Source organism: Dasypus novemcinctus, chromosome 18 (assembly GCF_030445035.2).
Source record: "Dasypus novemcinctus isolate mDasNov1 chromosome 18, mDasNov1.1.hap2, whole genome shotgun sequence".
In the NCBI taxonomy this organism is placed as follows: Eukaryota; Metazoa; Chordata; class Mammalia; order Cingulata; family Dasypodidae; genus Dasypus; species Dasypus novemcinctus.
This window is the reverse complement of record NC_080690.1, coordinates 76,419,837-76,564,015: the sequence shown is the minus strand read 5'-3', so window position 1 is coordinate 76,564,015 and position 144,179 is coordinate 76,419,837. Positions and strand designations below refer to the sequence as shown.

The 144,179-nt window shown below is 39.9% G+C and overlaps 1 protein-coding gene and 2 pseudogenes across 5 annotated transcripts; 1 reads left to right on the top strand and 2 right to left on the bottom strand.

The window, feature by feature from the left end:
* Positions 1 to 32,693: 32,693 nt before the first annotated feature.
* On the bottom strand, positions 32,694 to 37,558 carry LOC105744352 (ubiquitin-conjugating enzyme E2 E3 pseudogene; annotated as a pseudogene).
* A 2,432-nt stretch (positions 37,559 to 39,990) lies between these two features.
* Positions 39,991 to 118,537, top strand: LOC101423139 (zinc finger protein 677-like). 5 transcript variants are annotated; one of them, XM_071209427.1, is made up of 5 exons: positions 40,038 to 41,043; positions 44,957 to 45,020; positions 49,935 to 50,061; positions 54,068 to 55,540; positions 114,571 to 118,537. In XM_071209427.1, the coding sequence occupies exons 2-5, from the start codon at positions 45,006 to 45,008 to the stop codon at positions 116,004 to 116,006; spliced, it is 3,051 nt and encodes a 1,016-aa protein (XP_071065528.1). In that variant the 5' UTR covers positions 40,038 to 41,043; positions 44,957 to 45,005; the 3' UTR covers positions 116,007 to 118,537. The 5 variants fall into 5 exon arrangements, with proteins under 5 accessions (XP_071065527.1, XP_071065526.1, XP_071065528.1 ...); XM_071209424.1 differs by lacking the exons at positions 40,038 to 41,043; positions 44,957 to 45,020; positions 54,068 to 55,540 and adding exons at positions 100,470 to 100,556; positions 101,305 to 101,431; positions 102,253 to 102,318 and having other exon boundaries at positions 50,030 to 50,061; positions 113,950 to 118,537; XM_071209423.1 differs by lacking the exons at positions 40,038 to 41,043; positions 44,957 to 45,020; positions 49,935 to 50,061; positions 54,068 to 55,540 and adding exons at positions 85,719 to 85,828; positions 100,470 to 100,556; positions 101,305 to 101,431; positions 102,253 to 102,318 and having other exon boundaries at positions 113,950 to 118,537.
* LOC101422260 (superoxide dismutase [Mn], mitochondrial-like) lies at positions 99,630 to 100,291 on the bottom strand (annotated as a pseudogene).
* Positions 118,538 to 144,179: the final 25,642 nt, after the last annotated feature.

Here is a 144,179-nt window from a genome sequence, read left to right as displayed (position 1 = left end):
TTTAAAAGTGTAGAAATGTATAGAGTGGATAGTAACACATAGTGAGTAACAGCTAGTTTATAAATGGGGTTGTGGCTGAAAATGGTAGTCTAGGTACGTAAATGCCAATTAAGAGAATGCCAGGAATAATCTAGGAACTCAATAGCATAGTAAACCAAGAGGTGGATGAAAATTGTGGTTGATGGTACAGATGCAAGAGTGTCCTTTGTGAGCTAGAGCAAATGTACATCACTACTGCAGGGTGTTGGGAATGTGGAGAAGCATGGGAAAAATAGAGCTGGAGTGACCTATGGACTGTGGTTAGCAGTAATAATATAATATTCTTGCATCTATTTGAAAGATGTATTGTGTTGATAATGAGGCAGTATAGAAAATGTGAGCCAAATGTACACTATGGACATGGTAACAATCAGATGATATTATCTGTAGCAGATGCTCCAGCACAGTGTGATATTGTTGATGGAGGGGTGTTGTTTGGGAATTCTGCACATGGGTATGATTGTTTTATATGTTTACAACTTCTGTCATAAAAATATATATTTAAAAAATAATAATAGGGTGGGTTGGGGGGAAAACACACCAATTGTAAGATAAGGACTATGATTAGAAGTAAGAGTTTGACAATATTCTTTAATAATTTGTAACAAACATCTCATGACAATGCAAGGTGTTGGTGGAGGGTTGATGTATGGAACCCCTACATGATGTTATGCATCTTTGCTTTGTAAGCTCACAACTTTGACTATACACTTGTTTATGTATGTTCACATATATGTGATATAAAGATAATAATAATAGGGTTGGTTGGAGGAAAAATACTTTGTTTAGTAGTAATATTTTGACAATGCTCTTTAGTCATTAATTTAAAAGGTTTAACAACAATGCAAGTTATTGCTGGTAGGGTGAGTTATGAGAGTCCTGTATGATTTTTTTTTTTAAGATTTATTATTAAATAATTCCCCCCTCCCCCGGTTGTCTGTTCTCTGTGTCTATTTGCTGCGTCTTGTTTCTTTGTCCGCTTCTGTTGTCGTCAGAGGCACGGGAAGTGTGGGTGGTGCCATTCCTGGGCAGGCTGCACTTTCTTTCGCGCTGGGCGGCTCTCCGTACAGGGCGCACTCCTTGTGCATGGGGCTCCCCTACGCGGGGGACACCCCTGCGTGGCAGGGCACTCCTTGCGCGCATCAGCACTGCGCATGGGCCAGCTCCACACTGGTCAAGGAGGCCCGGGGTTTGAACCACAGACTTCCCATGTTGTAGACGAATGCCCTAACCACTGGACCAAGTCCGTTTCCCTGTATGATGTTATATATGTCTGTTTGTAAGTTCACAATTATTATTATAGACTTATCATCTATTTTTTAAGAATTTTACTGCTCACAAAACTGAAGAAATTAATCAGTAAAATTACTTTCCCTAAAAAAAAAGTGGGAGTTCAGGGAATATAGGAGAAGTATATGTCCATGCTATTGAAGTTAGTTTGGAATCATATCAAATATAATTGTTATGTATTTAGGGTGTTGAATTTTAAACCTTTGGTAAGCACAAGGAAAACAGATGAAAAATATATAAATATATAAATGAGAAGACACTCATTATAGCACAACACAATAAAGCAAATAAATATCAAAATATGCTTTAATAGAAGTGATGGACCAAGAAAGGTATAAGATTTACAGAGGCTAAATAGCAAAATGACAGAAGAAAACCTACACTATCAGTAGAGACTTTAGCTGTAAATGGATTAAACATCCCAGTCAAACGGCAGAGATTGGCAGAATGAATATAAAAGCATGGTCCAACTATATGCTGTCTTCAAGAGACTCACCTTAAAGTCAGAGATTCCAGTAGATTGACTATGAAAAGATGGAAAAAAACACATACTATGCAAGTAGTAACGAAAAGAGCCACAGTGGCTATACTAATATTGGACAAAATAGACTTCAAAAAAAACAGTTATGAGTGACAAAGATGATCATTACATACTGGTAAAGGAGACAATTCATCAGGACAAGGTAACAATTATACATCAGGGAATCTGGGAACTGGGGGGAGGGCTGGAGGAAGGAACAGGTGAATTCTGAGGATTTGTATATCTGGTTAAATCCACAATGGTGGGAATGTTCTTTAGGCAAATATGGCAGAGGAATGTTACTGGTGTAGGACATCAGGGGTGGGGGGATATGTGGGATAGAGTGCATCTGGGGCATGCCTCTATGGAACATGAAAGTGTTCATCCTGTCATAGAGTGTTATCTCAGTGGGTGGAGACCCACACAATAAACAAAACATTAAACTCCCATCCTGGAGAGTCCTATGTTCTCAATTACAGGGGCAAGAATCCCTCAAAAACATAGGCAGGGCCTAATAAAAGGAAACAGACCAATATGTCAAGCCCTCAATATTACTATGAACCTAATTCCTCAAAAATTGAAACTTAGTGGTTACCATTGTTTCTGAAGGGAGAGGAAGGGAAGAAAAGAATAGATGGAACAGTGGGCATTTTTAGAGTATTTAGAATTGTTCTGCATTATCTTGATATGATGGATACGGGTCATTACACATTTAATCAAAACCTATAAAAGTGTACAGTGCAAAATGTAAACCGTAATGTAAACCATGACCATAATTAGCAATGCTTCAATATTGGTACATAAATTGTAACAAATGTACTATACTCATGTAAAATATTAATAGGGGAGAGTGGGAGAGGAGGAGGTGTTGGTCATATGGGAATTTCCAATATATTCTATGTGACTTTTTTATAACCTAAAGCTTCTTTGAAAATAAAGCAAAAAAAAAAAAAAATAAGACACTGGGGAACATATGGAAGAAATTGTCACTGTATAAAAAAGACAAGATCTTAGGGTGAAGAAAATACAACAAAAATTTTTTTATTTTAATTTTTGTATTTTACTTTTTTAATTTTTTTTTAAGTTTCTTATTTTCTATTGATTCTTTTGGCTTTTTGGGGGGAGGTTTTGGATTACAGAAGGGTCACAACTGTGGCAGGGGAGGATCACTAGTGTAGGGTGTCAGTGAAGTGGGATGTGTGGGGAGGTGTGCACCTAGGGCATGGCTCTTTGGCATATGAATATGTTCCAGTGGTCATAGGGCATTGTCTCAGTGGGTGGAGACCCACAATATAACTGAAAGAATATTGTATGCCCATCCTGGGAAGTCCTACCACATCCTCTAATAGAGCAGCAAGAATCCCCCAAGCACCTGGGCAGTGCCTAGTGAAAGAGGACAGACAATATGTGAGGCCCTTGGTACTGATGGTTGAACTTATGAACATTTTTCTTGTGAAATTGAAAGTTAGCTAGTATTATATATATTATATATTGCCTAAGCTTCCTTTTTGCTCAAATGTGGCCTCTGTCTAAACAAATTCATAATTCTCAGAGATGAGGTTCCCTGCCACTGAGGGATTATTACCAAGCACCAACTAGCAATGCATTTGGAAAAAGACTTTGATCAAAAGATCAAATGAGTTTTTATGGCCAGGAGATTTCAAAATCAGTCAGAAAATAAAAGACAAAAACAAAAACAAAAAAGAATAAGAAAAGAAAAGAGAAGAAAAAAATGAGTCAGGAGGTTATTCTAGAGGTTACGCTTAGGCACATCTCAGGAGGATCTCATTGACTGAGTAAACAATGCCTCAATCCCCCTTGGACTCCTGAGGGCTCTAGAGACATCTATCTAGACACTACTGGAAGGGCAGACAATCTCAGGAATTCAGCACGCTATCAGTGAACTTTACCTTGGAATATATGCTCCCCAATGTAACAGAGTTGGACCCATTTATAATTTCCCTACATATGGCTCTTCTGCCCCCGTTATTTGAACCCATATTTAACACTATCCTCATTAAATATATGTCCCAGAGACTTAAATCTTTGGTCTGTTCATATGTCAATTGAGCCCTGAATCTCAGCAGAGTTGTAGCACCTATTCTCCAGTTCACTGGACTCACCAAGGACAACCAATAAAAAGGATGATGATGGACAATGCCCTTCCTCCCCCCACCCCAAAAAAAAACAAGAGTATCTACAACAGCAAGCAAGATGGTTCCACCCATCTGCCCCATGGGATCTAAGCCACCTCTCAATCAGAAACAGAGTGGGCATCACCATCCCAAAATCCTCAAGATTGTGGAATGAACAAACATAAGGGGGGAATGCAACTATGGCCTAAAGTAGTCTTAATATTATTCTAGCAACGGAAGAACTTGTAACATTGATATAAAGGCAGTGGCCACTAGAGGTTGTGTGGGGAGGGAGAGGGAAGAATTGGTGAAACATGGGACATTTTGGGGGCTTTGGAATTGTCCTGTATTACATGGCAATGATGGATACAAGCCATTATACATTCTGTCAAAACCTATAAAATTGTGCAGTGCAAAGTGTAAACTATAATGTAAACTATACACCATGGTTAATAGCAATGCTGCAATAGGCATTCATCAATTGTAACAAATGTACCATACTAATGAAAGATATTGTTAATGGAGAAAGAAGGGGATGGGAAGGGAAGGGTATATGGGAATCCCCCTATATTTGTGATGTAACATTTATGTAATCTAAAGCTTCTTTCCAAATAAAATTTAAAAATAAAATAAATATATATGCACCTAACATCAGAGTCCCAAAATACATGAAGCAAATACTGACAGATTTGAAGGGAGAAATTGATGGTTCCACATTGATTTGAGAATTTAACACATCACTTTTCAAAATGGATAGGACATCTAGCCAGAAGATCAATAAGGAAGTACAGGATTTGAATGATACACTTAACTAATTAGACTTAACAGATATGTATATATAAAACATTGCACCCAGTGAAACAAAATACACATTCTTCGCAAGTTCACATCAATCATTCTCCAAAGTAGACCATATACTGGGTCACAAAAACAATATCTTAAAAAATATTGAAATCATACAATGTATATTCTCCAGCCACAATTCGAAATCAATTACAGAGGGAGAAATAGAAAATTCACAAATATGTGAAAATTAAACAACATACTTTTCAACAACAAATGGCTTAAAGAGGAAATCAGAAGCAAAACTAAGAAATATTTTGAGGCAAATAAAAGTGAATCTACAACATACCAAATTTATGTGATGCAGAAAAGGCACTGCTGAAGAGAAATTTATAGTCTAAATGTTTACATTAAAAAAGAAGACTTAAACTCAGAGACCTAACCTCAAAACTGGAAGAACTGGAAAAAGAAGACCAAACTAAACCCAGAGCAAGCAGAAGGAAGCAAAGATCAGAGTGGAGATAAATGAAGTAGAAAACAGACAAACAAATAAATAAAAGAATGGAATCAACAAAACCAAAAGTTAGTTCTTTAAAAGATCAATAAAGACAACAAACCTTTAGCTAAACTGACAAAATTGAGAGGGTCCTCTGCCAGAGATGGGGCTGGAGCATAGGCTAGAGCTGCAATTAGCTTTTGTGAGCTAGACCAGATGAGCATCACTATTGCAGGGTTGTGGGAATGTGGAGAAGCATGGGAAAAATACAACTGGTGTGACCCATGGATCATGGTTAACAGCAATACTGTAATATTCTTACACCAATGCCAAAAATGTACTATGTTGATAATGGGGGGGGGGGGGAAGTATGGAGAAAGTGTGCCAAATATACACTGTGGACCATGGTTAGTGGTAATAGCCTGATGATATTACCTCATAATCTTTAACAAATGTTCCACCATGGTGTGGTGTGTTGGTGAAGGGATGTTGTATGGAAATTCTACACATGTGCATGATCGTTTTGTAAGGTCACAACTTCTGTAATAAAAATATATTTAAAATAATACTAGGGTGGGTTGGGGAAAAATAAATGTAAGATATGGGTTATAGGTAGGAGCAATATTTTGATAATATTCTTTCATAATTTGTAATAATTGTTTCACAGCTATGCAAGATGTTGGTAGTGGGGTGATATATGGGACTCCTATATGATGTTATGCATGTTTGCTTTGTATGTTCACAACTTTTACTATAAAATTATTGTTTATGTCTGTTCATGTATGAATGATATACTTTATTTAAATATGCAAAAGAAATTAAGAAAAGGATACAAATAATGAAAATTAGAAATGAAAAAGGAGACATTACTATTGCCATCACTGAAATCAAAAGGACTATAAGAGGATACTATAACAACTGTATGCAAATTAACTGGATAACCTAGATGAAATGGACAAATTCTTAGAAACAAACTACCTACATTGGCTCAAGAAGAAATAGAAGATCTCAACAAAGCAATTACTAGTAAAGAGACTGAATCAGTAATCAAAAACTTCCCAACAAAGGAAAACACAGGATCAGATGTCTTCAGAGGGAAATTCTACCAAACATTTAAGAATGCTTAACTCCAATCCTGCTCAAACTCTTCCAAAAAATTGGAAAGGATGGAACACTCCCTAACTCATGTTACAAGGCCAACAATAGCCCTATACCAAAGTCAGATAAAGATACCACAAGGTAAGAAAAGTACAGATCAATATCTCATGAATATGCATGCAAAAATCCTCTACAACCAAATCCAACAACAAACCAAATCCAATAACATAGTATAATAAATATGCACCAAGATCGATTGCGGTTTATCCCTGGTATGTAAGGTTCTTTCAACATAAGAAAATCAAATAATGTAATACATACCCATTAACAGAATAAAGCATAAAACACCACATGAGCATCTCCATTGACACAGAGAAGGCATTTGACAAAAGACAGCACCCTTTCTTGATTAAAAAAAAAAACAAACAAACAAGAGAAAAAGAAGGAAATTCCCTCAATATGATAAATGACATATATAAAAAACCCACGGTTAAAATTCTATTTTAATGGTGAAAAACTGAAAGCTTTCCCTGTAAGATCAGGAACAAGACATGGATGAAGTGTCACCATTGTTTTTCAAAATTGTACTGCAATTCTTGCAAGAGCAATTAGGCATCCAAGTTGGAAAGAAAGAAATAAAACTTTCCTTTTTTGCAGAGCATATGATCCCATATACAGAAAATCCTGAGAAGAATCCACAACAAATGTCCTAGAGCTAAGAAACAAATTCAGCAAGGTGGTAGAGTACAAATTCAACAGTCAAAAATTAGTAGTGTTTCTATACACAAGCAATGAATGGTCTGAAGATAAATCAAGGTAAACATTCCATTCACAATAGCAACTAAAAGTATCAAATATCTAGGAATAAATCTAACCAAGAATGTAAATGACTTGTACACAGGAAACAGCAAAATATTGCTGAAAAAAATTAAATAAGGTCTAAATAAATAGAAGGATATTCTGTGTTCATGGATTGGAAGACTATATATCATTAAGATACCAAAACTACCCAAAGTAATTTATAGATTGTTTTAGTGAAGCTGCTTAAGGCATAAAATCGGTTGGCATTTACCAATGGGAATTTATTAGCTTACAAGCTTACAGTTTTGAGGCCATGAAAATGTCTAAATGAAGGCATCATCTGGTAATGCTTTCTTCATGAAGACTGACTGTTAGTGATGCTGGACTCCTGTTACATGGCAAGGCATATGGCAATGTCTACTGGTCTCTCCCTTCTACGCAAAGTTTTCCTTGCTTTAAGCTTCTTGCTTCTGTGGTGTTCTCTCTATTTGTCTGAATTTCAATCTCTTATAATAAAGGACTCTCTTAAAAGGATTAAGATGCACCCTGGGTCATGCATTAACTGAAATAACCTTACCAAAATGCCTTAGTTACAATATGTTTATATCCACAGGAATGGATTAGCTTTAGGAACATGCTTTTCTGTTGTACATATAGTTCTAAATTACTACTATCAATTTGATTGAAATCCCAATAAAAATTCCAACAACTTTCACTGCAGAAATGGAAAAATCAATCATCATACTTACAAAGAAATTTAAGAAACTCCCAAATAGCTAAAGCCATCTTGAAAAAGAAGAACAAGGTTGCAGAACTCACACTATCTGATTTTAAAACTTATTACAGGGAAGTGGATTTGGCTCAACAGATAGAGCATCCGCCTACCACATGGGAGGTCCAGGGGTCAAATCCAGCGCCTCCTAACCCATGTGATGAGCTGGCCCACACACAGTGCTGATGCATGCAAGGAGTGCCATGCCAGACAGGGATGTCTCCCGCATAGGGGAGCCCCATGCGCAAGGAGTGCACCCCATAAGGAGAGCCGCCCAGCACGAAAAAAGTGCAGCCTGCCTATGAGTGGTGCTGCACACATGGAGATGGTGAGACAAAAAAGAGACACAGATTCCCAGTGCCACTGACAAGAATACAAGCAGACACAGAAGAAAACACAGCGAATGGACAGAGAGAGCAGACAACTAGAGAGGGGACAAGAAAGGGGAGAGAAATAAAAAATAAATCTTTTTTAAAAACTTATTACAAAGCCACATTAATCAAAACAGTATGAGAATGGATTTGGATCAAGTGGTTGAGCCACTGCCCTCCACATTAGAGGTCCTGGGTTCAGTTCCTGATGCCTCCTGCAAAAATCAAAAACAAAAAAAATCAAACAACAAGCAAAAAAAATGAAAAAACCACTCATGGAAGTTGATATGGTTCCATGTTGAGTGCCAGCTGCCCACATACAAGGTCCTAGGTTCAATTCCCAGCCCCTGGTACCTCAACAAAATAAAACAAAAAAACAGCACTGTACCTGCACATTAACAGAAATATTGTCTAATGAAATCAAATTGAGAGCCCAGAAATCGACCCTCTCATTTATGGCCAATTGATTTTTGACAAGGTGGCAGATGACTCTCATAGAAAGAACAGTCTCTTGAACAACTGGTGCTAAGAAAACTGGATCTCCATTTGCCAAAAAAAAAAAAAAGAAAAGAAAAGGAGGTCCCCTACTTCACACCATATACAAAAATAAACTAAAAAATGTTGGGGACAATTGGTGCGGGCATATGCTGAGATCAGCAATGCCAATGGCATGGCCGCCAGAGCGGAGCCCATTTCCTGGTTCTTCTCCCTCCCTGCTCCTTTGTTCCCTAAACCCTGCCACTCCACCCCAGCAACAGCAGTCACCAATCCCTAAACCCTGCCACTTCCCCCAGCAACAGCAATAGCCAATCCCTAACTGCCATCCCTCCCACTACCTCTCCCCTTCCCAAGAGTATAAATGCTTTGTTCTCACAATAAAACTTTGCAGCTTGATCCTCACTCTGTCTCGCTGTCATTCCTCGCGTCTCCTGTCTCACCATTCTCCTCCACGCGACCACGAGCCCCCGTTCCCTGCCCTGCTGGCTGGGGCCTAACAGCTGGCGCCCAACGTGGGGCTTTTTGGTTTGCGTGTGAGAGAGAACCACCGCCCTCACCAAGATAGAGAGCTCTTTTCACTCCGGCCGATGCAGAGGCAACATTAGTGGCACAGAAGTCCGGGAATCCGGGAAGGATCCTGTCCAGGAGGGAGTCCTGGGAAGACCTACTTAAGGTAAAAATTTCTCTCATTCTCTTCACTCATTTAAAAGGAACATTTTTTCTTTCTTTCTTTACTTATCATGGGACAGGAACAATCTAAACATAATCTATATCTTAACCAGATAAAGAAAGCACTCAAGGCACGAGGAATTGTGGTAAAAAAGAAGGGTCCCCCGTCACCGCCTTTAGCTACTGGCAGCTAGTACAAGATGTACTAGGAATCACCCCCACCCCCAACCTCCTGATATAAAGAATTTAGTTACAGAAGGGGAGACTGCTTTAAAATTAGGTTCTCAACCCCCTTCAGGTTGCAGTAAAAAGTCTGAGCATCACTCGCAACCCCATCACTTACATTCAAACTCACCCCTCAGTTTAATTTCCTTTGATAATAAACCCTCCACTCCTTCTACCCCCTCCCCTGAGGATGAGATCTGTGAAAATAACCCAGAAACTCCCAATGAAGATGTAAGTTGTAATCTTAAGCTGTTCTCACTTCCACCCTGCCTCCTTCCTCACTAATATTAAGCAGGGGCCAGAATAACCCTTTTCAAATTTTGTAGGCAAATCGTGCACAGCTGCAGAAAGACTATTTAGCGATACCAACACAGAAACAGACTTTGTAAAGCAAATTGCCTTTGTAAATGCAAATGCAGCTTATCAGGCCACAGTTAAACCTTACAAAAAGTAGGAGAACTTGTCTAGTTACTTCAGGCTTTGTTCTGAAATTAGCACTGTCTCAGCGCTGGCTGGGGGGAGCATGGCAGGTGGCACATGGCCCAAGCCTTCCCGGCCGTGGCAACCTCCCTGTGCTCGGTGGGCGCAGGCATAGGCGCCTGCTGATTGAAGTCCGCCAGAATCCGTGCCACCACGAAGAGCGAGGCGCTGTCCCTGCTTCCCATCAGGGAAGTGGGAAACAAAGCCAGCCACAAGCCCCAAAATCCAAATAAGCTTATGAGGCAATCAACTTTGTCCCGGTGAAAGCTAGCCCCCTTTCACAACTTTTCAAACTCCCTGCTGTCTACATGACAATGTAGCTCTAGGCTAGTGAAGGCTAATATAGTTAATCCACTACAAAGAGAGAGAAATGTGGCAGCATTTATGTTTTGTTTCCATTCTAGTTCTGATTGGGCTTGCTTAACCAAGATAATAAAATTGGTACCAAGTTTTTATCAAGGTCTAAAGGAAGTTTCCAGTTTTAAATCAATAGTTTTCTCCAGAACTTCAAGTCTCAGTTTAATCTTACAGTAATAATCCAAAAATGTGTGTTAATAGTCTGCCTAAACTACAAAATGAAAACTTAACTACATTTATGCTGTTCAAGTTATTTTAACTGATTGCTGATAACTAATAAAAATGTTTCCAAGCACAAGCTTTCATATTACAGGCAACATGAAGTCCAGAAGAAATCTTGAAGGGTATAATCTATGATATGCTATATAACAAAAGATTTAAAAGCAGCTATACCAAGAAGGTAAGAATTATGAGTCAATTGTAAATAAATTATATATTTCTGTTAATGTGTTGTAATTGTTCTGTGTTTGTCTGTCTGTTCGTTCAATGTCAATGTATATTGTGATACCTCCGGATGGTAAAGATAAATTATTAGAAATCTTTAAAAGAGTTCTATTCAAATGGCCAAAAATTAAATAAGCGCTTATATTAATACTTAAGTTTATTATGTTAATACATAAGTTTAAATGTTAATAAGATATCTACAATAATAAAAATTGTAAGTCTTAATTAACAAAATTAACTGTACATCTTCATAAAAAGTTGTTCTTGCCTAGATTAAAATGAATAACTTATTTTTCTTCACAGGATAATATAAAGAATGTAAAACTTATATGAATATTAAAAGGGTTAAAAGTTTGTAAAAATGCTAACTAATGTAATAAGTTTTGCAAAAAGGCGTATTTTGTCCTAAAGTAGGATGGCTAATTTTTCATAAACTCTTGAAACTTAATTTGCATGTGGCAAGTGTAAAAGGTATTGTGATAACTTTACATAAGGGAATGTGTTCTGTAAAGATAAAATTTATCTTCAATAGTCTATATGGTTATAAATAATAATAAAAGGTTTAATAAAGCATTGTTTACATTAAGGTATTAAATGGCTAATTCCAAAAGGTCATTCTTAAATATATATATATATATAAAACTGAATTGATGATAATAATAATAAAAGGTAATTTTATAACAGGAAAGATTGGCAGCAACCAGCCTCCCCTGCCAACTTGCTTCTAGAAAACTGTTTCTGATATTGCATGCTACTAAGTATTTAAAGAAAAGTTCATTATTTTAACAAGCTTGTTTAGTGTTCACGGTATTATGTTATAAAAGGATTGCTTGATAACTTTGTATGTAGGCTATATGGAATGTGTTTTTATTCTTAAGGAAACAGAAGATGATTTTGTCCTGAGATAAAATGATTGATTATTGGAAAGAGTAGAGTGTGGGACAAAACCTGACTGAATACTGAAACTGCAGGAGGTTTGTAGAAAAGGAATTTTTACAGTTAAAGTTAAATAAAATTTAATGGGTCTATCTATAAAAATTTTACAGGCTTTGGTGTCGGGTAGTACGCTGATGCAAGGTTAAAAATTTTTGTTCTTTCTCAAGGCCTCTCACCATTAATCTGTTTTGGTAAAAGTTCTTATCCTCAATAGTCAGTATACAAAGAAAGTCTGTCTTATCAAAATAGCTTCTTGTGCTTATCGTTTCCTCGGTGTTCCAAGAAGACATCATATCTCAACTAAAAGTGACTCAGCCTTTCCAACTCCGCCTAGTGAAGACACTTCATCTCAACCGAGCAGCTCCAAACAACGCCTCTGCCTCTCCTGGCCTCCCGGTGATGCATCTACCTTAAGTATCTGCCCTCCCAATAATTCCCTATCTTTTCTTTGCAGCCATTGCCTATTTAGCAACACCCCTCGCTATCAGCCTAGCCACTGTTGCTCTGGATGATTGGAACCTTAAACAAAGACTCCTCCTTACTGTCATCTTCCTATCTATCACTACTATATTTACTGCCCTCATTCTCCTTCGTTTATAAAGCAGTCTCCTACAAACCACAATGCTTCTGTCTTACACATACCATTCTCAACCCTATCCTCTAAATGATCTTCTCACTTCCCCCACAGCCTTTAATTCTTTATTTCTTCCTCATAACCTTTGCCTTCTTGACAATATTTTCCACTATCTGTCTAGCCACTACCGCCCCAGAAGATTGAAACCTCGGCCAACGAATTCTACTCTCCATTGCCTTTCTGTTTATTATCCTCTTTTATGCTTTACTCTTTATCTTCCTCCCATAATGACTTCACCAAGCCTCCTTTTGTTCAAAACCGTCACCCTTCTTTTCCTCACACTCCCCATTGCATTCACCAACCCCAGCCATCAGCCTTTTAATTGGACAGTAAGCCTCTGGCAGGAAGAAGTAATCCTCTCCTACAATGTCACCCCAGGTCCCCCATCCTTTACTATACACGCCTGTGCTCTTGCTAATCATTGGACCTGCACGGAATCTAGCAAAAAATATAACTGCCGGGGGCATAATAACAAGCATGGCTGCTGGGGAAGGGGTCAGGGCAGAGATCAAGTTTATGGCCGCTACAACAAGTTTATATCAGGCTACTACATCTGCCCTTCTTCGTCAGGTTCTTCTTTGCATTCCTGCCACGATCCCATGCACTATTACTGTCCCCATTGGGGGTGCGAAACCATAGCATTTGGATGGCCTGGAGCCCCTAACCGGGACCCTCACCTTTCCTTGGTCAATCCCCAGTGGCCTAACATCACTCTACAGGTAAAAGATCCCAGTGACATCCAATGGCTTCATGGCTGTACCTGGGGAATACGACTCTACATGACCGATTATGACTATGGTTCCTTTTTCATTATTAAGAAAAATCAAGTCTTCTCATCACCACCCCCTGTCCCGGTTGGTCCCAATCAAGTTCTTAATCCCCTTCCTACTCCCGCTAACTCCCTTCATACTACAACATCTACCTCTTCTTCTCCCTCTTCTCTTCTATCATCCTGGTCACCTACTCCCGTAAACCCACTTATATCCCTTCTTAATGCTACGTTTGACACCCTAAACTCCTCCAATCCCAACCTCATCCAAAACTGCTGGTTGTGTTTCTCCTCCGCGTCACCCTACTATGAGGCCATAGCCACTAATGCCCCTATCAAACCTCCACTAACAGCAATCCTGCCTCTTGTAATTGGAATCGAACGAAGATTGGCCTGACAGTCCAGTCGGTTTCTCAAAGCGGACTTTGTGTCACTAAAATTAAAGGTTCTACTGCCCCATACATGCGTACCCTTTGCAATATTACTATCACTCCTCAGCCAAATGCAACATTTCTTATACCTCCCAATAATACCAAATGGCTGTGTTCTTCCACTGGCCTCACTCCATGCCTTAGCATCCAAACCTTTAACAATACCAAAGAAACCTGCGTGCTTGCCATCATACTCCCCCGCATCTATTTTCACAATGATAACCAATTCTTTGACTCCTGGCAGTGTCACCTTCTACCAACCTACATACAGAAGAGAGAAGTTATCACTGCCATTACAATTGCTTCACTTCTAGGTCTTGCAGGAGCCGGCACTGGAATTGCAGCTCTCACTACACAACAAACATCTTTTTCCTCTATCAGGCGAGCCGTTGATGAAGACATAACCCGCCTCAAAAGCTCCATTTCCCATTTAGAAAACTCCCTAAATTCCTTATCCGAAGTCATCCTCCAGAATCGTAGAGGCTTAGACCTCCTCTTTCTTAAAGAGGGGGGACTTTGCGCAGCCCTAGGAGAAGAGTGTTGCTTTTATGTTAATCACTCTGGCATTATTAGAGACAATATGGCCTGGGTCAGAGAGGGGTTAGCAAAACGTAAAAAAGAAAGAGAAACCCAGGGAAACTACTCTTGGGGATTTAATGGGATTCTCCCTTACATTCTCCCCATACTAGGCCCATTCATTACCATACTCCTCATACTATCTTTTGGACCCTAGGCCATAAAAAGAATCATTCAGTTGGTTAAGGACCAGATTGACTCCACTCTCGGCAAGCCTATTCAGGTGCATTACCACCAGCTCCACCGTGCTGATCAAGGTATGCCAACAGACCATCTATATATGGCCCCCTCCGCCTCAAGCAGCTGAGTGCAAGGCACAGCACTGCAGGAGACAGTTAGAGGTAAGCACAACCTAGCTGTTCTCTGAGAAGCACGCCTCATTGATATAGGGGTTCGCTCTGTTCGCAAAGGTCACTAGGCAGGGTGCTTCGACCACATTCGGCCTGCATAGCCAGGCGGGATGTGTCGATAGCATTCTGCCTGCCTGGGGAGCTGGGCGGGCTGAGCCAATGACGGGCAACTGAACTGACCTAAAAGTCAACCTAAGATAGGGACATGGCCTTTTGCTGCCATGCCTCCCAATGACGGGTAAGCCTGGTCACGTGTGTGAGTGAGCTGAAGCAGCTCACCGGGTGCGGTTCCGACCTAAGACAGGCACAGCCCCACCTCATTTGCCTTTGTTGCGCACTCAATAAAACCCCTTCCCAAAAAATCAGAGCCGTCTACATCAGGGAAATGAGGCCTCTGCTTCCCTCAGCTAGCTTCCTTTAATAAAACAAAAAGGGAGGAGATGTTGGGGATAATTGGTGCGGGCATACGCTGAGATCAGCAATGCCAATGGCATGGCCACCAGAGCGGAGCCCATTTCCTGGTTCTTCTCCCTCCCTGCTCCTTTGTTCCCTAAACCCTGCCACTCCACCCCAGCAACAGCAGTCACCAATCCCTAAACCCTGCCACTTCCCCCAGCAACAGCAATAGCCAATCCCTAACCACCATCCCTCCCACTACCCCTCTCCTTCCCAAGAGTATAAATGCTTTGTTCTCACAATAAAACTTTGCAGCTTGATCCTCACCCTGTCTTGCTGTCATTCCTCACGTCTCCTGTCTCACCATTCTCCTCTGGGCGACCATGAGCCCCCGTTCCCTGCCCCGCTGGCCGGGGCTTAACACAAAAAGGGACAAAAGACCTAAATATAAGAGCCAGAACTATCAAACACCTAGGAAACTTAGGGAGGCATTTTCAGGATCTTATTTTAGATAATGGGTTTTTAGATGTTACGTTTAACCCACAAGCAAAAATGGAAAAAATAGATAAATGGGGCTCATCAAAATTAAAAAAGGGCCTTTTATTATTCAAAGCACTTTATCATGAATGTAAAAAGACAACCTACGTAATGAAAGAAAATATTTGGAAACCACATATGGACTAAGGTTTAATATCCTATTTATATAAAGATATCTTTCAAACTAACGACAAAAAGACAAACAACCCAATTTAAAAATGGGCAGAAGACTTGAACAGACATCTCTCCAAAAAGATACACAAATGACTAAAAAGCACATGAGAAGATGCTCAACATCATTAGTCATTTGGGAAATATTAATCAAATCCACAATGAGATACCATTTCACATCCATTAGAATGGCTATTTTTTTTAATGAAAAATAACAAGTATTGGAGAGGATGTGGAGAAATAAGAACACTCATTTGTTTTTTATGGCAATTTAAAATGGGGCAGCTGCTGTGGAAGACAGTTTGGTCATTCCTCAGAAAGCTAAGTATAGAACTACCATAGGACCTGGCAATCCTGCTACTCAGAATATACACAAAAGAACTGAATGCAGGAGGTTGAACAGATACTTTCAATGTTCACAGTTATTATTCACAATTCCCAGAAGATGGAAGCAATCCAAGTGTCCACCATATGATGAATGGATAAATAAAATGCTGCATATAAATAAATAAAATATTATTCATCCCTAAAAAGGAATGAAGACCTGATATACGCAGCAACATAGATGAACCTTTAAGGGATCATATGGAGTGAAATAAGTTAGACACAAAAGGACAAAAATTGTATGATTTCACTGATTTGAAACAATTAGAATAAGCAAACTTATAGAGTCAAAATCTAGAATATATATTACCAGAAGAAGGGTTTGGGATAGGGCATGGAAAGTTAAGGCTTAACATGTACAGGGTTCCTATTTGGAATGTTGGAAATGTTTTGGTAATGGATGGTGGTGATGGTAGCACCAAATTGTGAATATAATGAGTAGTACTAAATATATATCCAAATGTGATTAAAAGGGGGAAAGTTTGATTGTATATATGTTATCAGAATAAAAAGATTTTAAAACCATGTAACTACATTACCAAAGAGGGAACCCAGGTTGAACCATGGAGTTTAATTTATAATACAATGATTTAAAATGTGCTATCATGAATTGTAATAAATATTCCACATGAATCCAAGAAGTTGTTGATGGGTTGGTGTTTGGTAGTCATGTATGTCTTATTGTTCTGTTAAACCATAACTTCTATAATTTAAAAAAAGTAAAAAAATATACTGCTGATAAACTTAAGAAATATGAAAAGAATAAGCTCAGATACCAGAGTGTTATAGCTAATTCATTAAAATAAATATGTGACTATAAAATACCACTGAGTTGTACAGTTGGAAAAGGTTAAAATGAGGTATATATACATTACTGCAATAAAAACTAAAATAAAAAAAGAATACCATGGTGTATTAAACTGCCTGCCTCCTATTCCAACTCCCCACATCTACTGCAGCCATGAGGACAGCTGTCCACACTACTGATGCAGGTTGCCAATGCCAGAGAGGGTAATATGGACCTTACTATCAGAGAATTGCATGCTTCTTACTATGTCACAGCTACCTGAATAAAGAGGGAAAGAGCTTGCCTTTGTTTGACCCAATTGTGAGCATTCAAAGAGCTGGGATACTGTCCTGGGCTGATTTTGCCAAAATCATTTAAAAGCACAAGCATTGACTACAGCAGTCTAGGGCAAGGGATGACAGTAGGCATAAAAAAATAAGCAGACCAAAAAGTCTGGAAAGGAACAAGTTTGGAAAGGAAGTACATGGGAGAATAAGGGCTTTTAAAAGGTCATAAACATTCCACATTAGAAAGAGTCCAAATGCATGCCCAGGGCTGGACATGTGCTCAGAACACATCTGGGAAGACAATTACCTTTAATCTCAGGTGAGCCTTCAGAATCCATGCAGGCAGGAGGTAAACTTTGCTAAGGTAAAGTTGCTAATGGACTAGGTAAGTGCTGGAGGAGTGCCCCAACATTGAGCCAATCTGCAAAGATTGGGACAGTGTCATTTTATTCTTTCTTTCTTTTTCATCTTCTTATTTTGTTTTCCTTTTTGGCTCTAGGCATTCAAGAAAATTCTATCGAAACTCTTGATGACCTCTAAGCTAAGGGAATGCAGGCTTCATGGCCCCATATAACTAAAATACAGACTTTGTAAAAAATAGTTCAGAAAAATCAGTAAGTCAAACAATAAATTGTCAGAAATTATCCATGAGGAAGGTCATAATTTAAATCAACTGTCTAAATATACTCAAAGAGCTAAGGGAAACCATGATCATCTACCTTACCATTTATCAACAGAATCCAAGCCCAGATCAGATGGAGTGAACTCCAGGAAGACAGAATTCAGTTCCAGGGACATCTGCTGTGATAGAACAGGTAGGATCACACTGGTTATCACCAGTGGCAACAGGTTGGCAAGCAGGTAACACATCCGGTGAGTTGGTAGGGAGCAAGGTGCTAAGTGGCTGAGAAAGGTTTGGAAATTCCAAGATCAAGGGAGAATTTGGGGACTGAGAGTGGAGCATATATTCTCTTCCTTCTAGAGACTAGTGGGCTGGAGGAATCATAGATTGTTGCCTAGGGAAGACTCAGTGAGAGATGCTGATATTTGGGGTCTGTGGGTGCTTGGTCAGGATGGTCTCTCAATAGAATGTTTTCCTCTCAGTGGCCTATTCTGGTGCTAAACCCAGAGAGAAGTTGGGAAAGAATAAAGGAAAGGCACTGGATCGCGTCAACAGCAGTGAGCCAAAATGTACCAGGAATATCATCAAGAGGGGACACACAAGGTTGTGCATTCAGAGGTGTCAATTACTGTCTCCAGGAAACCAGCCATAACCATTCCAGAAAAGTCCATCTCCACTCTAGCACTATACATGAAGCCACTTCATGAAAAAAAATATTCACTTAACATTTAATAATATTTATTAAAACGTGAACAATGAAAGTTGTACATATATATATTATCAATTTGTTCTAATTTCCTATTTGCATTTTCACCTATTTGTAGAGTCGCTATTCCAACATACACAGGCACAATACATATGTATAAATATACACTATTTAAATAGATATTTTACAAAATAAAAATAAAACGAAAGTACCTGCCTCTTGACTCCTGTCATTTGCCCTTTCTTTAATTTAGCAAGAATAATCATATTGAAATAAATTTTAAAGTTTTGTAGTAATTACACTTAATTAACTATTCAATCGCTACAAAACTGATTGTACTGCATTATGAAATAGAGGGCAGCTCTCCTCACTCCTTTATGTCCACCCTGCCCACCCTGGACCCCATAGCTCTTGTTATAGGTATAGGCTAGAGCTTTAACACTCCAGTGAGTATTTTTAGGATGGTGAATTACACAGATTTTCAAATGTTAAACTAACCTTGTATTTCTAAACGCTCTCATTTTCCTTTTAAATAAAATATTAATATGGGTTGGTAAAAATTTTTTGAGGACGTTTGCATTTATGATTCCTAGACATAATACTCTATTTCCTCTCTGATGCCTCCGTCTAGTTTTATCAGGGTAATTGTGGCCTCAGTTGACAAGCCGAAAAGTTCCCTCTCTACCTTCTGAAAGAGCTTGGTAAGATTTGGTATTATTGCTAAAAGTCTCCAGTGAAGGTAACTGAGTCTTGAATTTTCTGTGTGGGAACGTTTAATTATGGATAGCATAACACAGGTGCTCATTTCAGCAGGTGTGGGGCAGATAGGATTCTAAACGAGTGACCCAGAGGCCCAGGTCGGTCAGGAAACCAGGCTGTAGCAGCACTTTCTGTGCCTTATTGGAACTGGGAGATGAAAGGAGACCCCCGGGGGGCATATGCGTGATTTGGGAGGGAGACTTGCAGCGCTTACGCTGTGGGGAGACAGTTCTCAGAAGACATCTGGTTCCGGAAATGCGTAGGCACGCCATTGTCTTGCACGCATGCGTGCATGGGCTAGCAGCCGCTGTTCCGGGCCCAGGATACCGAGCTCGTCACTGGTCTCCATTCCCGAGCCGCCAGGCTTCTCGTATTCCATTCACTCCGTTATGACACCGGACGTCTTGGAGTTGACAGACCAGGAGGCCGGACCCGACATCGGTACGCTGATTAGCGCTGATTAGCGCTGATTAGGTCTGAGAGACCCGTGGCTTCTCTTCCGCCCGGGGCACGCGGCCCAGCAACCCGGAGTGCGATTCATGGGTCCCCTCCATGTTTTTTCTTCCAACTGGGTCACTCTTCGCCGGAGACACTCAGCCTCTATGTAAGAGGCCTTGAAACAACGCAGACTGTTCACCCAGTGATTGTTTGAGGAGTTGAGGGGGATTTCTGAGTGGGTATTCTGTATTTCGTTAAGGAAATCATAAACCAACGGTTTGTTTTAAAATACTAAAAGAAACAGGTAATTTACACTAGCTCTTATGCTGTTTGCATTGATTTGTTGAAGCATGTTTAAATCTGAAATTCAGTTATTCAGGTAGGATGGAGACAGTAATACCATTTAAAGCTCAACAGATGATTCTGATGTGCAACCAAAGAAGAAAAACCTATTTTTCTGGGCTATCACACTTTAATCCCTTGGAATTATACTATAGTTTCCGATTCAGTAGGACTGATGTGTTCCTAAGAGTCTGTATTTCTTATAAATGCCAAGTTCGTGGGTCACATTGTAAAAACCAAAGTCCTATTCTCAGGTAAATAAATTAATTTTTGTAATTGGCCTGAAGTGATAAGGAAATACCAAAACTCTTGTAAAACATATAAAATTTCAAAGCATTGTATTAATAAGAGATTAACACAATGTAATTGCCTCAGAGAAGAATAGCAGAAGGTCCTCAAAGGATATTCACTGGGACATGGGGTGAGTGTCCCTGGACAACCCAGAAACATTAAGGCTCTGGTCAAAAGCAGTAAGACTTCTCAGGAGAGCGGGAGGTAGTAGCTCTTTCCTATACAGAACTCCCCAGTCCTTTTTTTTTTTTTTTTTTTGAACTCATGAAGACCATCATGTGTTGGCAACCTGGAACCTGGGTGAATGGTGGCTGTTTGGGTATGATGGAGGCAGGACAGGAGTCCGATGATGAAAATCAATGCCTGACACTTAGCAGGTGTCTTCCTGGTCATGTGAGGTCCTTCTTTGGGTCCATGTCCAGTTGGACTGGGTGGAGGCTAGAGAGTCTGGATGAACCCATGTGAGATATCTGTATGATCCACTGTGTTGGTGGTGATCAGGAAGAGGATGAGTATTGATTTAAATGGGCAGGGGATGGGGATTCTGCCATGTCTAGATGGGACTTCGATGGACCAGTGACCTGATGCTTGTATGCTGAACTGGAAGAAGAGGTGACATTTTTGAGTAACAGGGTACAACCTTGTCTGAGGCCATATCCGGACACTTGGCTTGTGCTAAGTGATTGAAGACATGACCCTGTGCATGTGTTTTCTTCTGAGACTAGGGAATATCATCAGATAAAACGTCAAGCCTGGCGGCGGGCTTGGCCCAATGGTTAGGGCGTCCATCTACCACATGGGGGGTCCTCGGTTCAAACCCCGGGCCTCCTTGACCCGTGTGGAGCTGGCCCATGCGCAGTGCTGATGCATGCAAGGAGTGCCCTCCCCCGCGTAGGGGAGCCCCACGCGCAAGGAATGTGCCCCGTAAGGAGAGCCACCCAGCGTGAAAGAAAGTGCAGCCTACCCAGGAATGGTGCCGCACGCACGGAGAGCTGACACACAAGATGATGCAACAAAGAGAAATACAGATTCCCATGCCGGTGACAACAACAGAAGCAGACAAAGAAGACTCAGCAAACAGACACAGAGAACAGACAACTGGTGTTGGGGGGAGGGGGGGAGGGGAGAGAAATAAATAAAATAAATCTTAAAAAAAAAAAGTCAAGCCTATTGGCTGTCTGTTTGGCATTGAGGGTAGGGTAGGCAAAAATTCTTGAGAAGAGGAAAGAGAGTCAGACAATTCTACTTTCATCATTTGACTGGTCTATGAAGCAAGGGGAAGGTATCCAGGTCAGGTCTCTTGATGAAAGCTTGCAGAGGGATGAATGATCTCATGCTAGATATGTTAACAGGTGGCCAGCCAGTGAGCACTGCATCCAGTTCAGATCTCTTCTTGGATGTTTGGAATGGTATTTGCCTGGTAGGATTCTGTGAGGGAAGAAACTCACATTAGAGAACTCAGGATTCAGGATTATCAAATTGTATAAAGTAAAAAATTGAAATATCAAAATAGAAAAAATATGTAAAAAAGTTGGAAAATTGAAAAAAATAGCACACTACTGTAATATTAATAGGGGGAAATAAATTCATCAGGATTTCCTCTAACACAGGAAGGAAAAGGATAACCCACCACAGAAATAAAATACTTATGAATTTAAACTTCACAGAAAAAGACATGCAAATGTTCCCTGTACAGAGTGCCAACCTCACGGGTGGTTTGAGTGGAAAAAGTTTAAGATGAGTCTGATTTTTTATCATTCAGATCATTAAATTTTCATATTGATATCTCTTAGTGGAGCAGGGTAAACAGGCCTTCCTTATACACTGTGAAAAGTGTAAGTGGCAAATGTCCTTTTGAAGAGCAATCTGGCATTCTATCTAAAATTATGAAAGAACTTCCCATTGACAAAGAATGGTTGAAAACTTCTGATAAACACATTCACATATGCACATTGCCTTCACTAGCATTTGCTTACAGGTTTGCAAATAAATGACACAAAAACAAATGTTCTAATAAACTGTAAAATGAACTCCATGCTGATGAAACAGAAATCCTATAGGTCATTCTGAAATTTTTTTTTAAAGATTTATTTATTTATTTATTTCTCTCCCCTTCTGCCCCCCACCCTGGTTGTCTGTTCTCTGTGTCTATTTGCTACGTCTTCTTTGTCCGTTTCTGTTGTTGTCAGCGGCACGGAAATCTGTTTGTTTTTGTTGCGTCATCTTGTTGTGTCAGCTCTCCATGTGTGCGGCACCATTCCTGGGCAGGCTGCACTTTTTTTCACACTGGGCGGCTCTCCTTACGGGGCACAGTCCTTGCATGTGGGGCTCCCCTACGCGGGGGAGGGCACTCCTTGTGTGCATCAGCACTGCTAATGGGCCAGCTCCACACGGGTCAAGGAGGCCCGGGGTTTGAACTGCGGACCTCCCATGTGGTAAACGGACACCGTAACCACTGGGCCAAGTCCACTGCCTCCTTCTTACTTGAGGCAAAGGCCTGAGGTGTGACTACATGACCCCAGCACTTCATGGGACACCTCCTGCTGCTTGCATTGTGCCCAAAGACTCCACAATTCTTTCACTTCACCTGTGGGTGGAGAAAGTGGACAGTCTGTGAGCCAGAATCAACTACAGGCAGATTCCAAAGGCATAGATTTTAGAGTTGGATATGGATTTTTGAGAGGGGACATAGACATGTGTCCCATTTGTTGCCAAGAAATTCAAGATATTATGGTCTGCCAACCAGATTCTTTTACAAAAGAATCTGAGGGTGATTAGGATTGTGAGGAACTAAAATGTTGAGAACTGGACCAAAAAAGCCTGAACATGATTTGAAATTGGGAAGGAAGTTGCTCCTCAGAGGGTCGGAATGAGCCAGTCACCTAGGTAATTAGGGTTTAAGTCAGGCCCCCCTTGGATAGCAAGGAAAACTGAGTTAAGGAGAAAGCATTTTCCATATTCACTGATCCCACTCTCTGGGGTTTATGCAGTCCCACTGATTGCTGAGAGGTCCAACCCTCTACTTACCCTGGTGTTCTCTTCTTCTGGTAGTGACATGTTCTTATGCACTGATTTCCTCTGTTGCTTCTGCAGGTTCTGGACTTTAGTGGGTCTTTGGGGCTGATGGATTATGTAATGATCAGCCTTCTGCCTCATGTCCTTGGGCCTCTGGTCAGTCTCCATCAGGATTTCATTTTTTTATTTCCTGAGTCACAGAAATAAAAGTTTCATTTAGTCCCAGAAACTAAATTCCCTTGTACCCTTACTTCCCCAAATGGAAAAGGAGGCCAGTGCTCCTTGACCACTAAGTCACACCCATGACATTTGGGTCTTCTCGTGATTGACATCCTATTCCATACCATTTACCATCCTCTGCCATCATGATTTCCTCCAAGAATAGGACATTGCCTTTGAAGAGACCACTGGATTTATAAATTCTGAATTTGGATTTTGCCATTGAATGCTTGATTTAGCAGATTTTGTGATGATCAGGGCCTTCTGTGCTGTTCCTCCCAGAGAATTTCAGTTGCACCTGAGGCCTTTGCTCTGGTTTTGTATCCAGCCATGCCTTCCAACTATAAAGCATCTTCGAGTATTTGTCAAAGTCAGTACATAGGCAACCAATAATTTGATTTTTTTTCACATAGTTCCAGAAACTCCCTAGTTTCACAGGATAATGTCTTTCTCAGACAAGACTGCAAATCTGATAGTTAAGCTAAAGAGTACCTCTGAAATTTCACACATAATCCCCACAATCACATGCAAAATTTCACACAAAGGCATGCAGAGAGGCCCTCGGTGAATAACGATATGAGTATGCCTGTACAAGAAAACAAGTATGTGCTAATTCACACCAAAATACTCTCAAACAAAATCTTGTATTGTGGTGAGGGACACACAAGACAGAAGACTCCAGGCATTTATTAGGAGAAATCTACAGTCCCACAACTATGCCCCACAGGGAGTACATCCAGGGGTTACTTCATTCCTCCTTGATATTTGCCTTACCCTTCCTTTTGGTCTCCATGTTTTTGTGACATTGTCTGAGGGCAGTCCACTGAAGGCTGGCATTTTAAGTCTGAAACACAACGCATGGTTGGATCCTCCCTGGCAACAAGGAAATCATAACAGAACTTCCACAGAGGCAAGAACAACCCATTTCTCTATCATCAAGTCAATCTGATGGAGAGAAAAGGCAATCAAGGTATAATCAGAGTTCTAAATGCAGGTGGAGGCTTAGCAATAATGAAAAGAAACTCAATTTCTTGGGTTCTTTACTGTAATACTAATCAGAGTGTAAAGTATTTCATTCCTCCACACCCCACCATGTGTTTGTTGATGTCCTCAAAATGGTACCAAGGGGTGAAAGCCAATATAGTATTAGTCCCCAGAGTGTAATTCAGGGGTCACAGCTGTTGCATATGTCTGCTCCATCCTGTCTGGTTACCTGTCTATTTTAAATGTTCAGATCCCATTTTTCCAGGTTCTTATTACATCCGGTCCTGGGAAGAGTACTGCCTCAGCTCTGACCCTAGAGTTTGACTCCACCTCATTCTGTCTATCATTCTGTCTCTCTTAATCCAATATCTCTCATTCTTACATCTCTTTGTGGGATCCCAACCTCCTTTAAGAACTGTTTCCCCTCTTCCATTGTAAGCCTGTTGGGATCCATCAGGTTGACACTGTCCCAAGGGTTCTATGGCCCTGTGGAGAGAGAAAAGATGAGACCACTAAATTCACTGTATCCTCAGAATATCTCAGTTGTAGGATTCAGCCAGCCCTCATCTCACTTTTGTGCCCACCATCTCACTTATGACCCTTTAACTCATACTACATGTACATATCCTTCTCCTACTAGTAACGTGGTACTTATCTGAATGAGGTTTAAGGTGACAAAACAAAAATTTTTTTCAGTAGACTTAACATAATTTAGGTATCTGGTATGCAGGCTCCTTATCTAGAAATGCTATATAAAATATGACAAAATTCTTGGAAAAACTGATTATGTTATTGATCTCAAAGAAAACTCAATATATTGGGAAGTGGACTTGGCCCAATGGATAGGGTGTCCGCCTACCACACGGGAGGTCTGCGGTTCAAACCCTGGACCTCCTTGACCCATGTGGAGCTGGCCCATACGCCATGCTGATGTGGGCAAGGAGTGTCGTGCCACTCAGGGGTGTCCCTCGCATAATGGAACCCCACATGCAAGGAGTGCACCCCATAAGGAGAGCTGCCCAGCACAAAAGAAAGTGCAGCCTGCCCAAGAATGGCACCACACTCACGGAGAGCTGATGCAGCAAGATGATACAACAAAAAGAAACACAGGTTTCCAGTGCTGCTGCTAAGGATAGAAGTGGTCACAGAAGAACACACAGCTAATGGACATAGAGGGCAGACAACTGGGGGGGAAGGGGAGAGAAAGAAAGGAAAGAAAGGAAGGAAGGAAGGAAAGAAAGAAAGAGAAAGAAAGGAAAGAAAGAAAGAAAGGAAGGAAGAAAGAAAGAAAGAGAAAGAAAGAAAGAAAGAAAGAAAGAAAGAAAGAAAGAAAGAAAGAAAGAAAGAAAGAAAGAAAGAAAGAAAGAAAGAAAGAAAGAAAAGAAAGAAAGAACTCAATATATTAGAAAACAGGATATTTTACAGCCTATTCCCCCATTGCCATAACTTAACAAAATCTGATATAACTAACATATTTAATCCTTTTGTAAAATTAATGATTTTTAAAACTATGAAATACTTTCATTGACATGCCTGGTTCAAAAATGAGATTCAAATGGAAATCATAATTTGTCTGAAAACACAAGATGGCCCGCATTATATCAAAACTTTGAGCAGAACAAAAATTGGTTTATGGTTAACACTTTAGTCTAAGTAGCCACAATATTGAAGGAAATGTAATAATAGGATGTGCTCATCTTATTATATTAGAGAAAGAAAAATAACAGTCCAACCAATGGAGGGAATTGATTGAAATAGAAGCAAATGGGTACATAGTAGGGAAAATTAAATATAATGTAATAGAAAAATGTATTAGAAAAAATGTAGTTGAAAGATCACTAGAATATATAAGCCAAAGGTTGTAAAAGATAATAAAATTTTAGGTAACAGATAACATTAGGAAGAAGAAAAGACCTTATTGCCACACAAACAAGAAAAATGAATCAGAATGCTTTATCTCATCTGTGGCCAACCTATTTAGAAAACCTACAACTAAATATGCTTTCCCCTTCAAAACTTGAGTTACCAAAATTGAGAAGTGAGGGAGCATTAAATTTCAAGGAGCTAATCTGCAGAGAGTGATTTCTTTATCCACCATTTGACTGGGATCTCATAGCTAAAGTCCTGGTCTGTTTTATTTACTGTTTTATTATTAGTACCTCACATTTTAACCATCCCCTACCAAATGCTCAATTAATACACTGGAATACAGGACAGAGAATAAATCCCATACAGTCTTAAAAAGCCCTCAGTCAAAGGCAGCAGGTCTCCATAACTGCTCAGCTACCACACTATGCAAATAAGGATACTCAGTAATAATTTCTTGGGAATTGTGGCCTTCACTTAATAATGCCCATTTCTGAAATATTTATTAAATTAAAATCCCTCAAGATAGGCCACTGAAAAATTTACTCTTACCTTTCACTCAGAATCACCCTATTATAGATTTCCCCCCATCTCCTATTCCTCTAAAAGATATATCAAGACCCAAAATTGTAATGCAAACTAATCTGTTGTCCTACGTGTCCAAAGCCTCCTGGTACATGGACAATGATCAAAATCTACTGGAGATGGTGGAACTTCCAGGATGACTAATGAGACAGACTGGTAGAAGTTGCCTTCTCCTGCAGGTTTTATACTGCCTGAGGACCCACCCAGGTCATGAATTCATGCTAATTTCATCAATCCTAATGAGTCATATTTGATCTAATCATCTCTCCCATTCCTCTGATTTGATGGAATATTTTATTTGGAGTTTAATTTTCCTTTGTATTTTCATTTTATATTGTAGTATACATCTAAAGCAATACACTGTAATATGCTGTTTGCCTTCCCAAGGATAAAGTTTTTAATACATAACTCTATATAGTTTTTTGTTTAACTTTTTAAGGCAGTACCAATGATTGTACCGGGGATGTTGTACATAAGAAGCAGGAGCTCAACCACTGAGCCACACCTGCTCCTCTATTAGCATTTGTTTTATTATCAGTGATGCAGTTTATGACTTCCCACGTTATTCACCACTTGAAGTTACTAGCCTCTGAATTGTCTTTTTATCCTATTTTTTCCATTTGGGGAGGGGTTGATTTCCTTTTGCTTTTAAATTGGTAGAAATTTTTAAAAATCTATTCTGGGTCCCATTTCTTTCTGAGTGATCAGCACTGCAAATAAATTCTATTGTGTAACTGGTTTTAACTTCTATTTTCAGACAACATTTGCTGGTTTTAATGTGAGACTTTTCATCTCTTCCTTTGTAGTTTATATTTTCTTAAAGACACACTCCCTTGTGCTGAAATCTTAATGTTCTTATTTTTAATTTTCTAACTAATGTTTTCCAGTTTCATACTTGGCCCTTGATGCATGTGGCATTTTTTCATATGAATCATGTTAGTTAGGGTTATAATTAAATTTGTGTCCATCCATGAATATTGAGTAATCCATTATTTCCTCACTGATGTTCAAAACCATTTCAGACATTTTAGTATTTATTATATTCAATATTTATTGTATGTGAATGGCAGCTTAGTGACTATATGTTCTAAGTTTCTTATAATGCCACTACCACCTTCTCATTATAAGAGACTATTGTGTCTATTTCATTTCTATTTCATTATAACAGATCATTGTGTCTGATAATGTAAGTCCCTCACAGTATTGTAGTTTTCAAATTTGTCTTCATTATTTTTGTTCCTTATTTTTTATTTATTAAATTTCTTTTTCATGACCTAAAAATCTGTTCATGTTTCAATTAGAATGATTGAATTTCATATTAACATGGTGAGAAGTGATATTTTTATGTTGTTTTTCAACTATTGATGTATGTCACTCCCCATTTATTTAAATAACTGCTCATATCCACCAAGAATATTTTATAATTTTCTCCATAAGTCTGCTATGTAGATAATTATACCAACTTGACAAAAACAAAAATATTGGATCTTTATTTCCAATGTTGCATGCTGGGTTTTTTGGTTTTTGGTTTTTGGTTTTTTGTTTTCATTTCTTCAAATGAAGAAGCATTAAAAAAAAGCTTTTTAATGACCAGTTTACTGATAAGTGGGTAGAGTTTAGGAAACAATTAGGGATGTTGATGTACCTTAAGATTACTAAAATAGGAAACCATTACCATCGTTAGGGCTTGAAGGGCCAAAGGTAGAAAATAGTCTTATTGGAGCTGGAAGGTGACTTCAATGGAGCTGCAATTCTATCCTGCTATCTGGTGGCATTTTCTTCAAGCCACACATGCTGTTTTTATTATTTTCTAATTTTTCAGTGCTAGCACAATGTAAATGAGAAGCAATGACTGAGGTCCTATTTACCTATTTACCTCTCCATGCAGTGAAGCACTGCTCCACAATGTATTCACCAAATGCAATGAATGTGCCACAATGATGAAAGAAGTTGTTGATGTGGGAGGAGTGGGTGGGGTGTGGGGTATATGGGAACCTCTTATATTTTTTAATGTAACATTTTTTGTGATCTATGTATCTTCAAAAAAAATACAACTAAATAAAGGCACTAAAGTTTGCTCTAAGTATTTGTTACAATAGTTATACTGTGTTCCACTATCTTGTTTTTCTATTCTTTGTATAACAATTATGGTTGCTTAACTTTATCAAATTTTTAGCCTTTTCATCAATTAATTTAGTTACATTTTTCCTTTAAATTGATTATATTGTTAAATACAGTAATATGTAATTGGAAGTTTCAAGGATGGCCAAATGTTGATGAATTTTAAGCTGTCTTAAGAATACAGATACACTTTATTTCCTTTAACTTTGTGAATGTTTAACTTCCTTATAGAAAAGTTAAGGAAAAAATCAAATATTCTTGCACTACTGATAAATATGTTTGTGACAAACTGTTTTAAGTTCATTGGTGGTTTCATTTTGATTTACAAATTGTCACATATATTCATAGATATGACTGGCTTATATGTTTCCTCTGGTGCCATCCAGTTGTTTCAGGGCTGGTGAGAATTTTCTCCCTCTTTGGAAGTGGAGTAGCACCTGAAGAAGGGGCAAACCTAGGTTTCATCTCAGGGAAGACTGAAATCTACACTTGTTTGTTTTAATTATGATGAGACTCCCTTGAAATCAGGGAAGGGGCATTCAAGGAAAAGCCAGCTTCCATGACCTTAGGTTTCAAAGAAGAAAGTCCAGGACTTTAGCAGCTTTAAAAACAAGCTGTTTTGAGATATTTTATTGTTTTAAAAAAGGTTCTAATATCATTCTCAAGCCCAGTAGTAACTTCATACTTTTAAATTTATTCAGTGCATAGTTTTTTATTTAGGTCTCTGAATTTTTATTCATAGGTGATATTTACCTATAAAATAAGCAATTAGACATAAATGGAAAACTCCTACAACCAAAACTTTTAAAATGGAATAAGATATACATGTGAATTAAAACCATATGTGGAGTTTTAGGAAAACATAACTAAATCCTACAGTCGTCAAGCTCATTGCCAATTCCTGATTCCATCTCTTGTTAAGAGGTGACATAAGAAATATCATTTGGTGTCCATATGCCAAAGGTCTCCTCGCCTGGAGAATAGAGATAGGTGCCTTATAGAGTTGTAAGGAATAAATAAAACATTAGTAACCATGTGTATATCTACATATCTGTCTATATGACTGATAAATATTGGCATAGATAGATTGATATATAGATGGATTGATTTACTGATGGATTGATCCAATTATAGCTTACCTAGCAAGAAAACATTCTTAGCAAATTCATACGAATACAAAAATACGTTTTATAATATTCTATGAGTGGGACTTAATGTTAAGTGTATAATACAGGATTTCCCTTGCAAAGATAAAACAACCTTCTAGTTTCCATAAAGGACCCTCTGACTCGGTGTGAATGTATCAATTACTGGGAATCAATCCCCTCCAGGGATATTATAATAGGAACTGTGTACTTATCAAAGATTACAGTAGGGATCTTGGGGGCATTCCTACCCTATTTATCTTTCTTCTTCATTTACTTCAGTGGACCACTGCAGAACATTGAAGACCAGGTTTTGTAACATTGACAGATGTGATTCTCAAGTACCTGATTGTAGCCACCTTCTGAACATTATCTCCCCAACAATGGCAACTTTGGGGTTGAAAATTTTCCTCAGTGTTTTTTAAGTTCCCAGAGCAGCCAGAAATCCATTGACCCCTCCTTCCTCTTGAGTATCTTTCAAGCCATCACCATCAGTCATAGGAATTCCAGGGCAATAAAACTTAAAATCAAACCTCCCAGATACATAGGCCCCCCCCCCCTCCAACATATGTACTAGTAAATGTCTTTTCCTCTTTATGTGGCTGGCAAATGGAAGAGTAAATATATCACAAAGACAAACACTTTGGGTTTCTGTTCTGGGATCATTAATAAAATCACACAGTCACCACTTGTAGCACCATTAACCCTACCTGATGTTCTCTGTTGGGACTCAGGATCTTGACCAGTGTCTCCATGGTTTTCATCCTCTTCAGACACAAGCAGTGGGTCCAGTACATTCATAGGAACAATGTCTATCCCAAATCCTCCCCTGTGACTGGGGCCCCCAAAGCATCGCTGTCGTGTTGAACCCCTTTCTACCTCTTTACTAATAATACCATTTGGTGGTCGTTGACACCTTTGTGTTTTCCTAAAACTAGTGTTAGTGAACACTTTTTATAGAGATTTTAAAGCCTCTAGAGATTAATATAATCAACGTTTTATTAATAAAATAGAAAATTAAGAAGGAAAAGGTAATTTTTCTCAAATACAGACTGCCAAAACTAATAAGAATTAGAAACTGGAAAGCTATTAATAACACTTTTTAAAAGATTTATTTTATTTATTTCTCTCCCCTCCCCCCCCCATTGTCTGCTCTCTGTTTCCACTTCCTGTGTGTTCTTCTGTGTCTGCTTGTACCTCAGTGGCACCAGGGAAAATGCGCCTCTTTTGTTGCATCATCTTGCTGTGTCATCTCTCCATTTGTGTGGCACCCCTCCTGGGTGGGCTGCGCTTTTTTCATGTGGGGCGACTCTCATTGGAGGGGGCGCTCCTGCATGGCATGGCACTCCTTGCAGCAGCTCACCACACAGATCAGGAAGCCCTGGGTAGAGAAACCTGGACCCTCCCATATAGTAGGCAGCCACTGTATCAGTTGAGCCATGTCTGCTTCCCTATTAATAATATTTAAACACATTGAGACATTAATGAAAATGTCTGATTGTTTTACATGAGCCTTTCCCATATTTCAAAATTCAGTCAATCTTTTCCTTTCCAATTCATATTACAAAACAGAAAAAAATAGAAATGTATGAAAAATCGTAACTATTATATCCTTGATCCCAAAAGTTTTAAAATAAGCCAGTGTAAGTTATGAATTTGCATATTATTAATTTAAATATTCGACATGATGAGAAGGGTTTATTTCAGGAATATAGGACATGCCAATGAGAGATTCTATTAAAAGAATACAACATTAAAAATTAAATGGGGATAACCATATTCATTCAGTAAATAGTTTTGTATCCTTTATTCTCATTAGCAAACTAACTTAGAAAAATATTTTATCCAGGAATGGTGGGGTTTTTTTGACAGTTACGTGAAAATAGCTGTTAAGAATGTTTCAATTATTAGAGCTCACTACACATCAGGATATAATAAAGAAAAAAATTTAGATGGGAAACTACATGTTTGTTGGATATTCATTACGTAGATTTTGTCATTATTTCAATGAAACTCTGCACTTTTTTAAACATTATTGTCTATGTAATAAAGGGTTGTCTTACCCAAAGAAAGGTTTGTCCCATTTCCCCCAGCAACTGGACTGTCCTGCCTGATAATTTAAGGGTGCTATGTTTACCTAAGGGCCTTGGGCCATGCCAAAGTCTATTCTTTTTCGCTGTTGTTATTGTTCTCAATGCTTTTATTTTTTTCAATTTTATTTTATTTTTAATTATCTTCTTTTAAAGTTAATAGACCACACAAAACATTACAGTAAAAAACATAAGAGGTTCCCATATACCCCCTCCCCACCCCCACCCCCATTATTTTTATTTTTATTTTTTATTTATTTTTTATTTTTTTCAGGAGCATGTTTACTGTGTTTGAGATGATACATCAGGTGCTCTCTGAGCTACAAAGGGTAAAAGGAAATCTTCTCATTATAAACTGACAAAGGTAAAAGGTAAAACATTTTTCACAACAGCATGTACCACATACTCAGAAGTAGATCTGGGTTTAATACAAATGACATAATTCCTAGTCTTTTATAGCTACTTTTACAACTTCATACAGATAATGAATTAGGCTAAAATGCACTATAGTATTTGATAGACTTCAGGACCAGTATCCTTAGTACATCACAAAATACATTTTGATATCCCAAAGAAGTAAAACTTAAAAGTAGGTGTTTTAAACATAACTAATCTACAGCTACAAAGTTCTACTCTTGATAGCATTTACCTTTTTGGGGAGTCTCCCAGTCTCCAAAGGATAAAAGCAGAGAGTAGAATCAGTATAGAATATACACAGAAGTCCGTATTGTAAAGGCTATAAAGATTTGCAGCACAGTGAGAAGTTGCCTTCTGCTCCTTCACACTGTGTAGAAATTATGTGAATTATGTTGCGTATCTCTTGGTCCACTGTCTGGCTAGCCTATCATGTTCTGCTCTGTTGGCCAAATCCTGAGTGGCTATGCTTTCAACCAGAGGATCCCCAGGGTTGCAATCTGTCAAAAGGGAACAAACAGACAGCAAGACCTTTGAGACAGTCAAAGCAGGACTCCAGTTGTCTTTAAGAATGTCCAGACAGGGAAGCAGACTTGGCCCAGTAGTTAGGCATCCGCCTACTACATGGGAGGTCCACGGTTCAAACCCCCAGGCCTCCTTGACCTATGTGGAGCTGGCCCACGCGCAGTGCTGATGCATGCAAGGAGTGCCCTGCCATGCAGGGGTGCCCCCCGCATAGGGGAGCCCCATGTGCAAGGAGTGCGCCCCATAGGGAGAGCTACCCAGCACAAAAGAAAGTGCAGCCTGCCCAAGAATGGCGCCACACGCACGAAGAACTGACACAACAAGATGACGCAACAAAAAGAAACATAGATTCCTGTGCCGCTGACAACAACAGAAGCAGACAAAGAAGAACATGCAGCAAATAGACACAGAGAACACAACTGGGGGGCAGGGGAAGGGGAGAGAAGGGGAGAGAAATAAATAAACAAGTCTTTAAAAAAAAAAAAAAAGACTGTCCAGACAGATGACTCCCTGTTAATGTTGCAATGATAGATTCTGGTGCAAAAAGCAACCTTTGGTGGCTTAAATGGATAATCTGATGAAAATGTGATATCCAGAAAAAACACACCACCTTCATATACAGAACCTGGTGGACCAAGTATAGTTGATCTCCATTCAAATGCTATCTCCTTTAGGCCCAGCACTGCAGTTAGGAGGAGGGTCAAGTGTTATTTCGGCTAGCTCCTTCTGAATTCTTTTAGCAATGGTGGATAACTTAGAGTGGTTTTGCTAAAGAGTTTGGTGTTTTTCGTCTGCTGGGGGGCAGAAGGTTTTCTTTCTTCTTGTTCTTCAGGCTTTGGAGCGGCTGGGTCTCTCTGGTCCGCAACTGAACTACCACTGCTGGTGCTGGGACTCTCATCATCGGACCTTTGCCTATCACTGGACAGCTTGGTGAAGTTATTTCTTGGAAAACTTGACCGCCCACCCGGCCTGCTCGGCCGCCGCAACGGTGTGGGGGAGGGAGAGAGAAAAAAAACCTTTCCTTAAGGAAATGGAGGCTGCTGGGGGGGAGGGGGGGGCGGTGCGTGGGGAGGGGAGAGGGATAAAAGGAAGCCGAGGAGGCTCTGGCTGGGGACTGTGGAACATTGAAAGCTGGAGGGGGTTTTGTAGTGGCTGGAGCCATGCAGCGCCTTCAGAAAAAAAGGAGAGGGTCGGGAGCTCGGCGGGGCGAGGGCACGAGCTCCTGGTGAGGCAGAGCTAACGAGGGAGGAGGGAGATCCCCGCGTGCTGTGGCCTCCAGCCGCTGCTGCTGCCCAGCTCCCCCATCATTTTTTTATTGTTTTTTTAAAGATATATAGATCACAAAAAATGTTACATTAAAAAATATAAGAGGGGCCCATATACCCCAAACCTCCCCCCACCCCACTCCTCCCACATCAACAACCTCTTTCATAATTGTGCACATTCATTGCATTTGGTGAATACATTTTGGAGCACTGCTGCACGACATGGATAATAGTTTACATTGTAGTTTACACTCTCCCCCAGTACCTTCAGTGGGTTATGACAGGATATATTATGTCCAGCATCTGTCCCTGTAATATAATTTAGGACAACTCCAAGTCTCAAAAATGCCCCCACATCAGATCTCTTCTTCCCTTTCCCTGCCCTCAGCAACTACCATGTTCCACGTCAATGCTACAATTTTTTCCATTACTAGTCATAATAGTTGTATAGGAGAATATTAGTAAGTCCACTCTAATCCATACTTTATTCTAACAATGTGATTTATGGTGAAAGCCTTGGGTCTTATGGTATCAGTTCTACCTCTGGAGGGCCTGGAGACTAGAGTAAGCCATGTGGTCAGTCAGCCCTGTCTATGTGACTGATCCTGAATGAAACTCTGGGCAATAAGGCTCAAGAGAGCCATGCTGGTGGTCAATGTTCTGTGCATATTGTCATACATAGTTGCTGTGTAATGTGGGTGTTCCCACAAAACACAACTGGAAAAGGATAACTGGAAGTTTGCACCTTGATTCCTACACCTTGCCCTATGCTGCTTCTCTTTGCTGATTTTAATCTGCATCCATTCATTGTAATAAACAGAAACCATGGTATAACAGTTCTCCCCAAATTGTTGAGTCCTCCTACTGAATTACTGAAGCTAATGGTGGTCTTGATGACCCCCTGAACTTGCTGTTGGTGACAGAAGTAAGGTGACTCCAGAACTTTATAGTGTCTTTTAACCCATGAGCATTCTATTTCCTAAACTGGAATATAGCAATTTTTAGTCCTATTTTAGAATGTCTTAATAATGATGTTCATTGTTTATCATGAAGCTAGCCTTAAGAAGAAAATCTAAGATCTGAAGTCAAGCCTTCCATTGCCTGCAGACCCAGACCACAGCGTGACTGAATCTCATGAGACACAATGAGCCTCTCATTAGCTTGAGCAGCTAATCTGCTTCAAGCCTACTGAAAATCAGAAACTGTGTGATGATAGAAGCTTGTGGCTTTAAACTGCTCAGGGTTGGAGTAATTTGTTATATAGTAATATATAGGTAGTACATTCTATAAGCCATCAATGCCACTTTTCAGAATTGCCCAGAAAATACTTTCCCAAATTAAAAAATCCAAGAAGTACAGAGAGCCTCATAGAATCATTGTACATTCTGAAAAATAAAAAGCAACATTACAGTCTAAAATGAGGAAACTATTATATAAAAGCTAATACATCCATATCTTTAACATTAGAAAGTCTCTCCAGAAGGTATTCTTGATCAAGAAAACCAATTGGTGGTCTAATGCATGAGTGTAATATTTATGTACAATATTACTAAGAATAGGAGTACAGTGTATATTGTTAGTGTCTATATTCTCCTACATCTGAAACACATATAAGAGGGTCTGGAAAATACAGCTTGCTCTGATCGAGAATTTATGTTGCATTTGGAAATGAGAGTGGAACAAGCAAGAATCAAGGAGTATGTATCATTCTTATCCAAATTATTTTACTATTTTACAAATTTATTCCCAATATAAAGTGTAATTGGAAAATTAAAAATTTGAAACATCCTCAAACTTTTTTTTAAAGATTTATTTATTTATTTATCTCCCCTTCCCCCCTCCCACCCTGGTTGTCTGTTCTCTGTGTCTATTTGCGGCCTCTTCTTTGTCTGTTCCTGTTGTTGTCAGGGGCACCTGAATCTCTGTTTCTTTTGGTTGAAGGGAAATTCTGTTTCTTTTTGTTGCATCATCTTGCTGCCTCTGTGTGGGCGGCGCCATTCTTAGGCAGGCTGCACTTTCTTTGGTGCTGGGCAGCTGGCCTTATGGGGCACACTCCTTGGGTTTGGGGTTCCCCTACATGGGGGACACCCCTGCGTGGCACAGCACTCCTTGCGTACATCAGCACTGCACGTGAGCCAGCTCCACACGGGTCAAGGAGGCCCAGGGTTTGAACCGCAGACCTCCCATGTGGTAGACGGACGCACTAACTACTGGGCCAAGTCCGCTTCCCACATCCTCAAACTTTTAACTGTGTATATCTCAAGGGATTATATACATAATTGAAAGGAGTAAAGGAAGACCTTCACTTTTTTTTTTTAAGATTTATTTTTTTAATTTATTTCTCTCCCCTTCCCCTTCTCCCCAGTTGTCTGCTCTCTGTGTCCATTCGCTGTGTGTTCTTCTGTGTCCATTTACATTCTTGTCAGTGGCACCAGCAATCTGTGTCTCTTTTTGTTGCATCATCTTGCTGCGTCAGCTCTCCGTGTGTGCCGCACCACTCCTGGGCAGGCTGCACTTTTTTCACGTGGGCCAGTTCTCCTTACGGGGCACACTCCTTGCACTTGGGGCTCCCCTACACAGGGGACACCTGTGCGTGGCACGCACTCCTTGCCCACGTCAGCACTGTGCATGGGCCAGCTCATCACACAGGTCAGGAGGCCCTGGGTTTGAACCCTGGACCTCCCATGTGGTAGGCAGATGCTCTATCAGTTGAGCCAAATCTGCTTCCCACTTTCATTTCCTATTTTCACTTTCTATGTCTGTTGTGTTCCCTTTCCACACTGCATTATTAGATTGAATTATTATTATTAAAGTATTAAAATACATATCATAAAATACATGTAATTTCATCATGAAAAAAAAAGTGAGGCAAACTTGGGGCATGAGCATCCTAAAGATCTCAGCAGAAACTCAGAAGGACAAGTACTTGACCCATGTTTCCAAAACAGGAACACAATATTCCCAAACTTCCCTTATGCTAATCCCCTACATGGTCACCTCCCTATACAGAGGAGTTTGAATCTTCAAGGCCATACTTCTTTATTCCCCAACATAACCCATCACCATCAACTGTTTCTTTCCACAAAGTTTCCTTGTTTGATCCATGGCAGAGATCTTAGCAAATTGCTGCTCTCAACCTGGAGGGCTAGATAGAAATTACGGCACTCAGGCTCTTGATGGAAACCTGCACCCTGAGAAGGGAAAGTCAGTTTTTCCCTGGGAATGATGTGAGCACTGGCTTCCTTACATACAGTGCATTCCTGCTTCAGGACCGTGAGTGACCTTTACCAAATCTCCATTCTACATCATTTATGCTTCCTTACGGATGACTTTCTCCTGAAAAAGGGACTAGTCCTTTAATGAGGCAGTTTTTCAAAGGACTGTCTGGAGATTTTTTTTCTTCTCCTTTTAATAAAACCTTTTGAAAAGTTAGACTAAAATGCATTCACTTTTTCATTTCTCATCAGATCCAATTCCCAACCATGAAAACAGAAAGAAAGAGGGGGTGGACAGACCTTCCTTTATTCAGAAACCATCTCATGGACTCAACTTCTTATGGAGAGAGCAGAGCCTCCAGCTAATATGTATTCCATTTGGGCCCAAGAGAAATCAAGTCAGTTGGTTTGGAGAATGTCTGAGCACATACTGTATACAAAATTGGGAGAGAGTATTTGATGAAGAAGATGGGTTTGGCATCCTTATGTAAGACAGAGGGTGCCGAAGAAAGCTTAAATGGGAAGTAGAGATATCAGGACCATTTGACCCCAGATGCAGTCCAGGCTTCTGGCCCAGTGGATCTGAGTTGAGTTAGCAGAGCTCAGGGAACCACTCAGTCCTGGGAGATGGAGGGGGGATGGGAAGAGCTGTGGGAAAAGCTGGTCCTCACCCTACCTCCCCATATGAGACCCAGTATTGTGTTCTGTTCTCTTGCCCAAGAGAAAATGTCTTCCAAACGTGTGTCCAAGTAAAATAAACAAAGCTGATTTGATTTGAGGGAAAACAGAAAGGTATCTTCTATTAGAATTAATCTTTCAGAAATGTCTGCAGGATGTACAGTTATACTCCAGTCATGCCAAAATCCAGCCAGCACCACCTTCAGAATTTCCACAGGAAACAGAACAGGAGATATTAACTTACATACTTTCCATTAAATATGATTAAGGTGTATAGGAAGTGGATGTGGCTCAAGGCATCAAGCTCCCACCTACCACATGGGAGGTCTCAGGTTTGGTTCCCAGGGCCTCCTAAAAGGAAGAGGAGCACTCAAGGAAAGACACAGCAAGTGCAAACAATGAGGGAGTGAGGAGAAATAAATCTTTTTAAAAAATGATTAAGGCATAAATGAAGCAATTTAAACCTTGAAAACCTATTTTATCTTTCTATTGTTCATATAAAAGAATATACATCCCTAGCAAATGTTCCCGAAAATGTTGCAAAACTGTTTTTCTCTAGATGAAATTAAATCCAAATACCACCCAATTTTATAAGCCTCATTATCCACACTTGCTCCACAGCATTCAGAAATAGAAAACAAAAACGTACATTAAAGTATCTATAATTTTCAAATTAAAAAATACTTTTCCAAATAACTTACAATATAGGTAAAGAAAAAATTTAATAATGTATTTAGAAATTAATTACTTCAGCAAAGTATGGGTTTACATCCAGTATGTCTCAAAAGTATCTGAATTTATAAATCATCACAAGAAGTATTGGCAAGAACAAACAATTTATAAACATACTAGCAGGGTCGAGTCTGCACCCCTGGGATGTGGGGGGTCGGGGGGGGGCCCCCCGCAGGGGATGGAGAACAGAAACAGAATTTATGTTCTATAAGAGTATGAATTGGCACATTCCCCACAGAGTTCTGCATTCACATTCTAATTTCCATCCCCTAGGCAAACTAGCCCTGTTGTTGCTTAAATAATCCCTTCTGATTTCCCAGAGTCTCAGACACTCCCGGATCCAAACACCGGCCCTAACGACCCTTTTATCTAGGTCCCAGCGCCCTGAGGGCTGAGTTGCGCCTGCTTCCTCATGGGGGGGTCTCCACCTAACCTTACAAGGTAAGAGGCCCTCACAGCTCTAATCTTGAACTTTAAGTTGTTTGAAATTTAACTTAAAATAGCTAGGAAGCAGCCCCGCTCCCCAGGACCCCAACAACAGTCCAAGGGCTCTTTGGGTCACAAAGGCGCAACGCTAGGGCACCCCAGGGGGCGGAGCGAAGGCAGGCCCCCCCTCTCACAAAGCCCCTCTACAGGCCCCGCCCCCACGCCGGCCCCGCCTCCGCTCTGACTGGCTCTCCACCACCTGCCGGAACCTATCCTCTCGTAGGCAGTCGCCAAGTCGCTGCGCGTGCGCACTTTCCTATAGACCCGGAAGCGGATCGAGCGGGGCTGAGGTAACCCCCGGGTGAGTGAGTTTCCGATTTTCCGCTTAAAGCTGTGCTTCCGGACTCAGCACACCCCCGCCATCCACGCCTGAAGGCCTTGGAGTCGCCCCGGACGTTAGAGTCCCCGCGCCCGCCGGCCTTGTCCTCCGTGCGTCGCGGCTGAGATGTTCTGAGTCCGGTCGCTCCGCGGCGGGTCCGGGGGGTCCGCGTGCGTTTCGGGTTCTCCAGTCTGAGGCGGTCCTCGCTGCGGCCTTTCTGCCTTGGGTTTAGGTAGTCACCTCCGACCGGGTCATTGTCCTGCTTCAAGCCCTTCGGCTACCCGGTTCAGCCGCGACGCGGGTCCGGTCCTCGCTGGCGAGGTTTTCGCGCCCCTCGCTTCCCCAGCCCTCAGCCTCGGCCCTCTGGGGCCTTCTCGGCAGCTCCGGCCGCACCCTCCGCTCTCAGCCCCGGGACGCGGCCTCCTTTCCCTGGCCCTGGGGTTCTGCCGACCCCACCCTGCTCACGTTTCCGCCACTCTCCCGTTGCGGGCACAGCCCAGTAGAGGCCCCTTGACTCCCGCGCTCGGAAAAGTGATCCGCACCTTTTGGGTGACTTTCGGTACTTGTTTTGAACAAATCGCTGTGCCTGCCGTAGTGTGTTTATATTCCCGATAAGCCCCTGGAGAGTGTTCTTCCCAACTAAGGGACAGGTTTATGACATATATGTGAATGTGAAGGGACGGGGGTGGGGAGGAGCAGAGAATGAGACCAAAGGAAAACGAGAAAGGCGCAAGGACGTGAGGGAGAAAAGAAGTACGGGGGAGAAATGGACATGACAAAATAAGAGAATAGAGCCGGTGGACCTGAAGAGAGAATAAGAGTCAAAGACTTAACCAAAGAAAGAAGGTGAGGGAGAAAAGAAAATGTAGAATCTAGAGGGAAAAAAAGGATCTCCAGAGACATTAAGGGTCGCGAAATAGGAAGAAGGGGACCTTGACCAGCCGCAGAGATGGGACAGTAAAAGAAGAGAGTTCATTCGACCTGAGGAAGGTAGGGGAAATCAACGAATTGGGGCCATCTAAGACAGAGTGACGTGGTGCTGAGACAGAAAGTGGAGGCAGGGGTGACAGAGAATGCAGATGGAGATTCAAAGCAGGGAGAGAATTTAGCTAGCTGAGGGGGCCAGAATTGAGGGAAAGGCCTTGTAACAGGGAAAGAGGAATTTAACAGGGAAAACAAAGGAAGAACAGAAGTGGGGAAAACAGAGGAAGAAACAGAGAGTTGGGGGACAATCAGAAAGTTTGGAGAGAAAGAACACATACAAAACAGGTGTTGCAACAGAGTAGGGTCAAACACCATTTAGAAAAAGGAATAGAGAGGAGGAACAAAATTATGAGCAGAAACTGAGAGGTAGAAAACAAATGGAAAAAAAGAACAAAACAGTACTACAGAATGCCAGGTGGGGCCCAGAAGAATAAGGTTTGAAATACTGATTTGTAGCTGTATAATTAATTTTAAATGTGTTTGTTTAAATTATACAGGCAAGAAAGAGAATTTCAAAACTCAGGTGTGTGAGGTTGTACATTTCTTATTTGCATCAGAAAATAAATTCAATTTTGTAGCCCCTGTTCAGCCAGAAGACACATACTTAGCTCATTCAATTCAGGGTCCCCCTCTTCCGTTTTTCTGGACTGGGGAAAGGGAGTGAAGTGGGAGGAAAAAATAACTGTTACTACATGGTACCTTTTTTATTTTATTTATTTTTTATTTTTTTGTTTTCATCATCATGGGACATTCATTGCATTTGGTGAATACATTTTGGAGCACTGCTGCACCACATGAATAATGGTTTACATTGTAGTTTTCACTCTCCCCCAGCCACCCAGTGGGTACATGGTACCTTTTTAAACAAACATTAATTTAAAAAATATTCGGTGGGCTTTCTTTTTTCTACTTCTCTTACATTTGATTCCTTGCTCTTTTTCAAGTTTATTAAGATTCATCTTAGTTTATTTAACTTCTGCTTTTCTTTTTGTAAATAATCATTAACTCTGAAATAAACTTTGTGACATCCTTTTTTGTGGCTCATGTCTTTCTTTTCTAAATTTGATGTAGCCTCAAATTTGTTTTCACTTTAATCCCAGAGTTTATTGGATTAAAAAAAAAATTTCCAAGTTATTTACCTCTTAAATGTGTTATTTTCAGATTATGAGGTCTGAATGTTTTCTACTCTTTATCATATATTGGAAATATTCTTTGAGGTCTGGTATTTTTACAGCATTTCTATGTTCATCTGGTAAGGTTGTTGATGACCTTAAACCTGGTTTAACCAGTTAGTTTAAATTTAACAGCTTCTTTTTTTTTTTTTCCTTATGCGATCTGTTAAATTAGTGATCTTTAAGTAAAATGTCTAAGTAGATGGTCCTCTTGATTCCCTTTTTCCTTTTTCTGTGTGTTAAAGGATGGGCTGATTGCTCTGGAACTTCGTTCCAGCAGAGCCTGTTTGTGATGAAGAAATTGCTCAGAGCTTACTTCTCTAGTTGACTCTCTCTCATATTTTCTAGGACCAATAGCTATCTTCGTATTATATATTTTTAACATTTTACTGACATTTTTCTGGAAAAGGAATCAAATGCTTGGGAATCTTTAAACCTGTTTCAGAGAGGTTTCTCTGACCCAGTGGCATGAAAGGTAGGCTGGAATATTTAGAGAAGGCCTAAGGGCATACTCTGCCCATTTCCTCATTCAGACCACCATTTCAGAATTCCATGTCTCATTCCACTCAGACCTCCTCTGGGCCTCAGGGTGCCCCACCAGGCTTTTTATCTGTATATTGGGAATAACATAGTAAACGGATGTAATATTTTCTCAGACCTCATCCATGTTATTTTTAAATGATGGAGAGCGAAAACCCCTTTCAGTTACTAGTAGTTACCTAACAGGACCTGGCCCTGTTCCTGGCTGCGGCCAGCCCATTGGTTCTTGACCATTTCTGAACCCCCCTCACGAACTTGTTGCTCCTACCCCAGCTACAGTCTCAAGACAGTAAGGTATACTTCCTCTACTCTCTCACCAGTTTTTACTTCTAGGCAGTTATTTCTTTCAACATATGCAGATAGCAGTATTGTCCCATTAAAGGAAAAAGGGAAAAGCACCTTTATTCACTACATTCTCTCATCTTGTAAACAAACAAAAAATCCTGTTAACCTACACTCCCCCTCTATTAAGTGCCCCTTTACTACGCTCCATTTCAGAGCAAAATACGTTCAAATGTGTTTCCACTCTGTCTTCAGTTCTTACCTCCAATTCTCTCTTGAACCCCATCCAGTCTAACTTGCACATCTACCATTCCACTGATACTCTCCTTTTTGGGGTCATCAATGACCTTTCCTTTTCTAAATCCAGTGGTTAAGTGGTTAGTTCTTCATCATCTCACTTGATCTTTTAACCACGTGTTGCATAGGTGATCACCTCATCCTTGAAACACTTTTTTCCTTGACTTTAAGGACATCACACTAAATCTCTAAACATAAAATACTAAGTACCTGTGTGTGTTAATTTTCCTCTCATTTTCCTTATCTCTCAGTTTCATCTGATGGTTTCTCCTCAGTTGGCTGGTACCTGAATGTGGGATCACTCTCTGTCTTAGCCCTTAGACCTCTTCCTTGTCAACACCCACTGCCTTTTCATATCATGCTGTCTCATGCCTCTAAGTACCCTGATGTCTCCCAGTTTCACAACTCTCCACTGAATTCCAGACTCATATATCCAGCTGGGTCATCTAACTGTCATCTCTACCTTAATATGTCTAAACATGAATCCCCACAAAGAGTTCTCACTGCAGTCATGTGCATTTCAGTTAAGTGTGATCCCACACTACCTGGTGCTTAGGAGAACATCTCAGCATGATTTTTAAAATGTACAGTATATTTATTACATTATTTATGAAAGAAAAAATTAAACATTAACTTAAAATGGATGAGGAATACATGGTTTCCAAACTTCCTTTGAGGTGTGGGAGAAAAGTGTTTGAAGACTATGTCTTCCTGATCAGCTTGCAGTAGTACCACTCTGACCTCATCCGATTTTCTTCTCCTTCATTCCATTCCAGCCACACAACCTCTTCCTTTCCTGTAACCAGGGATAGCACCGTCTCAGGCCTTCATATGGGTAGGCCCTCTACTTGAACTCTCTGGATCCTCAGATGCAGGTGGCAACCACCTTCCCTTACTCAGGTTTAGATAGTACCTTCTCAGTGACACCTTCTTTGAGCTCCCCATGTAACATTACAGCTACATCCTCACCCCAACCTCTGGCATGTAACACCTGCTTTGTATATTTCTCTGCTCCTTTTCCTTCCACTGGTTGGATATTGTTGACCACAGGACTTTAGAGGAGAGCAGAGCTACAATGTGGAAGGTATACCACGCTTGCCTCTGAGTGGTGGTCAACACTGGTTTCATTTTGGATTGCTGAGGCATTTTATAAACACATTGCTTGTGTCCCAGATTTCCCTTCAAAGAGTAAGGGTGGGGCCCAGCCTTAATAGCAGTTATAGTACCCTAGGTAAATATAATCTGTATCTATCAGGGAGCAACACGGGTCTGGATCATTCATTTCTGAGAGTTGAGTCTCCAGTCCCTGATGTAGAGGGAGGTCCTGGGGACTCTTCTCTGTGTAGGGTTTGGTATCAAGGCTAGGTCTGTGACTTAAAGGTGTTAGGATCAGTCTAGCCTAATCTTGCTGCCGCAGAGTATGTGTGCTCCACCAGGAGGGAGAGTGTTCTGAAAAAAGGGGTCAGAATACTTAGTTGGTGAGCTCTTTGTAGAAATTTGTCCCCCAAATCCCTCCAGTTACAGTGGGCAGCAGTCTTTTCCCCATGTTGAGGTTCTATGTGTGTCTTGTGACACAAGGAGGGAATATATTGATTCTAAGCATTAAGCAGCATATTTTTGACATGTAGGGTGATCTTGCCTGAGAAAGAAGCTCAGAAGAAGAGGAAAGAAGTAGTAATGGCTCTTTCCCAGGTAAAAGTCATATTCTCAGTTGATTGTTCTGTCTTTCCTTCCTGAACTGTCGATTATTGGATTTGCTAATCTTCTCTGACTCTGTGAAGTATTCTGCCAATCATGTTAGCTTACATTCACCTAGAGCCTTCCCTCAGGCCCCTTCCTCTCCACATAGATTCCATCTCACTGTGGACCAGTGCTGTGGAACTTGTCAAGAGGCTTCACTGGGGAGCGGGAGGAGATTGTCATGGGAAGAGTTTCACACCAGGCATGGATTGGAGATGGGGAATGGGCTCCATGTTGGCAGAAAGATTTGTAGCAGGAATTGTTTAAGGAAGTATATATGGCCCTTTCTACTCTGTATAGACCAGCATTAAGGAAATTGCACATAAAAGTGTTTTATTAATGTGCACAAAAACCTGGAAAAGTTTGAAAAAGGAGACTCATAAGGGGAAACCAGCTTTTCTTTATTTGTAATGCATTAAAAGGTAAACAAGTAAATCAATGTGTTTCTAGCTTCAAAATATTAATGATATGGAATAGACTGGAAAGGTCAGAAATAGATGTCAGGGTAGAGAGTGTTTTGTTCCATAATCAGTTTTAAAAGATGAAATCAACCTAAATGTTTAGCTTTAAGAGGTTCTTGGAATCACTCACACACACAGCATATCCATGCCATAGAGACCAAGATGTTGATTCAGAGTCTCCTGCAGCAGCTGTTTAGGTAAAAGTGGTTATAATTTAGCTAAGGTGCAGGGGCACAACTTTCTTTGTCATCAGAAAAGATAAAGTAATTTTTCATTATTTTGTGGACTTGTTCATATAAAATGGAATTCATACTTAGCTCAGTTTTCTTTTAATGTATTTTTAGGAGCTGTTTTTTATATAGTTTAATTCTTTACATAAGCCTCAGGGTCTCATTTAGGTTAGAAATTTTTTAGACTGTGCAATGCAGTTCTGACACTAGCTACCCAGATATAGTGCAGACTTCCCCGGTTAAGGGCACTGTCTTCCACAAGACTGCCTTCACTTCAGACACCAGCCATAAGTGCAGGGATTCCCACTTTGGACCAACCACCTACAAATCCAGGTATATCCCACTGTCCCCTCAGGTTTAATAATTTACTAGAGCAACCCACAGAACTCAGAAAAGCACTGTACATATATATGATTACAGTTTTATTATAGCAAAAACGATACAAGTGAGAACCAGCCAAAAGAAAAGAAATGTGGGGTCAAGGCCCAGTGGGTCTCAAATGCATGTCCTCTCCCGTGGAGTCGGGATGCATCACCCTCTGGGCACATTAATATGTATTACCAACCAAGAGAGTTCACCTGAGCTTCAGTGTCCAATTTTTATTAGAGTTTTATTACATAGACACAATTGATTGACTGATTGACTTCATGATTGACATCAGTGTCCAGCCCTACCCTTTCCCCTCCTCAGAAGTCATACTGATATCACCTGGCTCAAAATCCTCACTCTGTAATAACTTGGTTGGTGTTCCTTTTTGGGCTTACGAAATTCTCACCCTAAGGATATAGATTTGCTCTGTACTCCCATCCTCTGAACCATCCTGAACCCCACCCTGGACCATCTCCTTAGCATAAACGATCAGGGATGGTGGGGAATTGGAGGAGCACCATGAATAACAAAGACTCCCTTGTCACTTGGGAAATAGTAAGGATTTAGATGATATCTCCCAGCATCCAGAAACACTGACCAGCCCAGTCTTTCATCATTGAACACAGTGAAGCCTCATGCTGTGTCTTCCTTCGTCTTGCTTTGGAAGATCTTACCTATTACATGATTACAAAATAGTATGTTCACTTTACTACTAATGATTATTGATTAAAATTGTGTTCATCTGTCCTTAATTTGGGTTTTTTGTGTATGTATTGTATCCGCTATTATATTTCAGTCATTTTAAAGTTTCAGGCTATATATATAGTAGAAGGTTCTTGTGTAGTTTGACAAGCCTCTCCTTTTTTTTTTATTTCTTGCAAAATTATATTCACTCTCCTTGACACAACGGAGACTTTTGTTTAAAATTCCATGTTTCTTTTGCATTTCATTTGTTCAGAATTTCTGTAGTTACTGAGATCTATATGTTACCACACTTGCCAAGAAAATTTGTGTTTGTCAGTCTCTCACCATGTCTTTGCTATGTCCTTCAGTAAAGTTTTACAGGGGAAGTACTTGTTTGTTCTTAGGAGGTGCTAGAAACTGAATCCAGGACTTCTCATGTGGGAAGCAGGTGTTCAACCACTTTAGCTATATCCACTACCATGTATTGTTTTTTAATTGCTGGTACTGAAAAACAGGGATTATTTACAATATGTTATTAGTTTTTCCAGTCAAAATATATTCTCCTGGTTTTTTCTAGGTTGTTATAACATCATCTGAATAATAGTGCCACCTCTTTGACTCTTCTATTTTTCTTCCTTTTCCCTCTTCTCTTTTGAGTCAGGTATCCTGTAAGTGGTGAGTGGAGGAGCCCTGGTCTGCCTCTTTGTCTTCCCTAAACTTCACTGTAAATTTCCTATTTAACATGAGTTTTAATTATCCAATATTTCCTCAAGGATCAGCTGCTGTGATAAATCTTTTTTTTCCTATTTTAATATTTTAAATTATTACATTAATAAATAATTTGATCTTGAGTCATTATTTTAGTAGTTTTTAATGTAATTAGCATTTTAGTGTTTATTGGCATTACTAGTATTTTATTACTTACAAAAATATAAAACTCACAGCAATTTAGTGAATTTCATAGCCTCTGATGGAAAATTATAATAAAATTAGGGAGGATGTCAGCAAAATGGAAGAGTAGGGAATTTCAAGAACTTGATCCTCTATGTAAACAACCACCACAACAAAAAAGCAAAAACAATCAGAATCAACTTTGTTGAAAATTTTAAAAGATAGTCAAAGGCTTATAGGAACCAAATAAATGGAATGCTGAATCAAGGAAAAGCTGATTTAAGCACAGTATACTTTGTAGTATTTTAACATGCCTTTGCCTCACCAACTTCAACTCAGGAGAGGTCTTTTTTTTTTTTTTTTTAATGAACAACTTTATTTCAAATTCACAAAAATAAAAGAACAGAAAAGGGCAGCTCAGCAAGGTATGAAAACATTACTCCTAAAAAGTTCCTTTTCAGGCACTTTTATCTTGCCTAATTCTAACTACTAACTCAGTTGTTCCTCTAGTGTTCAGAAAGATACACAGATGAGTACGATTAGTTAAATGACATAGTCAAGTTCTCTTTATTAATGAAAAAAAGCTTAATCATATACATATCCCACAAAACCAAACCCCATATTATTTTTTTACCTTAGAATTAATATAGTGTCAACTTTGCTTTTGCTACAGAAGCATTACAATGTGTTTTTTGTCTTTATTCATTTTTTTAATATTACATTCAAAAAATATGAGGTCCCCATATACCCCCACCCCCCAGAAACATTACAATGTTGTTGACTATAGTTATAAATTACATTATATTTTCCTCATGTGTCACCACATTCTTAACATCCTTTGTAGAACATTCCTGTATTTATATTTCAATCCTCATCTATTTCCAAAATTATTGTTCTACATTCCCAATATTTGAAAATGCCTGCATAAAATGGAGACTCTAGAAAGCCAGGGACATGCCCATGGCAGGAACCATACACACAAAAAAACTAAGCAGACCCTAAACTTTCATCTTTAGGTTATCTTTAGGCTCACCATAAGAAGGACATGAAGGCTAAGGCAGAGTAGTAAATTAAATGCTAAATATTGATGGAGTGTCCCAACAAAGAGCCAAACTGCTAAGACCTGGAGAGTGTTTTTTCCTCTTCTTTTTTTCATTTTTTAACATCTCTAGGCATTTAAGGAAAACTGTCAAACTACAACTTAATCATAAATGAAAGGAACTAAAGTCTTAGAGATCACATATAATGAAGAATACAGCTTTTAAAAACAGCATGACCAAGTGGGATTTATCCCAGGAATGTAAGTATGGTGTGGTAGATTATGTCCCCTAATTTAGACTTGATTTTAATGTTACTCTGCCTTCCTATGTGTGTGAACCCATTGTAAATAGGATCTCTTGAAAATGTTCATTTCAGTTAAGGAGTAGCCCAAGTGAATGAGGTTGGGGCAATAATTAAAAATAAAAAAAGGAAAATAGTATTGAAGATGTAGAGAAATTAGAATCATCATACAATATTGGTAAAATGTTTTATTTATTGAAAACAGCGATTCCTAAAAAAGTTAAATGTAGAATTTCAAATGAGTCATCAGTTCCACTCCCAAGTATAAATCCACACAAGTCTGAAACCAGCATTCAAACAAATACTTGTATATGAATGTTCATAGCAGCACTATTCACAATAGACAAAATGTGGAAACAACCTGATGGTCATCACTGGGTTACGTGATGGATTATTCAGCTCTAAAAAAGGAATGATATATGCTACAACACAGATTAACCTCAAAAACATGCTAAGTGAAAGAAAACAGACACAAAAAGGTCACATTTTGTATGAGTCCATTTATGTGAAATATTCAGAACAGATAAATCCATAGAAACAGAGGATTTATAGTTGCCAGGCCCTGGGGTGAGAGCATAGCTGAGAGTAGCTGTTTATTGGGTATGGGATTTTCTTTGGGGATAAGGGAAATGTTTTGTAGCTAGATGGTAATTCTACATCATAAATGCTACTGAATTGTGCCCTTTAAATTGATTCATTATATGTTGTGTAAATTTCACATCAATTGACAAAAATAGGCATATCCGGTTTGCTCAAATTTTCTTACTTGAATCTGGCAAAATACTTAAGTTACTTCAGTCTAATCAATCTTTATACACCTCCTCTTTCATTTTATATGAAAATAAGAACACACTCCATGTCGATTTGATGAAATATGTTTTTCATTTTAGGATGTCTTGACATTCCATGATGTGGCCATAGTATTCTCTCAGGAGGAGTGGGAATACCTGGACCCTGAGCAGAGAGCTTTGTACAAGGATGTGATGTTGGAGAACTACAGGAACCTGGTCTCCCTGGGTGAGGACATATATGCTCTTGTATAACTTTGCAGTCTCTTGGGATGACTCTACCCTTTTTGACTGAGTTTCAAATCCCTGTTCATTGAAGCTATGTTAATTCAGAAATGAAAAACTTTGTAATGCCATGCGTGGGATTTAACCTTCTCTTTCTTTGAATGATGTGCACATTTCCTGCTTGATTATTCCTGGTTCCAGAATTTGATAATGCACAAAACATTATACAACTTCTAAAATATCTGATTCCCTGGTTTATAACTGTGCTTTTGAGTCAGTAGTCCTTGGAAGAGAGCTAGATATCTGCATACTTAAGATGCTCTCTGAGCATTCAGAAGGAGGCAGTCAGTGGCCAAAGTTGTAAAAGATTTTTATTGGCCCATTTGTACTTTTTTCTCTTCCCAGCTGAGTTAAGTGCTGAGATTGTACCCTGGTAAAAACATCGCATATTATGTTCCTATTTTCTCATAAATAGGAATCTCTCAATTTGGGCTGAATATTTGCTCCATGTTGGAGCGAGGAATCAGCCCTTGCCTCTGAAGAGCAACGTGAAAATAGCAGAAATCCCAGGTAGGTGGAAGTGTATCAAGATATGAACACAGATAAGGAGCAGAGAGGAAGCTGTTAGATTAAATGTTTTTCTGGAAACTCCCCAATGGGAGAGGTCAGAGAGAAGTTTTTTTCTTAGGAGCTTGCATGCACTTAGCCCTCTCTTCATTCAGACCTGTTAAAGTTATCCTCCCATTCTCCAGTGAAGTTCAAGCTCAAGCAGACACAATGACAAAATCTTTGAAACTCTTATGTGGTTCCTGATACCTCTTTTGTGCCTCAACTTCAGGGGTGCAGAGAGGGCTACTTGAAAGGAGTCCTGTTTCCCCCTTGGTTCTCCTATATTTGATTCCATCCAGTGTTCATATCTCAGTCCATACAGATAAGAGCTGAGCCCTCCGTAGTCCTGACCCCAGGGGCTATCCAGGTTCATTTCCATTTCATTCACTAGGGAGGACCTACTCAGGACTTGAAGAGATACTGGCTGCTCTTCCTTTGTATCTGGAATCTGGTGAAACATCTCTAGCTCTCTCTACCTCTTCATGTCCTTCTGCTATTTCTTCAGTTTTGCTTTTGCCACACCTCAGGAGTGTTTATATTTGATGATTGGGTTAGATAGTCTGAAATTGTGACTCAGAAATATTATGAAGACAGTGGATAGAGAGATTCTTTGAATTCCATTCCTATATGAGTAGCATATCTCAGTCTTTTAGGTACACTGCCTGGGGTCTGTGGGCAGAGCACATGGCCCCTTCCCAAGTACGTCATTAAAATCTGACTCCCTTATTTCATTATTAGAGCCTATGTTTTTCTTCCTCTTCCAGCTCTCTACCTAGCCTGGGAACATAGAAAAACTTTGGCTCTTACAGATTTCTTACTCTCTTGTGCATGATTTTGTCTTTGAAACTTGTTAGTGAAATTCACATTCTTTGAAGCTGAAATTTCATCTTTTTCTTCTATAAAAACCCAGCCAACTTCTCGTGCAGTTTCCCACAGATGTGATTTACTGGGTTCCAGAAAATTCTTGAAGAACGTTTTCATATGTTATAATATTATTCTGCTGCATGCAGAAGTGCCCCTTGAAGCCACTGAGTAGAGTAAAGTGGTCAGCATAACCCAGGATGCTGAGAATGAAAATATTGCAAGAACCTGACTGAGAAGTGGATCTAGCTGTCCTTCTGGTGTTTATGGAGAATCACAATATCTCTTAAAGGCAGCATGGCAGAGTTGATCAAATATACTAATGACCATCCCATTTGAGCCAACAACCAGTGTAGGAATTTGTCCTAGGGAGAATATTGCCCAAGTTCACGACCTCATATCTGTGAGGCTGTTTGTTGATCAAACTACTGTTCATTCTACATTGTTCAACCATGTGTGTGCCACAGGTTATTCTTTAGCAAATATGATTTGTATGTATCATATTGAGAGATCTTTTGAAATTGAATGAGGCCTACATTTTTTAGCTCTACCTTAATTTTTGTTTTTAGCCACAGCTATTTTCATCCTGCACATTTCTAACTATTAAAAATGAACTCATTTTTTATTCATTTAATCATATATTTTGATGATACTCTGTTTTATATCAGTAATTTTCAGGGTTGTTGGATCAAGGATTGGATATATTATATTTTATAAGATTTCTTTCTCTGGTGTTTAGGATTATGGCTGAACAGCAGTTTCCCTAAAGCTTATACAACCTTCAAAATTTTTGAAAAGATAGTCTTAATTATTCCCTCTACTACTGATTCATGTGACTTAGTACCTACAGTGAAAGTACACTTTTATCAGTAAATCTTCTGTACATTTTAAAAATTAGAAATACTGGATATCTTGAGAACATATCTTTTAATTAATTATAAGTCCCAGGAATATCAAGTTGATTTGCCATAACTGGTTATATAAAATACATTGTGTTTTCCATAGTATATGTTGAGCTTTTTAAACCTAATTTGGGATTTTATTTGAATTACACTAACTTTTAATTTTTTGGTACAAATGCTTTATTCTAAGATTTTCTCCCTGTCTAGAGTCATTTACATTTTGGTATACTAAGATATTATTTAAATATCTTATTGTATTTTTATAGGAAACGTAGCCAATTTCTTATACTGTATGTACTTCCTCACCACTGTTGCTTAAAACACTTGGTTTTCCACAGAATTTCTAAAGTCACACAATCAGTGACACACCTCAGGTTCTATATCTCTCTCAAGGAGTTTCTTCCTAAGCTCCTGGGACTTTTTATGACCTGTTATAGTATGTTTACAAACGTCATTTTTTGCCTACAGGCTCAGGTTTAAATCCTGGCTGTCATATTGACTTTCTGTATGTATTAAGGATAAATACAAAAACCCCATGGACCTGTTATTTTTATCTGAAAAATTGTGCTAATTGACCTGAAGAATGTTACAACAAGTTAACACCATAGAAACTTAGAATATTGGCTGGCCTTATGGTAAGGACTGAAGAATCACCTTTTTTTAATAAGGTATGTCAACTTTCATATATATTATGAGGTTGACCTTTGCCTACATTGTATTTCACGTTTTTGTTTTATATCATGTGTTATATATCAATGTTGTCTCAGACCTTAGATAATATATTTTCAAAGCGTATACTCTTTAGAATATATATTTTGTGATAACAGAGCTGGATTAATATTAAAGAACATGCCACATTTAGGTGTTTGCTCTCTTCACTGGCTATTACCTAGTGACTGGCATGGAATCTTAATTGTGATTTCAACCTGCCTTCCCCAATTTTTAATTGTTATAATATTGTATATTTACTTGAATCTGTAATTTAAAAGTCAGGGTTCTCAACATATTTTCCCATTCTCCTACTTTGTGCTCCTTCTAGGATATAAGTCCTTTCTTTGGTTCTTAAGGAAGAATTCTTTAGAATTCTGCAGTCTATGTATAGTCTTATATAACTGTTGTTATCTGCTAGATTTTTCAAAAATGACTGAAGCTTTTTATTTATTTTTATAATGATTTGCACGTGATGGATTTTTAGTATCTTGTTTTGGACATAACTGCTATACACCAGTTGTTAATGTTACAAAATGCTTACAGTGCTGTGTGCTTAAGCATTTATTTGTATACAGTGCTTATGCAGTAATTTTGTATTAATATAATATTTGTATCTCTTGAGACAGCCATACAGCTACACCAGTTTTGAAAAAATACTCCTCCTTATAGAGCTTATGTGCATTTACATAGTGTGAATGGTTTACTGATAGGATGTTTAAACAAGGCTTTCCTTAAAATAACTTGAAGTTTCTTTATTGAAGACTTATTCCTGTTGTGCTCCTACATATTTAAAGATGATGGTTGAGAAGTTTCATAACTCTGTTCAGTATAAGTATTACTTTCAGTATAATATTATGTACTACAGTATAAAATATTCGTCTTCCAACTCTAGTTAATAGGAAGCCTCTGGTTCTTTATATCTTTCAGATATTTCTGCTAGATGTATGGTCAAGGAATTATCACCAAAAGAGGACATTAATGAAGGAGAATTATTCCAGACAGTGATGTTGGGAAGCCATGAAAGCCATGGCATTGAGGATTTTGACTTTAGGGAATTCCAGGAAAATATATATGAGTTTGAGCATCAGTGGGGATATAATGAAGGACATTGCAAAGGAATGACTACAACCCACACCATAAATGTCACTGGTAGGAAGGAACAGTCACATAGAAAATTCTGGGATAGTTTTCCTCTAAATCAGAATGTTTCCATACGAAAAAGTGCCTATCCATGTTACAGACATGAGGAGCCATTTGTAAGAAACTTGTTTAAAATCAAAAGTAATACAGACTATGGAGGAAACAAGTATATGAAATGTTTTGAAAACAGGATTGGGTTACGCTTTCAGTCACATCTGGTTGAATTGCAGAGATTTCAAACAGAGGAGAAAATTTATGAGTGTAATCCAGTTGAGAAGTCGGTCAGTAATGGTTCTTCAGTTTCACAACTTCAGAGAATTCCCCATAGTGACAAAACCAAAACTCATAATAAATATGGGAAGATTGTTATATACCCTTCATTATCTACACAGTACAGAAGAACATATATTAGAGAAAAATCATACCAGTGTAATGACTGTGGAAAGGTTTTTAGCAAAAGGTCAAACCTAACTAATCATCAGAGAATTCATTCTGGACAGAGACCTTTCAAATGTAATGAGTGTGGCAAAGCCTTTAAGCAGTGCTCAAACCTCACTAGACATCGGAGAATCCATACTGGAGAGAAACCATATAAATGTAATGTATGTGGCAAAGCCTGTAGTCAAAATGCAAACCTTGCAAGTCATCAGAGAATGCATACTGGAGAGAAACCTTACAGATGTAATGAATGTGGTAAGGCTTTTAGCAAATGTTCACACCTTAGGGCTCATGAGAGAATTCATACTGGAGAAAAACCTTACAAATGTAACAAGTGTGGGAAAGCCTTTACTGAACGTTCAAGCCTTACTCAACATAAGAGAATCCATACCGGAGAGAAACCATACCAATGTAATGAATGTGGCAAAGCTTTTAATCAGTGGTCACACCTCACTAAACATCAGAATATACACCCTGGAGAGAAACCACACAAATGTAGTGTGTGTGGCAAGGCTTTTATCCAAAATTCAAGCCTCATTGAACACCAGAGGATTCATACTGGAGAAAAACCTTATAAATGTAATGAATGTGGTAAGGCTTTTAGCAAACGATCACACCTTTGGGGTCATGAAAGAATACATACTGGAGAGAAATCTCACAAATGTAATGAGTGTGGCAAAGCCTTTACTGAGCGGTCAAACCTTATGCAACATAAAAAAATCCATACTGGAGAGAAACCTTACAAATGTAATGAATGTGGCAAAGCTTTTACCCAATTTGCGAACCTTACTAGACATCAGAAAATACATACCAAAAAGAAACGTTATAAAACTAATGTCTGTGGCAGTGCTTTTATCCAAAGCTCAGTCCTTGGGGATCATCAGATAATTAATAGCTCAGAGAAACATTACAAATAATCTGAGTGTGGCAAAACCTCTAATGTGTGTTTAAGCCTTACTTGACTTCATAGAATACTTAGAAACCATGTAAAACTAGCCTTTAACCAGGACTCACTTTTCACTAGATATTAGAATGTATAAGTTTGAGAGAAGCCGCAGAATTTTAATGTGTGCGGCAAGGCTTTTATTCCAAAATCCAAGCTGTATGGAACACTACAGAATTTCTATTGAAACCTTATAACTGTAATGAATGTGATAAGCTTTTTTATCAAATGGTCATACTTTTGGAATCATGAGGAAGTTCATACAGGAAAGAAACCATAGAAATGTGTTAATGTGGCAAGGTTTTCAAGCAATGGTTAGACCTCAGGATTCACCGAAAACTTCATACTGGAAAGAAATCTTACCAATGTAATAGAAGACATAAATTGTCTAGCCAATTCTCACAGTGGACTACACAACAGAGAATTCAATTGAGGGAAACTGATATCATTTTTGAAGGCTAGTTAACCTCAAATGTTAATTCTACAGACAGAAGTACAAATAATTTTGATGATGCAAGTGAACAAGGACATCTGTGAGAAGGTCACGGTTACAAAATATTTTTCAATTATTTGAGGTTTCTTTAAAATGCTGTTATCATCGAAGAATTTCAACCTGAAGTTTGAAATCTGTTGAATCATACCTTTATTACATGCTTTTCATATGTCACCATTATGGTCTCCAGGAAGGGATCAGTAAGCAGCAGCTTACTTCATTAAGGGTTCATTCATATCCATGTAACCTGGAAAAAAAACAGGGACCCTGAATTTTAAGATAGCATGGGAAGTGGCAGAGAACGGGCATAAAATTATGATTTATTTATGTAATCAGTGCTCCTCTCCAGATTTGTTGGTATGACAGAAGGCCACTGTTCATTTTAGGAAAGCATTGCTTTACCAACTGACCATGAAACAGAAAAAGCATTCCAGGACACAATCTGAGAGTTTCTTGGGAGTAGAAAGTTTGGTTACTTGGGACTGCATATGGTCACTGTCTCCTTTGAGAGAAAATAACCTGTGGTAAATCACAAACTAATGAACATTAGACTGATATTTGGAGAATGAAGAGAGCAGTTTTCATAGAGAAAAGTTTAATCAAAAGAACCAGATTAGAGAATACATGTGTAGGATTCACATTTAACTACTGAAATTGCATTTGTTACCACTTTACTTAGAATGTCATAGTTCTCATGTCCTAATAAAATACCCTTTCTTCACAACAAACACTAATAATGGACCATTAGTCTCTATACTCTGTCCTCAGAGAATTTGTAATTTCATGTAAAGGCAGGCACCAAAATAACCAAAATGCTAGTTCAATTTCCTTTTTATTGTTCCAGAGGATAAGTTCAGAGTTTATGAATTCATGATAAAGTAGAACCTATAATATCAAGATAATAAAAAGTTTTTATGAGTATGTAACTTCCAATCTGATGATAGGAAATTTCCCTGGAATTATTTCAAAATAACTGTGAGAGGGCTTTCATAAAATGCTAACATCTGTGATGGTAACTCCTCTGCCTCAGGTGGAATTGGAGTGGAAATAAAGTCAGATGTTGCGGACCATTGAAGGCTGTGGTACATGTTTTTCTCTCCAATCCTTCAAGAAAAGGTTTTTAAATATACAAATGAGTGAGCATAAGTAAAAGTATTTTCAGGCAAAATTCAGCAGTAACATGCAGTGGGCAAAGTAAACATAGAAAGGAATATTAGGTTTTGAAAATAATTCAACCAAAGAGTTGGCAAATATGGTATCTCACATGAAAGCAAACTGGGTTTTGGGCTTTTTTAAGGGTAGAGTATTCTGTATTAAGTGATGTTCTCAGCCTGGTAGTAAAACCGTGCCGCCACCTTGAAGAAATGAGTCTATGGTGGGACCTTCAGAAATATAGTGGAGCTGTAGAGGAGGAAGAGACCAGGGTGAAGGTTATGAACCTATGCTTTATTGGAATTTTGTTTTGGTAAATATCTAAAAGAAAAAGTACAGGATTTTACAAGTTGGACATGTCCTCAAAAATTGAGAAAGACCTAGTATAAGTGAGAATGGGAGCTACGGTTTTTATAAACAAAAAGGGGTGGGGAGAAGAAAAGCAAGTAAAAAACTGATGACCTTAGATCTTCCAGGGGTCTTGTGAGGAGGGTACATGCAATTTCTTAGTCCTGTGTTGTCTCAAGCACATCATATTTGTCCTTGGTTTCAGCAGCTAATTCACCACAGTTTAGTTATTGTGCAGGTGCCTATGTGCAAGGTCTTCATGACTCCTTTCTTAGTTCACCACTCAAGGATAACAAGCTTTTTTTTTTTTTTTTTATTTGTCTTTGAGGAAAATTACAGATTTACTGGGTCATAAGATGCTCCTAACACCATTCTGTCTGGTTTTGCTTTGAGATGCTATCTTATTCTTATAGGCAGAACTGAGAAAGGCTGGTTAATATCCTTCAGAAACTTAAGTGCAAAGAGTGAACTAAGATTAATAGAAAACTGGCCCTGTTTTGTCTGGGAAGATCCAGAGCTGTTTAAAAGTGAAAAAATTCTAATAAGGACATTTTCCAGCTATCAAGTAACTCCTTGTGTTTCTACTCATCTTATTCTTAAGAAGGAATATTTTGTAAGCATTCCTCATATAAGGAAAATGGGCAAAGGTTTCATCCTCTGTAGTTGCTTCCTCCTGGCCATAGGTGAAGAAAATTTTCATATCATTTTGGAGGATACCCTAGACATAAACCAACAAAGATGTTCTGGGCAACAAGACAAGCATATGGCAAGAAAAAGGCAATATTTAAGAGAGCTAGGAGATAGTATCATATTCATCAGGTACAGTACTTAAAACTAATCAATGCACAAGTTTCTCTTTGAGCTGCAATAATACATATAAGCTCCAGGTTTGCAATACCATACACGTTGCCCTCCATGTGTGGCCTTAATAACAATTGTGTTTCCTCAGGTTTTACCCACAATACTTTGGAAATTATTGCTCTATTTATTAAATACTTCACACAGCCAGCATACTATAGCACCATTGGTCCTGGAAAGAACAGAAAGGTAGGCTCTAGTGTTCCACTGATCTGGTGCATAGTGTCCTCTGGCAGTATGAAACAGAGCTGGAGATAATGTCCAGCCATTGCCAGCTTGCAGAGCCACAGGAATCTGACACAGTAACATATTTCCATCTATTTCAGGAGCATGACCAGGAGATGTGGCAGATACTTTTATTGTTTTAGGAATAATAGTGACTGATTTAGCCAGTAACTCAAATGGAGAGACACCATGCATAGCACTGAGGTCTTGGTTTAAATACATAAAAGTCTGACAGTACTGAAGCTCATCTCTTTAAATTTTTATACAGTTTTCATTCAACTTATATCAAATAAACTCAACTATTTTTAGTACTTTTTACTTTCACACCTTTATCATGATGATGTTAGTCAACAGGTATTTTATTTCAGCAATACAGGAAAAAACTACTTTCTCTATTGTTTTATGAAAACCTAAGAGTCCCAATGGAATCAAGGTTATCTTTCCCCTACCACCACCTTAATATGCAGATTAAGGTAGCCTCTGACAGGTTTTTTTGTTATGAATTTACTTTTTATTATCACTATCAATTCAGATTTCTGTTTAGCCGTTTATATTGAAATACTTTCAGTTTAGAAAATGCTTTTACAAACTTCCCATAAGCATTCATAACCACGTAGGCTAGCTACTTCACCTTTAAGTAAGCTTATTAAGTTACAGTCAGCAACCAATGAAATTTACTTTATCCATTTAAGTCTCATATCCCTTATTCTGTTCTGTGAGAACTAGTCATTTCACTTTAGGACAGATCTACATTTTCTTCTTTAACTTAAAATCATTAAACACACTTAATTTTCCTTGTCTTAAAGATCTAATAAATATAATTCTAATTTATTTATTAGTATCCTATAAATAGGACCCAAGTCAAGCAAAATCGAAACAATTCTAATTTATGGAAGAAATGTTCTTTATTCCTCCACAGGAAGCCAAAACCTCTTTTTTTATATTATTCTAAAATTGTGGACAACCTCAAGAGCATACTGAATGCCAGGCTCTGGAATATATTATAATTGCTTAATTTGTTTTAATTATAGAAAAATTTTCCATAGCTTTCAAGGACTTTTTCTTAGTGAAATTTGGCAATTGGATTATTACTTTCATGCTAAATTGTTAAAAGGTTTAAATTGGGAATTTACAGGGCAAAGTGTGCAAACCAAGGTTTATTCTGTGACATTTCCTCTTTCCCTATCTTAATTTCCCAGCCTGGTAGAGTTCTAAGCTAAACTTATATTTCCCTATTTTATCGCACCTAGCCCTTCCCCCAAAGCTCTCTCAAAGAGAAGGCCCTGGGTCAAGGAGCCTAGGAAAATCTTTTTCTTCTAACAATAGTTTCTATATTCAGATTTCTATATGACCTTTCCCTCCTGCTTGGCTTTTCTAGTTTGGGTCTCCAAGATTATCCATTTACATACACATACATTATATTTATTTGAATAAACAGATACAAATAGGCACACAAACAAAATTCACTCGACTCATAATTATCTTTTGACATGGTCTGCTTTTGGATTTTCCATCATTCCACACCTAGAAAAAGTTATCTGGGCATTATTTTGTTAACAGGTTTTTAGCAAGAAATATTCAGGAGACTATAATTTAAATATTTTTATTTTAATTTCACTAGTAAGACTCCTCTCCACCCAGACGCTTTCATTCCAGGTTTCTGTCCATTTCCACCTAGTGGTCCTTGGGGCTTTTCAATTCCTTAAGAATATTTCCCATTCCCTTAAGGAGTGGGCTAAGGGGTCCTACCCTTTTGTTATAACTCTGCTCTAATCGACTTTAGCAGTGCTCTTTTAAAAGTGCGAAGAAGTGTTTTTCTTAAATCAAGGACATAGTAAAGGTAAAGTACAAGAAACTATTTTGATAAAACAGACTTTCTGCTTTGTGTACTGATTATTCAGGAGAAAAACTATAACCATCTACTAAAACACACTAATGATCTGAGAAACTTTTGTCACTTTAACAGATAATCAAATTTTAGTTTTGCATCAGTATGGTATTTGATACTAATACCATAGTATGAAATGGTACTATTTTCATACTAATACCATAGTATGAAATGGTACTATTAAAAGTTTATAGATAGACCCGTCAAATCTTACCCAACTTTGACCACAAAAATTCCTTTTCCACAAACCTGCACCTTCAGTGTTCATTCTGGTTTTCTCCCACATTTTCTGCTTTCTTAATAACATTTTAACTTAGGACAAAATTACTTTCTTTTTTCCTTAATAAATTAAAAAAAAAAAAAAAAACAATCTATATACCTTATATACTTAAGTTACCAAAATGATTTTGGAAACTGTCTCCAAGCAAACCCCTTAAAACATACAGTTCTCATAAAAGTTAAACTTTTCAGAATAATGGCTTAATTTGGTTATATTTAAACATAACTTCTCTTCATTTCAGATGTTCAAGTAGCATGCAATATTTGAACATTGGTGGCTCATAAGGGTTTTTAGTTTACTCTTTTATGAGTATTTTAGAAAGCTATATTTGAAACATTTACAGGACACATTTCTGAAATAGCTCTCTGGAGTCAAGTTAGGGGTGCTGTTTGCTATCAGGGCTAAGACATGACTGAATCACAGCATTACAAAAGCAGCTAGCATTTTCCCCACTTTTTCTTTTATAGAGTTGAAGGTACTAAAGTAACAGCACCAATTTTATTAATGTGGCTATCCAGATCCAATTAGAATTAACATGGAAACAGAACAGAGAGCATTAACGTTGCTGAGTTTTTCTGTTTCTCCAGCAGTTAAGCTAATTCCATTTTTAAATTTCTTTTACAAAACAAATCCAACTGCAAGATAGTATTGAAATTTAAAGACTCATTTTTAGATTTCTTTTCACTGCGATCCAATCTGTACTGTGGCCAAGCAATATAGCAATAGAAAATTTTCTTTCTTTAAGGGGGTCCCCTCCAAATTTAGACTGATTATTCAATATACAACCCAAAGGAAATAAAGCACATTCTGAGAATTTCCCATGGCTAGGCAGCACCAACAAAAATGAAGACAAAATATCAAGACAGGTGCTCTCAAAGTCAACAGGTTCCCCACCTCAAAAGCAAAAATGTGATTACAAAATAAACAGGTGAATCCCAAACCTGAGGTCATGGGTAATGGTAAACAAATCCACCAAGTCTGCATTTATGAGCCCCTAGGTATAAGCAGACTGACAAAGTGAAAGCAAGCACAGATCAGGACAAAAGAATTTCACACACTTACCTAGCACAGGGAAATGCACCTAGTGTCTGCCCATGGCAGAAATCTCACCCAGAACCTCCAGCCTCCATCCTGCAGAGATAGCCCCAGGCAGCTGCTAGGCATGAAGGTGAGGGATCTGGGGAAGCCCCACAGGGCTGTGTCCCAAAGCAGTGCAGCTCCTGGATGGCTCACTAGATTTGTTACTGTAAGCATGGTTATTTCCAATAGAAGAGCCCACCTGATCCAGCACCACAAAGGAGAAATACGTCAGTGAGAAGGTGACTTATTGAGAGTTCACAAGCAAGAAACTGAGGCCATCTTCCCAAAAACAGTTCAAAGTGAGGATTTGGGATAAGATTTTCATAGGCAAAGGAGAGAGGTAGGGAAGAAGAAAAGTTTTTTAAAAAATGATGATGGGGGAATAAGTAAATTTTTTTTTTTTAAGATTTATTTATTTATTTATTTCTCTCCCCTTCCCCCCACCCCCACCCCAGTTGTCTGTTCTCTGTGTCTATTTGCTATGTCTTCTTAGGCTGCTTCTGTGGTTGTCAGCGACACAGGAATCTGTGTTTGTTTTTTTGTTGCGTCATCTTGTGTCAGCTCTCCGTGTGTGCGGCACCATTCCTGGGCAGGCTGCACTTTCTTTTGCACTGGGTGGCTCTCCTTATGGGGTGCACTCCTTGCATGTGGGGCTCCCTTATGTGGGGACATCCCTGCATGGCACAGCACTCCTTGCGTGCATCAGCACTGCGCATGGGCCGGGTCTACACGGGTCATGGAGGCCCAGGGTTTGAACCACAGACCTCCTATTTGGTAGACGGATGCCCTAACTACTGGGCCAAGTCTGCCACCTCTTTTTCTTTTTTAAACGATGCTGTTAGATCTTCCAGGGGTCTTGTGAGGAGGATATGTGCAATTTCTCAATCCTGCATTGTCTCAAGCATGTCACATTTGTCCTTGGGTTCAGTAGCTAATTCACCACAGTTTAGAGACATTTCCTTTTTATTAAAGCCTTTATTGCTATAACTTTGCCTCTTGGCACTGCTTTAGCTGCATCACCTAAGTTTTTATACATTCTGCTTTTATTTTCTTTGTGTTCAAAGTGTTCAATTCCCAGCCCTGGCACCTCAAAAAAATAAATTCTATCATGTGTTGGTTAACAAATGGTGCAGCTCTGTTGCTTAGTGTATACACATTTAGGATTGCTTTGTCATCTTGGGGAATTGACCATTTTATCATTATATAATGTCACTCTTTGTCCCTGGATATTAATGTACACATTCCTGATATTAATGTACACATTCCTGCTTTCTTTTGCTTGATGTTTGCTTGGTATATCTTTTCTATCCTATTGATGCTTGGGGCCAGATAGTTCTTCTTGCCAGAGGCTGCACAGTGCACTACAAGATGTTTAGCAGCATTCCTAGCCTCTACCCACTAGGCACCAGTAGCATCTTCCACCAGTTGTGGCAATCAAAAATAACTCCAGATATTTGAAAATGCTTGCTGAAGGGCAAAATCACCACTGGTTGAGACCCACCAATTTAGAGGTTAGGAAAACAAAAATACTAGCATGATATGTTGCTTTCAAGAGTATTTAACACAATGTTACAATAAAGACCTACCTCCAAAATGAACTTGGTGGTTTGCAAGCAGGGATTATGTACATAGCCATGTCCCATATCCAAAGAGTACAGCTTAAACCAGAAATGCTTTGAGAAGCAAGAGTAAGTTAAAACTCAGAATCATGGCCAAGAACAAATATAAAAAATGTTCCCAATACCCTGTAATGCAACCTTCCTGTTGATTAAAGTGGTTTTTTAAACAAACTTTTTGAACAAAATAGTGGGGAAAAAAAACTAGAAATGGTGCTCTCCTAGAGAGGTCTGATAAATTCAAAGACCCTGTAAATAAATCTAAAAGCTAGACTTGTTAAAAATTGGGGGTGTAACTAATGGAACAACACATGTGGAGGAAGTGCTTGCTATCTGTCAGGAACTGTTCTAATTACTGGTGATCTAGCAGGAAATAAAACCAAAAAGGTATGGTGATAAAATATATGTGTTAAGTACAATGATGGTGTACATGTAAGGTGATAGGTTGACAAGGCATGATAAACAGTGAGTTCAGGTGAGGGACGAAATGGGGTCCCTGTTGCGGGACGAGTGGGGTCCCATTGTGGGACGAGCGGGGTCCCTGTTAAGGGATGAGTGGGGTCCCGTTGTGGGACGAGAGGGGTCCCTGGCGTGGGGAAGAAAGCCTCATACGGCCGCTGAGGCTTCCCTCGGGGGCTCCGAAGGCATGGAGGGCGCACGACCCAGGAAGAAGTCGTGGAGACAGGCTGATGGCACAAGTCTGGTTTATTGCGGAAGGGGATGCAGATTTATAGGATTGGGGAGTGGTGTGGCGGGTTCTGATTGGCTAGGGCAAATGCTGTTTCCATATAAGGCAATGTTCTGGCATTGGGCTAGTGATTGGCCAGTAGAGTATGCGCTAACTCTTGATAGGCTGACACTGTTACTAAGCTGATAGGTGGTTGTAAGCTGTTGCTGGGCAAACAGCGTACAAAGAGATTAGGTTTAAGGGAGGGGGAGGGGAAGTGAGAGCTGGGCTAGGCGGGAGATAGGAAGGGGGAGAGCGGTGCCGGCTAGCCGTTAGCAGCAAAGGCCTAGTCAGGCGTGGTCACCTTGTCTAGGCCCAGTGGGCAGAGGCGGTGTCACCTCTTGCCGCACTGTTTGCCACTGAGGCAAGCCGGGTGCCCCTCCTCCCACATTCAGGGAATGCCTCATGATGAGGATATATTTGAGCAGAATCCTAAAGGAATTGAAGGAGTGGGCCATGCAGATACAAGGAAAGAAGGAAAATGGGACTAAGGAAATAGAAATTTCCCAGGATGGAAACATACTTGCAATGATTAAGAAATAGCCAGGTTTGGTGTTTGAGTTGGTGAAGGGTAAGGTAAGTTTCTACAGAAGACATTTAAACCTGGAACTTACTTAGCACTTTTTTTTTTTTATTTAAAAGGCAACATCTATATAAACTCATGTATAATTTTTGTGTGTTGATGTTTCATTTAACAACAACAACAAAAACAAACCCTGGGGATTAAGATAACAAATACAAGCACCAAAGGGGAAAAAATTAATTACACTTCATTTAAATTTAAAACTTTTTTTTTGCTTCAAAAGTCAGTATCATGAAAGTGAAAAGACAGTCCACAGCGTGAAAGAAAATATTACCAAATCATATATCTGTTAAGGATATAATATCCAGACTATAAAAAGAAGACTTAGAATTCAATGATTAAAAGACAACCCATTTTTAAAATGTACAAAGGATTCAAACTGACCTCCCTACAAAGGTATACAAATGGTCAGTAAGCATATGAAAAGATAGTCAATATCACTAGTCATTGGAGAATGCAAATAATCAAAACTGCAATAAGATACCACTTCTTATCCATTAGGATGTCTATAATAAAATAAAACATGCACATTAAGAAGTGTTGATGAGGATGTGTAGAAATCGGAACTCATACATTGCTGGTGGAAATGTGAAATGGTGGAGCTCCTTTGGAAAATAGCTTGGCAGTTCCTCAAAATGATAAGTATAGTTCCACTATGACCCAGCAATTGCACACCTACAAATATTCTCAAGAGAATTGAAAATATATCCTGAAATGCTTGTAAACAAATGTTCATAGCACCATAACTCAAAGTTAAAAGACTCCCAATGTTCAGCAACTGATGAATGGGTGAACAAAATGTGGTATATCCATGCAGTGGAATATTATTCAGACAAAAAGGAATGAAGTACTGTACATGTTACAATGTGGATGAACCTTGAAAACATACTAAAAGAAGACACAAAAAGGTCACATATTGTATGAGTGCATTTTTTTGGAAGTGTCTGTAATAGGCAAATCCATAGAAACAGAAAGTAGATTATTGGTTGCCAGGTGCTGAAGGGTCCAAGGAGTGACTTCTAATGGGTACGGTGTTTATTTTTAGATGATAAAAATGTTCTGCAATTAAATAGTGCTTCTGTTTTGTTTCATATTAGTTAAAATGAATTTTAAATTTGGGTCCAGGTAGAGGTCAGATGCAACACAAATAGAAACCAAGACCATAATTCATGAGAAAAAATTTCTTACAGGTCCCAGATAAAGAGAGGTGGACCACCAGGGCTTGACAGAAAGTATCATCTGGCATGAGGTGCACAATGAGCAGAGCAAGAGGGACCCATGGGCTTCTACCTTTATTGTGGTCCAGGGGTGGAGGTTAGTAGATTATCCATAGGAGTCAAGAATTGGTTAGTTTAAAGCAAATATGCACAAAAGAGGAAAGGGACTGGGGGTCCAAGTACAGTGGAAATGGTGAGCTTATCACTTGGGGCCAGCTGTGGGTTTTGGATGAGGCTGGGAGTGGTTGGTGTGGTGGTGGCCACAGATGTGAGTTTGGGTTCAGGGGCGGAGTTGTGACCCAGGGCTGGAAAGCTGCTTATTAACTAAGCTAAAGGTCAGCATTGAGGCAAGTGACTTAACTAAAGAAAGATAGCTGCCAAGACAGCACAGAAAAATTGCTGATAGTTAGAACAATCTATCCCTTGATGCTTTGATGTAATTTATTTGAAGAATCATGGCATTTGGGTGGCTGATAGATGTACTGCCAGGGGCATAGCATTCTTGAGCCAGAACATAAGACAATTGAGGATATTGGTTATTATAAAAATGTCAATAAACATTCAAACTAAGAGCTGGAATCTTTATGTTGCCATTCCTTCCACCTTTCAGGGGATAGCTCAGAGGAAATATCAGCAGTTTTTTATAGTCTGAAGTATTTGTTGAAAACTTTGATTATGTTGTGATAATGCCTTGATCTCTTCAGCCATCTTTTTACGTTGATTTTGATCTGCCTCAAATTATATACATGCAACAGGAGATGCTTCTTATGGCAGACTCTGCCTTTTTTTGGTCAAGATGTAGTCTAAGGCTAGGTAGATATCCAAGACAACCTGAGCTAGGGAATCTATTTGTTGTATATTCTGCCCTTAGTAGCATGTAGCAGGATGGGTGCTCAGGCAAAGGAAGTGAGGGCAAATATGGGCCTCTAAATGTTGGAAGGTAGTCCCCACTGTGTGATATTAAAGATACAGCCTTTAGTGTGCCAGTAGGGAGGCAGCAGAATGCAAGGCAATTAGGGGTTTGCTGCATGGAGACCAGGAAGAGTAGATAGTGAAAGCCTTTCCACATTCATTTGTAAGGTTTCTCTCCAGTATGAATTCTCTGATGTCCCATAAGGCTTAACTTTTGCATAAAATCCTTACCACATTCTCTACACTTACGTGTTTTTTTCTCCAGGATTTAAATTCTTATGTCTAGTGATGAGTGAGCATTAGTTAAAAGCTTTGCATATTACATTTGTAAGTATTGTTTGGTGAACCCTAGGTTTAGGGCAATGTCTAAAAGCCTTACCATATTTAATACATTTGTATGGTTTCTCTTCAGTATGAATTCTTTGATGACTTGCAATGTTAGAATTTTAACTAAAGACCTTGCCACATACCTTATATTTATATGGCTTCTCTTTTGTCTATTAGTTGTGAGCCCTGGGTAAATGTGGGATAATTTGAGGGTGTCTATAACCCCAGAAAATCATGTTCTTAAAGCTGGTCCATTCCTGTGGGTCTGAACCTATTGTGGATGGGAACTTTTGATTAGGTTACTTCCGTTAAGTGCCCTGTTGATTAAGTTACTTCAGTTAAGGGGTGGATGGGTCTTACTCCTCTTACTGGAATCCTTTACCAGTGTTCTCCCTAAGACAAATTCCTACACTGTGATTGCCAGCTCAAAGTGGATGACCATTAGTATATTTGATCAAAACCACCACACTGCCTTTGAGAGATATTGGGACACCCCCAAACACCAGAAAGACAGCTAGACCCACTTATCAGTCAGGATCTCCTGCTTTTCAATCTCAGCCTCCTGGGATATGCTGACCATTCTAATCTATTCAGTGGCTTCAAGGGACACTTTTGTATGTGGCAGGGTGGTATTGTAACATACTAATCAAAGTCTTCTCCTTTGAGAATTTTCTGTGACCAGTAGACCCCTCCATGGAAGAATCTGCCAGAAGTTGTCCCATTCCCAAAAAGTTGTCCCATTCATCACAACAGGAAAAGAGGATGAAATTTCAGACTCTAGGAATGTGTATTTCAAAAGCAAGTTTCAGGGATGAGGGAAGCAGATGTGGCTCAAGCAATTGGGCTCCCATCTACCATTTAGGAGGTCCAGGGTTCAATGCCCCGGGCCTCCTGGTGAAGGCGAGCTGGCCCATGTGGTGAGCTGGCCCATGCAGAGTGCTGGCCCGTGTGCACTGCTGCCCCACATAGGAGTGCTGACCCACACAGAGAGCTGGCACAGCAAGATGATGCAAAAAAAAAGACACAGAGGAGAGACACTAAGAGATCCATCAGATTGGGACGCTGAGGTGGCACAAAGAGAATAATCGCCTCTCTCCCACTCCAGAAGGTTCCAAGATTGGTTCCCAGAGCCACCTAACGAGAATACAAGCAGACACAGAAGAAAACACAGTGAATGGACACAGAGAGCAGACAATGGGAGGGAGAGAAGGGGGAAGAAATAAAATTAAAAAATTTTTTTTAAGTTCCAGGGGTGAAAATTACACAACTTCAGGAAGAGTCAAGATTCTTCTATAGTCTCAGGCTACATAGACAGAAAAATACAAGATATGGGGAGTAAATTAAAGGGGTCATATTTTGTGGCGATCTTGAGGAGACAGTAGACTCTGCCCACAAAACCCAGGCCAAGTACCTGAGAGACTAACATGTAGTCCCATGTAGGGCTGGGATTCAATGGATCACTCTGTACACCATCTTTACAACATTGTTGAGTAACAATTTTGGATATCCACCCCACTCCCCTGTTCTGCACACTACTGCTCAAATGTGGCAGAAGCAGATCTGCAGAATGGGCTGAGGAACTTGAATGATCAGAGAGAGCTTCCTGGGGCCCCAGAGGCAAAGGAGGAACCAGGGTCTTCCCATTTCCGGAGTAGTCTCTCAAGTATATGCAATGGGAATGGAATCTGCATGAGTCCTGGGGTCAGCACCATGGAGGTCTCAGTTCTGATATGTGTGGGCTGAGAACTGAGCACCTGCTGGAATCAAGTCTGGAAGATATCAAGGGAGAATAGGACCCCTGTGAAACAAACCTCCCCAAGCTCCTCAAAGCCAAACTGCCAACAATGTAACAGGGGCCAGATAGTAAGAGTGTTGCAGGGCTTAAGAAAGACTTTACCTTTGTCTCTGCTTAAGCATGAGCACCACTAGAGGGTGAGAGATTAAAATTAAAGAACAAAGGGATGGCAGAGGGAGTTGAAAAATATCCTTTGTGAATGCAGGAGAAACAAACTTTTGTTTTCCCGCAGACCTCTCCCACTGGTGAGAGTATTTAGGGTGCAGCTTGCTCTCTCCTCATATGAGCTTTTAGCTGTGTTAACATCCTGTTACATTTCCACCTACCTGGGCTTTTCACTATTTTCATCTTAATTTACACAGTCCACAGTTCTTCCTCTTGCTCCAAAGTGGAGATAATATTCAGCTCAGAAAGAGAGATTCCTGCTTATTAAAAATAAAAGGAATATGTTGTGTTGTGGTTTTTCTAGAATAACCTCAGCCCTTTGCTTAGCTGAGAAGAGAGGACATTACCGATGAGACTAGAAAAATATTTCACAATCTTGTCCACTGACAACCTTTTTTTTCTGTCTTTATTTTTATTTATTTATTTATGTATTTATTATTGACAACCTCCTTCTGAATGCTTAGGGAAATATTTAACTATGCAGTTATCAAGCTCTCTTCCAATAAACATTGCCTCAAAAGCATAGGGGTAAAACCAGGGAACTGGGTATTTTAAATGTTTGTCATAAGGTTTTGTGCATTCTTGAGCTCTGGAAGCAGCACTGGTCTATTGTGAAGTGGGTCAATCACTGGACGAAAATGAATGTTAATGCCTGGATGCTACATTATGAAGATTTTCATTTCTGAATCTACTTCAGTCTCGCCTATAAGAACAGGGATTTGAAACTCCATCAAGCAAGGCAAGGGCTCTGAAGAGACTCATGAAAGAAAATGTAAAGAATACACAAGGGTGCATCCTGACACCCAGGGAAGCCAAGTTCCTGTAGTTCTCCAGCATCATGTCCTGTACAAAGCTCTCTGTGCAGCGTCTATTCCCACTCCTCCTCAGAGAATTCTATGGCCACATCTGGGAATGTCACACTCCTTGGAATGAAAAAACACATTTCACCAAGTAGGTTGGATTTGGTTGAAGTAAGTGTTCCGACAGATCTAAGAATATTTGAGCAAGTTATATATCCTTAATTTTAATTATACTTTTCCATGTGATGAAAACCACTAAATCATTGTGGATTTCACATGTGTGTACAATAAAAAAAAATTCAAGGCATGGTTGTTTATATAGAAGTGTGAGATACTATGTTCTATATAATGCGGGGCATTCAATTTCTAGATTAGCTAGTGCAGGGATGGTGTCTTCAGGGATGACAAAGTCCATGGTAGTTTTAAAGAAAGGTCAGAATCTAAAAATTGTGATATGATTATAATAGCAACAACTGAAATATTTCAGACACTTTCCATGTGCTAAGCCGTACTCTAAATGCTTCACATGGACAAACTTGTATAGCAATATAACAGCCCATTAGAGAAACACCTGTTCCCACCTTCCAGAGAGATCAGACAACTGTTAACAGACACTCTTGAGAAACTTGTCTCAGACCAAAGAGCCAATAAATGGCACCACCAGTAATGGAACCCAAAGAGGTGAATTAAATCTAAAGATTCAAACATCTAAGTAAGAAATGGAGCATTAAAAGTACTTCAGCAGTAGATTTCCTACCTGAAAAAAAAACTAGAAACAAATTCAAGGCTAAAACGTGGTGAATGAAGAACATTATATATGTGCACACACACATGCAAGCACATAATGAGTTACTATTCTTATACTAGTAACCCATAAACATGATAGTGTAGAAAAAATTGAAGGCCATGAAAAATATTTAAGGGAAACGGACTTTGGCCCAGTGGTTAGGGCGTCCGTCTACCATATGGGAGGTCCGCGGTTCAAGCCCCGGACCTCCTTGACCCGTGTGGAGCTGGCCATGCGCAGTGCTGATGCGCGCAAGGAGTGCCCTGCCACACAGGGGTGTCCCCCGCGTAGGGGAGCCCCACGCGCAAGGAGTGCACCCCGTAAGGAGAGCCGCCCAGCGCGAAGGAGGGAGCAGCCTGCCCAGGAATGGCGCCGCCCACACTTCCCGTGCCGCTGAGGACAACAGAAGCGGACAAAGAAACAAGACGCAGCAAAAAGACACAGAAAACAGACAACCGGGGGAGGGGAATTAAATAAATAAAAATAAATCTTAAAAAAAAAAAAAGAAAAAATATTTAAGATGTATTTTCAACTGCTAAAAATATAAAATTTATTTATGAGATGTGTCATAAAATCCATGGGCTCCCGCATACATGGGCACACATTTAAATGAACTGAAATGAGTAGCTGTCTCTCAATGAAATGTATTTTAGAATGAATTTTCATTATCATTTTTTCCCATGTGCATTTCAGCATTTTTGGCACAATGAAAATATAGAAATTATACTTGATTTAAATTAGTTTCTTATATTTATTCTCTATTAGGCTAATAAAAACATACATAAATGAAAAATACACATAGAAAACTTGGACCATAATCTCAATTAAATTCAAGTACACAAAAATATAAATGCAAGAGAGTGTTGCTGTGGGGGGAGTGGTGGGGTGGGAGTGGTGGGGTTGAATGGGACCTCATATTTTTTGAATGTAATATTTTTTAAAAATGAATAAAAAAAAACAAAAATATAAATGCAATATTATCTATTTAGATATTTAACCATTTATTCAAGCTATATTGAATTTCACTAATAAAATGATTCAAGATTAGAAAATGTATTAATGGTATACATTAATTTAATAAATTAAAATAGAAAAATATTTATTATAGCAGTTGACCCTTGAAAAAATTATTGAACATTAAAAATCATACTGAATAGGAAATTTTTTTAATTATGCAAGAAAACCTCACCAAACATCATTATCAGTGGTAAACACTGGAAGCATTTCCACTATGGGTTTATAAACTGTTGTAAATTTGCAGAGTAGAATAGCACAATAAAATATTCACTGAGTAATTTTTTCTAAACTTACCTAACAATATAGAAAGGCATTTGTATAAGACACACCAATTCTTGTCACAGAACTGACAACAGTACTTCCCATAAAGACACTGAGTGACAGAGGGGGCTGTGACAGGGAAGGAGATGTTTTACTTCATTCTCTGTAAGCTGCATCTCGGTTTGGAGTTTTATCCACAAAAAAATTATACATGTCATGTGATGTTTAAAATATAATATTTAACAATTGGAAATCACAATTTGGCTCCAGCCTCTCTGATAACAAAGATAAAGTTCTCTGGTCCAATGAATTCACTGAATTATAACTATTTTTACCTAAACACCTTCTGCATGAGAGTCCCTGTGTGAACAGCACTGTCTCCTTGGGATGGAAGTACTGGCAACGATTTAAAGAACCTCCTACTGTTAAGACATTTAGGCTAAATCCACACTTTCCAACCCTCTATCATTGATTTCTGTTTCTGAACTTTCCATTCCATGTCACATCAATACCTTGCAATCAAAAACATGCTGGTTCACTTATTTAGCTTAGAAGGCATTACGAAATCAGGCAGAGGGGAGCAGGTGTAGCTCAGTTGGTTGAGCACCTGGTCCCCATGTACAGTGTCCCAGGTTCAATCCCTGGTACCTCCTAAAAAAAAAAAAATCAGGCAGAGCAAGTTTTCCCTTAATAGTCGTCTTTTCCAGAATTTTCCAAGTGTTTGTGCATATAAATACATAACTTCTATGTGTAGTTTCTTTAATCCTGTCTACAGAGAGCTGGCAGTGATCCAGATGTGGTCCCTAAACATTCCCTGCTGCCAATCTTCACTGACATCTTGGGGTCCACTCCCATCTCCAATCCATGGTGGGTGGGAAACCATTTCCAAGACAACCCCTGAATGGAGTCTTTTCATAAGTTCCATGTGAATGGGTTACAGTGAGATGGAATCTGCATAGACTGCAGGATGGCCCTGGGTGAGCATGAACAAATATGTTAGGCAAGATACTTCAGAGAGAGAGATTACCAAGTCCTAAATATGACATTGCAGAAAGGAGAGTTATCAGTGGAGAATATGACTTTTATCTGGGAAAGAGCCATCCCTTACTCTTTCTTTCCTCTTCCTCTTCCTCTCAGCTTGTCTTAGTCTGCCAAAGGGGGCTGATGCAAAGTACCGGCAATCTGTTGGCTTTTATAAAGGGTATTTATTTGTGGTAGAAACTTAAAATCAACAAGGCCATAAGGTGTAAGTTACTTCCCTCACCAAAGTCTGTTGCCACATGTTGGAGCAAGATGACTGCTGGTCTCTGCAAGGGTTCAGCCTTCCTCTTCCTTCTAAGGCTGCATGGTCCCAGCTTCTTCCATTCTCAGCTGTAGCCTGAGATAAGGCTTGTCTCTATTCCTGGGGCTCATCTCTTTCTGGGTTCAGCTGCTCTGGTCTCTTCACAACATCAGCTGTAGACTGTCAGGCTCATCTATGTTCCCACAGCTGCAGGATCCTGTCTAATGAGCTGTCTCTCTTCCTCTGTGTTAGCCTTCTCCATGCGTTTACTTCTGTGCAAGAGCCTGTTTTATTCCCACCAAGAGACACAGACTCAACCCTGCATGCCCTAATGATGAAGTCAAATAAAAGCCCTAATCTTGATTTAATTAAGTAAAACTGAAACCTCTGAATCTAATACATTCTAATACACCCAGAGGAACAGTTCAGTTCACAAACATAATCCAATATCTATTTTTTGAATTCATAAACAATATCAAACTGCTACACAGCTTTTCAGGTAAGATCACTCTGCATGAGTAAAACATCCTATTTAATGCATATAACCATAGGAAGGACCTCCACATGGGGAAAAGATGGCCACCTGCTGCCCAGTGCAAAAGGATGGATTCAGAGGCAATAGACTCCTACATGGAGACCAACAGTGAATTTCCCACACTTTCTTCAGAACACCCTTTAGGTCACAGTTGCGGCCTTGATCCCAAACCCTATGCAGAGCGGAGACCTCTTTTCCTCTCCCTGGGCCCAGTCTCAGCCCTCTAGGTGTACAATGCTGGGTACAAATTAGAATCACCCGGGGTGCTTTCAATAATTTTTTAGGCACCCACCCTAACTGTGTGAATAGGAAACTCTGGGGAGAGGGCACAAGAGCTGTATTTGCCAGTACGTCAGCAATCCAATGTAAAGTGAGGTTTGAGCACAACTCAGAGGGGGCAAGTCCAGTACATCTTCCACTTTGTGGCTCTGCTCCTTCCTGGGACCTTGTGACCTGTATCTGGTCACTGGAAGAAGAAGGAGCAGAGAGAAACTTTGCAGAGCTGGCATTACAGACCAGGGGTGGAGTGAAGGTATAGCTGGAATATTAAATGGGAGGGTCCAAGAAGGCTCCCCTGAGGTGAAATCAGAACCAAGAACTGAGGAAGGAAGGGTGTTTGCCAGGTGCACCTGAGGGCCAGAGAGGGCTGGTCAGAGAGGACCAGCCAGAGGGACACCCATGTGAAGGCCACAAGGCACCTGTCTCCCTGGGCACAGGCAAAGCAGGGGCCTGTGTGGCTGGAGCAGAGTGAGAGAGGAGGAGTCAAGAAGGAGATGAGGTCAGAGTATCAGGGAAGCTTTTGGTCTGCAAACATTTTTCTCCCAATTTAAGTACACATACAGTGTTTATTTTATCCTAAGTTAAAATACAAATAATGTGGTATCTTGTACATTTCAGAAACATGCCAGAGCATTCACCTAAGCCTCAGGAAGTTTGGGCCCACCCTTAACTAAAATGTGGAGGACTGCAGCAGGATCACATTTAGGGGAGTTCAGGGGGACCTTCAGGAAGATGGCAGACTAGAAAGACACAGGACTCCCTTCCCCAACCAGAAAAATAGCTAGAGGACAGACTGAAACAGACTAGAAACAGATCTTTTAGGGTTTAGGACACCAGGCAAAGGCTGGATAGCACTCAGAGGAGAAAGGGACAGAGGACGGAAATCGTGATGACAGAACTATGAGTTGAAACCAGTGGCTGCTGCTTCCAGCACCATCCTCCGCACTAAAGACACTTCAGAATTCGCAGGCCTTTGGGCCTGCAACTGCAGACAAAGGGGACTCCAGGATCTACCACCCCAGAAAAGGGGAGAGAAAGGGATACAGCCTAAGGCTGACTCAGTTTTTGGCTCACATATTTGGTCTGCTGTGTCCCAGGAGCGCTTCCAGGCCAGGTGGGGTGGCATCATTGTTTGTCTTGGGCGCCAGCAAGGGGCTAAAGAAATATGACCACTCCAGTCTCCTTTTCTACTAACTGGGACTGATTGTTAAGGACTCAGAGGGGAATGGGAATATTTCCTAGCCAGGAAAAGGGAGGGGGCTGCCAGAGAAGGGTGGAGAACTGTCTCAGAGAAAGTTTGAATTACAAGGCTCATAGCATCCAAGCAGGAAGACATATCACATTGATCTGGTCTGTGTTGCAACAAATACAACTGACCAGGCATTGAACTGAGGGCTGCCAAAGAGCACCATCTTCTGGCAGACCAAGAAATTGCATACTAGAGAACTAAAAATAAGTAGGAGAGGCTTTTTCCAGTCTCTGTAGCCTCCTTCCACAAAGCCCTAGGAGGTGAGTCTATAACCAATTATTGGGTCCAGTGCCCTGTCCTGAGCAACCAGCAGGAAAATCATAACAATCCAGGTTGAGCCAAGAATCAAAGAGCAGTGGTAACACATAGCCTCCTGCCACTAAATCCCTTCTAAAGAGAAAGAAATTAAGCATCTGAATAAATTATGTCCTAATCAGATGCCTAGACATTAGCAAAATTATGAGAAGACATGGCCCAAGGAAAGGAATATATTAAAGCCCAGAACAGATGCAAAATTGGAGAGAACTAATCAGCAAAATGCACACAAATTCCCAAAATCAAATTAATGAGTTGAAAAAAATAAATAAAGAGATAAATGACATCAAGAAGACATTGAGCAAGTGCAAAGAATTTGAAATCCTGAATAGATAAGTAACAGAATTCATGGGAATAAAGGGCACAATAGGGGAGATCAAAAACACAGTAGAGGCATATAACAGCAGACTTGAAATGATGGAAGAAAGAATAAATGATACTGAAGAAAGAACAGCTAAAATTGAAGAGAAAAAAAATGGGAAAAATTGAGCAGGGGCTCAGAGAGTTGAATGACAACACAAAACACAACAACATACATGTCATGGGAGTTTCAGAAGGAGAAGAGAAGGGAAAAGGAACTGAAAGTATTTGAGGAAAGAATAGCTGAAAATTTCCCAACTCTCATGAAAGAAATGAATTTACATGTCCAAGAAGCACACCATACCCCAATCAGAATAAATCCAAATAAACCTACTCCAAGACACATACTACTCAGAATGTCAAATGTCAAAGATAAAATGCTCAGAGCAGCAAAGGAGAAGCATATAAAGGACATCCAGTAATACTTAGCACAGATTTCTCTTCAGAAACCATGGAGGTGAGAAGACAGTGGTATGACACAATTAGGATACTGAAAAACTACCAGATGAGAATTCTTTATCCAGCAAAATTGTCCTTCAAATATGAAGGTAAGTATAAAATATTCACAAACAGAAACTAAGAGAGTTTGCAAAAAAGAACCCACTTTTGCAGGAAATTTTAAAAGAAGCCTTAGAACCTAAAAGAAAAAGACAGGCTTGGAGGAGAGTACAGAAGAAAGAATAGCAGAAAAGATAACCAAAAGAGGAAAAAAGGCAAATAAAAATATGATATGACATATGAAAAACAAAGAATAAAATGGTGGAAGTAAGTAGTGCATTTACAGTAATATCATTGAATATGAATGGATTAAACTCCCCAATCAAAAGATACAGGCTGACAGAATGGATTAAAAAAAAAAAAAAAAAACTGAGCCATCCATATGCTGCTTACAAGAAGCTTACCTTAGACCCAGGGATGCAAAACAGCTGAAAGTGAAAGGTTGGAAGAAGATATACCATGAGAACAGTAACCACATTTAGGGAGTTCAGGTCATCTTGGAAACTTGAAGGTAGAGATCATGCTAGGATGTTGGGAAGGTAGAGATCAGCCAGGATGTTGGGAAGTCAGCTGGACACAAGAGTCTGGATTAAAGGGGAGAGATCTGATCTGGAGAGGTGATACTGGGAGATGTCAAGGTATTCAAATACAAGGGAAGTATCACTGGAATGGTGGATGTAAAAGCATGACTGGATGGTGTTCAAGTGTGAATTGAAGGCAAGAATCAAAGTATAAACAAATTTTTAATTTATTTTGCTCTAAAATGGAGCATATAAAAGGGGCACTTACTAGAGAAGAGAGAGAATGTAGTTGATAAAGGACTTTGCACAGATCCTTTCTGGATAACTGCATTTCCAATCCTGACTTGCAGTGACATGGCTAACTGGATCCATGTTCAGTTAAACCCTTACATGGAACCCAATTCTCTGGGAACTTGCTTACCAGAAGTTTGGAATTTTTCAAACCCTCAGTTTCTTATTTCTTTGTGACCAGGAATTCAGTGTTCAGCTTATCCCTTTCCTCTCACATTTTATTATAAGTTGCAAGGAGAAACCAGGCTGCACTTTCCACACTTAGCTTGGAAATCTCCTTAGGTAAATATTCAAGCTCATCACTTTCAAATTCTGCCTTCCATCTGACATCAGAATTTTGCCAAGGATTTCTGCCACTTTGAAACTAGGATCACCTTTCCTCCAGTTTCCAATAACATATTCATCATTTCTGTTTAAGGTCTCATCAGAAATACCTTTAGTGTCCACATTTCTACCAACAGTCTCTTCAAAGCAATCTAGGCCTTTTCTATTAAGTGTCTCACAATTCTTCCGGCCTCTATTCATTACCCAATTCCAAAGCCATTCCCACATTTTTGGTATTTGCAATAGCAGCACCTCACTTCTGCTACCAAAGCTGTGTTAGGGTTCTCTACAGAAATAGAACTGACAGGAGATATCTGTACATATTGTGAGATTTTTAGTAAGAATTGTCTCACATGATAGTGAGGATAGGCAAGTAGAAATCCATAGAGCAGGCCATAAGCTGGGAATTTCTATGAAGGTTTTCAATGAATTCCCCATTAGAACCTGGCTGGCTGAAATAGAGATGGAAACTCTCTTTTGACTGCTGAAATCATCACTTCTCCTTTCAAAGCCTTCAACTGATTGGATGAGACTTCTCTCATTGTTGAAGGTAATCTCCTTAGTTGATTGTAGATGTAATCAGCTATAGATCCAATCAACTTATAATATTAATGATTTAAGTACATAAAATATCTTCACAGTAATAGGCCAGTGTTTGTTTGCCCAAACAACTGGGCAGCACAAACTGGCCAAGAAGATACATGAACTTAACCATCACAGTTATCAGTTATACACTCTACCATTTCCCCTTTTAATCACATTCAGATATATATATTTCAGTGGTGTTAATTACATTTACAAGTTGCACTACCATCACCACCATCCATTAATAAAATGCTCCCGTTGTTCCAAGCAGGAACCCGGTACATTTTAAGCTTTAACTTCCCATTCTCCAGCCCCATCCCATACCCTGGTAACCTACATTCAAGATTCTGACTCTATGAGTTTGTTTATTCTAATTATTCCAAATCAGTGAGATTATATAATATGTGTCCTTCTGTGTCTGGCTGATTTCACTCAACATGATGTCCTGAAGGTTCACCCATGCTGTTGCATGTATCAGGACTTCATTCCTTTCTACGGCCAAATGATATTCCATTGTAAGTATGTACCAAATTTTATTTATCCATCCACCAGTCATCTCAGTTTTGAAGGCTAGAATTCCAAAATCAAGGCATTTGTAAGGCCATGCTTTCCCCTGGAGTCAGTAGTGTTCTGGTGCTAGCTTGCTGCAGTCCTTTGGGTCCTTGGCTTGCATCTCTACCTCTATCACATGGTCTTTCCTCAGGTTTTTCTTTGCCTTCTACTCCTCCTTTCTGCTCAGTGACTGCATCTGAATTTCCTTTTAAGGCCTCCAGTAATATGGATTAAGACCCACATAGATTCAATTTAGCTTTGACTAATCATAACATCTTCAAAGGATCCTATTTACAAGTGGGTTCACACCTACACAAATGTTGATTAAGACTCAGAATATGTCTTTTGTTGAGGTACATAATTCAGGCTACCAGAAGGACTCTACGTTGAGCCTGCCTTCCTGACTTCTTGCCAGACAGAGTGATTCCCATTTATTAATTGTGGGCATGTTCATGATACAGCTACACAACACATCAGGACTGCAGAGTCCCAAAGTGGACAAGAAGTTGGGAGTGGAATGAATGAGATCAGAGGGGAAAAAAATGCAAAGAGGAAAGAATGGCCAGGCTGGTGTGAAGGACTGAGAATATCATCCTTATCATCCTTTCACACATACAACCTGACTTGGGTCCCACTCATTCATCCCAGCAGATGAGTGCATGGAGCTTGTCTTAAGCACAAAAACAAATTCTGATGGGCATCATCACCCATTTTGGAAAAGTCAACTGCTACTTGCCCTCTGGCCATGCTAGATGACATTATGCAGGACCCTGTACTTTGTTCAGTTTGTTTATTGGAGCTGTGGGGACAATTTTCCAGAATATTCTGCCATTTTAGCACCAAAGAGACTGGTCTTCCATTTAGTGAGTCACTGCCTTGCCCTCTTCAGCAACGTCTAGATCTCAGCCCTAGAGTAGTGCCTGATTGTTTTATCTATTTCTCTACTCTGAGAGTCCTCTTGACTTCTTTCTTGTCAGTTCTCTTTTTGCCAACCCATTAGTTAATAATTTTTTAAATTTATTTTGTTATTAGAGAAGTTGTAGGTTTACAGAAAAATGATGCAGATAATATAGAGTTCCCATATACTGTCCCACTCAATCACATAATTTTCCTTATTATTAAATGTCAGTTAATAAATTTTATTTTAAAATTTATTTTTGTGTTTTTTCTATTGTGCTTGGACAAGAGTAATAGATAATCATGTGTCTTTCTAACTGGATGTTTTGTTCAAATTAGAATATACACACATACAAACATATCAAATGCATCTCATACATACATATTTACATATCTATACCTACGTGTATACATACATTTTCAGAGTATTTTAAACATAATCAAACATATACTTTTATTTATAAATACCGCCATACATATCTCCAAGGAATAACATTTAAAATATAACCATAAAAGTTTCATACCCCAAATTTTTAGATCCATACATTACATCTGGTTCGTATGTCTCTTATGACTCCTTTAATATATTATGGTTCTTCAATCTTCATCATAGCAATTATTTGGTATAATATGTGTTCTGCTTTGTTCTGAGTTGCCCATATCAGCTTTTGGCTATTTGCTCATGTTACCAAGTAACACAGCTCCATCCCTCATGTTCATGTAAGCTGGTAATTCTATTTAGAGGGTTCTTTAAATTAATATTCTCTTTATAGTTTTTTAGAAAAGATTATTTCACCCCCTGCCCTGGTTGTCTGTTCTCTGTGTCTATTTGCTGCGTCTTCTTCTTTGTCCACTTCTGTTGTCAGCGGCATGGGAATCTGTGTGTTTCTTTTTGTTGCATCATCTTGTTGAGTCAGCTCTCCCTGTGTGTGGTGCCATTCCTGGGCAGGCTGCACTTTCTTTCACACTGGGTGGCTCTCCTTACAGGGTGCACTCCTTGTGCTTGGGGCTCCCCTATGCAGGGACACCCCTGCATGGCAGGGCACTCCTTGTGCACATCAATACTGCTCATGGGCCAGCTCCACATGGGTGAAGGAGGCCCGGGGTTTGAACCTTGGACCTCCCATGTGGTAGACGGATGCCCTAACCACTGGGCCAAGTCCGCTTCCCCAGAATGCTTTTATAATTTCCATTATTTTTAAATGTTGCAATGGAGGAGTTTAAAATCTGATAATCTATTAAAACCTGGGGCCTTTAAAAATTTGAAGATATAAAAGTTTCCATAAGTGTGTCATTTTAAACCTAACAAATTGAAATATCCTTGGAATCAGCTAGGTAGAGAAGTGTGAGAAGAGTTTACTAAATGTTACAGCCTTCGTGATTATCAATCAAGATCATAAGAGGGAAAGATAGTGATTCTGTAGCAAGTGGCCCTGGATGGAGTGGGTTATATATCAGACACTGCAAGACACTGAAGGCCAGTTTTATGTTTTTACTTTAAATCTTGAGAGGAAAGGTAATCAGTTGAGTGGTGGAGTAGTATATTTAAAACACTTCAGGTAAAAATGGGCAGAATGGCCTAGTTGGGTGAAGTGTGCCTATGAAGCAGTTTAGAAGGTTTAAATAAGAATTCAAGTCAGAGCTGATGAATTTGAAAGTCAGAGAAACCCAAAGAGATGGACACAGACCTTGGTTTACACAGACATCTTATGGGCTCATAATGTATCTTACATAGGTCCACGAGGAATCACTTTAGTTGATTTGGAGAATTACCACACACACGTTATCGGGAGGAGAATAGTTGGTGAAGAAGGTGGGTTGAGGTCCCCCACATCAGGTGAGATGGGGCTAAAGAAAAACTAAAGGATGAGTTCAGATATCTGGAACCCCTTGACTCCTGGCTCTATAATCTGAATCAACTCAAAGCAGGTTTGAGTGAAGTAAGCAGAGCTCAACTCAGACCTGGGAACCCAGGGGTGGGGGTGGGGCAGGGCTGGTCCTCTCCTTACCTTTCCTGTATGAGCCTTAGGGTTGTCTCTGTTCTCTTGCCCAAGAGAAATTTATCTTCCAAAGTTTAGATCCACTGAGGTTCAAGCATCTAATTACTTTAAAAAGTAAATTTTCAATAAAATATCAGTAGAAAAATCTCCAAACCCTTAAAAACTAGAAACACTGGTATTATTTTTGGGAAAACCAGAATGGCACCCTCTGCTGGAATCTTTTTTTTTTTAATTTCTGCAGTACTGGTTGTGGTCCAGTAGGGCCAAATCCAGCAAGCACCACCTTCAGAATTTCCACAGGAAACAGAAAAGGAGATAATAACTCACATTGTTATAGACCAGCGATATTGACCAGACTCAGACTTTGAATATAGTTCCAATTGAGAGCTTTATTAGCCACGCAGCGACTGTCTCATTCCTCTGCAGAGGAGAGAGCAGCCCCAAGTCTCAGGGAAGGGGTGGTTTTACAGCTTTTAGGAAGGGGGGCGTCTACTAATAAACGAGCAAGCAAGCAGGCACAGAAGCGGAAGATAACCTATCTATGTTAGCTGAAGATAACCTATCTATGTTTTTTCTCTTTTTGAAAGGCTTCTTCTTGTAAGCAGTCCCATATTATTTATTGGCACTCTCCTTACAGGCCATCCTGTTATTTATTGGCACTCTCCTTACAGACCGTCTTAAGTTATTTATTGGCACTCTCTTTATAGACTGTCTTAAGTCATTTATCTATTCGAAGGCACTTGCAATTCCCACCTCCCAATGTAGTTCTATTCCTATTTTCCCAATGTGGCCTTACCCTTACAACATTTCCAAATTAAAACTTACTAAGGGTGTAGGTTTGAAAATCTAGTTTTCCTATTTAATTTTACTGTTCATATAAAAGAACAGAAAATCCTCTCAAATGTCTCTGGAAATATTACGATATTAGTTTTTCATTGGCTCAAAGCAAATTCAAATATCTCTGAAAGAGTACATGTTCTACATTATCTGCACTTGACACAGAATATTCAGAAACAGAAAAGGGAAACAGACTAAAATATCTAATCTCTAGGCGGCTCTGCAGCACCTTTCTCAGCTATGAACAGCACTACCGGCTGCTCCTTCTCCTGGTCATGGCCTTCACCTTAGCAGCCTTCTGCTATATTCTGGCGCTGCTGTTCACCACCGTGCTTGTCTTTTTCGCCTTCTGGCACCTTACAGCATTTGATGAACTGAAGACTCATTACAAGAATCCTATAGGCCATTGTAATATCCTGAACTCTCTGGTTCCTACAGAGGAAGGACCTCATCCTTGCTTTCTTTGGTGTCATATCTTTCTTTGTGTAGCAGGATGGCTCACTATGTCCCTCTTGGCATATATTTGGAGGTATATGAGTAGACCAATGAAGTGGGCAACGCCTCTAGGACCCTACAACCATCATGAACACAGATATTCCAGCATAGTGTTAGAAAGAAGGATAGTGCAAATTAACTTATCTCCTAGCATTTTTCACACTACCTGTATGGCATGATCTATGTTTTGGTGAGCTCCTAGAACAACACATAGACTAATTCATCCAGTTAAATGCATGGAAAAGCCACCAAATGAAGGGATTCCATCCAGCAAGATCCTTTCCCCAAGAGTAGTCTATGGGATCTCATTAATTACTTTAAAAATGACTCCTTATTTTTTAAATGTTTCCATGTTTTTTGCTTGAAGAAAGACTTTTTTCATATTTATACCCAATTAAATAATTTAAATTAATATAAAATGATTAACTGGTATTAACACTCCTTAAGGAATAGCTATAATCCTCTGAATGACTGCATTAATTACTGACTGCCCTTAGTCCATCAAGAGCTTTTGTTTTTAGGAACTTAGATGGTTCATTTTGGTTTTATTGATATGCCACCTACTTATAAATTAGTCAAAGATATCAGGTGCTTTTGATGAACTGGAAATGTATATGTGACCTATGGGAAACATAAGTTTCCTCATCTATCATATGATATATTTATATGGTTATATTTACAAAACTAAGAGTGGGATTTTTTCCCCATTGACTTGGGTATTATTCCTGTACATTGCATAAAGGAGAGATTTCCCATATTTCCATCAGAATAATATACTTGCTTTAATTCTTAAGCATAAGTCAATATGATATACAAATATATACTAATTACTTGTGAAAAATGCATTTAAAGCTCTTTTATATGTGGTTTTATTTGTAAGATATAAGTTATTAAGAAATTGGGTATTATACATACTCTCCTTGTTTTTTTTTTTAAGTTTTATTTATTTAATTCCCCCCACCCCTCCCCCCGGGGACTGTTCTCTGTGTCTTGTTTTTTTGTCCGCTTCTGTTGTCGTCAGCGGCCAGGAAGTGTGGGCGGCGCCATTCCTCAGCAGGCTGCTCCCTCCTTTGGGCTGGGCGGCTCTCCCTATGGGTGCACTCCTTGCATGTGGGGCTCCCCTACGCGGGGGACACCCCTGTGTGGCAGGGCACTCCTTGCGAGCATCAGCTCTGCGCATGGGCCAGCTCCACATGGGTCAAGGAGGCCTGGGGCTTGAACCACGGACCTCCCATGTGGTAGACTAACGCCCTAACCACTGGGCCAAAGTCAGTTTCCCTATACATACTCTTCTAATCCGGTGGTAAAACTATTAAGAATTTGCAAGTACCTTAGATTTTCAAAACTGAATGAGAGAGAACATTGTACAACTGTGCTGCTATTCCTTTAGTGCAATTTTTAAAATGTTTCTAATCTCTTTAATTTTCACAATAAAATACTCTTCCAAATAACTGAGAAAAAAAGATAAATTTAAAATTATTAAATACATTTAGTAATTAAGCAAAATACGGTATGCCAACCATATGTCCCAAGGTATTTGAATTCACTTCAAGAGTGTGGACTAGAAAAACATATAAAATGCAAAGAAATAAAAATGAATTTATATCTACACAAACAAGTTTTTCTTGTTTCTTTTAACGCAACTTCCCAGCTCCCCACCCTACCAGCTCAGATCATGGCCCAATGAAGTTCTCTTAATGAACCCTGGGATACTCTGCCCCAGGGGAGAATGGGGGATAGAAAATGAGGGAGAGACAAAACTGTACATTCTGTACCTGCAGAGCTTCGCATTCACACCCTGGTTTCCATCACCTGTGCAGACAACTCCAACTCTTGCTCCTTTGGATCAGAACTTCTGATGGCCTAGAAAGACCTCAGGCATTCCGCCATCCAGCCACAGCCAAGGTCCCAGGGCCCAGACCGCGACTTTTCTCCCGACTTCCTCGCACTGAATGTACTAGGGAAGAGTGTGAACTGCAGGGTAAACTATTATCTGTGGTGCAGCAGTGCTCTAGAATGTGTTCATGAGTGTGAAGAGTGTGCCACAATGATGGAGGAGGTTGTTGGTGTGGGAGGAGTGGGGGGAGGTATATGGGAACCTCTTATATTTTTTAATGTAACATTTTTGTGTGATGTATATATCTTCAAAAAAATACAATTTACAAAACTGATGGGGTGGTGAGTGGGGTATGTGGGAACCTCTTATGTTTTCTTTGTTTTTATGTTTTTTAATATAACGTTCTTTGTGATCTATTCACTTTAATTTTAAAAGTGTTTAAACAAAAAAAAAAAGAGGCAGAGAATCAAGTTTTGCTGGGCGGAAGGACAGACAGAGCCGAAAATTTCTCCGCCAAAGGGAAGGGAGGCCTGGCCGGGTCCCCAAGCCCTTGCTCCCCGCGAGGCCCCGCCCACTTCGATACACATCCCGCCCCCCACCCCAATCGCCCCGCAGCGCATGCGCAGACGCCCGCAAACGGAAGCGGAAGGAGCGGGCATGCTGGTGCCTGCGCGGGAGTGTCCCACTCTGGTTCCAACCTGCGTTTTGCAGCCCCTCGGGACCCGTCCTACACACTCGGAGTCCGGGGATCGTCCCGGACGTTAAAGTCCCCGCACCCGGTGAGTCCCGGCGCCGCCGTGATACGTTCCGAGGCCGGTCGCTCCCCTGGGGGTCCCGAGCTCCGTGTCGGTTTCCCCTTAGACTCGCTCTGAGGCGGCCCCGACCCCGGCCTTTACGCCTTCGGCCGTGTGGACGCCGCCTGCTGCGGGGTTTTCCTGCTTAAACTTCACTGACCGCCACCACCCTCCGGCCATCTGCGCGGGTGAAGCGCCCACCTGGGAGATGCGCTCACGCCCTTCGCCACCGACCAGATCCCCGACCTCGTCCCTCGAGGACAGTGACGGCCGCCCCGGCGCCCCTGGGAGCCCCAGGGAGCCGCGTCCTCTGGCCTGGGGTCCTGCAGACAGCACCCCTTCCCCGAGTCGCCCCTTCCTCGGGTCCTCTGCAGTCGCCCGGGCCTCCCTCGCCCCCCCTGGTTCAGCCCACGCCTTGGGGAGGCCCCTCACCCCGGCTCTGGGGAGGTGACCCGCACCCGTTCCGTGACCCCGTGTTTCCTCTGCGCGAGTCGCGTCCCACTGGCCGCCTGTTCTGGTTGTTTCCATCCCCAGTGCCCAGTGGGAAGTGCTCTTCCTGGGCAGGGGACGTCGGGTCCTTACCTGTAAATGTGCAGGGCGGGGTGAAGGAGCCGCTGAGGGAGGAGGAGAAAGAGATTTTAAATCTAAGGAGTAAAGGTGGAATGAGGGCGAATCAGGGCAAAGAAAATGGAATGAGTGGATTTCGAGAATAAGAGTCAAAGACGGAAGCAGATGGGTGGTGTTTCACGGACAATTACGGGACATTGTAGATCCCCCCAGGGCCCACTGGATGGAACGTGGGAGAGTGTGGGCTATGATGTGGATCATTGACTATGGGGTGCAGTGATGGTCAGAGATGAACTTACCAGGTGCAATGGATTTGTCACGATGATGGGAGCAAGTGTTGCTGTGGGGGGAGTGGGGGGTGGGGGCGGTGGGGTTAAATGGGACCTCATATTTTTTGAATGTAATCTTTAAAAATAAATAAATAATTAAAAAAACAAAAAGAGGGAAGCAGAGAAGAAAAGGAAGTAAGAGAAATCTAGAGGAAAAGCAGTTCCTGAAATGATTTGTAAAATTGGGTGCGTGTATGTATATCTGTGTGTGTCAGTGTGGCAGTTTTCTGGGAGAGGGTTCCCAGTTGTAATTAGAATCTTAAATGGACCCCAGTCTTCCGAAATAATGAAAACTACTAGGATAAAGGCAGAGTCCTAAGGTTCAGAAATAAAGAGATCTTTCTCCTACCATCTCTCCCTCCCTCACAAGCAACTTTTCAATTGAGGGATCTGCAGAGCCAGGAGGCTTCTCTTTCTGCTGAGTTTAGACACTTTTTCTGCCAAAGTGGGTCTGTTCAGCCTCAGGCTGCCACCCCAGGTGGTCACCTCGCTGAGTTTCTGGCTGAACTTTATATGCAATAGGAAACCTGGGAACATCAGCCCCTGAAGTGAAGACTGTGCCAGAGGGTGCACCAGTGTCACTGACCATCTCAGTCATTCGTCCACTAGATACGTCAGTAGCCTGTATTGTGTGGCAGTAATTTTTTCATGACATTGAATATAAATTTGGTAAAAAGCTTGAAAATTCTGATGGACTTGATCCAGGTTGTTTTTGAATGATGGAGCAAGAAATACCCTTTCATTTAAAATAGTCATATAGTCAGAGAATGCCCCAAAAGCCCCCAAATCAAAGGACTGAGATAATCCGTCTTTCACATGTCCCCACTTTCCTTGCTTCTCCCTCATGTGTTCATCAGGTGCAGTCTTTTTTGCCTGTTCACATGTGGCTGATCACAGATGGAGGAAAATATAAACCCAAATTGACTGGGTCTCACTTCAGATTCCTAGCCCAGTTCCTCTTATATTCCCTTATTCATCTTCTCCATACCTTTTCCTCTAGATCCCACTAGAAGTTCCTCCTTCCCCATCTTTTCTCTCAGCCAAAGACTTTGTTTATTCCTCTTTGGAAGCAGTGAGAGAAGCTTCCCCAACTGAGCCACTAACTTGCCTCAGACCTGTGCACCCTACTTTGTTGTTGACTAGGAATGGTCTGGCCCTGCTCTTGGCTGCTGCTAACCCTGGGATTGTGTACAAGCCCCTCCTTATAGTCTCAGGAGAATACTGCATCCTTTTGCCACTACATCTTTTTTTTTCTTATTTATAGAAGTTGTTGGTTTACAGAAAAATCATGTAAAAAATAGTGTTCCCATGTACTTCCTATAATACTGCAGTATTGTTGTACCTTTGTTACAATTGATGTAAGAATATAAAATTATATTCTTAGCTATAATCCATACACATTGCATTAGTGTTGTACATTTGTTATAATTCATGAAAGAAAATTTTTATACTTGTACTATTATAGTGCATTGTTTGCAATAGGTTTCAGTGTGTTACACAGTTCTGTGTTTTCCTTTTAACTTTATTCTAGTAAAATTCTCCCTATTAACCACATTCACATATAGAATTCATTGCTGTTAATTACACTCACAGTGTTATGCCACCATTACCACCATCCATTTTCAAAACTTTACAATCAAGTGAAATATAAATTCTGTACAAATGAAGTATTAAATCCCCAATTTCTACCATCATCCCAGTCCCTGGTAACCTGTTTCTAAATTCTAATTCTATGAGTTTGCCCATTCTAATTATTTTATATCATTGAGGTCATACATTATTTGTTCTTTTATGCCTGGCCTGTTTCACTCAGCATAGTGTCCTCAAGGTTCATCCCTGTTGTGGTATGTATGAGGACTATCTTTTTACAGCTAAATCATATTCCATTGTATGTATTACCACAGTTTTGTTCACCCATTCATTGGTTTATGGACACTTGGGTTGCTTCCTCCTTTAGCAATTTTGAATATGCCATTATGAACAATGGTTTCCAAATATCTGTTCAAGCCCCTACAGTCAGTTCTTTGGATATGTACCTAATAACAGGATTGCCAGGTTATAAGGTGATTCTATACTTAGCTTTCTGGGGAACTGCCAAACTGTCTTCCACAGCAGCTGCACCATTTTGCATTCCCACCAGCAATGAATGAATGTTCCTGCTTCTCCACACCCTCTCCAAAATGTATAATTTTCTAAAAAAAAAAAAAAAAAAAAAAAAATAGCAACCATTCCAGGGGGTATCTCATTGTGGTTTTGATTTGCATTTCCTTAATACCTTGTGCGTTGAGCATCTATTTGTGTGCTTTCTAGCCATTTGTATATCTTCTTTGGAGAAATAAGCCTTTTGCCCATTTTAAAAATTGGGGTGTTGGTCTTTTTGTCATTTAGTTGTAAGATTTCTTTATATATTCTGGATATTAAATCCTTATTAGATACGTGGTTTCCAGATATTTTCTCCCACTGACTAGATTATCTTTTCACTTTAGTGATAAAGTCCTTCGATGCGCAAATGTTTTTAATTTTGATTAGGCCCCACTTACATATTTTTTTCTTTCGTTGTTTATGCTTCGAGTGTAAAGTCTCAGAAACCACTGCTTAACCAAGATTCTGAAGATAACTTCCCTACATTCTCTTCTAGGAGTTTTATAGTCCTGGTTCTTACATTTAGGGCTTTGATCCATTTTGATATATGGTATGAGATAGGAGTTCTCTTTCATTCTTTTGTGTATGGATATCCAGTTCTCCCAGCATCATTTGTTGATGAGACTGTTCTTTCCTGATTAAGTGGACTTGGCAGCCTTGTCACAAATCAGTTGGCTAAAATGCAATGAATGTCTCATGATGATGGAGGAGATTGTTGCTATGGGGGGAGGAGGGGAGTGAGGGAGGTGAAGGGTATATGGGGACCTCATATTTTTTGAATGTAATATTAAAAAAAAAGAAAAAAAAAGAAAAAAAACCCAAATCAGTTGGCTATAAATGTGAGGGTCTATTTCTGAAATCTCAATTCAATTCCATTGCTCTGTATATCTATCCTTGTACCAGTAGTATGCTGTTTTGACCACTATATCTTTGTAATAAGCTGTAAAATGAGGAAATGTAAGTCCTCCAACTTCATTGCTCCTTTTCAAGATGTTTTTGGGTATTAAGGGTCTCTTTTATTTTATTTTAAGTTCTGTTTCATTGTATATGGGAATCCATTTGTCACAAATTAATAAAGACCATATGCAAATATTCAAATGGTCCATTGTGGGGGAGTGAAAGTGAGGTTTTAGTTGATAAAAACCTTAATGGTTTTCCCTTAAGAGCCTCTTACCCTTCCAAATAATGTGATAATTGGCTTTTCCATTCTGCAAAGTAGGCTGTGGGAATATTGATTGGGATTACATTGAATCTAACCATCTGAGATAGAGTTGACATCTTTATGTTATTTAGTCTTCTAACCCATGAACAGCGAATGTCCTTTATTTAGGTCTTTTTTGTTTTTTTTTTTTAGCAATATTTTATCATTTTCTATGTACAAGTCCTTTATATACTTAAGTTTATTCTGAGATATTTGTTTCTTTTAGTTGCTAATGTAAATAGATTTTTTTTCTTGTTTCCCCCTCAGATTGCTCATTACTGTAGTATAGAAACACTACAGGGAATTGGATTTGGCTCAACTGATAGAGTGTCCGCCTACCATATGGGAGTTCCAGGGTTCAAATCCAGGGCCTCCTGGCCCATGTGGTGAGCTGGCCCATGTGCAGTGCTGATGTGTGCAAGGAGTGCCATGCCATGTAGGGGTGTCCCTCACATAGGGGAGCCCCATGCACAAGGAGTGCACCCCGCATGGAGAGCCGCCCCATGCAAAAAAAGCACAGCCTGCCCAGGAGTGATGCCACACACATGGAGAGCTGATGCAGCAAGATGACACAACAAAAAAGAGACACAGATACCCAGTGCCACTGACAAGAATGCAAGCGGACACAGGAGAACACACAGTGAATGAACACAGAGAGCAGAACAATGGGGGGTGGGGGGGGAAGGGAGAGAAATAAATAAAAAAATAAATCTTTAAAAAAACAAAAGAAGAAACATTACATATTTTTGCATGTTGATCTTGTGCCAGATGGAGAAGAAAGAGAGAAAGGGATGGAAGAAATAGTCAAAGAAATCATGTCAGAGAACTTCCCCACCTTAACAAAATACATGAATATGCACATCCAAGTAGCTCAGAGAATACCAAACAGGATAAACATGAAGAAAAATACACCCCATAATATATAGCCCATATACTATCAAATGCAAAGTACAAGGAGAGAGTTCTGAAGGCTGCAAGGGAAAAGCAATGTGTTACATACGAGAGTCCCAATTAGACTGAATGCCAGTATCTCATCAGAAACCAAGGAAACAAGAAGGCAGTGGGTTGAAATGCTTAAAAGTTGCTGACAGAAAACAATTGCCAGGCAAGAGTTTTATCTCCACCAAGACTCTTTCAAAAATCAGGAAGATATTAAGATATTCCCAGATAAAGAAAAGCTGAGGCAATACATTGCTGCTAGACCTGCTCTGCAGGCAACACTAAAGGGAGTGCTTCACACTGTAAGGAAAGGACACTAGTCAGTTGCTCAAAGCAGCATAAAGAAATAAAGACCTGTGATAAAGGTAACTGCTTGGGTAATTATAAATGCAGGTAGTGTTGTATAGTAGTCTTTGGTATGTAACTCCCACGTCTTTTTATAAATGTTAAAATGCAAATGCATAAAATTGATGTATCTGGGTTTTGGGACATACAATGTACAAAGACATAAGTGGTAACGTACAAAAAATGGTGGAGGGGAGACACAGAGGAGTATAGGAAAAGAATATATGCACATTATTGAAGTTACATATCAAATCAAAAATAATTATTTAGTATGTTGAATTTTAACCCTATAGTAATCACAAGGAAAACAGATGCAAAATATATCAAAGTAGAAATGAGAGGCCACATAATAGGGTACAACACAAGAAAACAAATAAATATAAAAGTAGGCTTTACTAGAAGTGAAGGACAAAAAGGTATAAGAGTTAACAAAAGCTAAATATCAAAGTGGCAGAAGAAAGACTTGTATTATCAGTAGTGATTTTAAATGTAAATAGACTAAATTCAAAAGGCAGAGATAGGCCAAATGACCCAAATATATGCTGTCTTCAAGACACTCACCTTCAAGTCGAAAATAAATGTAGGTTGGGGAGCTGATGTGGCTCAAGCAATTGAGCTCCTGCTTCTCACATGGGTGGTCCTGAGCTTGGTTCCTGATTCCTCCTTAAAACAAAAACAAATAAAAAAAACAACTCAGTAGAACCAGTGTGGCTCAGTAGTTGAGCACCACCTTCCCATATACGAGGTCCCAGGTTCAATCCCTAGCTCCAGTAACTCAATAAAAAAAAAAAATACATGTAGGTTGAGAGTGAAAGGGTGGGAAAAAATGTACCATGCAGATCGTAACCAAAAGAGAGCTGGGGTTGCATACTCATATCACATAAAATAGACTTCAAGTCAAAAAGTTATGAGGGACAAAGATGGTCACTATATACTGTTAAAGGGGACAGTGAAGTGGAGATGTAGTAATTATAAGTGTATATGCAACTAAAAGCAGAGCTCCAAATATATGATGGAAATACTGATAGATTTGAATGGAGAAATTGACAGTTCCTCATTAATAGTAGGAGACTTTAACACACCACTCTCAATAATGGAAAGAACGTCTAGTCAGAAGATCAGTAAAGAAATACAGGACTTGCATGAATCACTAAACCAATTAGACCTAACAAACATATGTAGAACACTGCATCCAACAAAAACAATACAGATTCTTCTGAATTGCATGTAGATGATCTTCAGGATAGACCATATGTTACACCATAAAACAAGCGTCAATTAATTAAAAAGTATTGAAGTCATACCATGCATATTCTCTGACCACAACAGAATGAAACCAGAAATCAATAACGGAAAAATGGGAAATGCACAAATATGTGGAAATAAATAACATACACATAAACAACCAGTGGGTTAAAGAGGAAATCAGAAGCAAAATTAGGAAATATCTTGAGGCAAATGAAAATGAAAATACAACATACCAAAACTTATGGGATGCAGCAAAGGCAGTGCCGAGAGAGAAATTTATAGTTCTAAAGGTTTATTAAAAGAAGAAAGAGGGAAGCAGATGTGATTCAAGCAGTTGAGCTTCCATCTACCACATGGGAGGTCCATGGTTTGGTTCCTGGTACCTCCTAAAGAAGACAGCAAGCTGACACAACAGGCAGACATGGCAAGCTGATACAACAAGGTGAGGCAGCGAGACACAAGGGAAAAAAAAGACACGAAGAAAAACAAAGACACAACAAAGCAGGGAGCAGAGGTTCCCAGTGCCTCCTAAAGAAGATGAGCAAGACAGCAAGCTGACACAATAGGCAGATGCAAGAAGATTATGCAACAAGAGACACAAGAAGAAAAAATACATGATGAGAGACCAGCAAAGCAGGGAATGGAGGTGGCTCAAGTGATTAGGTGCCTCTCTCCCACATCGGAGGGCCTGGGTTCAGTTCTCAGTGCCTCCTAAAGAAACAAGGAATATGAACAGATGCAGGAAGTACAAACAATGGGGTGATGGGGGGAGAAATAATAAAATAAAAATAAGTCTTTAAAAAAGAAGAAGAAGAAAGACTTCAAATCAGAGACCTAACCTCAAAATCAAAGAATCAGGGTGTAGTTCAGTGGTTTAAACACCTGCTTCCCATACACGAGGTCCCTGGTTCCTTAAAACACACAAAAAACCCACATAATTAGAAATAGAAGAGCAAAGCAAACCCAAAGTAAGCAGAGAGAAGGAAATAACAAAGATTACAGCAGAGATGATTGAAATAGAAAAAAATCAGTAGAATCAAGTAAACCAGAGTGTGGGCTATGATGTGGACCATTGACCATGAGGTGAAGCGATGCTCAGAGATGTATTCACCAAATGCAATGAATGTCACGATGATGGAGGAGAATGTTGCTATGGGGGGAGTAGTGGGGTGAGGGGGGTGGGTGGGGGTATATAAGGACCTCATATTTTTTTAATGTAAGATTAAAAAAATGAATAAAGACAAAAAAAATGACAAACAAAATTTTTTTTTAATTTAAAGGAAACCAAAAAGTTCTTTAAAAAGATCAATAAAATTGACAGACCTTTAGCTAGACTGACAAAGGAAAAAAGATGTAACAAAGAATGAAAAGGGGGCACATTATTACCAACCTGGCTGAAATAAAAAGAAGTAGGGGAGGATACTATGAATAATTGTATGCCAGTAAATTAGATAAGATGAAATGAACAAATTCTTAGAAACACACAAACCACCTACACTGAGGCAAGAACAAAACAATTACTAGTGAAGAGATTGAATCAGTAATCAAAAACCTCCCAAACAAGAAAAGCACAGGACCAGGTACCTTGACAGTAGACTTCTGTCAAACATTCCAAGAAGGATTAACTTCAGTTCTGCTCAAAGTATTCCAAAAAATTGAAAGAGGATGGAACACTCCCTACCTCATCCTAGCAAGCCAGCATCACCCTCATACCAAAGCCAGAAAAAGATGCCACAAGAAAAGAAAACTACAGATCAATATCTCATGAATATAGATGAAAAAATCCTGTATAAAATACTAACAAAACTAATCAACAGCATATTAAAATAATTATACACCATGATCAAATGGAATTTGTTTGCAATGTGTATGAAATGTTCATTCAACACAATAAAATAATGCAACACATTAACAGAATGAGGGGAAAAAATTCAAATGATCATTTCAGTTGATACAGAAAAGGCATTTGGCAAAATACAGCATCCCTTCTTGATAAAAACACTTAGAACTCTAGGAATAGAAGAAAACTTCCGCAACATAATAAAGGGAAAAGCATACAGCTAATATCCTAATTAATGGTGAAAGAATAAAAGTTTTCCCTCTAAGATCAGGAATAAGACAAGAAAGCCCAGTGTCACCACTGTAATTCAGCATTGAACTGGAAGTTCTTGCCAGAGCAGTTAGGCAAAAAAAGAAATAAGAGGCATCCAAATTGAAAGTAAAAGTAAAACTTGCCCTATTTGCAGATGACTTGATCCTATATACAGAAAACCTAAAAAATCCACAGTAAAGCTGCTAGATCTAATAAAAGAATTCAGCAAAGTGGAGGGGTCAATAGTTTCTATAAACAAGCAATGAACAACTGGAAGAAGAAATCAAGGGGAACAATTATCTGTTCACAGTAGCAACTAAAAGAATCTGTTATCTAGGAATAAATGTAATCAAGGATGTAAAGAATTTATACACAGAAAATTGCAAAACATTGTTAAATAAAAGCTTAAGTAAGTAGGAGGACATTCCTTTTTCATGGATTCCATGTACGAGGTCCCAGGTTCGATCCCCAGTTCTTCCCAAAACAAACAGAAAACCCAACTTTCACTGGGGAGCAGATGTAGCTCAGTGGTTGATCTCCTGCTTCCCACATATGAGGTCCTGGGTTCAATCCCTGGTACCTTAAAAAATTTTTTTTTTATATTGAAGGGTAAGGGGCCCTAAATAGCTAAAGCCATCTTAAAAAGAATGAAGTTGAAGAACTCACACTCCTCAATCTTAAAACGTATTACAAAAACACAGTAATTAAAATAATATGATACTGGTACAAGGACATATAGACCAATGGAATAGAAATGAGAGTTCAGAAATCAACACTCACATTTATGGCCAACTGAGATATATATATAAAGAGACATTTTAAGGCATTGCCTCATGCTGGCAAGTTTGAAATTTGTAGGGCAGGCTGCCAGCAGACTGGTAACTCAGTAGAGATGCTGCTGTAATCCTGAGGCAGAATTTCTTCTCTGTAAAGCCTTTTTGCTCTCAGGACTTCAACTGACTGGGTTAGGTCCCCCACATTATCAAAGGTGATTTCCTTATGGTAAGCTGAATACATAGTTATTAAACCACATCCACAAAATACCATCCCAGCAACACCCAGGTCAGTGGTTAAATAACTCCGCACTACAAACCAGCTAAGTGGACACAAATTGACCACCACAGGTGGTGACCAGGCCCTCTGGAAGGAAGACCCACAGGTTCTGTGGGCCCTTGGAAACCATTCCTTCACCCTGCATCCCAGCACAGGCCAGATGGAGAGTTCACCCTCATCAAGGCTGTTCTCATAAATTCTGGAGAAGCCTGTTTGAGCACCCACTTCTCCCTGGAATTCTGTTCTCATGAAACCCTTCGGCAGGCGTGGGGTGGGAACGCACCAACTACCAGCCCCCTGGCCTTTTCTCATCTAATGGGGGAACAAGCACAACTCCTCCCTTCGGTGGCCAGGGCACTCTGGCTCCTGCTCTAGGGTCCCATAGTGGAGTATGCTGACCAAGAGTCTGACTCCTGAGGCATAGTGCACTGGCCCAAGGTCCAATCCTATCTGAGCAGCTGCACACCTGTGGAGCTTTCCTGAGCCAAGACAGTGTCCTACCTAGACTGGGTCCCAGCTCAAGGTAGTGACAAGTGGGAGGGCCTATGTTAGCCAAAGGTGTGCTGATGCAAAGTACCAGAACTCTTGGCTTTTGTAAAGGGTATTTATTTGGGAAAGAAGCTTACAGTTACCAGGCCCTAAGGAGACCAACTCAAGGTACCATAAGAGTCCTTTCTTACCCAAAGTTATTTGCCTTGTGTTGACACAAGATGGCATGCAACATCTGCGAGGGTTCATAATTCCTCTTCCTCCTTAATGCTCCATGGGTCCAGCTTTTTCCAATTTCAGCTGTAGGCTGGCATAAGACTGTCTCTTCCCAGGACTCATTTGTCTCCAGGCTCAGCTGCTCTGTTCTCTCCACAAGGTTAGCTGTAAACTATCAGGTGAATGGCTCAACTCTCCCTGGGGCTCCAGTGTCAAAACCAAGTTCTCTCCTCTTATCTTTTTCTGTGTATCGTCTTCTGGTGAGTCTGTTTATTCCCACTGAGGGGGCAGAGACTCAATGTGGAGTCACACTCTAATGATGTGGTTGAATCAAAGCCCTAATCTTAACATAATTTAGTCAGACATCTCAGCTGAATCTAAAATAATCAAAAGGTTACCATACCCAGAGGAACAGACCAGTTTATAAACACCATCTATCTTTTTTGGAATTCATAAATAATACCAAACTGCCACAGGGCCTGAACAAAGAGGGGCAGCTTCTGGGGACATTTTGAGTTTTAACACGTCCAGTTGTACTTTGCAGTTCTTTGGAACCTCTTCCCCAGCTTTGCATCCTTTGGCAAGGTTAGTTACATAAAACAGGGCTGGGATGTTAGTGATGCAGTTACATGCCCTCTGGCTTGGATGTCCTGGGGAGTGCACAGTCAATGAACAGCTTCCAGAACCCAGCATAGCCCCACTGCCAGCAATGGGAACTGAGCCACAGGGCAGCAGGCTGGGCACTGGACAGACAGGATGTGTGTCATTAAAATTAGAAACTTTTATTCCTGAAAGACTTTATCCTGAAAGTAAAATGATAACCTACACACTGGGAAAAAATATTTGGAAACCACATGTCCAGGAAAAGTTTATTATCCATAATATATAAAGAAATCCTTCAACTTAACAATAAAGAGATAACCCAATTAAAAAATGGGCAAAATGGGAAACGGACTTTGGCCCAGTGGTTAGGGCGTCCGTCTACCACATGGGAGGTCCGCGGTTCAAACCCTGGGCCTCCTTGACCCGTGTGGAGCTGGCCCATGCGCAGTGCTGATGCGCGCAAGGAGTGCCGTGCCACGCAAGGGTGTCCCCCGCGTAGGGGAGCCCCACGCGCAAGGAGTGCGCCCCGTAAGGAGAGCCGCCCAGCGTGAAAAGAAAGAGCAGCCTGCCCAGGAATGGCGCCACCCACACTTCCCATGCCGCTGACGACAACAGAAGCGGACAAAGACAGAAGCGGACAAAGAAACAAGACGCAGCAAATAGACACCAAGAACAGACAACCAGGGGAGGGGGGGAAATTAAATAAATAAATAAATCTTTAAAAAAAAAAAAAAAAATGGGCAAAAGAGTTGAACAGACATGGCTTCAAAGAAGTTATATAAATGGCCAGAGAGCACATGAAAAGATGCTCATTAACCTTCAGGGGAATGTAAATCACAACCACAATGAGATACCATTTCACTCTCATTAGAATGGCTGCTATTTAGAAAAAATGAATACTGATAAGTGTTGGAGAAGATGTGGAGAAATAGGAACGCTCATTTGTTGCTGGGGGCAATGAAAATTTTGCAGCTGCTGTGGAAGAGTTTGGTGGTTCCACAGAAAGCTAAATATAGAACTGTCATATGACCTGGCAGTCTACTTACTAGGTCTGTACCCAAAATAATTGAAAGCAGGACCTCAAACATGTATTTGCACACTGATGTTCATAGAGGCATTATTCACAATTGCCAGAAGATGCCAAATGTCCATCAACCAATGAATGGATAAATAACATGTATATATACACATAAATAAATATTTTTTAGCTAAAAAAGGAATGAAGTCCTGATATATGCAACAACATGGATGAACCTTGAAGACATGTTGAGTGAAATAAGCCAAACACAAGAAGACAAACAGTGTATGATCTCACTGATTCACAATTAGAATAAGCAAACTCAGAGAGTCAGAATCTTAAATATAGGTTACCAGGGGACAGGTTAGGGATTAGGGATAGCAAATGGGAAGGTAAGGCTTAAAATGTACAGAGTTCCTATTTGGAATGATGGAAATGTTTTGGTAATGGATGGTGGTAATGATTGCACAATATTGTGAATGCAGTTAACAACACTGAAATATATATCTGAATATGATTAAAAGGGGGAAATGCTAGATTATATATATGGTAAAAATAAGTTTTTTTAGAAATCTGTTGAACTATACTACACAAGGAGCCCTAAGTTTAAATATGTGCTTTAATTAATAGTAGATTATAAAAATGTTCAATAATCAATTGTAACAAATGTTCCACACCAAGATAGTGGTGGTGGTGTATGAAGATACTGTATTTTATGCCTGGCTGTTCTGTAAATGCACAACTCCTCTCATAAAATTGGGGGGACCGTAAAGCCTTTTTTTCAATATTCTCTTTTTATTCACAACAGTTTTACTTCTTTAAAACAAAAATAGTCTATTAACTACATCTTCCCATTAAGTGCCACTTCCCAATTTTCCATTTTAGAGCAGAATAGGCCAGTAACATGTTCATATTCCCTCTGGCTTCAATTCTTCCCTCCCAACTGTTACTTGAACCCCAGTCACGCTTTCACATCCACCATTCTGCTGATAGTTCCTTGTCAGAGTCACCAAAGACCTCCCCTTTTGTAAATCCAGTTCATTAATTCTCCCTCATATTACTTTTTCTGTCAGCAACATGTTGCACAGTTGATTTAAAACACTCTTCCTGTCTTTCAGGACATCAGATTATTATTATTTTTAATCTATCTCTCTAGCACAAATCCCCACTCTTTCAGCAAAATGTATGAGTTTCATTAGGAGGGAAGGACATTCTGAAAAAAGTGTGCGAAATTCACTGCTGGTCTCCATGAAGGAGTGCATTGCCTTTGGTTTTTGTTTGGTTTTTATGATTGACAGTCTTTTATTAACACTCAAAATGTTACATCATTATAGTAGGAAAATTATTGTTTCCCTAATGGCTAATTACATAAAAACTATCCATGGTCTTATAAGAATTTTAGTGTGTACTAGGTTTGATGCATATCTTAGAGGCAGGACATTAGCTTTCTAGGATCATTAGGGCTTAGCTGATAATAAGAAATAGTAATTTATAAAACATTCCCTGAAGAGCTTTCCCAAACAGTAATCACTTCAGTGTAGTGATTGTTTCATTTCTTGCAAGTCATGTATCTTTTAGTTACATTCTCCCAGTTGATTACATTCCAAATGGCGTTTACATAATCAGGTCTGACATTACTGAAAGTAATAAGCATGCTTTCATACATCAGGTCCCAGCAATGGAATAAGATCTGTTGTTACCTGCAGTGGATCCTAATTAGAACAAGTAGCAATCTGTAAGCAGCTCTGTTCCTTATTGAAGCCAAGCCAGCCCCAACCTAAGCCTTGAATGCCAACAGATAAGAGTTTTTCCTTAAATTTATCAAAGGAACCAAAATCAGGTTTGATAGCTTCCAGCAACTCCCTTTTGGGTTCTCCATCACCATTATGGCTCAGGTTTGTCCAGAAAATGGTGTGATTGATACAGCCTCCACCATTGAACTTCAGTGCAGAGTATAGAGCTATCTGAACTGTAATATCACCCTTTGCCAGTGCCTCCTTATGTTTCTCCTCAGTAGCATTCAAATTATTCACATACACAGCGTGATGTTTGCTGTGGTGCAGCTGCATGATCTGCATATTGATGTGGGGCTTGGGGGCACCATAGTCATAAGGCAAGCTGGGGGGCTGTGCTTTTGCCTGGAACCCAAAATCCCCAAAGCTGGTACCAGCTTCCTGCTCCTTCTGCATGCCGTCCAAGACAGCATGGTGCAATAGTGCGAGCATTCGGGCAGAGCCTTCATTGCCTTTGAATCCCTCCAGCTGCAGTGGACAGTGGAGGACCATCTTTTTCCCCATTTTGAGGTCCTTCCTAAATGTGTGGTTATGGCACAGGAATGGGGCATGTTGAATCTAAGCATTAAACAGCATATTTTTAATACTCAGGATTGACTTGTCGAGACTGATCTTGCCTGAGAAAGAAGACTGGAGAGCTTAACTGAGAAAAAAGTGTCAGGAATGTCTCTTTTCCAGGTAAATGTCTGTTTCTGGTTGAAACAGAATCAGCAAGAGATATCTGTCAATTCTATAATATTAAAAGAGTCTCTCATGCAGCTGTGGGGATGCACAAGTCCAGGTTCTGCAGGCAGGCTGCAACCAGGGGCTACAATGAAAGTCCGGTGAAGATTCTTAATGAGTTCTGGGAAATGTTGGCTGTCCAAAGACAAGCTGGGAAATTCTCAATGCTGGAATCACTTCCCCTTTTAAGGCATTCAACTGATTGGATTATGCATCACTCTTGCTGATGGCAATCTCCCTGACTGATGTAACTATAACCAGCTGTCTACGATTTACTACTGCAGTAAAATCAGTGGTGACTAAAGTCCATAAATTCACTTGTATTACAGTTAGCTCAGTGCTTGACCAAACAACCGGGCACAATTACCTGTCTGAGTTGACACAATAGCCTAACCATCACAGGGACCATGTGTTGGATATTTTTAGCTTGTACGTTTCTTTTATCATCAAAAATTTGAAATCCACAGTGCTATAGTGTGTATTTTATATCCTTTGATGGGTTGCTTAACCACTGAGCTACACCCGCTCCAAAAGATGGAAAAGTATGATGAAACAAAATTGGGGATATATATTGTGCTCAGAATTATCTTACGTGAATCTGTCGAAACATGCACATAGTTGAGTTGATCCTTAACACCTCTCATTTTCTGGCATTGTGACAACTCTCCCCATGGCCTCTTGGTGAAATGTGCTTTCATTTCAGGGACTGTTGACATTCCAGGATGTGGCCATAGAATTCTCTCAGGAGGAATGGGAATGCCTGGACCCTGAGCAGAGGGCTTTGTACAGGGACGTGACGTTGGAGAACTACAAGAACCTGGTCTCCCTGGGTGAGGATAACTTCCTTCCAGAAGTCAGGAGGTGCCCTTGGGTATTTTTGCCTTTTCCCTTATGAGTCACTTGGGATCCTCAGATTTGCTTTTAACTATGATTAAGTTGTGTTGATTTCAGAAATGAAAGTGTAATACTAAAGCATCTGGGCTTTAACCACACACTTCACACCAGATTAGTGGTGGTTCTAAGGACCTGACAGCACAAAATCTTATGTCAAACATTTTTCTTAACAACTTTATTGAGATGTAATTCACATAATATACAACTTACTCATTTAAAGTGTACCCTTCAGTGGTTTTTAGTATATTTACAGATATTTTTTTTAAAATTTTAGTTGTATTCTTTTTTTTATTATTATTATTTATTTATTTTTAAAAATTACATTAAAAAAATATGAGGTCCCATTCAACCCCACTGCCCCCACCCCCCACCCCCCCACAGCAACACTCTCTCCCATCATCGTGACACATCCATTGCACCTGGTAAGTACATCTCTGAGCATCACTGCACCCCATAGTCAATGGTCCACATCATAGCCCACACTCTCCCACGTTCCATCCAGTGGGCCCTGGGGGGATCTACAATGTCCCGTAATTGTCCGTGAAGCACCACCCAGGACAACTCCACATCCCGAAAACGCCTCCACATCTCATCTCTTCCTCCCATTCCCCAAACCCAGCAGCCACCATGGCTACCCTTCCCACACCCATTCCACATTTTCTCTGTGGACATTGGATTGGTTGTGTCCATTGCACATCTATGTCAAGTGGGGGCTTAGATTCCACATGGATACTGAATGCACTCCTCCTGCTTTCAGTTGTAGACACTCTAGGCTCCATGGTGTGGTGGTTGACCTTCTTCAACTCCATGTTAGCTGAGTGGGGTAAGTCCAGTAAATCAAAGTGTAAGAGCTGAAGTCTGTTGAGGCTCTGGGCCTGGGTGTCATATTATCAATATTCACAGATATTTACATCACCTCAAAAAGAAGCCCTTTACCCTTCAACTGTCATCCTCATTTCTCCCCATCCCATCCAGTTCTAAACAGCCACTAATCTACTTTCTGTCTCTGTCAGTTTTCCTATTTGGGACATTTCTTATGAATGGAATCATACAGTATATAGTCTTTTGTGACTGGCTTCTTTCTTTAACATCATATTCTCAAGGTCCACCTTTCTTCTCAGATTTTTCAGTATGTCTGTTGTTTACCCCAATTAATCCCTTGTGCCACACGTCAGTAGCTAATACATCTGCCTTTAAATTTAAGTGTTGGGCAGTCCCCCCAACCCCTCCCTCCTTAGTTCATCTGCTGTGGAAGAGTTTTGAATTGTGCAAAATAAAGGCAAGCTCTTTGAGCTTTTCCTTCAGGGAACCATCAGCCATCAGACAGGTAAAAAAGAAGAAAAATCTGCAGTTCTTTGAGAATAAGGTTCACCTGCTCCCTGGATTTGATACTTTTACTGGAAATGTGCGCTGCTATCTTCAAGACCACTGCTGATTAGGGGAGCATAGGATGGAGCCAGGGTATGTTAAATCACTTCAAATCTCTCTTCTTGAGATTCAGTTGCCTTTTTCTTGATTATGTGTTCACATGATTTCTGTTTACCTTTGATTAGTTTCCAGAGTTGTGATAAAATTGATTCTGCTAGTTTTTGCCTCTTCATTTACAGTGTTTTGAGTGGGATGTTCTTTTTTTAAATTTTATTTTATTTATTCATTTTTTTAAAAATATTACATTAAAAAATATGAGGTCCCCATTCACCCGCACTGCCCCCAACCCACCACTCCCCCCACAGTAACACTCTCCCCCATCATCATGACACATCCATTGCATCTGGTAGTACATGTCTGGGCATCGCTGCACCCCATGGCCTGTGGTCCACACCATAGCCCACACTCTCCCACGTTCCATCCAGTGGGCCATGGGAGGACATACAATGTCTGGCAATTGTCCCTGCAACACCACTCAGGACAACTCCAAGTCCCGAAAATGCCTCCACATCTCATCTCTTCCTCCCATTCCCCGCACCCAGCAACCACCATGGCCACTTTTTACATACCAATGCCACATTCTCTCGATTATTAACCACAATAGTTCATGAATAGAATATCAGTAAGTCCACTCTAATCCTTACTGTATTCCTCCTTCCTGTGGACCTTGGCTTGGTTGTGTCCATTCCACATCTATGTCAAGAGGGGGCTTAGATTCCACATGGATACTGGATGCAATCCTCCTGCTTTCAGTTGTAGGCACTCTAGGCTCCATGGTGTGGTGGTTGACATTCTTCAACTCCGTATTAGCTGAGTGGGGTAAGTCCAATAAATCAGAGTGTAGGAGCTGAAGTCTGTTGAGGCTCAGGGCCTGGCTATCATATTGTCAATCCAGAGATTCAAATCCCCTAGATATATATTAAACCCCAGCACCAACTACAGTTCCAGTAAAGTAGCATGAAAGGCTTGTGAAAAGAGATCCCATCTGAGTCCAGCTCCATCACGCAGAAACACCAGCTCCAAAGAAGGGCCAACTGACATGGCAGTGAACTCCATCTGCCATGACGATAGAACCTGTGGGTCTCTTTAGCCCTCAAAAGAACCAATACCTGGGGTTGTATCTACTTTATCTGTCTCTGAGACTCTGCTCAGGTGTGCATAAGGGCAATCCTGCTGACAACCTCCAGACTCTTTTTTAGAGACTCATAGCCATATAAACTCATTTGTCCTTTCCATTTCCCCCTTACTTTAGGTCAAACAGCATTTTTAACTCCTGTTATTATATGTAGACAGGGATATTCTGCTGGTCCGCGCTGAACCTTTAATTCAAGGTCATTTTCTAGTTACGTCATCAGCTGGTACTTGGTAGTGATCCCTCGGTGCCAGGGAGGCTCATCCCCGGGTGTCATGTCCCATGGTGGGGGGAAGGCATTGCATTTACATGCTGAGTTTAGCTTTTAGACTGGCCACATTTGAGTAACACGGAGGCTGTCAGGAGGGAACTCTTAGGCACAGTGCTGCTCTAGGCCTTGTTCTTATTTCAGGTGTATAGGCTCACAAGCATAGTCATTAGTATCAGGGGGTCACTGTTGGACCCTCATTCCTTCCTGGTCTTTGCCGTTGCACCTGGGGGACTGCTGCTGCTCCCCTAGGGACCATGACAGAGCCCCCCCTCCAGCCAGGAACCCAGTACCCCCCCAGCTGTTGTTTTTAATTGTTTCCACTATGAGTATATCCAAACATTTCCATGCACCCTGGACACATGCCCTGTATAACTCCCTGTCAACCATATATCCCCTGTCAATAACAACCCATACCAGTATTCCTCTGCTGCCATTGTTGAACCAGTCTGTGATCCAAAACTTCCTGAAAAGTGAAGCCCAATATAATGTCATTTTCCCTTAATAGTAAAGTGGACTATAGCGATGAGTTTAAAGGTTAGATATAGAATACATATTGATTTGGAAAAATTCTACATCCTATCTTTTTCTTTTCTTTTTTCCCTAATTATTGAGCTTCTCTTCACAAGAGCCTTAGTTCACAGTAATTCATATATACAATATACAGTACTCCCACATATCCATTATAAAACCTTTTGCCTTCCACAAGATCCTGGGTTCCTGGGTTCAATCCCCAGTACCTCCTGAAAAAAGAAAAAATAAAGTTCTTACAGCCACACAAACACAAAAACTTTATTGGGGAGCAGATGTATCTCAGTGGGTTGAGTGCCTGCTTCCCATGTACAAGATCCCTTCCACAGCGATAATCTTTTAACTTATTGATATCATATTTCCTGAAACTGATGTACAGATATTGAGACAATAGCTTTCAAACAAGGTAATATTTGTGTTTACATTGTGGTTTATACTTTAGGATATACAGTTTTCTAAATTTTTTAGTTATCCTATGTTTTACATTATGGTTTACATTATTAGTCTGTCATCCCCTATATGTTTTTGGTGTAATATTACATGTTTTATATCCATCCTTGTGGACTCTTGTGAAACACTTCTTTTGCCCTCACATTTACTTTGGTTCCATCTATTCAATATCTATTTCCCCCTCCCCTTGAGGCCCACAGTGACAGTCAATCTTCATTTCTTGAGGAGCCATGTTCAGAGATACTTGCAACAGTGTTGAGGGCTTGACTTGCTCAACTGACCTAATGCCCTGGGAGCCACCATTTCTCTTGAGGGATACAGTTCCCTCTATTTGATGGTATTAGTCCTCCCCAAGTTGTGGGTCTACCTTCACTCTCAGTATATGGGTCTCTACCCAATGGTATAACCCACTCTGGCAAAATGAGCATTCAGATATTCCCTAGGAGTCTGTCCTGCGTCTGGTTACCCCTTTGAGTATCTTAAACAGGTAACATTCCTAATTATATTTTGAAAAGGTTTTCTCAGCATTATACTCTCAACCAACACCTGACAATCTCCTATGTTCGTGCGTTGCCCCACCCTCCCCCCAATTTCTTGGGCAATATTACCCATCCGCCCATCCCTAGCCCTCCTCAAATCCCCAAAGCCCCACCCAAAGGTAACCCTATGCCCCCATTTTATCGCTTCCTTGTACACATACTTACCTCCAGCTTATCATAGATTTCACCCATAGATTTCACTCATAGATGTCAGCTTACATCCTTCCTTTACCCCCCGATTTCCTGTAAACCTATCTTCCAGTCTCTAGCTCTCTGAGGCAGCTTGCTTATTTCATATCATTGAGGTCATGTAGTATTTGTCCTTCAATGCCTTGGTTGCTTCACTCAACATAAGGTTCTCAAGATTCATCCATGTTATCACGTGTGTTTGTAGTGTATTTGTTCTTAAAGCCGAGTAGTATTCCCTTGTATGTATATACCACATTTTATTGATCCACTCATCTGTTGATGGGCATTTGGGTCAATTCCAATTTTTGGCGATAATGAACAATGCTGCTATGAACATTGGTGTGCATACATTGGTTTGTGTCTCTGCCTTCAGTTCTGCTGGATATATATGCAATTCCATTGCTGGGTCATATTGCAAATCTATGGTTAGTTTTTTGAGAAACCGCCAAACTGTCCTCCAGAATGGTTGGATGCTTCTGCATTCCCACCAGCAGTAGATGAGTGTTCCCATTTCTTCACATCCTCTCCAGCATTTGTAGTCTTCTGTTTTTTTCATAGCTGCCAATCTTATGGGAGTAAGATGGTATCTCATTGTAGTTTTGATTTGCATTTCCCTGATAGCTAGAGATTTGGAGCATTTTTTCATGTGCTTTTTAGCCATTTGTATTTCTTCTTGGGAGAAGTGTCTTTAAATCTTTTTCCCATTTTTTAAATGGGTTGTTTATCTTTTTATTTTCAAGATATAGGAGTTCTTTATATATGCAAGTTATAAGTCTCTTATCGGATATATGGTTGCCAAATATTTTCTCCCATTGTGTAGGTTCCCTTTTTACTTTCTTGACAAACTCCTTTGATGTGCAGAAGGCTTTAATTTTGAGGAAGTCCCATTTATCTATTTGTTCTTTTGCTACTCGTGCTTTTGGTGTGATGTTCACGAAGCCATTTCCTATTACAAGGTCTTATAGATGTTTCCCTACACTGCTTTCCAAGGTCTTTATGGTCTTGGCTCTTATATTTAGGTCTGTGTTCCATCTTGAGATGATCTTTGTATAAGGTGTGAGATGGTAATCCTCTTTCATTTTTCTACATATGGCTATCCAGTTCTCCAGGCACTATTTGTTGAATAGGCCATTCTCTCCCCGTTGAGAGGGTTTGGTGGCTTTATCAAATATTATATGGCTATATATATGAGGTTCTATATCAGACCTCTCAATTCGATTCCATTAGTCTGTGTGTCTCTCCTTATGCCAATACCGGGCTGTTTTCACTACTGTAGCTTTGTAGTATGTTTTGAAGTCCGGTAGTCTGATTCCTCAAATTTCGTTTTTCTTTTTCAATACGTCTTTGGCTATTCAGGGCCTCTTTCCTTTCCAAATAAATTTCCTAGTTTTTCTAGTTCCTTAAAGAAGGCTGTGTTGATTTTTATTGGGATTGCATTGAATGTGTAGATCAGTTTTGGTAGGATAGACATCTTAATAATTAGTCTTCCAATCCATGAACAGGGAATATTCTTCCATTTATTTAGGTCTTCTTTGATTTCCTTGAATGGTCTTGTATAGTTCTTGGTGTATAAGTTTTTTACCTCTTTAGTTAAATTTATTCCTAAATATTTGATTTTTTAATTTACTATTGTGAATGGTATTTGTTTCTTGATTTCCTCCTGATCTTGCTCATTATTGGTGTACAGAAATGCTACTGATTTTTGCGCATTCATCTTATAACCTGCAACTTTACTAAACTCATTTATGAGTTCTAGAAGCTTTGTTGTAGACCTCTCAGGGTTTTCTATGTATAGGATCATGTCATCTGCAATTAATGAAATTTTGACTTCTTCCTTTCCAATTTGAATGCCTTTTGTATCTGGTTCTTGCCTCAGTGCTCGAGCAAGTACTTCTAAGACAATGTTAAATAGAAGGGGAGAGAGTGGGCATCCTTGTCTTGTTCCTGACTTTAGAGGGAAGGATTTTAGGATTTCTCCATTATAAATGATGTTGGCTATGGTTTTTCATATATACTCTTTATCATGTTCAAAAAATTTCCTTGTATTCCGATCTTTTGGAGTATTTTTATCAAGAAAGGATGCTGTATTTTGTCAAATGCTTTTTCTGCATCTATAGATATAATTGTGATTTTTTCCTTCAATCTGTTTATATGGTGTATTACATTGATTGATTTTCTTATGTTGAACCATCCTTGCATACCTGGAATGAATCATACTTGGTCGTGGTGTATAATTCATTTAATGTGTTGTTGAATACGATTAGCAAGTATTTTGTTAAGTATTTTTGCATCTAGGTTCATTAGAGAAATTGGTCTGTAGTTTTCCTTTCTTGTGGTGTCTTTGTTTGGCTTTGGTACTAGGGTAATGTTGGTATCATAGAAGGAGTTAGGCAATGTTCCTTCTGTTTCGATTTTTTTGAAGAGTTTCAGCAGGATTGGTGTTAGTTCTTTCCGGAATGTTTTGTAGAATTCACCTGTGAAGCCGTCTCGCCCTGGGCTCTTCTTAGTTGGGAGGTTTTTAATGACTGATTCTATCTCTTTACTTGTGATTGGTTTGTTGAGATCTTCAATTTCTTCCTTCGTCAATATAGGCTACTTATGTGTTTCTAGGAATTTGTCCATTTCCTCTGAATTGTCAATTTTGTTGGAATATAGTTTTTCAAAGTATCCTCTTATGATAGTCTTTATTTCTGTGGGGTCAGTGGTGTTATCTCCTTTCTCATTTCTTATTTTGGCTATTTGCATCTTCTCTCCTTTTTTCTTTGTTAGTCTCACTCAAGGTTTGTCAATTTCATTGATCTTCTCAAACAACCAGCTCTTGGTCTTATTTATCTTTTCAAGTGCTTTCTTATTTTCTATTTCATTTAGTTCTGCTCTTATCTTTGTTATTTCCTTCCTTCTTCTTCCTGTGGGATTACTTTGTTGTTTTTTTTCTAATGCCTCCTAATGTGCAATTAGTTCTTCAATTTTTACTCTTCTTTTTTGATGTATGAATTTATGGCTATTCATTTCCCTCTCAGTACTTCTTTTGCTGCATCCTGTAACTTTTGGTATGCTGTGTTATCATTATCATTTGTTTCAATGTGGTCATTGATTTCTTTTGAGATTTCCTTTTTGACCCACTGTTTTTCTAAGAGTGTGCTGTTTAATTTCCATATCTTGGTGTGAAATCTGGGCCTCTGGCCCTTGCAGATTTCCAGCTTCACTCCACTGTGGTCAGAGATATTTTTTTGTATGTTTTCGATCTTTCTGAATTCATTAAGCCTTTCTTTGTGGCCTAGCATATGGTCTATCTTGGAGAATGATCCATGTGCACTTGAGAAAAATGGATATCCTGCTGTATTCGGGTATAATGATCTGTAATGTCATTTAGATCCAGCTCCTCTAATATACTGTTCAAATACTTTTTTTCTTTATGATTCTCTTTTGAGATTTTCTGTCCAGCATTGATAGTGGTGTATTAAAATCCCCCTCTATAATTGTAGAGGCATCTGTTTTTTCACTTTGTTTGTCCAGCGTTTGCCTCACGTATTTAGAGGTGCCCTTGTTAGGATCATAAATATTTATGATTGTTCGTTCTTCTTGAGAGATTGTCCCTTTCACTAATATGTAGTATCCTTCTTTGTCTCTCAGAATTGTTTCACATTTAAAGTCTATTTTGTCTGATATTAATATAGCTACTCCTGCCTTTTTTGGGTTATTGTTTGCTTGTAAGATTGTTTTCCAACCATTCACTTTCAGCCTCCATGAATCTCTAGGTCTAAGATGTGTCTCTTGTAGACAGCATATAGATGGGTCATATTTCCTTATCCAGTGTCCCAGTCTGAATCTTTTGATAGGTGAGTTTAATCCTTTGACATTCAGTGTTAGTACTTTCAAGGAATTATTTATGTTAGCCATATTTTGATTGGATTTGTGTTTGTCATATTGGTTTTTTTTTTTTTCCTTCTCTTTTTGTCTTTTCTGTTGCTCTTACATTCTCCTCCAACTCTGCCTCTCCTGTTTTTTCCTTTCTTCCTACAGAACTCCCTTTAGAATTTCTTGAAGGGGAGATTTCTTGTTGGCATACTCTTTCAATTTCTGTTTATCTGTGAATATTTTGAGCTCTTCATCATTTTTGAATGCTAGTTTAGCTGGATAGAGTATTGTTGGTTGGAAATTTTTTTCTTTTAGTACCTTGACTATATCATACCACAGCCTTCTTGCCTCCATGGCTTCAGATGAGAAATCAGCACTTAATCTTATGGAGCTTCCCTTGTATGTGATGGTTTTCTTTTCTCTTGCTGCTTTTAGAATTTTCTTTGTCTTGAGCATTGGATAATTTGACAAGTATATGTCCTGGGGTGGGCCTGTTGGGGTTTATGACGATTGGGGTGCACTGTGCTTCTTGGATATGTACATCTGTGTCTTTAAGTAGATTTGGGAAGGTTTCATCCATTATTTCCTGCAACACTCCTTCTGATTCCTTTCCCTTCTCTTCTCCTTCTGGGATGCCTATAATACGTATGTTTGTGCATTTTGCATTGTCATTCAGGTCCCTAAGTCCTAACTGGATTTTTTCTATCTTTTTATCCATCAATTCTACTATCTGTTTGATTTCAGATGTACTGTCTTCCACATCGCTAATATTCTCCTCTGCCTCTTCTAATCTGCTGCTATTTGCTGTGAGTGTATTTTTGATTTCTTGAACTGTGGTGTTCATTTCCATCATATCTGTTATCTTTTTGTGTATGTCTGCAATTTCCCCTCCAAGTTTTGTCTTCATATTGTTAACCTCTTCCTTTACTTCATTAAATTTGTCTGTGATATATGTTCTGAGATCTTTAATTACTTGTGCGAAGTTCTGCTCCCCTTCCTGGTTTTTAGTTTGTTCAATGGATTCAGTCATGTTTTCCTGATTACTGGTTTGATTTGTAGATTTTCTTGCTGTGTAGTCATCATTTTATCTTGACGGGTTTAATCAGTTCCTTAGCTTCTTTGTCTAGTCTTGGGGATTAATTAGCTGTTGTTTTTGCGTAAGTGTTATATCTTCTCTTTGTCACTTTGTTCTTCTTATTCTAATTTCTTATTGCTGGCTGAGTTCATTTTGAAGGAGAGTATTAGGGCCAGGGAAAGGCAATTGTGTAAGAAAGGAAAATGTGTAAAGTACTAGTGGTAATAAATGTTAACAGAGCAACAATATGAGATCTGGAGGATGGATATTAGATTCATGTAAGTTGTGTAGAGTTATAGCAGTAAGTAGAGTACCTATAATGAGGTAGTCGACTGAATATGGGAGGAATATGGTATGAATTAAAAAGCTATTGTTTTTGTGAGAGAGGGAAAGAGAAAAGAAAGGCAATAGTTTCAAGAGTGGATAACAGACAGAAAACAAAACAAAGTATTAGAAATTAAGAGTTAGACACTTTGGGGATCAAAGAAAGGGAGGTGGAATATAGGAGAGACAGTAGATGATGTGGGATATCAAGATGTAGGGGAAAGGGGATAGTGTAGATAGCGAAAATCAATTCACACAGAAATGAGGCAACGGAGGATGAGGAAACCCAGCAAATGTGAGATGTTCCCTGCAGCACCTATTGTATAATTAAGATAAAATAAAATAAGAAGAAAACGAGGGACAAGGGAAAAGAGAGAAAAAAAAAGAGAAGAAAGAAAGAAAAAGGGGGTTGGGTAAAGAAAAGGGAGGGGAACAAGTAAGGAAAAGAAAAGAAGATATAGAACACCTACAACAGCAACAACAAAAAAACCCTAAATAAATGAAAAAAAAAAAGACCTTGGGGGATACAATGGGAGAAAAAACTAGGATATAATGCAATATTAGCAACCAGGACAATAAAAAATAAAAGATAAAAAATTAAAATAAAAAAAAACGCAAATGTTGAGGGCTAGGACAGTCAGGGATCTCAGATGGGCCTCAGGGTGTGGTGGATTCAGGGATGGAAAGTCTGTGATATTGTAGACTCAAGAGGTGTGAGTCTCTGGGGTGTGGGCCACCAGGGTTTAGGGGACAAAGACCTGGCGACCTCAAATCCAGTTAACAGGGAGCCTGGGAGCACCGCAGTGCAACACAGCCTTCAGGGATCCATAGGGCTGGGTGCCAGCCCTATGGGAGAGGTCACATCCGTAAACTCTGACCTATGTGTCCAAAACCCGCAATTCCCCCTCCCTCTAGGGTCTCTTCTGTGGCTGTATCACCAGTTGAACTTCAGGACACCTCCTGCCCTGCAAGCCCCCGAAACAGCCAGTTGGGGACGCCTCTATATTGCAGCCAATTTAAGAACGCTGCAGATCTGCAGCCAGGCCTAGGGGGCGGGGCTCTAGCCGGAAGCGCTGTATCAGTGTCCGAAACCAAAAATCCCACTCCTCGCAAAAGATTCCCCTAATCGGCTTCCAGACGCCTCCCACCCTGCAATCCCCCGAAAGAGCCTCCCGGCCACATCTCCTTACTGCGAGCCATCCAAGGCCACCGCAGATCAGCAGCCGGCCTCGGGGGCGGGGCTCCAGCCGGAAGCGCTATTATTCGTGTCAGAAATCAAAAATTTCCCTGCCTCGCAAAAAGCTCCCTACCGTCACACCAAATTGGTTTGCGAAGGCCTCCTGCCCTGTCAGCCCCCCAATAGCCTGCTCAGGGCTCACGAACTCCCCAGTACCACAAAGCCTCTAGGAATTGCCACTGCAGCACTGGTACCGCGGCTCCACCCGCCCCCGGGGGGAGCGTCCAGTGTGCAGCCCCCAACTCGGTGTAGAGAGCCCCAATTTTATCCTCCACATGAATTTTCTCTGTCACCTTCCCATGAAATCGATGTCTAGACACCTCCTGCCCTGCAAAATCCTGAAACAGCCTGGTCCCGAAGAATCTCCAACGCTGCCCAGCCCCTTCTCTGCAGGAGAGACCACCAGGTACACTCACTCAACCACCATCTTGCCCTGCCCTCCCTCGGATGTTCTTTTAAGAGTTTCCTACTCTGCCAATTTCTTTGGTATCATCTTCCCCCAATTCTTAATCTTTATAATACTTTGCTTTTATCCATGATTGATATTTTTTAGCAGTGATTTTTCAACATATTTTCCAATTCTAATATTTTTTGTTCCTTCTGACATGTAAGTCCTTTCTTTTGTTCTGCAGGAAGAATGCCTTAAATTTCACAGACTGTAATTTAATATAATTGTGGTTACTTATTATTTGTCTGTTGTATTTAGCTTGGGTTATTAAAATGTATTATTTATTAGTTTTTATTATGACTTGTAGATGATGGGTTTCCTCGATCTATTGTGGAATATAATTGTAATGCTCTAACTGTTAATATTGCAAGATACTGCACGGATGATGTTACTTTTATAACAGCTATTCAGAAAATATTTTGTTATTCTTACAGTGGTTTTTATTAATTTCTTCCTGATTTTCCTGTTACCATTTTAGTTTTGCAATTCTGAATTCCCATTTATTTATGTTGTTATTAGATGTTTTTTGTGTATTATTTAACATTACATTACATAGTGCTGCGTTTTAGTATTTGTTTGTGTTATAGCTATTATGCAGTGAATATACAATAATAAAATATCTGTCTTTCTACAGATATCAGACACCAATATGTCTATTGCCAATGGTATGTGCTTTGAGATGGCAGTGGAAAAATAACTCCTTTTTTTCAGGGCATATTACTAAATTTACATGGTGTGAGTGGTTTGGTCATAAGTTCTTTGAAACTAGGCTTCCCTTAAAACAAATTGAATTACATATAATCACCCTCTATTGAAGGATCATTGTCTCTCTCTGTTGCTAAACATTTGAAGACCATGATCAAGAAGTTTATTCTGTTGACTATATCACTTTTGGTGTAATACTATGTTTTGCAATATAAAATATTCATTTTCCACTTAATTAATAGGAAGATTGTGGTCTTTTTTATCTTTCAGGTATCTCTCCTAAATGTGCAATCAAGGAATTATTCCCAAAAGAGGACATTAATATGGGAGAATTTTACCAACCAGTGATAGCAGAAAACCATGAAAGCCATGGCATTGAAGATTTTGACTTCAGGGAAGTCTGGAAAGAAATGCATGAATTTGAGAGTCAGCAGGCATATGGCAAAAGAAATTGCAAAGTAGTGCCTAGGACCCAAAATAAAAATCTCATTTGTAGAAAAAATCAGCAACATATCAAATTCTGTAATAATTTCCCACTAAAGCAGAGTGTTTTTATTAGAAAAAGTACATATCAATATTTTAAATATGAGAAGCTATTTTTAAAGAATTCATTGAAGCCAAAAAATAGTATAGGCTATGCAGGAAACAAGTATGTCAAATGTTTTGAAAATAGACTTGGATTTCAAACGCATCTGGCTGAAATGCAGAGACTTCAAACTGGAGAGAAAATATATGAATGTAATCAAGTTGGAAAGTCTATCAAAAATTGTTTCTCAGTTTCACCACTTCAAAGATTTCCTGCTAGTGTCAAAACTAACATTTGCAAAACATATGGGGACATTTTCATGCATCATTCATTGCTTGCACAACAGCGGAAAACTCACATTAAAGAAAAACCTTACAGATGTAATGAATGTGGGAAGACTTTTAGCCAGTACTCAGTACTTGCTAATCATCAGAGAATTCATTCTGAGCAAAGACCTTACAAATGTAAGGAGTGTGGCAGAGCCTTTAACCAGTTCTCAAACCTGACAAGACATCAAAGAATCCACTCCGGAGAGAAACCATATAAATGTAATGTATGTGGCAAGGCATTTAGTCAAAATTCAAACCTATCAAGTCATTGGAGAATTCATACCGGAGAGAAACCACACAAATGTAATGACTGTGGTAAGGCTTTTATCAAATGTTCAGACCTTTGGCGTCATAAGAGAATTCATACCGGAGAGAAACCTTACAAATGTAATGAATGTGGTAAAGCTTTTACCAAACGTTCATACCTTTGGGATCATGAAAGAATTCATACTGGAGAGAAACCTTACAAATGTGCTGGATGTGGCAAGGCCTTTAGGCAATGGTCTGGCCTCAAGATCCACCAAAGAATTCACACTGGAGAGAAACCTTACAAATGTAAAGAATGTGGCAAAGCCTTTAAGCAGTGCTCACACCTTTCTAAGCATCAGAATACACATCCTGGAGAAAAGCCACACAAATGTAATGTGTGTGGCAAGATGTTTATCCATACTTCAGGCCTTGTGAAACATCAGAGAATTCATACTGGAGAAAAACCACACAAATGTAATGAGTGTGGTAAGGCTTTTATAAGAAGTTCAAGTCTTGTAGAACATCAGAGAATTCATACTGGGGAGAAACCTTACAAATGTAATGAATGTAGCAAAGCTTTTACTGTGCGTTCAAGCCTTAATAAACATAAGAGGAATCATATTGGGGAGAAACCTTACAAATGTAATGAATGTGGTAAAACTTACACCCAATTTGCACACCTGAATAGACATAACAAAGTACATTCTGGAAAGAAACACTTTGAATCTAATACACATAATGTTTTTATCGAAAGCTCTAACCTTGGGGATCATCAGAGAATTCATAATAGAGAGAAACTGTATAAATGTAATGAATGTGGTAAATACTTTAGCTGGTGTTCACGCCTTATTCGACATCAGAGAATCCATACTGGAGAGAAACCATATAAATGTAATATATGTGGCAAGGCCTTTAGTCAAAATTCAAACCTTACAATCCATATGAGAATTCACACTGGAGAGAAACCTTACAAATGTAATGAATGTGGCAAAGCCTTTAAGCAGTCCTCAAGCCTCACTAGACATCAGAATATACATCCTGGAGAGAAGCCACACAAATGTAATGTGTGCAGTAAAGCTTTTATCAAACGTTCACACCTTTGGGATCATGAAAGAAATCATACTGGAGAGAAAGCCTACAAATGTATTGAATGTGGCACAGCCTTTAGGCAGTGGTCTGACTTTAGGATTCACCAAAGTATTCATACCAGAGATAAGCCTTAGAAATGTAGTTAGTGTGGTAAATCACATAACCTGTTCTCACAATGGACTGTCCATCAGGAAATTCCTGCTAAAGAGAACTGAGTAGTCCTTCTTGAATATTAGTCAACCTCAGATGTTAAATTCTGCACAGTGAAAGTCAAAATCATTTAAAATACTTGAGGGAAGTGAACTTGGCCCAGTCGTTAGGGCATCTGTCTACCACATGGGAGGTCCGCAGTTCAAACCCCAGGCCTCCTTGACCCGTGGGGAGCTGGCCCATGCACAGTGCTGATGTGCGCAAGGAGTGCCATGCCACGCAGGGGTGTTCCCCGTATAGGAGAGCCCACGTGCAAGGAGTGCGCCCTGTAAGGAGAGCCGCCTAGCACGAAAGAAAGTACAGCCTGCCCAGGAATGGTGCCACACACACAGAGAGCTGACACAACAAGATGACGCAACAAAAGAAACACAGATTCCCCTGCCGCTGACAACAGCAGAAGCGGACAAAGAAGAAGATGCAGCAAATAGACAAAGAGAACAGACAACCGGGACTGGGGGGAAGGGGAGAGAAATAAATAAATAAATCTTTAAAAAATAAAATAAAATACTTGAGATTAGAGGTGTCACTAATGCAAGGAAATCTGTGGAAAGGTAAAATTTCTTATTTATGAAACATATCTGAGGTTTCTTGAAAACACTATTACTACTGATGACTTCCATCCTGAGGTTTGAAATCGGTTGATGTTATGTTTTCATCACAGCCCTGTGTCACCATGAAGGTCTATAGTAAGAGCAGTAAAATGAAAGCACGTACCCCATTAGTGGAGTTCATTTGGATCTGTGTTCCCTGGATGAACAAGGGCACTGGCTCTTAGGATGCAGTATTGTGTGGATGTGAATAATAAATAGGATCATGGGCAATGGTAGTGGATATATGTAAAACTGTGGTCTACACCGTCATAGTTATTGTGTTCAGGGTCCTCCTCTACATATTTGGTGTACCTCATTGGGCCACTGGATTATCAGAAAGGATTCCTCTCCTAGCTGACCATGAGACAGAGCAGGCCAGGACATTAGAAGGTTGAGGTTTTCATGTGATCAGAATAAGTTATTAGTGACTTTATGCCATGGAGATATCAGGGGAAGTGATGGTCACTCTCTTTTGAAAGGAGATAGCTGTTACATGTCAAAGATTAATGAAAAATGAGTATTAATCTTGTTAGCTAAAAAAAGAGCAAAGTTTCAAGCAGAATACAGTGGCATATATAGGATTCACATTTAATCACCATTCCACATGCATTTGGTACCATTTTGTTTTGAATATATGAATATTCTCATTCCAATTCATACAATTTAATGATTTTTAATAACTGAATGAATCCGTTTCTATCAACTCAAGCCTTCCCTACCTCATTACAGTACTTTATAACAAACATTAACGATACCCCAGTAGGCTCCCAAGCTTGAATGGCAGTCTTAACAATTCCTTTCTGGTGTGGAATCAAATATCATACAATTTGGGGAATATATTTTTATAGTTTGCACTTGAGTTATTCTCTCTGTATCAATCCCTTGGATATTTATGTGACTGTGATTAAAATACCCTAGCATTGCATTTTCTGACTGCCCTTCCAAAACATGCATTATTATCTATATATATGTACCATATGATTGTACCTCCACATACCCAATTTTTTCTTAAATGAGATCCATGGCTTGCACTGACCTTGACTTCCTGAGGTGAAAAATATATTAAGCATATTAGATTAGGAAATTAGAGAAAATTTCAAGAATAAAGAAAACACTTTTTCCTGCTTGGAGCCCTCATTAATGTGAAAGGATTTCATGGGTTTCCCTTTATGAATGAGCATTCACAATAAAGGGGAAATATTTTCTTGTAGATAATCATAGAACTTCACATATTCACCCCAAAATAATTTTTGTTAATTTGTACCTTTAACCATCTCACAAACACAAAATTGGTTTCAAAATTTTGATTTGGATATTGAGACAATTGCACATGTAAAAGGTGATTGAGAATATTACATAATGAGGCTTTCTGGAGAGAGCAGAGCAGGCTTCCCAAGCTGTTCCAAAAATGACTTCAGAGATCAGGGAAAGGAGACTGGCTTGAGCTGTTTTTAGTCCTGAGGGCCTGAGCTTTGGCCTGAGATGAGAATACCCGTCATTGGTTTGCTATTCCTGCTTGTGCCAAAGGAGGAGAGCTCTACAGTTACCAGCTTGCCCAGATGTGTGGCTGAACTGGAGAAGGGAGGCTTAAAAGCTGTCAGTAATCAACATCAAAAAGTAGGCATTAGACTTTTTAGTACCACACTGAATCTTTACTGTTGAAGTTCCTGGCTCCATAGTTGGGAAAAACCACTTTTACTCTTGCTTATAACTTGCTCTCTATCTTTTCCTGTTGCATAGCTAGGACTCTTCGTTCAGTACAATGAAAGTGCTTGTGAAATATTGTTTGGGTAAATTTCCTGAAGTATTTTTACACCGTAAAAATTGTGTGGAAGTACATAATAAACAATTTTACTAGAAAAGCAGTTTCTCAAAGACTAAAAATCTCAATTTGTGATTATGGCACTATACATTATGTTATAAGACATCTAGTAAAACCCCTTATATACACATGTACGTATATATATTTCTTGTGTTACTGCAGTGAAAAATTTAGATTCAGAAATCAAAAGATTGTTTCGAGACTTGTGACTTGAAAATGCACGTATGGCAATGGCAAATACAAAGAAGGTCTTCTATAAATATGAGGAAAGAACATGTTTAGTTCATGAAAGAACCAGAATGATGTAAAATTATGAAATACCGTAAAATGGAGGTAGGCAACCTGTTGCTATCCTGCAAAATCTCATCCTGGGACTTTGGTAACACAATATGTTCATTTTACCTTAAAACCATATCTCTAATTCTTCTTCTTGCTATTATTGCCATCATCATATCATCTCTTGCCTCACTTAACTGCTGCAGCTATTGAGTGATGTGACTCCCAAGTCCTTGTAGAATAGGGTCAGTAGATAGGAATTTGTTTACTGAGTTTAATAAGCTATTAGATGGTTTTGTTTTCTTATACATATACCATAAGTAACTTTTAAAATGTACAGTTCAGTGGTTTTTAGTATAGTCACAAAGTTATGCAAGCATCAGCACTTTCTAATTCCAGAACATTTTCATCACCCCAAAAAGAAACCCTGTTCCCATTAGTGGTGACTTCCAATCCTCCACCCGCAGTTTCTGGCAACATATAATCTACTCTCTGACTCTATGGATTTACCAAATCTGGGTATTTCATAAAAATCCAGTCATACAATATGGAGCTGTTGTGTGTACCTTCTTTCATTTAGGTTCATCCATGTTGTAAAATTCCTTTTTGTGGCTAAATTATATTTCATAATATGAACATCCCATATTTTGTTTATCCTTCCTTCCATTAATGGACATTTGGATTCTTTCCACTTTTTTTGCTATTATGAATAATGCTGTTATGAATGTTCACTTTCAAGTTTTTGTTGGCATGCTTTCATTTCTCGGGTATATTTATAGGAGTCATACTGCCAGATCATATGGTAAATCTTATGTTTATCTATTTGAGGATCTGCCAGACTCATTACCAAGGCAGCTGCACCATTTTATATTCCCACTAGCAATGTATGATGGTTCCAATTTCTCCACATACTTGTCAACACTATTCTGTTTTCTTAATCTTGCTGTTTTTATTTTACTGTTATTGTTGAATTCCTAATAGGTTATTTCACTGTATTTGCACTTGTATTCTCTAGTGACTAATAATATTGAGCATCTTTTCATGTGCTTGCTATTCATTTAGCTTCTTTGGAGAAATATCTACTCAAATCCTTTGCCCATTTGTATATTGGCTTGTTTTTTTTTTTATTGCTAAGTTGTAAGAATTCTTCTTTATTCTGCAAATTTTGGCAGACATGATTTACAAATATTTTCCCTCATTCTGTAGATTGTCCTTTCCCTTTCTTGATAGTGTCCTCTGAAGCATAAAAGTTTCTAATTTTGCTGATATCCACTTAGTCTATTTTCCTTTGGTTGCTTGTAGTTTTGGTGTCATATCTAAGAAACTATCACCTAACCTAATGTCTTGAAGATTTATACCTAGGTTTTCTTCTAAGATTTTTTTAGTTCTAGCCCTTAGAGTTAGGTCTTTGATCCATTTTGAGTTACTTTTTGGTATATGGTATGAGATAGAGGTTCACATTCATTCTTGTTTGTTTTTTGGGTTTTGTTTTATTTTGTTTTTTGAGGTACCAAGGCTAAGGATTGAGTCCGGGACCTTGTATGTGGGAAGCTGGCTCTCAGCCATTGAGCTACAGTGGCTCCCAACTTTCATTCCTTTGTATGGCAATATCCAGCAATTGTAGCTATTATTCTAAGGTCAGGAATACTTGCATATAGTTACTTTGACTATCAGAAATAGGTAAATTTAGGCAGGAATATGAGTGGTAAAATATATGGAAGACTACTGCAGATAGGTACACAAATAATACTGTTAACTTCATCATGAATCTGCATGCTGAAGGGGAACAGCCAGAGCTCAAGGTGATGTCTGAGAAGGTACTGCTTCTGCTGCTGTGACTGTGAGGTTAAAGCTGTAAAGTCTGCCCCTCGTTAACAGGCCTCCTGAGATGAATGGCTTCTGCTTCACTTCTGCCATCTCAATTCCATATAGGTTTCCCTGGCAATCTTTAGGCAAAACCATACAGGGAAGGGTCTTCTGGAAAACATAACCCCCTTTTGTTTAGAATGGATTGGTGGACAATAGTGCAGAAAGGATGCAGAGACATATTGATATCAAAGTTGGAGATTAACTTTGAAACTTTGAAAGAGAATTAGGATGGGGCCCTGAATTTAATTCAATTACATTGGGGGGCAATGCAAGTATTATCCTTCTTTAATAAGATGGTAGCATGAATAGTTGTCTATGAGGATAGCGGCTAGCTAAAGAAAATGACAGGAAAGCTGACCCAGATTTATAGCAATTACTGAGTAGCACTAAAGATCAGATAATGGAAGACAATGTTTCTTGCCCTTGCTTTTTCCTACTTGAGGATTGTATCCTTGGCAGTGTGTACAGACAGGTATTGGTAAAGCAAGTTTTTAGAGTTTTGCTTGCTGAATCCCTTGTGAAGAATGTGATAGAGATGTTATGTGATGTCTGAAAACATAAAACCAGTTTTTTAAAAGTTTGAGACTTTAAATACATAAAAAGATTGCTTTCTGTCAGTTACTCCACTCTGCATTGGTTGACCCTCTCATGCCTATGTGGTAAATGCAGGTGTTTCTATGTCATGTTTTGTCCATTTCAGAAGTGGGCCTCTGTTATTATTGCAAAAGAAGAGAGCAAGAAGGTCACACTCTGACTTTAAATGGTTTGGACTGGAAGGGAGACATTATTTCCACTCATTCATTAAAACTAATCACATGGCCTTGCCTGGTGGTAAGGGGGCAGGGAAATGTGAGGAAATACAAGCTGTTAAAATAATGAAGTAGGTCATTGTATCAGACAAAGGGGTGCTGAAGCAAAATACCAGAAATTGGTTTGTTTTTATAAAGGGTATTTATTTGGGGTAGGAGCTTACAGATACCAGGCCATAAAGCATAAGTTACTTCCCTCACCAAAGTCTATTTTCCCATGTTGGAGCAAGATGGCTGCCAATGTCTGTGAGGGTTCAGACTTCCTGGGTTCCTCTAGGCCCAGTGCCTCTGTTTTCTCCACAAGGTCAGCTGTAGACTATGAGCCTCTCTAGACTTTGCCTCTCTAGCCACAAGTTCAGCTGTAGACTATCAGGTGAAAGACTGTCTCTCTCCCTGTGGTTTCTGGTGTGTCTAAGGAACTATCTCTATTCCTCTGTGTTCTTCCCTTGGCTCAGGTCCTCTCTTCCTGGGACTTACTTCTCTTTGCTCTGTGTGCTTACTTCCTGGGGCTCCAGCTTAAGACTTCAGCATAAACTCCAACATCAAAAACCCTCAACCCTGTCTTTTGCCATGCCTTTTATCTGTGAGTCCCCACTCACCAACGGGTGGCCCAATCAAAGCCCTAATCATAACTTAATCATGCCTAGGTACAGACCAGATTACAAACATAATCCAATATCTATTTTTGGAATTCATAACCATATCAAACTGCTACAGTCATTATATTATAATATAGAATACTTATATAGAATATATATGTAATTCTATTCATAAAGTACTGGGTGCAGAACATTACATTTGGCATACTATTTGGTGTAATAAATCAGAATAAGTGCGAAAGTTCAGTAAAATCAAAAGAAAAGGCAAATTGGAATGGAGACTCTGAGTATAGACTTTTAATATTTTTATTTTTGAGAGTCCTAAACATTTTATTTGTAGAAAAGAAAATGAATACATAGGAATAATCAGAAAATTGAAAAATTTAATTGATAACATTATTTGGAACAAATGTATCATTAAAATAGCAAAAAATTTTAAGAGGTACTGGGGATTGAACCCGGAACCTCATACTTGCAAAGCAGGTCCTCAACCACTGAGCTACATCCACTCTCCAAAATAGCAATATGCATCTTCAGTTAAATGTATTCTAAGTCCATGAAGAAATCTAACTGAAATCTATTTGCTTCCATGAAAATGAAGTTTTTCCCAGTGATGAAAATCCTTGAGTTATGATAGTCATGATTCATGACAGTTATATTATTGTCTAATGCTAAAATACAGTTGATATGATGTTCAAATGTTTCACAAGTACAATTAGCTTGCATATTTCTGCAATTTTAAGGTAGGATAGTAGTAAATGCAAAAACATCTAAATTGGATGACTTCTTTCTCCTTCCCTGCAAATAGAAGCTGAATATCTATATTATGACCATGCAAATTATTCCAGTTTGTTGGAATTAGAGCTACAGAGAAATAAATCTAACTTGTAGGCATATACATCCTACCAAAGTCAATTTCCTGGTTTTGATTTGCTTCATATAACCAGATGAGATAAAGCATTTTGTTAGAACACTGTTGTACACCATATAGAATTATTCCCTCATTGGTTGTGAAAAACTGTGCTACATTCAGGCTTACCCATTGAACTCAGTGTGTATTTTTTCCCTCTTGCCTTTTGTTTGGCAGGGTACCTACCATTCTTGTTGCTCTTCTGTGTAATGAAGTTCAAATGCTTGTTTGGAAAACTTTTAACAGTTTTGAATTCTTTTTTTTTTTTTTTTTTTAAAGATTTATTTATTTATTTAATTTCCCCCTCTCCCCTGGTTGTCTGTTCTTGGTGTCTATTTGCTGCGTCTTGTTTCTTTGTCCTCTTCTGTTGTCGTCAGCGGCACGGGAAGTGTGGGCAGCGCCATTCCTGGGCAGGCTGCACTTTCTTTACACGCTGGGCGGCTCTCCTCACGGGCGCACTCCTTGCGCGTGGGGCTCCCCCACGCGGGGGACACCCTTGCGTGGCACGGCACTCCTTGTGCGCATCAGCGCTGCGCATGGCCAGCTCCACACAGGTCAAGGAGGCCCGGGGCTTGAACCGCGGACCTCCCATGTGGTAGACGAACGCCCTAACCACTGGGCCAAAGTCCGTTTTCCAGTTTTGAATTCTTGATAGAAAGATTAGTTTGAAGAGTATACATTGGGTAGGAAAGAAATTTCTTTCTTTTGTCTCTCCAAATTTTTCCACCTTATTTAGCCTGAGATCTTTGCAGCTTGGTTCATGGATTCTAGCCTTTCCCACTGCATAGTATATGCTGACCAAGATGGCAAACCAATGAACTATGTCAAAAACTCTCAATATTACATTTGGCAAAAAGTTTTGTACTTTTCACAAAGCTTGTTGCCCTGTAAAAGGGTTAATGGCACCATTAAAAAATATATATAAGTATGGGGAAAATTTTTTCTGGTTTTGATATTATACTATAACTAGGTAAGATGTAACCAATGGAAAAACAGAATGAAGGGCATCTAGGATTTCTCTGCAAAATATTTGCAAATTTTTGTCAGTATACAATTATTTCAAAATAAAAAATCACAAGTATGGTAATAAGTTCTGAAAATGAATCTTTAATGATTTTATTATCAATTCTTGACATCAGGTTCTTTTGTTCACTCTCACTCCATTGATAAATATTTTTTCCTTATTTGTGTCACTCCACTTCACCAACCATAACTTAAATAACGGTGAAGCTCAGGAGTCTTAAAATTAACTAAATAGATTTTGGGTAGAACTTTTCAGGGAAGCGCAGATTCTAGTGAGGTGTGCTTCACTGCTGGGTCCCCAAGTGTAAGACCTCAATGTTTTCTGCTCCCTTCCATATAAGCCTGTCTGCTCCAGGGATCATGGAAAGAGCTTGGTGATAGCTCCAGTGATGCTAATTAGGACCTTGTAATTGATCCTGCAAACTGGTAACTGATAGAATTTTTCAAAAATATCCTCAGCTCGACAGGGAGCTGTACAGAACATATGTCCAGGGTGCATGGTAATGTTTGGATATACTCATAGTGGCAACAATTAAAAACCACAGCAGGGGGGGTACTGGGTTCCTGGCCAGTGGTGCTCTGTCGTGGTCCCTAGGGGAGCAGCGACAGTCTCCCAGGTACAGCGGTGGGGACCGGGAGGGAGTGAGGGTTCAACAGTGAGCCCCTGATGCTAATGACTATGCTTGTGAGCTGATAAGCCTAAAATAAGAACAAGGCCTAGAGCAACATTGTGCCTGGGAATTTCCTCCTGTCAGCCTTCATGTTACTCAAATGTGGCCAGTCTCGAAGCCAAACTCAGCATGTAAATGCAATGCCTTCCCCCCAGCGTGGGACATGACACCCGGGGATGAGCCTCCCTGGCACCGAGGGACCACTATCAACTACCAACTGATGATGCAACTGGAAAATGACCTTATACGGAAGGCTCAATGCGGATCAGCAGAATATCCCTGTCTACATAAAATAACATGACTTTAAAATGCTGTTTGACCTAAAGTAAGGGGGAAATGGAAAGGAGAAATGAGTTTATATGGCTACGAGTTTCTAAAAAAGAGTCTGGAGGCTGGCAGAAGGATTGCCCTCATGCACAACTGAGCAGAGTCAGAGAGACAGATAAAGCAGATACAACCCCCAGATATTGGTTCCTTTGAGGGCTAAAGAGACCCATGGGAGTTATGGTCATGGCCGATGGGGTTAACTACCAGGGCAGATGGCCCCTCTTTGGAAATGGTGTTTATGTGTGATGAATCTGGACTCAGATGGGATCTTCCTTCATAAGACTTTCATGCTAATGTGCTGGAGGTGCAGTTAATGTTGGGGTTTAAGATATATTTAGGGGATTTGAATCTCTGGACTGGCAAGGTGATAGCCAGGTCCTGAGCCTCAACAGACTCCAGCACCTACAATCTGATTTATTGGACTTACCACACTCAGCTAAGATGGAGTTGAAGAAGGACAACCACCACACCATGGAGCCTAGAGTGATTACAACTGAAAGTGGGAGGATTGCATCCAGCATCCAGGTGGAATCTGAGCCTCCTCTTGACATAGAGGTGCAATGGACACAACCAATCCAATGTCCACATAGAAGAGGTGGCATTGGATTGGGAAAAGTGGACATGGTGGCTGATGGGTATGGGGAAAGGCAGGAAGAGATGAGAGGTGGAGGCGTCTTTGGGACATGGAGCTGCCCTGGATGGTGTTTCAGAGGCAATCACCAGACATTGTAAATCCTCACAGGGCCCACTGGATGGAATGGAGGAGAGTATGGGCCATGATGTGGACGATTGACTATAAGGTGCAGAGGTGCCCAAAGATGTACTTACCGAGAGAGAGGCTGGCAAGATGGTGGCTGCGTGAGCTTGCCTGGTAGTATCTCTGCAGGGGGCGGCTGGGCAGCGTTGAAGGCTCTTTAGGACCGCGCTGTTTTGGGGATTTTTGCTGGTTGGAAGGTGTCTGGACGTCAATTCAGTGGGAAGGTAACAGAGAGGATACGTCTATAATATATAAACGGAGATCCCAGCTGGGCGCGGGAAGTTCCCTCCTTGGGTGGGCGGAGCCGCGGTAGCGGGCGCTCTTGCAGCTCCGGAGCCGCGGCGGCCAGGGTTTTTGTTTTTTTTTCCTTTATCTGGAGGCTTTGCGGTGCTGAGAAATTCGCGGATACTGTGCTGGTTGGTGGGGGATTGTTGGGACAAGACTCCTTGGCGGATTGATTTGGGGAGACAGACGGTGTTTTCTTGTGAAGCGGGGGACGTTTTAGTCGCCGGACAGGGGGGAAAGCGCTTCCGCCTGGAGCCCCATCCCCACAGGTCCGGCTGCCGATCTGCAACGGAATTGGATTTTGAGCAATAAGGGGACACAATTGGGAGACTGTTGTAGGGTGCAGTGAGGGAGGAGGACACGTCTGGAAGCTGATTGGGGAATATTTTGCGAAGTTTGGGATTTCGGATCTTAGAGTCTGTTTTCCGCGTTTCCAGCTGAAGCCCACCCCACCCGGTGGGGCTTGGGATCTGGGTCATTGAACGGGCCGTGGTGTAGAGGCGCCCTCAAGTGGCCGTTGCGTGGGAGCACAGGGAGCGAGCTGTCCAAAGGCTGATACCCTGAGGAGTAGGTGAATTTCAGGGATTAGACATTCAATTTAGAATTCGCGGATCTGGCTTCCCCCACGGGGCTGGCACCCAGCTACGGGGATCCCTGAGGGCTGTGTTGCACTGCGGGGCTCCTAAGCTTTCCGTGGACCAGATTTGAGGTTCCCAGGTCTGGGTCCCCTGGACTCTGGCGGTCCACACCCCAGACTCACACCTCTTGAGTCTTCAGTGTCTCAGACTTTCCACCCCTGAATCCATCACGCTCTGGGGTCTACCTGGGATCCTTGAGTGCTTTGGACCTTAACGTTTGTGTTTTATCTATATTGGTTCATATTGTTTTGTTTTTATTTTCACTTTATCTTATTTTTTACTCTTTTTGACGCCCTGATTGCTAATATTGCATTATCCCCTAGTCTTTTCTCCTAGCGTGTCCCCCAAAGTCCTTTTTTTTTTATATATACAGTTATTTAGGGGTTTTTTGGTTGTTGTTTTAGATAGTGTTGCAAATGTGACACGTGTATACCTGTATCACTCTTCCCCCTATCTGTTCCCCACCATTTGCTTATCCTCTTTTTCTTTCTTCCTTTCTTCTTGTCTTTCTTTTTTTCTTTATTATAATTAGTTTTTTTTTTTTCGGTTTTCTCTTTCCCTCTTGTCCCTCATTTTCCACTTATTTTATTTTAATTCAAGTACACAATAGGTGCTACAGGGAACACCTCACATTTGCTGGGTTTTCCCATCCTCCACTGCCTCATTTCTGTGTGAACTGATTTAGGTTACCTACACTATCCCCCTTCCCCTGCATCTTGATATCCACTATCATCTACTGTCTCTACTATATTCCAACCCCCACCTCCCATTCTTTGATCCACAAAGTGTCTAACTCTTAATTTCTAATACCTTTGCTCTGCTTTCTGTCTGTTATCCACTCTTGAAACTATTACCTTTCTTTTCTTTTTCCCTCTCTCATGAAAACAATAGCTTTGTAGTTCATACCATATTCCGCCCATATTCAGTCATCTACTTCATAAAAGGTACTCTACCTACAGCTATAACTCTGTACAATCTACATGAATCTAACCTCCATCCTCCCAGATCTCATATTCTTGCTTTGTTAACATACATTACTAATACTACTTTACACTTTTCCCTTGCTGACACAATTGCCTTTCCCCAACACTAATACTTTCTTCTAAAGTGAACTTAACCAACAACAAGTAACTTGAATAAGAAGAAAAAAGTGACAAAGAGAAGATATAACACCTATGCAAAAATAACAACTAATTAACCTCCAAAAGCAGACAAAGAAGCTAAGGAACTGATTAAATTCATCAAAATAAAGAGATGACCAGAAAGCAACAAAAATCTACAAACCAAACCAATAATCACGAAAACATGACTGAATCCAATCAACAAACCAATAATCACGAAGGGGAGCAAAACTTGGCACAAGCAATGAAAGAACTCAGAACATTTATCACCGACAAATTTTATGCAGTAATGAAAGAGGTTAACAACATGAAGACATCACTTGGAGGGGAAATTGCAGACATACGCAAAAACATAACAGATATGATGGGAATGAACACCACAGTTCAAGAAATCAAAAATACACTTGCAGCAAATATCAGCAGACTAGAAGAGACAGCAGAGAATTAGTGATGTGGAAGACAGTACATCAGAAATCAAACAGATAGTAGAAGGGGTCAATAAGAAGATAGAAAAAATCCAATTAGGATTTAGGGACCTGAATGACAATGCAAAACGCTCAAACATACGTATTATAGGCATTCCAGAAGGTGAAGAGAAGGGAAAGGGGTCAGAAGGAGTGTTGCAGGAAATAATGGCTGAAAACTTCCCAAATCTACTGAAAGAGACAGATGTACATATCCAAGAAGCACAGCGCACTCCAAAAGTCATAAACCCCAACAGGCCCACCCCAAGACATATACTTATCAAATTATCCAAAGCTCAAGACAAAGAGAAAATCCTAAAAGCAGCAAGAGAAAAGAAAACCATCACATACAAGGGAAGCTCAATTAGATTAAGTGCTGATTTCTCTTCTGAAACCATGGAGGCAAGAAGACAGTGGTATGATATAGTCAAGGTACTAAAGGAAAAAAACTTCCAACCAAGAATACTCTATCCAGCTAAACTAGCATTCAAACATGAAGGAGAGTTCAAAATATTCACAGACAAACAGAAACTGAAAGAGTATACCAACAAGAAACCTCCCCTTCAAGAAATTCTAAAGGGAGTTCTGCAGGAAGAAAGGAAAAAACAGGAAAGGCAAAGTTGGAGGAGAGTATAAGACCAACAACAACAAAAAAAAAGACAAAAAAATATATACAAACAAAATATGACAAACACAAATCCAATCAAAATATGGCTAACACAAATAATTCCTTGATAGTAATAACACTGAATGTCAACGGATTAAACTCACCTATCAAAAGATTCAGGCTGGGACATTGGATAAGGAAATATGACCCATCCATATGCTGTCTACAAGAGACACATCTTAGACCCAGAGACGCATGGAGATTGAAAGTGAATGGCTGGAAAACAATCATACAAGCTAACAATAACCAAAAAAAGGCAGGAGTAGCTATATTAATATCAGACAAAATAGACTTTAAATGTGAAACAATTGTGAGAGACAAAGAAGGATACTACATTTTAGTGAAAGGGAAAATCTGTCAAGAAGATCGAACAATCATAAATATCTATGCCCCTAACAAGGGTGCCTCTAAATATGTCAGGCAAATGCTGGAAAAACTAAGTGAAAGAATAGATACATCTACACTTATAGTGGGGGATTTTAATACACCACTATCAACTCTGGACAGAACATCTCAAAAGAGAATCACCAAAGAAACAAAACATCTGAATAGTATATTAGAGGAGCTCGATCTAATAGACATATATAGATCACTACACCCAAACACAGCAGGATATACATTTTTCTCAAGCGCACATGGATCATTCTCCAAGATAGATCATATGCTAGGCCACAAGGAAAGGCTGAACGAATTCAGAAAGATTGAAATCATACAAAACATTATCTCTGACCACAGTGGAGTCAAGCTGGAGATTTGCAAGGGACAGAAGCCCAGATTTCACACCACGATTTGGAAATTAAACAGCACACTCTTAGAAAAACAGTGGGTCAAAGAGGAAATATCAAAAGAAATCAATGACTACCTTGAAACAAATGATAATGATAACACAACATTACCAAAATTTATGGGATGCAGCAAAAGCAGTACTGAGAGGGAAGTTTATAGCCATAAATTCATATATCAAAAAAGAAGAAAGAGCAAAAATTGAAGAACTAACTGCACATTTGAAGGAATTAGAAAAACAACAACAAAGTAGCCCAACAGGAAGACGAAGGAAGGAAATAACAAAGATAAGAGCAGAACTAAATGAAATAGAAAATAAGAAAGCACTTGAACAGATAAACAAGACCAAGAGCTGGTTTTTTGAGAAGATTAACAAAATTGACAAACCTTTAGCAACACTAACAAAGAAAAAAAGAGAGAAGATGCAAATACACAAAATAAGAAATGAGAAAGGCGATATCACCACTGACCCCACAGAAATAAAGACTATCATAAGAGGATATTTTGAAAAACTATATTCCAACAAAAATGACAATCTAGAGGAAATGGACAAATTCCTAGAAACACATAAGCAGCCCATTTTGACGAAAGAAGAAATTGATGATCTTAACAAACCAATCACAAGCACAGAGATAGAATTGGTTATCAAAAATCTCCCAACTAAGAAGAGCCCAGGGCCAGATGGCTTCACAGGTGAATTCTACAAAACATTCCAGAAAGAACTGACACCAATCCTGCTGAAACTATTCCAAAACATTGAAACGGAAAGAACATTACCCAATTCCTTCTATGATGCCAACATTACCCTAGTACCAAAGCCAAACAAAGACATCACAAGAAAGGAAAATTACAGACCAATTTCTCTAATGAACCTAGACGCAAAAATACTTAACAAAATACTTGCTAATCGTATTCAACAACACATTAAACGTATTATACACCACGACCAAGTGGGATTCATCCCAGGTATGCAAGGATGGTTCAACATAAGAAAATCAATCAACGTAATACACCATATACAGATTGAAGGAAAAAAATCACATGATTATATCTATTGATGCAGAAAAAGCATTTGACAAAATACAGCACCCTTTCTTGATAAAAACACTCCAAAAGATTGGAATACAAGGGAATTTTTTGAACATGATAAAGAGTATATATGAAAAACCTAAAGCCAATATTGTTTACAATGGAGAAATCCTAGACTCCTTCCCTCTAAACTCAGGAACAAGACAAGGATGCCCACTGTCTCCGCTTCTATTTAATATTGTCTTAGAAGTACTTGCACGAGCACTGAGGCAAGAACCAGAAATAAAAGGCATTCAAATTGGAAAGGAAGAAGTCAAAATTTCATTATTTGCAGATGACATGATCCTATACATAGAAAACCCTGAGAGATCTACAACGAAGATTCTAGAACTCATAAATGAGTTTAGTAAAGTCGCAGGATATAAGATCAATGCGCAAAAATCAGTAGCATTTCTGTACACCAATAATGAGCAAGATCAGGAGGAAATCAAGAAAAAAATACCATTCACAATAGTAAATTAAAAAATCAAATACTTAGGAATAAATTTAACTAAAGAGGTAAAGAACTTATACAATGAGAATTATACAAGATTGTTCAAGGAAATCAAAGAAGACCTAAATAAATGGAAGACTATTCCTTGTTCATGGATAGGAAGACTGAACATTATTAAGATGTCTATCCTACCAAAACTGATCTACACATTCAATGCAATCCCAATAAAAATCAACGCAGCCTTCTTTAAGGAACTAGAAAAACTAACTATGAAATTTATTTGGAAAGGAAAGAGACCCCGAATAGCCAAAGACATACTGAAAAAGAAAAACGAAATTGGAGGAATCACACTACCTGACTTCAAAACATACTATAAAACTACGGTGGTGAAAACAGCATGGTATTGGCATAAGGAGAGACACATAGACCAATGGAATCGAATTGAAAGCTCTGATATAGAACCTCACATATACAGCCACATAATATTCGATAAAGCCACCAAACCCTCTCAATTGGGAGAGTGGCCTATTCAACAAATGGTGTCTGGAGAACTGGATAGCCATATGTAGAAGAATGAAAGAAGATTACCATCTCACACCTTATACAAAGATCAACTCAAGATGGATCAAAGACCTAAATATAAGAGCCAAGACCATTAAAACCTTAGAAAGCAGTGTAGGGAAACATCTACAGGACCTTGTAATAGGAAATGGATTTATGAATATCTCACCAAAAGCACGAGCAGCAAAAGAACTAATAGATAAATGGGACTTCCTCAAAATTAAAGCCTTCTGCACCTCAAAGGAGTTTGTCAAGAAAGTAAAAAGGGAGCCCACACAGTGGGAGAAAATATTTGGCAATCATATATCTGATAAGAAACTTATAACTTGCATATATAAAGAACTCCTATATCTTGAAAATAAAAAGATAAACAACCCATTTAAAAAATGGGAAAAAGACTTAAACAGACACTTCTCCGAAGAAGAAATACAAATGGCAAGAAAGCACATGAAAAAATGTTCCAAATCTCTAGCTATCAGGGAAATGCAAATCAAAACTACAATGAGATACCATCTTACACCCATAAGATTGGCAGCTATGAAAAAAACAGAAGAATACAAGTGCTGGAGAGGATGTGAAGGAAGGGGAACACTCATCCACTGCTGGTGGGAATGCGGAAGGATCCAACCATTCTGGAGGACAGTATGGCAGTTTCTCAAAAAACTAGCCATAGATTTGCCATATGACCCAGCAATACCACTGCTGGGTATATACCCAGCAGAACTGAAAACAAGGACACAAACCGATATATGTACACCAATGTTCATAGCAGCATTGTTCACTATTGCCAAAAGTTGGAATCAACCCAAATGCCCATCAACAGATGAGTGGATCAATAAAATGTGGTATATACACACAATGGAATACTACTCGGCTGTAAGAACAAACACACTACAAACACATGTGATAACATGGATGAATCTTGAGAACCTTATGTTGAGTGAAGCAACCCAGACATTGAAGGACAAATACTACATGACCTCAATGATATGAAATAAACAAGCTGCCCTAGATAGCAAGAGACTGAACGATAGGCTTACAGGAAATCGGAGGGTGGAGGAAGGATATGAGCCGATGTCTGCAGGGGGGGAATTTAAGACGAGATGGTGGTAAGTATGAACACAAAGAAGAGATAAAATGGGGGCAAGGGGTTGCCTTTGGTTGGGGCTTTACGGGTTTGAGGGTGGCTGGGGAGGGATGGTTGGGTAACGTTGCCCAAAAGTGGGGGGAGGGAGGGGGAGCATACGAACACAGGAGAGGGTCAGGAGGTGGTGGAGAGTAAAATGCCGAGAAAATCATATCAAAATATAATAAAGAGGGTTACCTGTTTAGAATGCTCGGAGGGGAGGGTCTGATGCAGGACGGGCTCCTGGGGAATGCCTAAATGCTCATTCTGCCAGAGTGGGTGACACCATGGGGTAAAATCCCAAGTAGTGAGAGTGGGGGTGGACCCACATCCTGGGGAGGACTAATGCCACCAAATAGAGGGAACTGTATCCCTTGAGAGAAAGGGTGGCTCCCAGGGCATTGGGGCAGTTGAGCAAGTTAGGCCCTGAACACTATTCCATCTATTTCTGGAAGTGGCTCCTCAGGAAACGAAGGTTGGCTGTCACTGTGGGCACCAAGGTGAAAGGGAAAATGGACGTTAAATGTGTGGAACCAAAGTAAAAGGGGGGCAAGAGAGGAGTTTTTTGAGAGTACACAAGGATGGATATAAAACATGTAATATTACACCATAACATATAGGAGATGACAGACTGATAATGTAAACCATAATGTAAAACATAGGATAACTAAAAATGTAAAGAACTGTGTATCCTAAAGTATGCACCATAATGTAAGCACAGATATTACCTTGTTAGAAAGCTAATATCTCAGACTCTGTACATCACCTTAAGTAAATATGATGTGAAAAGGGTGTAAGAGTATCGCTGTGGAAGGAAAAAGGTTTTGTGGTGGATGTATGGGAGTGCTGTATATTATATATATGCATTGCTGTGGTCTAGGACTCCTGTGAAGAAATGCTGAATAATTAGGGGGGGGGGGGGGAAAGGATAGGATGTGGAATTTTTTCAAGTCAACATTCTTTATCTAAGTTCTTTATCTAACTTTATCCAAGTTCTTTATCCATCCTTTAAACCCATCGCTATATACCATTCCCTAGTAAGGGACCATGACATTATATTGGGCTTCAAATTTCGGGGAGTTCTGGACCACAGAGTATTTCAACAATGGCAATGGAGGGATACTGGTATGGGATACCAATGACAGGTGATATATGGCTGACAGGGAGCTGTACAGAACATATGTCCAGGGGGCATGGTAATGATTGGATATACTCATAATGGCAACAATTAAAAACCACAGCAGGGGGGGTACTGGGTTCCTGGCCAGTGGTGCTCTGCCGCGGTCCCTAGGGGAGCAGCGACAGTCTCCCAGGTACAGCGGCGGGGACCTGGAGGGAGTGAGGGTTCAACAGTGAGCCCCTGATGCTAATGACTATGCTTGTGAGCTGATAAACCTAAAATAAGAACAAGGCCTAGAGCAACATTGTGCCTGGGAATTTCCTCCTGTCAGCCTTCATGTTACTCAAATGTGGCCAGTCTCGAAGCCAAACTCAGCATGTAAATGCAATGCCTTCCCTCCAGCTTGGGACATGACACCCGGGGACGAGCCTCCCTGGCAACGAGGGACCACTATCAAATACCAACTGATGATGCAACTGGAAAAGGACCTTATATGGAAGGTTCAATGCGGATCAGCAAAATATCCATGTCTACATAAAATAACATGACTTTAAAATGCTGTTTGACCTAAAGTAAGGGGGAAATGGAAAGGAGAAATGAGTTTATATGGCTACGAGTTTCTAAAAAAGAGTCTGGAGGCTGGCAGAAGGATTGCCCTCATCCACAACTGAGCAGAGTCAGAGAGACAGATAAAGCAGATACAACCCCCAGATATTGGTTCCTTTGAAGGCTAAAGAGACCCATGAGAGTTATGGCCATGGCCGATGGGGTTAACTACCAGGGCAGATGGCCCCTCTTTGGAAATGGTGTTTATGTGTGATGAATCTGGACTCAGATGGGATCTCCCTTCATAAGACTTTCATGCTAATGTGCTGGAGGTGCAGTTAACGTTGGGATTTAAGATATATTTAGGGGATTTGAATCTCTGGACCGACAATGTGATAGCCAGGTCCTGAACCTCAACAGACTCCAGCACCTACAATCTGATTTATTGGACTTACCGCACTCAGCTAAGATGGAGTTGAAGAAGGACAATCACCACACCATGGAGCCTAGAGTGATTACAACTGAAAATGGGAGGATTGCATCCAGCATCCATGTGGAATTTGAGCCTCCTCTTGACATAGAGGTGCAATGGACACAACCAATCCAATGTCCACATAGAAGAGGTGGTATTGGATTGAGAAAAGTGGACATGGTGGATGATGGGTATGGGGAAAGGCAGGAAGAGATGAGAGGTGGAGGTGTCTTTGGGACATGGAGCTGCCCTGGATGGTGCTTCAGAGGCAATCACCGGACATTGTAAATCCTCACAGGGCCCACTGGATGGAATGGGGGAGAGTATGGGCCATGATGTGGACCATTGACTATGAGGTGCAGAGGTGCCCAAAGATGTACTTACCAAATCCAATGGATGTGTCATGATGATGGGAACGAGTGTTGTTGGGGGGGAAGTGGGGGGGTGGGGGAGCGGGGTTGAATGGGACCTCACATATATATTTTTGATGTAATATTATTACAAAGTCAATAAAAAAAAAAAAGATGTACTTACCAAATCCAATGGATGTGTCATGATGATGGGAACGAGTGTTGCTGGGGGGGGGGAGAGGTGGGGTGGGGGGTGGGGTTGAATGGGACCTCACATACATATTTTTAATGTAATATTATTACAAAGTCAATTAAAAAAAATTAAATTAAAAAATATATATATATCCTCAGCTCCCCAAACCTGAACAGTTTGTCACTGTAGGTGGCATGATCATTGCAGTTCTGTGAGGTACATAATTACATAATTACAAACTTTTGTCTCAGGGTCTGGCTGCCTCCCTCCCCAAAAGGCACTAACATATCATACTGAGCTATGGTCCCAACAGGAAAGGGTTCTATTTCATTCTGAGACATAGAATGTAAGGGACAGAGGCATATCCGGAGTCTGGGTTAGTAATCATATCTGGAAAAGGGATTTCTGTGGGACATCCACAGGTCCAGTGTGAGGACAGACAGCAAAAGAGGATCAATTTCTGGTGATGAATGGACCTTGTAGAGATAGGCTAGAGGACCAAGACCCTACAGAGATCACTTCACATGACCCTCATTAATGGCGGTTACTATTTTATCTTTGTAGACTTTAGTTTTCAGACTGTTCTCTTGCATGTGTCCTTCCCTCTTAATAATCTCCAGGGTCCCTGAAATAGTCTTTTTGGATTTTTTCCTGGAGCTGTCCATCATGCACAGACTGGCCTTTTTCGGATAGAAGCCTTGGTCCTCACTCTGACCCTTGCCCTGTGCAATCTGCATTTCTAGAAAGATGATATTCTAACCTTTCCTGAGAGTGCCCATAGCAAGGTGTCTCTTTTCACCAATATAATTAATTGATTTAGTAAAGTTGGAAGAGGAATGTGTGAAATTAATTTTATAGTGAGGGCTAGCTCTAGGTACCCCTTATATCATTTATGTCTCTGGTTTTCCCAAATGTTTATAAAAATTGATTCCTGTCCAGGTGGTAGAGAAACAGAAGGAGCAACAGAGCCCAACACAGAAAGTAGAAAATTGAATGAATTCTGCATAGAGTCTAACTAGACTTTGCCAAAAGATATAGTAAATCTCCTAAGAAAAAGTAATAATTCTCCATCTTGGGAAACCCATTCCTGCCCCTGGTCATACAAGCTGAGAATGTGTGCTGTAGACTAGAGTTCTAGGCTTACATCACAAAATGATGGAAATAATCCAAAGGATTCATCAGGGTGGGGAAGAGAACAAAGGGAAGAAGGTGAACCTATCACCCCTCTCCCGACCATCCTATTCTAGCATTCCAGTCCTACAGGGCCAACTCAATTTCTCCACTCTTCTTTGGACCTCCATTTATTCCACTTCCCTCCTGTCATCATACACAACTTATTGTTTGTGATAACGTTCTATTTATTCCACATGAATCTGTGTATCATCTGGGTCTAGCTTTACCCATTGGAGATACTGGCTTTTACTCTACAAGTTCCACAGCCATCAAAGACTGAACTTTTCTTAGGATTTTGTGCTAATTCCAGGGGTTTATCTCAGGATCTCTGTCCTTAATTCAGTCTTCCCCCCTAAAATTGGAGTTTGCCTATAGACACAGCCATAGAACCCAACCATCCCTCCAAGTATCCCCAAAAGAATCCACTTTCACACAAGAGCCTCAGTGAGCAAGGTGGGCTTTATCAAAGAAACAGGGTGACACACGGAGAGAAATTGGGACAATCAATTAAAAATCCTCTTACTACAATTGGTTGTCCTCCAAAGTCCATTCCAGACTCTTCTGTGAGGCCTCTGAGCTCTTTCCCCTCCATCTATGCATGCCTCACCCACTGCTCCTGCTCTCCTCTTTCCCACATTCCCTGCTTGCATCAACAATTTACTTTTACCTCCATTTTGCTTCACATCAACGTGCACATCCTAACCTGAATAACTAAATCAATAATGATTTGGAAGGTGGGTGAGCTTTCTCTTGCAAAATCCAAGGTTTTAAGAGAATAGTTAAGAGTTATCTCTGTGTCTACCTATCTATCATCTACCTTTCATTCACCTCTATCATTTATATCTACCTATCATCTATCAATCATTATATCAATTTACCTACCTATATATCATCTATCAGTTTTATTGTTCATGGCACATCAGGCAGCATGAACATCCTGATTACTTCAGTTTCACTTGCCCCCAATTGCCACAGGGATACTATAGATAGGCCAGGTGGATGCTGGATAGGCAATGGGATTGCATCACAGCAGAGGAAGGTTAGAAAAACCTAGTATTTTCAAGACCAATGCTAACAAACCTGTCTCACCCTTTGCCCCACAGAGAAGCATAATTTTTTTTTCATGTACATACAGCAAACAAATCTGTCTTCTGTCCCAGAGGGTAACATTATCTCTATCTTCCAGGGTGCCATTTTATACAAATATTCATAGAAAGGCATTCCAGACAAAAAACTGTCACAGCTTCTGCTCATAAGATGTACACACATGAGAAACACGTGGAGAATTGTCTCTCGACAATATCCTTTCATTTTTTCACTGCATTCACTTCTGGCACATTTTCCCATGAAGACATCGCTCTGTCAAACACCCTGATGAATCTGACACAGGAAATGGGACCAAATCCCTTCCACTTGCCTCAGGCAACAGTTTTTTTTAACTTAAAAAAAATGAGAGCAATTTTGTATGTTTGCAGAAAAATCAAGCAGAAAGAACAAAGTTCCCATATACTGTCCCCACCCCACACCCAGTTTTCCCTATTATTAACATTTTTCACTAGTGTGATCCCTTTGTTACAACTGATGAAACTTTGTTTTATAATTATATTATTAATGATAATCCCTACTTTACATTAGGGTTCACTCTTTGTGCTGTACAGTTCCAGCAAAATTTGATTACGACTAGTGGGAAACGGATGTTACTCAAGCAGTTGGGCTCCCATCTACCATATAGGAGGTGCAGGGTTCAATACCCAGGGCCTCCTGGTGAAGACAAGCTGACCTGTGTAGCGAGCTGGCCCACATGGAATGCTGCCCAGTACAAGGAGTGCTGCCCTGCACAGGAGTGCTGGCCCACACAGAGAGCTGACACAAGATGATGCAACAAAAAGAGACACAAAGGAGAGACAATAAGAGACACAACAGACCAGGAAGCTGAGGTAGCACAAGAGAATTATCACCTCTCTCCCACTCCAGAAGGTCCCAAGATCAATTCCCCGAGTCGCATAAAGAGAATACAAGCAGACAGAAGAACACACAGCAAATGGACACAGAGAGCAGACAATGGAAGGAGAGGGGAGAAATAAATAAATCTTTTTTTAAAAAAGACTACTAGCATCAGAGTACTATGCTACACGATGAAGCTAACCTGCTTTACTGACTTCCTAAATATCACATGAGTCCCCTACTCAACCAGGTGAAGAAATCCCAAGACCCATTAGGGTCCACCTTAAATACATGTGGTTTTCTCTTATGTTTCTGTATTGCCCTTTCTGAGGATGATGAAAAAATAATGAACTGAACACTGTGGAAAACCATACAATTTACATATTTCTGATAAGATTAGGAGATTTTCTATTTCTTGTGCAGGCAATGAAAGTCTGGCTACAGCAGGCAGTCAGGGCTCAAGAGCAAAGAAGCTAACTGTTGGGTAACACACGGAAATGAGGGCAGAGATGTTCACCAGCCACCAACTTGGATTATTAAAAACAGCAATGTAAACAGGAAAGATGGGGGAGAGAGTATGAAAAGACACAAAGGTGATTATCAACACAAAGATGCTTTGAGTGGCTCAGGACACAGGGGAGGATCTGGGGGAAATATGAATCCTGTCAAGGTGTTTAACCCATTGCTTGTGTCTGTACAGGATGAAAATCATGGAGCCACTGGTCCTGATCATGAGTGCAGAATATCAAACTTCAGGGAATACTAACAATGCTGCATATAGCAAGTCTGCGATTACATCATGATCTGGAGCAGAACAATGTTCAAAAATCTCTTTTCTTGGTGTTATTTCTGCTGCTCCTATTTCTAGATACTACACAGGAAAAATGATAAAATGGTATTTACCAGCAAGTACTGGGTCCAGCAGAGGGAAGTGGAAAAATGTGTCCTTAAATTCGTTTATGCAACATAAGCCAAGAACCTAGAAATCCAGAACCCAGAGCCTTCCTCCAATGTATTTGGCAAGCTGAGCCAGGAGAAAAGGAGACAAGTAGTGTTCCCTGACCCCTGCCCAAAGACTGGCTTGTCTGTGCCTTCTTTTGTTTTATTAGTGAGGCCCCTGAAACTCACACCCTGGGCCATATCCAGAGGTTAGATCCTTACTCAGGCCCCCAGAAGCCCTGAAGTTCCTCTTAATCCATTACCTGTGGGGTCCCCAAGGCTGTTTGTCTGTAAACTGCAGAATAATCTGCCTTTGCCTTTTTAACATGCCTCTTAATATCAGGTTTAACTGCAAACGTGGTCACTGGCAGTGGTCTCTCTCACAGCCAACTCTTCTAAGACCTCTGCAGTAGTAGGCCAGAAGAAATGTTTCAAGCTAGTCCATTTTCTAGGAAGGATAATGCAGGCTGGTCTGGAACCTAGGTTCTGGACATCTTCTGACCTAGTTTGACCTGGGGAATACCTGGGCGCATGGTCTTTGTAATTTCCAGAATGCCAGGAACCATTGAAGCAACTAGAAACATCCCCCAAGACTTAAGCAGCTTGGGCACATTGGTTCGGAGGGCAAAAGTTGTCAGGCTGTGATCTGGGATGCCAGATCGGCTGACACACATTTTTCCATTTCTCCCTAGAACAATGGGTGTCTTCTCTGGCATTCCAGCAGAATCCCATTGGGGTGTCTTCTCAGGAATTGGGACAAGCTGCCTACTGATGGTCAAAGAAGAAAAAGGCTAATCTTTTCCTGCCACATCACGTCGCCACAGTAAGGCCAGGAGTGACCTCTGTATATGAGGACAGGCAGGTCTGAGGATCAGAGACCAGGTGGCCATGTCTCCTTAAAGGGATGAGGAAATGCACTACCAAACTGGTCAATTGAAAACTCAGGAAATTTACTCAGAGGCAAGATGAAAACCCAGCCTTATTGGGAAACAGATGTGGCTCAAGTGATAGAGCTTCTGCCTACCATATGGGAGGACCCAGGTTCGATCTCTGGGGCCTCCTGGTGAAAAAGAAGAAGAGATAGCATGCCCATATGGCAAGCCAGTGCCTGCACAAGTGCCTGCATGGTAAGCCAGTGCCTGTGCAATGAGTCATGCAGCAAGATGATGCATCAAAAGAAAGACAAGTGGAGAGTCAAGGTGAAAGAGCAGAAACCAGGAACTGAGGTGGCACAATTGACAGGGAACCTCTCTCCACATCAGGGGTCTCCAGGATGGAATTCCAGTGAATCCGAGAGGAGAAAAAACGAGAAGACAACACAGGCAGCAAATCAGCAGGGTGGGAGGAGGGGAAGGGGGGAATAAATTTAAAAAAAAAAAACAAAAACCCACCCTTATTTCAAGGAAAGCTGGCAGAGGCAACAAAAATTTCCTCTTGTAGGTCCTAACTCTAGAAGAGTCCTAGGAATTCCAGTCTGCCTGGGATATCCACAGAAAGCTGGAGAAACTTTCCCTGCACCCTCAAACTTCCATTAATTTTCTTTTAGAAAGAGCCTCCTCAGTTTTCAACAACTGAGACCATGCTGCCAAGATGGAGAGGGTAGGAAGAGCAGGGTCCAGAACAGGCTCACCTTTTAACTGCTTCCATTAAAGGCACCATCACCTCAGGGTTACCCAAATCCAGACTCCACATCAGCAGGAAACTGGCTCCAAGCTGCCTCACCACGTGGACCAGTGGGGCCTTGCCCCAGGGGAGGATGGAAGGGTCCTGAAGCCACACATGAACCAACCAGAGGCATCTCAGGTGACCCTTGACATGGCAGATAAGATTCTTGGTTAACATGGGAACCAATTACTCAGTCCTGGCCTGTACTCTGGACCTCTCTAGGCTCAGTTGTGCCTAATAAGGTAAGTGAGGGGGAATCAAAATCCAGGCTGTTTACTAAACCTCTCCCCTATAGAAAAAGGAACCTCCTCATGTGCCATCAACTAAGAGTATAAAGTTCCTGGAAAATGGCTTCCATCAGGCATATTCTAAGTGTGTAAAATTCTCTCTTCTGTTCTAATCTGTGCTTAACTTTGTGTTTAACTTTTTTAATCTGTGTTTAACTTTGTCAGTCTGCTTATGCCTAGGAAATCAAATTTGGGGCTCACCAGTTACAAATTGGGTAACAGTGAAAGGTAACCTGAAAATGAGTCTTTAAATGTTGCGACTATCTTGCAATTGGATTTGATATAGAATTCACAGGTGGAATTAGTTCAGCTGCTGGGAAAGCAGAAGAAAAATTTAGCAATGTTGTTACTATTAATAATAAAATCATTTTCGTTGCTTAATTAATAAATGAAAGTACCCAATTCATTTTGACGTAAAAACTTACTAGAAACTGTAACTAAGAGTTAAGATCTTTATATAAATGCCTTTTGTTATAAAACAGCAAAAGCTGAAATTGCTGTAACTGAGTAGATTTAGCTTACACCTACTAATGTGATGGTAATCTTAAATAAATTTATCTTTGTTATTGGTTATTTTAGATCTAGCTTGTGCTTGCTATAGTAATGATAATTATAAATGGAACTTACCTTTGATTATGGTTATTTTGAGACTAGCTTATCCCCTAGACCTCCTACTGTAATGGTAATCTTAGACTAATCTATCTTTGTTTGTGGTTACTTCAGGTCTACCTCATCCTTGTGTATGCTTGCTATAGTAATGGTAATTCTAAACCAGTTTGCCTTTGCTTACAGTTATTTCAGGACCAACATCACCCTTGGTTTGTACTCGCTCACCATTGTGATGATAACTACATGTTACATGTAGCATGGTAACTTCTGTCCCCTATGGCTCAGGGGAAGGCAAATTTTAGACACCCCTATCCCCTGTCCTTCCACTGGTGTTAGTAACCCTGCTTTCTCTCATGACTCTAGGTGTGGACTCAAATTTACCTACTCTGGGTAAGTGCCCAGGGGGACCCCACAACCTTTGAGGAAATAGCTGCATGATGGTAATCCTTAGCCATTGGGGTTAGATGCCCACTCTTCCAGTCCAGCAGCCCCCAAGGTCCTGTTTTCTTTGAGGGTTAGGGATTTGGGAACCTCCCACCTTGAGCATTATATTAGTCAGCCAAAAGGGGTGCAGATACAAAACACCAGAAATCTTTGGCTTTTAGAAGCTTACAGTTACCAGACGATAAAGCTTAAGTAATTTCCCTCACCAAAGTCTGTTGCCATGTGTTGGAGCAAGACGGCTGCTGACACCAGCAAAGGTTCAGCCTCCCTCTTCCTCTGAAGGCTCTGGGGTCCCAGCTTTTTCCAATATCAGGTGTAGGCTGGCATAAGTCTCATCCCTCTCCTGGGGCTCGTTTCTCTCTGGGGCAGCTTTACAGGGCTTTGGTTTCTGCAACTGCAAACTATCAGGCAAATAGCTCATCTCTCTTCCCAGGACCTTTGCCATGTCTAATGGAGCCTTTGCTTTTCCTCACCTATCTGCTTCCTTGTGTTCAATATCTATATTTGAAATTCATAAATAATGCCAAACTGCTACAAGCATCAAGAATTCTGAAAGCAGCAGGTCATGAGAAAACAGTTTTCCTTGAGACTTTGATGACCTCAGTGAATGTGTCCTGGAATTAGTGTTGCTCATCCAAGGTCTGTCAAAGTCAAATGGGAAATAAGAAAGCTCTAAAGTAAAGGAAAATGTTGTATATTGTATTTTAAAGCATTGGGAACAATTTGGTTATAAGTCAATAACTAAACAATGAAATTATTACACAAAACTGCATGGTCACAGTGCAGATTAATTAGAAATAGCCCTCAAAGAGATTTTTTAAAAATTCATTTTATTTATTTCTCCCCACCCTTTTATTGTTTGCACTTGCTGAATGCTGTGTCTTTAGGAGGCATCAGGATCTGAACCCAGGACCTCTGATGTGGGTGGAGGCACCTGATTGTTTGACCCACCTCCATTCCCTGCTTTATTGTGTCTCTCATGTTTTTTTCCTTCTTGTGTCTCTTGTTGCATCATCTTGTTGCATCAGCTTGCTGCACCTGCCCGTGACATCAGCTCACTGTCTTGCTTCTTTTCTTTAGGAAGCACTGGGAACCTCTGCTCCCTGCTTTATTGTGTCTCTCATGTTTTTCATCTTGTGTCTTTTGTTGCATCATCTTATATGTCTTTTGTTGCATCATCTTATGTCAACTTGCAGTGGCCTGTCATGCCAACTCACTATCTTCTTTAGGAGGCAATGGGAATGGAACCACAGACCTCCCATGTGGTAAGCAGGTCCTCAGTTATCTGAGCCACACCCACTTCCCAAAGAGGTCTTTTAAATGTTATTTAACAGTTAAACTTATAAGAGAATGAAAATTATCAGCAACATTAGTGTGTTGTGTGCTTGTGTCTTACTCTCAATTTGTATCTATTTGTTCAGTGTTTATTTTCATACATCAGGATGGTAATACCAAATTAACAAATGAGAAGTCCTAAAAGAGCTCTATTCAAATTGTTAAAAATTAAATAATAGCTTACTAGGCAGGGAATTAAG

Coding starts and splice junctions, on each gene's coding strand:
- LOC101423139 (XM_071209427.1), top strand. Junction 50,062..54,067: donor CAGGAACCTGGTCTCCCTGG/GTGAGGACATAT, acceptor TATATCTTTCAG/ATATTTCTGCTAGATGTATG. Junction 55,541..114,570: donor AATACATACCAAAAAGAAAC/GTTATAAAACTA, acceptor CTCACATTAAAG/AAAAACCTTACAGATGTAAT.